This window comes from Eubalaena glacialis, chromosome 5, assembly GCF_028564815.1.
Source record: "Eubalaena glacialis isolate mEubGla1 chromosome 5, mEubGla1.1.hap2.+ XY, whole genome shotgun sequence".
In the NCBI taxonomy this organism is placed as follows: domain Eukaryota; kingdom Metazoa; phylum Chordata; class Mammalia; order Artiodactyla; family Balaenidae; genus Eubalaena; species Eubalaena glacialis.
In genome coordinates, this window is record NC_083720.1 from 149,361,800 (window position 1) to 149,505,978 (window position 144,179).

The following is a 144,179-nucleotide window of genomic DNA, read 5'->3' on the forward strand; positions in this document are numbered from 1 at the left end:
AGCTCACATTGATTCATTTAATTAGCTACTTTTTAAATGTCATATATCCACTCAGAAGCTTTTGAATTATGATTTTGCCCTTAAAAATCTAAGCTAAATGGAATAATATAATCAATGACCCCATCAGAATTTTAAAATATGCCTTTGACATTTTTAAAAACATGTCTTTTAATTTTTATTTATGCAATCTTAGAATAAGGTTGAGAGTAATTATACTGAAACATCTACGTAATTTAATTCTGAGTAAAAATAAAGCAGATTAATAAGGGGAAAATATCTTGTCTTTCTTCCTATTCTAGGTACATTAAAAAAATCAAAAGAAAATTTATTTTCAAATTTTGTAGAAGATTAACTTCCAGAGCAAAACTTAGAAGAGCTGAGACTTCTAATTAAAAATAATAATAACTAAATCAATATTTATTTGCCAAGTGCCTATATGTCAGATACTATTCGTGGGTAACTTTGAATATTAACTGTATGATCCATTTAATAACATTGATAAAATTAACATTTGAGAGCTTTATCACTGAGTGATAAAATTAACCTTTGAGCACTGTTTAGCCCTATTCCCATTTTACAGATAGGAAACACAGAGAGGCTAAGTCACTTGCCCAAGGTCACACAGCTAGAAATGCAGAGCTGTGATTCTAACAGAGGCAACCTGTCTCTGAAGACTTCATGCTTCACCACAAGGCCATCTGGCCATTCTTCCCTTAAACTAAACCTTCTGCTGCATTTTCTGTTTTCTTCTTCCTTTTCTTCCTCTTCTTCTTCTTCTTCTTCTTCCTCCTCCTCTTCCTCCTTCTTTTACTTTCTTCCTCTTCTTCTTCTTCTCCTCCTTCCTCTCCCTCACCCTCTCTCTTCAGTTATAGCAATACATAGCACTTTGTCTTTACAATTTACTTTCATTTCTCTGTAGTTTTAGACTTTTCCTTTCTATTTTTCCTCTCCACCCTTTATTGTTAGCTGCAGCATCCCTATTTTTGGATCATGTTGATATCAGATACATCACAGAACCCTGATCCTGGATGGTGCCTTCATTTTCTGATCCTGTTTCTTCATTTTCCACATGGCTCCTGAGGTTCCAAAATGGTGAGAAGCTTGTGCAACTGGCCAATGAGTCTACTGATTCATCGGTGACTTGACCAGTTTGAGCAACTAGCTAAATATATTCCTTTTAGTATTTGTTCATTCTGACAGTTTGTAGCCTTGGTGTGCTACAATCCATATGTCAGACAGGAATAGTTCCAGTCAGTATTCCTTACTGATGTCTCCAGAAAACCGTTTAATTTCCCAAGGGTTGTGATCATATTAGTCACACATGTCAAAATAAGTCATGCTTCTCTTCTGAAGTAAAAAGCAAAAGATATTATAATCCCCAAGACATACATGCTTCAACAACAAAAAAAGATTTTCAGGAACTTGTGGAAATGCAATTGTATCAAAAAGTAGACAATGCTTTATACAGTGAAATGTGTCTATTTTTAATTAGTGGAAGCAAATGTGCTTTTTGATTCCATGTGAAAAAGTAACACAAGTAACAGCTATTAAATTAAGAATAATAATAATTCGGGAAAATTTGTATTTAATACTGTCGTAAATGTACAAATAGTTAAAAATATTTCTTCCTTGGTTTTTATTCTTTTCTTTTTTGTTGGAAATAGAAATGTATATATTTTTAAAACATATTATTCTTTAACCTATTCTGAGAAGATTAACACTATGAATATCACACGTTTTTATGGCAGGAGAGAAAGAGCCTGCACATATGTTATTTTAACCCCCCCCCTTCACCCCGAGGAACAGGAGGACTCTGGGGGGTCATAGATGTTCAGTGACCCATGCAAGGTCAGTCTGCTAGGAAGTTTCAGAGTTGTGTATAGAACACACTTCTCCAGACTCTTGGGTTGGTACACTTTCTACCCATTGGCTTGTCTCTAAATGTGTGAGGAGAAGTCATAGGCAATCCCTTCCTTTCTCTCAGTGGTTCTGCTGTTGAACCCAAGTTCATGTGCGTGGCGCAGAGTGAGGCCAAACAAGACAAAATGTCAGAGTTTGGAGCAGAGAAAGGTTTATTGCAAGGGCCATGCAAGGAGAACAGTGTGGTTCATGCTCAAAACTCCCTGATGGACTTTAAGGAAGAAGTTTTAAAGGCAAGGTGAGGGAGGGGAGTCACAGGGTGTGTGATCAGCTCACACACAATTCTCTGATTGGTTGTTGGTGAGGTAACAGGACAGGGTCACAGAGGTTGACATCAGGCTCCAGTAGATCTGGGGACTACATGCTCACAGTCATCAAGTAGTTAACTTCTTCCATTTGGTGGGGGGTTTAGCAACTGTAAAACAGCTCAGGAAATGTACATCAGATACCATTACCTAGGTACTTCAGGGAGGAACTAAAGATTCTGTGGCTGCCATATGGCCGATTTACTGTTTAAACTGTTACCAGTTCTCCTGGCCCAACTGCTACTTTTGTCACTACATGCTCACATCCTTTCAATCCTTAGTTCTTAAGCCAGGCTTTTGTGACTCAGGGATGCGTGAGAGACTACAGCGTTCCTACAAACTAGAGGCAGGCATAGGACATGGGAGGAGGGGTCTGTCCCAGGAAGACCCCATAGGGTCCTGCTCAGTTACATTTGGAAAACTTGAGTGCACAAGAATTATCAAAATGCAGATTCCAGGATACTTTGTCCTAAAAGTCAGGATTGGGGCCAAGGAATCTGCATTTTGATAGTCATATCTGTTGTTTCAACTGCTGGTTCAAAGGCCAAAATTAAAATTTTTCCTATGTTCTAATTCTACCTTATTTTTAAAATTTCATTTAGGCAAGTTACAGGAATCATTAGTTAAGAAATATGACAGCCAAGCATTGATATCTTAGGGTGAATTCAAGGGCAGCTGCAGAACTAGAGTGTGAAGAGTAATTTAATTGCTAAAACCACATTTCAGATGTAAATGTTTCTCTACAAACTATGATTTTTGCTCTTACTACAACTGTGTTTTTCCTTTTTAACCTTCCAAACTGGGCTGGAAATTTGAAAGCAGTTTTCTTCATAACACTTTCCATCCCCACACAAACCCCAACATTTGGAAGGAATGTCTGTGATATGTCATTTTTGATATTTCTACTCTTTGTCCCTGAAGGAAATTGGCAGTGAAAAAAAAAAATGACATGGAAATTTCCAAAATCTGATAATCAAATGAAGCTTAACTTCTGTCCTAGAAACAGACAAGCCATGTTCAGAATTCTTCCCAAGCCATTTATTTTCTTAATATTTGTTTAAACTTCTCCTCTGTTGGACAATTTATTTCTAGCAGTAATTAATGATTTAGAGCTGTTTCCTAGGTCACCTCTAAAAAGTGTTCATCTTTGAAATTTAGCTCTCAAGTTTATACCCTACTGTGATTATATCAAAAGCAGATTTGTAGTTTTGATTAAATGTTGTAATTACTTCTTTATAAGTGTGGTACTCTTTAGTTAAAATTATAAAACGTGAACTTGAGAATATGATTTTAAACTGTAATTTTTGTATACACAGAATATCTTTGCTACGGACCAATCACTTTTATTGAAATCAGCTATTATTAATTGATTTACTCTTACTCTGAAATGATCAGGCTGTTTTTTAACACTTACAGACAATAAACGCCTCATATTGTGGGTCTGTGTCTGATTCATCTGCGTGATCTCCCTAGCAGGTTGCATACATAGAGGATATCAAGTAAACACATAATTATTTTCTGTTATCAGATATTTGGAGACACAAAGACAAGCAATCCAATGCTGAATTTTCCACTTACTCATTTTCTCACTTTAGACAAATTAGTCAACCTCTTATTTTTGTCATCTCTGAAGAAGTAATAAAAAAAGTGCTGCCCTCAGAGAGTTAGCTTGAGAATTGAAAGAGGTAATGTCTGTCAAACACTTCGCATGGTACCAAAATCATTCTAAGTACTCACCTGCAGTTAGCTGTTAATAAATAAAGGAAAGATACTAAAATGTTTTTTGATGACCACATGTATATTATGATGGTAAGCAATAGGGAAAAACCTAAATATGCATCTAGAGGAGATTGGTAGAAAAAAATACATAGAATATTATACCACCAGCCAAAGGGATAAGAAAGTGCTTTAGATACTGATATAGAATTCACTACCAGAAATGATGTTATCTAGAAACCAAAAGCAAATTATAGTGCAGAGTGGGTATATATGCTACCATGTGTGAAAAAGAAGTGGGGGAAATTTATATGCACCTTCACCAGGCTGGAGAGTTCATGCAGATGAATCAGACACAGACTCTTATTTTGAGGAGCTTATTGAATTTAAGTGTTAAAAACAGCCTGGTCATTTCTGAGTAACAGGATGTAACTATATCAAGATAAATAGATAGATGATAAGATGATAGATAGATGATAGATAGATAGATAGATAGATAGATAGATAGATAGATAGATAGATGATAGATATACATATATATATTTTTCGAGAGAAATAAATTTTCCTCTACCTTTTAGGTTCTTCTGGCTGGTCTAAGAAATAAATTGACATGAGACAGATTGACAGGAGAAAGCGAAACAAAGTTTAACAATATGTATGCATGGGAGATACCTAGAAAAACTGAGTAGCTCCCCCAAATACCTGAAATCCTCACCTTAAGGACCATCTTCAGCTAAAGATAAAAGAGGATGTTGGGGATAGTGGTTTGGGATTTCAAAGGGGATGAAGGCAATTCACCTGGAGATGGGAAAGCAAAAGTTTGCTAAACAAATGTTTCCTGGGCCCTGCAGTTCACAATGGGACACAGATTGGACTCTGCTGTCTAGGCCCTGTTTCCCCACCACACCTACCTAGCCAAGGTCTTGGCAGATATCTCTGGTGATAATTTTTTTTTAGACAGAAAAAGGGGAAGATGACAAGAAAAACTTCCTGAGTCTTCTGTTTCTTGAAAATAACAGCCTAGATTAATCCTCTTGCCAAAGATACACATTTAGGGGTGGCAAATTGTGCTGCCCTGAAGTCTCATGTTTGAAACTTCTCCAAGAAGTCTCAGAGCCCAGAAGCTGAGTTGGTAGAATGTTCCATCCCACTGACCCAGTCTCTTAGTCCTGACAGTAGGTCTTTCCAGGTAAATTCATTTCAGGAAGTGGTGATGGAGATGGGCTCTGAAAGCTAGGCCTTTAAGTTGTGAGAAATCAGGTCTTTCTTAAATGTTCTTCTTAAGAAGAATTTCTCTAGAGACAAGATAAAAACAAAGGTTAATGGTTGAAGCAAATTATAAACTCAGTATCTGAGTCCTGAGAGCTGCCAGTTGAGAAGATTTCTAGATGTCAGTGTCCAAGTACCTTTTGTAGTTTGAATGTCTCTGATGATGTCATCAGGTGTTATTTCCCTGTGTTATACAGTAGGTCCTTCTGAGTGACCCACACAGCAACAAGCACAAGGATTGTCTAAACATGGACTACGGTGGTGATGTCTCTTAAGTTGAAATCAAGTTGTTCAGCTTCAGTTTGCAGGGTTTTGGGAAAAGAATAATTTTACTTCAAAAGTGGGAAAAAATGGATACATTAGTTTGGAGAGTTGTAGTCAAATATTTGAGGAAACTAGAAGAATTCAGGATCCAGTCCAGTTTACAGGTGGAAAAACAAAACTTCAAAGATGATTAACAGAACTAGAATCTAATATCCACAACTGTGTATTATAGTGCTACTGAAACATATTTTTTTCTCTAAAAGCACCCACATTTCTACAAAGATAAATTGAGACTAATTTTTTTTGCAAAATAAGCTTAGTTTCATTAAACTTGAATTGATTATTTACATAAGTCCAGCAAGAATATTAAGTGACCCTACAGATTCTTTTAAATATACTTTGCTGGAACTTTTCATAAGGAATCTCCAGATTGAACTTTGAATAGCATTTCAAGGTCAGGAAGCCATGCCAAGGAATTACCATCAGACTCACCTGTAATACCTATAGATTTGGGTTAATTCCTCTCTTCCTGAGGTCCCCAAAATATCCTGAGTTTCCTGCATCTGCCAGGAAGTGACCTTCCTCACTCACCTGGTAAGGCTGCTAGGAACCCTGTAAACAAGGTGCCAGGCTATTTTTTCAAGGGGCTTTATGGCTCCATAAAGTCAATCTTAGTTCCTTAAAGCTGTCTGGTCATATCTGCGGCCATGCTTGCCTCTCTCAAACTATGATATGCGGGTCAAAGCCTTAGTAATATAACCAATGTTTCCAACTGTGTCCAGTTCCAAGGAGAACATATTCTTAGTGAACTTATGTAAATAACTATATTGCCATGAAAATAAGAATACTCACTAAGAATTTCCAAATTCTGGAGGTACCAGGCAGGGAGAATAAATATAAATATTTCGATTCTGCTTACAAAGTTATAATTCAGCAAATTGCTGTAAATCTTAGCTTAAGAGAAGATGTTTCCTTATATCTGGAAAACAAAGATTGAAAAGGCAGTAATATTTCAGACAAAAGTCTTAAAAATTATAATCATATTCATCAGTTCATTCAGTCCTATGTAATTAATTCTTGTTGATCTTGATCTTTTATTAGAAGTTTTATGAAACCACCCAGTTTTCTATTAGGGTTCTGTAATTTCTTACTTAGTTTAGTGGTATGATCTGAAAGTTATCAAAAGCCCATATTTGTCAAAAAGTCCTTTCTATGAATCTTTTTTGAAGATGAAGCATTTTTGTAAAAGTGTCAGAGTAAAACAATAGTTGTCTGTAAATGACAAAAGACATGGTTATAGATCTGATTATAATGCAGTTGACAGGAAAATCTGGTTATTTCTGTGAAATACAACAATTTAAAATGATAACTAGAATTATGATTGATAACATTTTACCAGGACATATCAGATTTTGGGGAATTTCATATAATTTTTACAACACATATTACAAATATTCATCCATTCAGTATAACTTAAGAAGGCTTGTTATCACTAATTTGATAATGCTTCCATGTAGCTTTTTAAAATGTTTATTTTATATTGGAGTAGAGTTAATTAACAATGTTGTGTCGGTTTCAGATGTACAGCACAGTGATTCAGTTATACATATACATGTATCTATTCTTTTTCAAATTCTTTTCCCAGTTAGGTTATTACAGAGTATTGAGCAGAGTTCCCTGTGTTATACAGTAGGTCCTTGTTGGTTATCTATTTTAAAAATAGCGGTGTGTACATGTCAATCCCAAACTCCCTACTATCCCTTCCCCCGATCTTTCCCCACTGGTAACCATAAGTTTGTTCTCTAAGTCTGTGGGTCTGTTTCTGTTTTGTAAGTAATTTCTTTGTATCATATTTTTTAGATTCTGCATATAAGTGATATCATATAATATTTGTCTTTGTCTGACTTACTTCATTTAGTATGATAATCTCCAGGTCCATCCATGTTACTGCAAATGGCATTATTTCATTCTTCTTAATGGCTGAGTAATATTCCATTGTATATCTGTACCACATCTTCTTTATCCATTTCTCTGTCAATGGACACTTAGGTTGATTCCATGTCTTGGCTATTGTAAACAGTGCTGCAATGAACATTGGGGTGCATGTTTCCTTTCGAACCATGTTTTTTTCTGCATATATGCCCAGGAGTGGAATTGCTGGATCCTATGGTAGCTCTATTTTTAGTTTCTTAAGGATTCTCCATACTGTTCTCAATAGTGGCTGCACCAATTTACATTCCCACCAACAGTGCAAAAGGGTTCCCTTTCCTCCACACCCTTTCCAGCGCTTATTTTTTGTAGACATTTTGATGATGGCCATTCTGGCTGGTGTGAAGTGACATCTCACTGTAGTTTTGATTTGCATTTCTCTAATAATTAGTGATGTTGAGCACATTTTCATGTGCCTCTTGGCCATCTGCATGTCTTCTTTGGAGAAATGTTAATTTAGGTCTTCTGCCATGTTTTGATTGGGTTGTTTGTGTTTTTGGCATTGAGCTACATGAGGTTTGCAAATTTTGGAGATTAATCCCATGTCAGTCACATTGTTTGCAGACATCTTCTCCCATTCTGTGGGTTGTCTTTTCGTCTTGTTTATGGTTTCCTTTGCTGTGCAAAAGCTTTTGAGTTTGATTAGGTCCCATTTGTTTATTTTTGTTTTTATTTCCATTTCCCTAGGAGGTGGGTCAAAAAGTATCTTGCCGTGATTTATGCCATAGAGCATTCTGCCTATGTTTACCTCTAAGAGTTTTATGGTGTCTGGCCTTATATTTAGGTCTTTAATCCATTTTGAGTTTATTTTTGTGTATGGTGTTAGGGAATGTTCTACTTTCATTCTTTTACATGTAGCTGTCCAGTTTTCCCAGCACCATTTATTGAAGAGTCTGTCTTTTCTCCATTGTATATTCTTGCCTCCTTTATCAAAGATAAGGTGACCATATGTGTGTGGGTTTATCTCTGGGCTTTCTATCCTGTTCCATTGACCTATATTTCTGTTTTTGTGCCTGTACCATACTGTTTTGATTACTGTAGCTTTGTAGTATAGTGTGAACTCAAGAAGCCTGATTCCTCCAGCTCTGTTTTTCTTTCTCAAGATTCCTTTGGCTATTCGGGGTCTCTTGTGTTTCCATACAAATCACGCAATTTTTTTGTTCTAGTTCTGTGAATAATGCCATTGGCAGATTGATAGGCATTGCATTGAATCTGTAGAATGCTTTGGGTAGTATACTCATTTTTGCAATGTTGATTCTTCCAATAAAGAACCTGGTATATCTCTCCATCTGTTTGTATCATCTTTAATTTCTTTCATTAGTGTCTTATAGTTTTCTGCATACAGGTCTTTAGTTTCCTTAGGTAGGTCTATTCCTAGGTATTTACTCTTTTTGTTGCAAGGGTAAATGGGAGTGTTTCCTTAATTTCTCTTTCAGATTTTTCATTGTTAGTGTATAGGAATGCAAGAGATTTCTGTGCATTAATTTTGTATCCTGCTACTTAACCAAATTCATTGATTAGCTCTAGTAGTTTTCTGGTAGCATCTTTAGGATTCCCTATTTATAGTATCATGTCATCAGCAAAGAGTGACAGTTTTACTTCTTTTCTGATTTGGATTCTTTTTATTTCTTTTTCTTCTCTGATTGCTGTGGCAAAAACTTCCAAATCTATGTTGAATAATAGTGGTGACAGTGGGCAACCTTGTCTTGTTCCTGATCTTAGTGGAAATGGTTTCAGTTTTTCACCAATGAGAACGATGTTGGCTTGGAATTTGTCATATATGGCCTTTATTATGTTGTGGTACATTCCATCTATGCCTACTTTCTGGAGAGTTGTTATCATAAATGGGTGTTGAATTTTGTCAAAAGCTTTTTCTGCATCTACTGAGATTATCATATGGTTTTTATTCTTTGGTTTGTTAATATGATTTATCACATTGATTGATTCATGTGTACTGAAGAATCCTTGCATTCCTGGGATAAACCCCACTTGATCATGGTGTATGATCCTTTTAATGTGCTGCTGGATTCTGTTTGCTAGTATTTTGTTGAGGATATTTGCATCTATGCTCATCAGTGATATAGGCCTGTAATTTTCTTTTTTTGTGACATCTTTGTCTGGTTTTGGTATCAGGGTGATGGTGACCTCATAGAATGAGTTTGGGAGTGTTCCGCCCTCTGCTATATTTTAGAAAAGTTTGAGAAAGATAGGGGTTAGTTCTTCTCTAAATGTTTGATAGAATTCGCCTGTGAAACCATCTGGTCCTGGGCTTTTATTGTTGGAAGATTTTTAATCACAGTCTCAATTTCAGTGCTTGTGATTGGTTTGTTTATATTTTCTATTTCTTCCTGGTTCAGTCTCAGAAGGTTGTGCTTTTCTAAGAATTTGTCCATTTCTTCCAGGTGGTCCATTTTATTGGCATAGAGTTGCTTGTAGTAATCTCTCCTGATCCTTTGTATTTCTGCAGTGTCAGTTGTTACTTCTCCTTTTTCATTTCTAATTCTATTGATTTGAGTCTTCTCCCTTTTTTCTTGACAAGTCTGGCTAATGGTTTATCAACTTTGTTTATCTACTCAAAGAACCAGCTTTTAGTTTTATTGATTGTTGCTACCGTTTCCTTCACTTCTTTTTCATTTATTTCCAATCTGGTCTTTATGATTTCTTGCCTTCTGCTAACTTCTGGGTGTTTTTTGTTCATCTTTCTCTAATTGCTTTAGGTATCAGGTTAGGTTGTTTATTTGAGATGTTTCTTGTTTCTTGAGGTAGGATTGTATTGCTATAAACTTCCCTCTTAGAACTGCTTTTGCTCCATCCCATAGGTTTTGGGTCGTCGTGTTTTCATTGTTAATTGTTTCTAGGTATCTTTTGATTTCCTCCTTGATTTCTTCAGTGAACTCTTGGTTATTTAGTAGTGTATTGTTTAGCCTCCATGTGTTTGTATTTTTTACAGAATTTTTCCTGTAATTGTTATCTAGTTTCATAGCGTTCTGGTTGGAAAAGTTACTTGATATAATTTCAATTTTCTTAAATTTACCAAGGCTTGAATTGTGACCCAAGGTATGATCTATCCTGGAGAATGTTCCATGAGCACTTGAGAAAAATGTGTATTCTGTTGTTTTTGGGTGGAATGTCCTATAAATATCAATTAAGTCTATCTTGTTTTATGTATCATTTAAAGCTTATGTTTCCTTATTTATTTTCATTTTGGATGATCTGTCCATTGCTGAAAGTGAGGTGTTAAAGTCCGCTACTATGATTGTGTTACTGTCAATTTCCCCTTTTATGGCTCTTAGCATTTGCCTTATGTATTGAGGTGCTCCTATGTTGGGTGCATAAGTATTTACAATTGTTATATATTCTTCTTGGATTGATCCCTTGATCATTATGTAGTGTCCTTCTTTGTCTCTTGTAATAGTCTTTATTTTAAGTCTATTTTGTCTTATGTGAGAATTGCTACTCCATCTTTCTTTTGATTTCCCTTTGCATGGAATATCTTTTTCCATCCCCTCCCTTTCAGTCTGTATGTGTCTCTAGTTCTGAAGTGGGTCTCTTGTAGACAGCATGCGTGTGGGTCTTGTTTTTGTATCCATTCAGCCAGTCTATGTCTTTTGGTTGGAGCATTAATCCATTTACATTTAAGCTGGTTATCGATATGTATGTTCCTATTACCATTTTCTTAATTGTTTTGGGTTTTTTATTGTAAGTCTTTTCCTTCTCCTGTGTTCCCTGCCAGAGAAGTTCCTTTAGCATTTGTTGTAAAGCTTGTTTGTTGGTGTTGAATTCTCTTAGTTTTTGCTTGTGTGTAAAGTTTTTAATTTCTCCATTGAATCTGAATGAGATCCTTGCTGGGTAGAGTAATCTTGGTTGTAGGTTTTTCCCTTTCATCACTTTAAATATATCCTGCCACTCCCTTCTGACTTGCAGAGTTTCAGCTGAAAAATCAGCTGTTAACCTTATGGGGATTCCATTGTATGTTATTTGTTGCTTTTCCCTTGCTGCTTTTAATATTTTTTCTTTGTATTTAATTTTTGATAGTTTGATTAATATGTGTCTTGGTGTTTATCTCCTTGGATTTATCCTGTGTTGGACTCTCTGTGTCTCCTAGACTTGACTGCCTATTTCCTTCCCCATGTTATGGAAGTTTTCAACTATAATCTGTTCAAATATTTTCTCAGTCCCTTTATTTTTCTCTTCTTCTTCCAGGACCACTATAATTTGAATGTTGGTGCATTTGTTGTTTTCCCAGAGGTCTCTGAGACTGTCCTCAATTTTATTCATTCTTTTTTCTTTATTCTTCTCTGCCATAGTTATTTCCACTATTTTATCTTCCAGGTCACTTATCCATTCTTCTGCCTCATTCTGCTATTGATTCCTTCTAGAGAATTTTTAATTTCATTTATTGTGTTGTTCATCATTACTTGTTTGCTCTTTAGTTCTCCTAGGTCGTTGTTAAACATTTCTTGTATTTTCTCCATTCTATTTGCAAGATTTTGGATCATCTTTACTATCATTACTCTGAATTATTTTTCAGGTAGACTGCCAAATCCTCTTTATTTTTTTGGTCTGGAGGGTTTTTACCTTGCTCCTTCATCTGCTGCTTATTTCTGTGTCTTCTCATTTTGCTTAAATTACTGTGTTTGGGGTCTCCTTACGCAGGCTGCAGGTTTGTACTTCCCATTGTTTTTGGTGTCTGCCCCCAGTGAGTAAGGTTGGTTCAGTGGGTTGTGTAGGCTTCCTGGTGGAGGGGAGTGGTGCCTATGTTCTGTTGGATGAAGCTGGATCTTGTGTTTCTCTTGGGCACGATTACGTCGGGTGGTGTGTTTTGGGGTGTCTGTGACCTTTATATGATTTTAGGTAGCCTCTCTGCTAATGGGTGGGGTTGTTTTCCTGTCTTGCTAGTTGTTTGGCATGGCGTGTCCAGCACTGGAGCTTGCTGGTCATTGAATGGAGCTGGGTCTCAGCGTTGAGATGGAGATCTCTGGGAGGCCTTTCGCTGTTTGATATTACGTGTAGCTGGGAGGTCTCTGATGGACCAACGTCCTGAACTTGGCCCTCCCAGTTCAGAGGCTCAGGCCTGACACCCGGCCAGAGCACCAAGACCCTGTCAGCCATATGGCTCAGAAGAAAAGGGAAAAAAGAAAGAAAGAAATAATAAAATAAAATAAAGTTATTAAAATAAAAAAATTATTAAAAATAAGATAGTAAAGAAGTAATAAAAAAGAAAGAAAGAAGAGAGCAGCGAAACCAGAAAAACAAATCCACCAATGATAACAAGTGCTAAAAAAAAAAAAAGAAAAAAGCAGACAGGCAGAACCCTAGGACAAATGGCAAAAGCAAAGCTGTATAGACAAAATCACACAAAGAACCATACACATACACACTCACAAAAAGAGAAAAAGGGAAAAATATATATACATAAAAAAAGGAAAAAATATATATACATATAAGAAATTTAAAAAGGAAGAGAGGGCTTCCCTGGTGACGCAGTGGTTGAGAATCTGCCTGCCAATGCAGGGGACACGGGTTCGAGCCCTGGTCTGGGAAGATCCCACATGCCGCGGAGCAACTAGGCCCGTGAGCCACAACTACTGAGCCTGCGCGTCTGGAGCCTGTGCTCCGCAACAAGAGAGGCCGCGATAGTGAGAGGCCTGCGCACCGCGAGGAAGAGTGGCCCCCGCTTGCCGCAACTAGAGAAAGCCCTCGCACAGAAACGAAGACCCAACACAGCCATAAATAAATATAAAAATAAATAAATAAATAAATAAACAAAGACCTAAAGAAGAAATATATGGCAAATATCTAAAAAAATAAATAAATTAATTAAAAGGAAGAGAGCAACCAAATCAATAAACTAATCTACCAATGTTAATCAACTCTAAATACTAAACTAAGATAAACATAAAACCAGAAACAAATTAGATGCAGAAAGGAAACTCCAAATCTACAATTCCTCCCAAAGTCCATCGCCTCAATTTTGGGATGATTGGTTGTCTGTTCAGGTATTCCACAGATGCAGGGTACATCAAGTTGGTGGTGGAGATTTAATCCACTGCTCCTGAGGCTGCTGGGAGAGATTTCCATTTCTCTTCTTTGTTCGCACAGCTCCTGTGGTTCAGCTTTGGATTTGGACCCGCCTCTGCGTGTAGGTCACCTGAGGGCGTCTGTTCTTCACTCAGATAGGACAGGGTTAAAGTAGAGGCTGTGTCTTGGCATGTTCCCCTTTGGGTTAATTCTGTATGGGACTCTGTGCTTCCTGGACTTGTGTGACTGTTTCTTTTGCCGGGTTAGTTAATATAGTTCATAGAGTTAATGAAATGTTCTTTAATTATAGGTGTCTGTGTGAGAAAGGAAACCTCCTTTCATATACAGCAAAGAGTTTGTCCTTAAAGAAGATGGAGTATATTAAACTAATTATCGTATGTAGAAACACTTTACTTTTTCCTAGATGTAGTTTAATCAATTCTGTGTTGATTTAACTCTAAAAACATTACAGCGTAGGGAAAGATTCTTAAGCAGGATCTGAGTACAGTGGATCCTTGGACAGGGTAGTGGTTAAGGGTACCTACTGCCCCCCACCCCTCACAGCCCCACAGCCAAAAGTCCAAGTATTGCTATCTCTGTCTCAAAAACAAAGGAATTGATAAATGACTCAGCCAAGGGCAGGGAACTGAAACAGTTTAGATAGAATCAGGACTCATACACTCGTTCTTTTTATTCCCCATATTGCGATCCCTAACTGAACACAAACCTTTCCCCACACTGAGTTAATTTAAAGATCTGTAAAATGAAAATACGGGTACTATATTTATAGAAGAAAATCCACGTATAAGTGGGCCTGCACAGTTTAAATCCGTGTTGTTCAAGGGTCAACTGTATACCTCAAAGGGAAAGTATTTTTACATCTGACTATATCACATTAACAAATTTCTATATTAAAAAAGAGTGCCAAAACCAAAATTAAAATATAAAAACATGTTAATTCATATGAAGCCTTTAGAAACATGCCTGACACATTTTAAGAGCTCGATATATATTAATAGTATGCGGGATTTTCTTTTCAGGCAATAGGATAAGAAATATAAACTCATGGAAAAGCTAAATCCTATCTTTCTTCAATAATATTTAACTGAAGTATACATGTAGAAAAGTACACAGAGTACTTTTCCCAGTGTACAGCTTAATGAACTTCTACAAAGTGAGCACACCTCCCCAGGTCAAGTAATGAGTATTATCAGAGTCCAGAACCCCCCTCAGACCCCCGCTCAATTAGTACTCCCCTTACATCCCAGAGATAGCCCCATCTTAATATTTAACACCATAGTTCAGTTTTGCCTAGTTTTGAACTCCATAGAGATGGACTCATACTGTATATATTTACATTAGTTTTGTATTCTGTGTAAAAATTTCACAACTTCAGTGACTTAAAACAATATGAATTTATTATCTCACAGGTTCCACAGATCAGGAGTCCTGCATTTTGTGACTTGATTCTCTGCTCAGTGTCTCACATGACTGAAATCTGTCTGGATTCATAGGTTCTGAACCTGACCTATATCAAGAATAATGTAGAAGTGTTCCAGGAACCCATAGAGCTTTGTCAAAAATAACAGCATTGATTTTAGGTCAAATCTATTACCGGATAGAGCAGTGCTTTTTAGGCCAGTATTAGAGCATCTTTATTACAGGCCATCAAATTTATATTTATATATGTGTAGGAAAAATTCTGAAAGACTTGAAATTGACCCAAAATGTGTTCTTCTAGGTTTTCTCACTCTTTCATCATTTTTGCACTATTTTGCAGCTCTACAAGTTGTGAGTATCTAATAACCATACAAAGATCCTTCCCCATAGAAATGCAAATTAGTTGTGTCAGGTGGAATGGAATTGATTATTGCTTGTGGGTAGACCCATTGCACATCTACTTGTAAATTTATTTCAGCATTTCTTATTTTCCTATATATATATATATGGTCTTTGAATTTTCCTTTGAAACTGGTTGTAGCATCTTACTGATTTCATTTGATAATGAGTTAAAAATAAAATATTTGACATGTGTTCATCTTATATTTGTACAAGTCATAATTTTACCTTTTAAAAATCTATTCTTTAACATAATTTAATAATAATTTGATTATTGTATATCATATATATGCTTATTTATAAAAGCCAGGACATATTTACCATTTAAATGGATTCAAAGATTTGTGTGTATTCCAAGTTTGATTTAAGATACATTTTTATTAATGATTAATTTTGAGTTCTTCATCAGGGATGGAATTGACCTTTATGTTACTGTTCTGTTGGATGGCAGAGTCTGTTTATAAGGTCCATCTGTAATGCAGTTAACAGTGTAAATTTAATCTTATCAATTGCTTCTCTAAATCTTTTCAGTAATTTCCCATTATTTTTGTGATAAAACCCTACACCTTAACTGGTCCCAATCTTCCTCTTCTGGAAGTTTTCCACACTCCACAGAGCTTTCTACAAAGATACTGGTCTTTTTTCAGTCTCTCAAACACATCACGTATATTCCTGAATTCAGAATATTTGCACAAGCTATTCGTTCTGCCTGGAAAGCCTTTCCCCACCATCTTCAACTCTCCCGTTATTCCTTCCTATCTCCCTGCCTCTTCTTTCCTTTCTCTTTTTCTTTCCTTCGCATCCTGCCCACCTCCCTGCTTTATTCATTCCTATTCAACCTTTAGATTTGAACTCAAGTTTCTGTCCCTCAGGCAAATTTTCCTAATCCTACCTCCAGAATAAATCAGCTCCCTTTGTAACATACTCTCAGCACCAGCTTTTCTTCCTCCTTTTAGTCCACTTTGTAATTATGGATTCAACTTTTGATAATTTAATTAATTTTTAAATTAAGGTCCAGGTCTGTCTTGCTCACCTGTATATCTGCAACTTCTAATCAAAAATCTGACAAGTACTGTGTATTCAATAAATTACTCAGCTACCTTGGCATCTTCCTACTTTTCTCTTTGCTATGAGGTCAAACATGTGAAATGGTCACAATTCATCCACCTTTATGTACTAATAATGATAATTTCTAAAGTTTCAACCACAAAACAAAATCTTTCCTGACATAGTCCTCTTGGATAGTATGCAAAAGAATCTTGGAAGTGACGTCTCCATCTAAGAATGCTTAAGGATTACCTGAATTCTGGGTTCAAATTCTGTCTTTAACTATGGTGTGGCATGACTTGGGAAAACATTCAAAAATCTCCAAGTGTCTTATTTTTTCATATATAAGATAGGAATAATGTAAGTCCTTTTGTGTAAGATAGTTGTGAGGATTAAATAAATTAACACATTTAAAGCAGTGAGTATATTTAAACTGTGCTTAACCCCAAGTAGTGTTAGCTATTTTTAAAAAGATACTTTTGTGATCTGATTTCATAAGAAATTCATAATATTAAAAAAGAAAAAGAAAAAATCCTATCATCTAAAAGACAATAAATGCTCACTGCCCTTGAGGTCATCAGTGACAGCCATAAGTGGCTGCACCATGCAAATCTTTTCTGTTGGAGGAAACAAACATCACAGTATTGCAATACACGTTGATAACTGATTATTGACATAGCAACATTTTTCCACAGGATAGGGGAAGGAAAATAAATGAACATTCTGTCATAATTTTTGTCATGTGATTGATAAACAATGGAACAAGACCGCTCCTGAAGCCATACTCTCTGGAATCTAGATGGCCTTGGGTTGGTTCAAGTTCCTGATAATATCCTCTAAACACATCTGAATGGTGGAGTCATGAGGAATCCAAGTAAAAGCCCAGAAAACTAAAAATGTCTCCCTAAAATGTTCTCCAGATCATTAACAATGCCAGTTGTGCCATGAAAAATAAAGGATCCATATTCAAATAAGTTTGGAAAACACTATATCCCCTCCTAATGATTCACAGTAAACATTCATATATTAAAGGCTCTAAGAAGTTTTCTAGCAAAGAAACATATTTGACTTGATTTAAACCAATGATTTCCAAATTTATTACTACTTTTTTTTTTTAACATTGTAATTACAAACACTTTGAGAAACAGGTGTCCATTAAACACATTTGGGAAACCCTAATTTGGCCTTTTGGGTAGTCCCAAATTATATATAGTTTAATTAGAAAAAATCCATGTCATAATCAATTAATGATAATTTACACAAAGGATATAAAGCGATGCTATATTTTTTGCTAGCTACACAGACACATGAATGTGCCCTTGTATATTCCAATTTATTGTAAATACTTCCAAAGTAAAATCTCAAAAATCAAATTCAAAAAAGTGCTACAATTACATAAAATTTTATCTAAGCTCAATATTCTGGGATAGGACTAGCATTTAGGGTGATTTTAAACTAAGGGAAATAGTATATTCCAGGACAGGCATATGCAATTAGGAAAACAGACATAACCACTATGTTTAAAAAAATCAGGATAGATGGGGAAACTTCCCTTATATGGTTCTTAATTATGTTCCAAATAATGATGTGCACCCTGGATCCTTTGCTGCTCATCTTTCTGGTTTGGAAGATTTCTCTAAGAATAAACCTGCAAAGATTATGTGTATTTCACAGTTGGCTATATTGCCATGGGTAACTCTACAATGATAGCACAAATTTATTAAGACTGTGACATACCTTTCTCTATATAGTCTCTTTATACTGAAATGTAATAGAAGGTCTTTAATTCTTCAATAGTGATAGAAGCTGAACAAAGTTACTTTTTTTAAAAAAAGGTAAAAAACAAGAAGGCCCTTTATAAAAAAAAAAAAATTTGCTGACCTTGAAATGTTTGTTTTACTGAATGCAGATATCGTATGTTCTTGTGTGGAGTGTATTAAATGTGAGAGGTCTGCTAGTAACATGTGGCAAAGACTCTTAATTATCCACCATGTATCCCTGTTTAAGACATTAACTGCCCACTAAATATTCTTGCTTTCATTCTATGATGCGACTTGTTGCTGACAAATAGCTACTCATTCAGGGGTTTCATTTTGTAGCCTTTGTTCATCTAGGTGAGGCCATGTCATTAGTTCTGACCAATGGACTGTGCGATGTGATGCTGCATATCACTTCCAGGCCAAAGAGCCAGTGTCTTCCTCGCTATGGACTGCCATGCAACCATCAGGCAGCTCTTCACCTTGAAAGTTGCATGTAATCATCTGTGACACACACATCGATGTTGCTTTCCAGCGTTTCTGATCTGCAATTCTTTGTTGACAATTATGTGTGTTAAAAGATAATTTTCAGAAAAAAAGATAAAATCATGACTATCATACAGATACAAAAATGGAAAACTTGGTAAAGATTTTCTTCGATTTGGTGAATGAGGGAATCATGCAGATGTTACAGCCAGTTCAGGGAAAAGTCAAAAAAGCACAGCTGTATATGAAGTAAAGGAAATGCTGAAACATATTGCAAATGGAGACAGAACTTTTTTTTAGGGGGAGGAGAGAGTCTGGAAAAGTCAACTAAATGTCTACCAGTCAGGACAGAATTTACATATTTATCAATTCCACAATATAAGAATTATAAAATAACTCAAAGACAGTGAAAGGCTAGAATCAGATAACCTGAAAGGCTGTTTTACATATGGGTGGTGTATGGGTTTCCAGTGAAATACAAATTGTCTCCTACATGTGGAAAATGAATCAGAAGCCACGGTGTTGTTTATGCTCTGATCTAAGCCAATAACAATAGCTTACACTGCTACACTTCTTTAAAAAAATCAATTTTAACTTGTCTTTATTTTAAATGTATTGTCATTACTGAATGCATTAATGAAGCAACACATATTTGCAACATTACAAGATTTTCCCATTTTTAATAACTTTTTCTACATAGCTTGTTTTCTTTGTGATCTTCAGCATTTTTCATTATATATTTAAAACACAATTCTGAGAAGTGAGTAGGATTCCACAGACTGCCAGAGGGGTCCATGGGGAAAAAAATGTTAAGAATCTCTGCTCCAGGAGAAAATAATTAGAAAGTCATGTTAGTAATGCGGGTTGGTTGTTATTGTCTGTGTTTAGCACGATATTCAGTGAAAGGGATCAGCTTAGATGGAAATTGGTGAATTTGCAAGCAAAATTGGAAGTGAATAGAGTTCAAGGATTCAGGACCTCTCAGTGTTGGAGAGAACCCACTTCTGCAGACATTAGTCTGATGAGTGAAAAGCTTGACCCAGGAAGGCCCATCAAAGACATAGATTCATCATACAAGCATGTTGTTGCAGATTACCCCAAAGTGGTCACTGTCAAGTTAAAAGAGAAGCATTTGGGTAAGGAAAAAAATAAAGCTGGCCTAAGAACTGTTGTCTAGAAAGTAAGTTTTTATACCGTTATGGTCCATGGAACTGGAGACAGATAGATCAGCAGCCCACACAATTTTGAAAGCTTATATTGCTAAGGAAACCAGCAGCCTTCCATTTGATGCATTGAGCCATCAAGCAACCACTGGGCTCCCAAACTTGCATGCACAGGAAGAAGGCTGCAAAAATGCACACCCTCAAGAAGGGCACATGTCTCAAAATCCACTTCAGATGAGGCCATCAAGATAATGGAAAAGATAGAACCACTCAGAATGTAATTCTGGGCCATGTTGACAGGGGCCATGGAGAAAAATGAACAAACAGGCTTTTCCCGGAAAGTCAAATCAGGGTCTAAATAGGAAACTTCTCCTCTCACCTGAGTAAAGGGACTCATAGCACCTGCCTTCAGGTTTTCTTAATACTGTGGACCAGTGACTGCTCTGTCTCCTGTGCTTACTGTGATATCGTGATATACTAAGAAAAGTGCATTTTAGTCTTAATCCCCATGTTCTGGCCAGAGCTCCTAAAACCCTTGAAATTTCCTGAGTGATGATGGTGATAGGAACACCTTACACAGAGCTCCTAAATCCTTTGGAAATTCCTGGGTGATAGGATCATCTTCTGTGCTAATGAGGTGACTCTTGGTGGGATCCTGGATGGGGCCAGTCACCAGAAAGGTCAAGCATGTTTAGAAGCTTCGGATTTTCAACTCCATCCCCTATCCTGCAGGGAGAGGAGAGAAGCTGGAGATTAAGTTAATAACTGATTGAACCTACGTGATGAAGCCTTCATAAAAGTTCCCCGAAATGTGGTGAACCCATTCATGAGTCAGGAGGTGGATGCATCTCAACTACAAGGGGATAGAAGCTCCTGTGCTTATGACCCATCTGGACTTCACCCTACATATCTCTTTATCTGGCTATTCATTGGGTAAGGAATGCATCCATTAGTGTATAATAAGCTGGTAAATGTAAGTAAGTGTTCCCCTGAATTCTGCGAGCCATCCTAGCAAATTATTGAGCTGGAGGAGGGAGTCATGGGAACCCCAAGTTAAAGTCAGTACCGGTAACAGCTCAGGACTTGCAATTTGTGTCTGAAGTGGGCTCAGTCCTGTGGTTCTGAGCTCTTAACCTGTGAGATCTGATGCTAACTCCAGACAAGGTCAGAACTGAATTGAATTTTAGAACATCTAGCTGGTGTTGGAGAACTGAACGGTGTGGGGAAAATGCCACACATTTGATGGCAAGAAGTGGTGTGCATAATAGAAGAAAAAACAGAATTGTCCTTCTCCTGGTGTAGAGAAGTTTTCCCAGACACTTCTCTTTCCAGAATGTGAGATTTTATTGCATTTTTTTTTTGTCCCTGCTCCACTACTCTGTGTTGGATGTTGTCAGAGTGGGAACTAAGTAGGGATAAATTTTCTTTTAGTTCATGTGTTGCCAAGTACAAGTAACCATATTCACCCCTGCTGGATGCGGTAACTGGATGAAACTTTTGGTTCTATCCTTCAAAGAAGGGAAGCCTATATTTTGTATAGGAGAAGAAGGGTTTGGATGCTTATTTGGTGGCAAGGAAGGCAGAATGTGGCAGAAATGGCTAGCTATACATCAAAGATTCATATTCCCCTTAGCATAGTATAATCATTGCTGGTGATAATTATCAGCCAGAGATAATACTTCCCAGATCATATTGCATCCATGAGGGGCCATATGATTTGTTCTCACCAATGGAACAAAGGAGAACATGCTGTGTTTCATTCTGGGCAGAGAAGACCAGGCCATGCATATGCTTTACCTCCTCTCAATTTCCTATCAGCGAATGCAGAATACCCTCAGGCCCTAGACAAGGGTGAAAACATAGGAAGAAGTCTGGGACTTATCTCACCGCCAAGAGGAAGGATGCCTTTGGAACCCCCCAAACAGCATTGTTTATGTGAATGAGAAATAAATTTTTATTATTCCCTTAAGCCACTGAGATTTGGAAAGTTTCGCTGTTGTTGTTGTTAAAGCAGCTAGTGTTATCCCAACGAATACATTATCCAAGTGGAGATTCCAGGTAGGTAGTTAGATAAGGGTCTAGAGCTCAGATGAGAGGTCAAAGCAAGCGCTCTAAATGTAGAAGTTAACATGTATTTAAAGACATGAAGCTAGACATCGCTTAAGGAGAGCAGATGTTTAGAGAGGAAAACAAGGATCGAGGTCCAGCGTTGAGAACTCCAGTACTACAGGTTAGTTAGAGAAGTCTAATCTGCAGAGGTTCCTGAGACTGCCTGTGGAGTAGAAAACAAAAGAAGTAGAAGCAGACAGTACGTTATTTCAAGAAGCAGAGCATGGCCAGTGATAGGCAATAGTGCTGAGAGCCCAGTCAAGACAAGACTTATGAATAGTCCATTGACTTGACTAACTTGAAAAGTGTTTGAGACCTTTACGAAAACAATGTCAGTATATTTGATGGGAGAAGTGAGTAAGTTCAAGAATAAATGAAAAAGGAAGAAAAGAAAAAAATAGAGTTAAAGGGAGCACACATGATAGAAGGCAAAACAGGATGTGGAGTCGAGGGAAGGTAATGCTGAGGTTGCATACCTGGGCAGGGAAAATAAGAGGATCCAATAGGAAAGCTGCTGCAGGAGAGAGGGAAAAAGGAAAAGGAGACAGGATCCAGAGCATCACGGTGGGCTGACCTTTCAGTGGAGAAGAAACTCTTATTCCTTTGTTGCACGAGGGAAGACACAGACACTATGAACATGGATGCATGTGGCTTCATTGATGTATTGATTAGGTCTGCTTTTGAGTACTTTTACAGTAAAGTAAAAAGTGGGGTCATCACTAAAGTGAGTGAAGAAAGTGTCATTAGAAATTTGAAAAGGGAAGGTATGAAATAATTATCTCAGAAAGGGTAAAAGTGAACCTTCCAGCCAAAGGATTTCTGGGCAATTTTGAATACCTGTTTGAGGGCTTGGTTCATGATTTTTGTAGTATGTTCAATCACAAGTTATGTGAGTATATATTTTTTTCCTGTAATCAGTGAACATAGATAGCTGATTCAACAAAGGATGGGATTTTTTTAGTGTATAAAACAGAGGGAAAGCAAAAGATTTTGGTGTGTTTGCATGAAAGTGATATGACGAGCCTCAGACATGAGTAAGGAGGAAATCGAAGAAAGCAGGGAGCAGTGATATTGAAAAGGTACAAAGAATTGGTGCCAATTGGATTATTGCAGTAATTGAGCTGGTAGAAGCTACCAGAATGTTATGTGAACAGGCCACAGCTTGAGATGCTTGAAACAAATTCCTGTGATGGGGCAGTGACTGGTGATAATAGGGTCTAGGGTAGGAGTGTTACCCAACTTGGGGTCGGCTGCTCACCACCTGAAAGCCAATAATTCAAGAGAGAAGTGTCAATAGAAAGGAAAGATGCTTTAATCGGAAAAGCTGGAAAGCGGGGGAGAAGGTGGGCTCATGTCCTGAGACCAACTCCAAAGATGCTGCTCGGCCATGGCAGTTGGTTTTTTTTTAGCATTTCAAGTGGAAGTACTTTTATTTCAAGGCACCATATCAATCTCTCCAAGGGGTGTTTCTCTAAGAACATTCCTGCCTCCATGTGTGAAAATCCTAAAAAAAATTCCCAAAACCCCAGAGGGTGATCATAGCCATCCACAAGCTTTCATTCATGTGACAGCGTTCCCGAAGACACAGGTTATGGGGGGGCCTGCAGCCACTGTTATCACTGACAGCCCTGGAACGGAGCTCCCCACTGGGGACCCCAGAGGACAGAGAGATGGACGGAACGCTTGGACTTAGAAAGAGCCCGTGGGGCTGGGGGCCCTCAAGACGGGGAATCTGCGGACACGTGGCAATGCTGGCATCCACGCCCCCTCCTGCCTCTCCTCCTCCTCGCTCAGGTTGGCGCTGCCCCGGAGCCTGGACGTCAGCGTGTTTTGCAAGAGGGCTGCCAGGTTCTTGGATGTCTTTTGGAGGAACGCGCGCCCGGGTGGGCGCCATTCACGTGCGGTACAGGTCCTCCCGCGAGGAGCCCGTGAAGCCGCAGTCCTCCCAGACGTGCAGGCATGCCGCCGCCGCGCCCCGTGCATCTTCTCCGGGTGGGACCCCAAGGAGCAGCGTGGGTGAAGGCTTTGTGGCAGACGTCACACCTGTTGGGGCGAAGGCCTGCGTGTGCGCGCACGTGCCTCTCGAGGGAGGTCCAAGGTGTGTCCCTGAAGCCCTTGCCGCAGAAGCCGCGCAGGTGCCTCTTCCCCTGGCTGCGGCCCTTGAGGTGCCAGGTGAGCGTGCGCTGCGGGCCGAAGGCCTGGGGGCACCGCGCGCAGGTGCGAAGCGCCGGCTCGCCGCAGGTGCCCGCGGTGCACTGGGACGCAGGGGTCTGCCCTCTCCTCGTCCAGGATCCCGCTCATCCCGGCTGCGGCCGAGACCCCCCGGGCTCCTCCTCCTCACCTGGAAGACTTCAGGCGTCGTGGAGGCCCCTCCCCGGACTGCGGCCCCTGGTCCCGGCTGCTCCGCGGAGCCCACCTTCCCGCCCGGCCGGCCCACTCGCAGCCTCCCGGCTCGGCGACACCTATGCCTGAAATCGCGGCGGAGACCACCGCGGGGACAGTGCTTAAAGGGGAGACGGGGGAAGAATCTCAGTGAGTCATCCAGGCAGGAGGATGGGTTCTGCATCTTCCTCCATGGAGTGCAGACCGGCTGACTCTCCCTTCAGAGGTTCACTTTGCTCTCGTGATCTGCCTGCAGGGTTGCTAAGGGGGCTATTAGGGTAGAGGGCGAGTCATTCTTTAACTACTTCATTCTTCTTTTTATCCAGGAAAAGAATCAACAGGCTAATTCGGTTCTTTCAAGGTTAGAGGGGAACAGAAATGGGCAAACAGCAAGGGGCAAAAGAGCGGCTTTCAGGAGGAACGATGGGACTGCCGGGCAAAGATGAGGGTGGCGGAGAAAATGGAAAATAATTAGGGCAAATGGCTGAGAGGCCAATACATTGACCTGAGAATGACCAGTTTGAAAGATGAGGATTTTCAGTCTTTTGTGAGTGAAGGAGAATGGCCCAGAAAATGGCTATGACAGAAATGAAGGAAGTTGGTAGGTGGTGCATCAAAGTGCATAAGCTCCAAAGAAGCTATGGTTTCTGAAGAAAGAAGGCAGGAGTAAGAAGAAAGCTCACTGACCCCCATAGCCTGGCCTTAAGGCACTGCAAGAATGAGATATGCTTTACACTTTGCGTTTTGTCCTTCATAAGCCTGGGCTTCGTAAAACTAAAATTTGATAAAATGAAATTTGAATATTGATCAAATAATTTTCCTCCAAACACTCCTTGTATTGTTCCCTTGGACCATCTCCACAGTCCAGGCTGCTGTGGATTGCATCTTACTCAGCTCAAAAAATGGATGCTGCTATAGAAACAGAGGGCAGGAAAAAAATTCTTGGAATTTTTTTGTGATAGGATATATTTTACAAATCTATGTATTTAAATTATCTCAAAAGAAAAGACTTTGATTTACAAAACTGAGCATCTCAGATCAACAACAAAAAGATTTGGGAAACTTTATGATAATTTAAGAGTCTTGTTTCTGCTTAAGACTTGGTGAAGATTTTCATAAGGAGAGACTTTATTTCTGGCAACAAAGAGTTTAAATGTTCGGAGGAACCTTCCCAGTTCAGCGCATACAAAATGCTGCATATATTTTTAAGGCATTCTTTATAGAGCAAAAAAGTAAGAAAAATTCTCATTGAATAAAAACAATAAAGCAAAACTCCAGAGGAGCGCATGAGAGCTAAAGCTGGCAATCACCCTGCACTATTTCCTCTCTCTTTCTCTCTCTTTCTTTTTCCCTTTTCCCAAGTCTCCTGGTTTCCTTTTTATTTTATCTTCTGTCCAGGTGTTTAGGTTGTGCTCTGTCTTTACTGCTCGTGACTTTGCAGCCTCAGTGATGCTTTGCCATTCTGGGTCAACCAAACAAATTAAAACCCTCATTGAGTCTGTTTTGTTTTTCACAGTTTCTAAAAATACAATGCCATTTCCACTATTGTCATAAATCCCTTCTTGCCATTCTTCTGTTTCTTTTGAAGTGACTAATAGGAATTCCTTTTATCTGAAGATATTAGGTAATGATGAAACTCCCACCGCTGATAATAACTGCTCCAATATTCTGCAATCTCATCCTGTACTTTTGGTTTTGCTGCATATATTCAATGGATTGGAGGTGTTTGTTTCGTTCATGCTCTTTTTTTAAAAAAAATGTTTGTTGAAATATAGTTGATTTACAATGCTGTGTTAGTTTCAGGTGTACAGCAAAGTGATCCAGTTACATATATTCTTTCTTAGATTCTTTTGCATTAGAGGTTATTACAAAATATTGAGTATAGTTCGCTGTGCTATACAGTTGGCCCCTCTTGGTTATCTGTTTTATATATGGTAGTGTATTCACACTCTTTTAGATATGTATCTTGTGGTTATTCACCTTTAGGTGTTTCTCGTATGTGGAGGACTTATATTTGTGTGGTTTATATTTGGCAGGCGGACAGTATGATGCATTATATATATGTGAGTGCATTCTTGGAAGTACCTTCATCTTATTCCCTACATAATATTTCTAATACATTGGGAATTCATTATTCTCCTCTAATATTAATAATAAGGAAAGGATTGAAGCATTATTCTTATGTCTACATTATGAATTTCTATATTCTAATACCTATTATATGAATCAATTTCAAAATACTGTAATTTCAGAGTATAATTGCAAACATGCTAAAGCCCAAAAACAAATTCCTACATTTAATGGAACCTAGCTGAAATTGCCTACTGAAATTGAGGTTCATTGCCTCTGAAGAGCCCCACAGAAGTCCCTATTGTGGGGGGAGGAGGAAAGGAGTCAGATATTTTACATGAGTTTTTTCAAGTTCTAAAATATATGGTAGGCTATTGCAAGCTGATTTTGTAAAGAAAGGACCCAGCTGCTTTCCAGATTTCATTTAAAGATTCATAAAGACCAAAATGAGAAGGTACAGAAGCCCAAGGATGACTTTTTTTGCCACATGAGCAAAAAGCACAGAAAAGAACGATGGGTGCTTTAAACGCATTTCTAGCTAGACACTGAAGTCAGTTAAACTACTGTCCAGCAAATATCTATTCCTTAACCCCATACCTCCTTTGGCGAAGGATATTTTTCTGTACTTTGGATGTTGGCCTTCTCTGCGTGACTTGTCTTGGTCAATGGATGCAGGTGGAGGTAAGACTGTACAAGTTCAAGTCCAGATCTTAAATATCATTGTCTATTTACACTTATTTAGGTGTGACTCCAACCTCTCCCAAAGTAGCCACTATTCCTACTTCCTGAGCCCCAGAATGGACCCTCATGGAGTGGAGCCGCCTTGGAAACAGAGTCGCAGAGGATGATTCATGTGGTTTCCAGTGTGAGAACAAATACTTATTGTTATAGGATATAGCAACAGTGTGGTTGTTTTATGTGCAGGCAAGACTGACTACTACACACACCTGTGACTATAGGAATTAATCAGAAGACTGTGTTTACCCACCGCAACCTTGATCCTTGGACACTTTTCCAGCTATAACCTAGGTCCCTCCAATACTGGGGTTGAATAGATGCTAGCTTTCTCTTAAAGGTATGGTTTCTCTTTCAAGGTATGGTTTTATATTTTTTAAAGTTGCCTATTTCTAAGCATATTTGTATCTTAGTACAGGGATCCTGCTGGGATAACGTAACTTAAATCATATATATTTTGAGCAAACAACTGACCTAAATGAGAGAAAGGGAATACAGAGTAAATAAGATGAACACTTAACAAATAGCGAAGTGATAGATTTAAATCCAAACATATTAGTTATTAATATAAATGAAAATAAACTAATTTCTCCAATTAAAAGACAAAAATTATTATATTACACCACAACAACAAAGCCAACTATATGCTACTTACAAGAGGTTCACATAAAATATAAAGATACTGAAAAGTAAGGAAAAATAGGATTGAAGAAGATGCACCATGTAAACATTACCTAAAAGAAATTTTTGTAGCTATAGTAAAATCAAACTAGTAGACTTTCAGGTAAAAACTCCCCAAAACATTAGTTCAAATAAAGATATATATATATATATATATATACTTTCTTATAAAGCTAGAGTAATTAACACAAGGTTGTATTGGTGTAACAATATATATGCATAGACAATGGAACAGAATAGAGATTTTAAAAAGATACATATATGAATGCCTGGTTTATAATTTAGGTGGTAATCTTCTTTTTTTTTTATAAATTTATTTATTTATTTATTTATTTATGGCTGTGTTGGGTCTTCGTTTCTGTGCGAGGGCTTTCTCCAGTTGCGGCGAGCGGGGGCCACTCTTCATCGCGGTGCGCGGGCCTCTCACTGTTGCGGCCTCTCCCGTTGCGGAGCACAGGCTCCAGATGCGCAGGCTCAGTAGTTGTGGCTCACGGGCTTAGTTGCTCCGCGGCATGTGGGATCTTCCCAGACCAGGGCTCGAACCCGTGTCCTCTGCATTGGCAGGCAGATTCTTAACCACTGCGCCACCAGGGAAGCCCTAGGTGGTAATCTTGAGAAAGAAAATATAATAGTAAACACTTGGACCAACCATTGAGAAGAAATTTAACTACATATATGGTAAAACCAGATATTAATTTTCTAATGAGTAAATAATTTACAAAAGAAAGATAAGTAAATTGAACTCTTAATAATACGGTTTCTAAACCTAATTGAAAAAATTTTACAAATATATTTCTCTAAAATGAAACTTGAATTAAAACCATTTTGCCCTAAAATCCTAAACTGTCTTAGCAGGCAGGAGTTACTCAGCTAGGTTTTGGGGAGGGGGTGGCGGTGGGAGACCCAGGCAGGTGGTCAACCTGGTATTAGCGGTCTGGTCACCAGATGAGGGTCATGGGGCTGAGGTTCACAGACAGGACATGGGGTTCAGGCAGGACCAACGCATCCTGTTGTGCAGTTTGTAAACAGCATACAGGTGTCCAGCCAAGGGAGTCAATCGGGGCTACCTACCAATCCTGTGAGTTTTAAGTTCCAGCTGTTTCTTCCCAGAGAAGACGCCTTTTTCTAATTCACACAGAAATATGATGTAAACTCTGCAACCAAGGCAAGTAGTAACAACAAGACATGACCCCGGTCCCGGTGGACATATGGGTAGACCTTTGATCTTGATTATAGGAACAAAGTAATAGCCAGATTACTAAATATAGGGCATAAAGTCTGAATGAGAGGGGCAGCCTAGTTTTGTCCCTTGGACTCTCAGATCTCCTTCTTAACTACCTCTGACTGTAGACAGATGTGGTCTCAAGTCCCAAGGCAAGGGCAAGACTGCAGGTGGGAGTCAAATGGCTCCGATACAAGTCTAAAAGCAGCAGGGAGAGTAGGCAGTGAGGGAGGCCATTACGTCAGCGTCCTGGTTTGCCTCCATTCCGAAACTCCAGATGAATGGACAACAAAACATTTTGTCACGTGCCCATTAAAGCAGCCAATGACTGATTTCCTAAATCTGGGGTGGCCTACATCAAACCCATCCTGCAAATCAGTGCCATACCATGGCAGCCCAAGCACATCCCTCCTTTGCTGAAAGCTCTTTGCTATTTCCCCATTTTGTCTAGAATAAATCTTAAGATGACTTATTAATGCATCCATGATATGATGCATGTCTATTTCTTAAACGCTATTTCATTGAGGTCTCCACACCTCAAGTTATAGTTTATAACATCAAACCAATTTTCCCCAGAATTTCCCAAGCAGCATATCTTCCTGAAATGCCAAACCTACTTCCCACTGGCTCAGGCAGCACCATCTAGAGATCTAGCAATCTTTCCTGACGTCCCTTCCCCTGGTGTTCTTAATACCCATATGTATCTTCATCATCGCTTTCATAACTACTCATTCATTCTTTGTTTTAAAATTTTTATTTATATTTTTGGCTGCGTTGGGTCTTCGTTGCTGTGTGCAGGCTTTCTATAGTTGTGGCGAGCAGGGGCTACTCTTTGTTGCAGTGCACGGGCTTCTCATTGTGGCGGCTTCTCTTGTTGCAGAGCCTGGGCTCCAGGTGTGTGGGCTTCAGTAGTTGTGGCATGCAGGCTCAGTAGTTGTGGCTCGTGGGCTCTAGAGCGTAGGCTCAGTAGTTGTGGAACATGGACTTAGTTGCTCTGCGGCATGTGGGATCTTTTTGGACCAGGGATCGAACCCGTGTCCGCTGCACTAGCAGGCAGGTGCTTAACCAATGCACCACGATGGAAGTCCTACTCATTCATTCTTAAAGCACATACATAGTGTCCACTATGTCATATACTCAGTATCATCACTATGTTCAGAGCCAGAGATAACAAAAGAGAAAAGCAAGAAAGACAAAATAGGTGAGGGTTCCTCTTAGTCCAGTAGGAAAAATAGACAATGAAATTACAATCAGTGATGACAGCTATGACAGCACAAGGTCTTATCGTTATTTGGTTTTGCTTCTTCTTCCACTGAATGTGAGTTCTATGACTGTATTTTATTAACTTCTATATCTCTAAAACCTAGCAGACTGTCAGTAAGCACACTGTAATTGATAAATGCTTGTTGAATGATTTTCTTTTCCAAGCATTCCTAAACTGAACTCTGTTGCCCACATTTAAATGCTTCCATTATATCCTTCCATTGGAGCCCTTTTATTCCAGTGGGGCCCGTCTCCTTACTGCCTGCCCACTCACTTTCACTGACCATGCTGTCTCCTGCCCACAACCCTCCAATGACTTTCAGTGACTTTAGACTAAAATACAGATGTCCTAGTTTGGCTTAAAAAGCTCTTTATTTTCTAGGTCCTGATTCTCTCACAACCTCACTTCGTTCCACCGTCCTCCATTGCTCTAATCACACTCACCTTCATCTATTCCTCACACTAACCATCTCCACTTCAGGGTCTTTGCAGTTTTATTCCCACTGCCTGGAAATCCTCTACCCCTATGTCTTCGGATCTCTGTGTCTTTTCATTCAGGCTTCTCCTCACACATCGTGTCAACAGAGAGACCATCCCTGACTGCCCCAGCTAAAGTAGCCTTCCATCCCAACCTTTCTCTATGCCATTACCCCTTCTTATTTCCTTCTTAGCAGTTATCTCTACCTGATATTCATGAATACCTGTCACACTCCAGGCATTATTCTAGGTGATAGGTATATCACTGTGAACAAACAAGCAAAGTAAATACCTTCTTGGAGCCTACACTTCAGAGGAAGGAAAGAGATGCTAATATTTTTAAGATGAATTATCTTGTGTATCAAATGGTTGTAAGTGCTATGTAGTAAAACAAAGCAGGAAAAAGAATAAGAGTGTTAGGAGTGGACGGAGAAACTTTAAATAAGGAGGTTAGAGAAGGTGTTCTGATAATCAGTATGGTATTTAGATAGTGACAAGCAGAGCCCCTGACCCAGTCCCATGCCTCAAGGTCCCTCATACTTTGAAGCTCCTTGAAATATTCCAAGTTCCTCTCTGATGTTTGGGACTTCCAGGGGCCAGGTATGCCACTGAGGGACTTGAGCTCTGGTTCCACTTTCTCCTCTTTGAAGCATCATCTGACTTCCCAACCTATGCATGAGGTTGACCAGGTGCTTCAAGGAACTTGAGCCTCTAAGTTCATCCTGGGGTTGTATGGCCATGCTCCAGTTCAAGGAGGATGACCTGATAAACGATCACTTCCACCAGCCAGTGCAGTATTTCTTTCTTGGGTCATAAGAGACTGGACCACCAGAATACTGTTGGCCTACTGATTTGATGTGACTCTAACATAGATCAGACATTGGACTAAGAATCTTCACGTGCACTGATTGGAGAGGAAACAAGCTCTTCATTGACAAATCACTTACCTCACATAGGCCCATGACTTTTGTCATCTATTTTTTAATCAAATGTCTTCTATAGACACGGGATCCACAATAATTATTTCCTGAAGGCCACACATCCCTACCAGCAGCTTTGCCAGTTATCTCTAACTGCATAACAAATTATCCCAAAACTTAATGCTATAAAACAACCATTTGTTATCTCAAGGGTTTGTGAGTCAAGAACTTGGATAGGCTATGACAGAGATACCTTGTCTCTCTTCTATAGCATTTGAGGCCTCAGCTGGAAGATTTGAAGGCTGAGAGAATCTTCTGAAGGTTTGCTCTCTCAAGCATCCAGCAGCTGATGCTCGAACACTTATACGTGGTATGGCCTCTCCTCAGGGCTTGGGCTTTCTCACAAAAAAAGCCAAGTTCAGAGTACTTGGGTCCTGAGAGGTCCAAGCAGAAACGATTTGTAGCCTAGCCTTGAAGTGACAATGTTTGATTCTCTCTCTTTGCTGAGGTAGTTGCAAAGGCATGCCCAGTTTCCAGAGATTGGTAAATAGATTCTGCCTTGGGACTTCCCTGGTGGTTCTGTGGTTAAGACTCCACACTTCCACTGCAGGGGGCGCAGGTTCAATCCCTGGTCAGGGAACTAAGATCCCGCATGACAGTGGTGCGGCCAAAAATAAATAAAAAAATAAATTCTGCCTCTAGCCAGGTTCTGGAAAAGGATGAGGGACTGGAAATATTGCTGTGTCATTTTGGACAAGATATAATCTGCCACTGAAAACTTTATTGACAACATTGTCTTTGAACAAAGAATTGGCATGACATTTGAAGAACAAAGGGAAGCACTTTCCAGACAGAAAGAGCAGGGGCAGAGCTCCTCAGCTGGGAGTGTGGCTGACACATTCAAGGAAGATCCAAGGCACAGGTGTCATAGAGCACCATGTAATTATTCTCTCTGAAGGCCTGCCACCTCCCTGTTCAAGCTACTCACAAAACACATGACTGTGTCCTCTCTCCAGTCTTAGGGAAAGCTTTTCCAGCCCCAGCAATGTCCTCCTTCTGGCTACTTTAAGCAATTTATACCTTAGCGTGGGGGTAGGGGGAGGAACTGTGACGTCACTCAGAGACACAACCTTCTGCTTGCCACACAAATCCATGCCTCCGTTAAAGCTTTAAATTAAATAAGATTTAATCACTTTATGACATGACTTATATGCACACAAATAAGGCAATTTAATGTGAAATATAGATTTTTGTCAATTTAGTTTCTATATCATGTGTTTTTAAAATGTGGTCCCAAATTTTAATCAAGCACGTCTGGTATCTTTCTTCAAGTCACATAGCAAACCAATTTTCAAACTTTAAAAATGCACCTTGTGACTTCCCTTGTGGTCCAGTGGTGAAGACTCCACGCTTCCATTGTAGGGGGCATGGGTTCAATCCCTAGTTGGGGAACTAAGATCTCGCATGCCACATGGCACGGCATGGCAAAAATTAAAAAAAAAAAAAAAAGATAAACCTAAAAATACTGGCAACTTACTCTTACTGAATAAAGTTAATTTGTACATGGAAAATTTTTGCTACTTCTCAAATCAAGTTGTATTGATGGAAGCAGTTTTTGCTCATTAAAATAAAGTTCACCAGATCAAGTTAAAAATCTGTTAATGTAAATTTGTTTAGATATCAATTAGCAAATTTTCTCAAATTTTGTTTATATAAATCGAATATAATTACTTTTGGGAACTATTAGCATTTTAAATATATTCCAAGTATCATTTTCTAAGTAATGTTGTTATTAAGAACCTACATATAATAAAGAGATTTTCTCAGGAAAAACATCTATTACTGAAATGTCAAGCAATTTTTATATTTTGTGCATTCAGGGAAAAAAAAAGTATGCTTCAGAAGGTAGAATGATCTCATAAATGTAACCACAGATCATACAAACCCTATGAGATATCCCAAAAGTCCATCAGATTAGATTTTATATATCCAAAAGAGCTTAGAGTTCCTAAAATATATGGACAGGATTCCTTAGCCCTAGAGGGGAAAATTTTACATATCTTAAAAGTTGAACAGATGGAAAATCTCTGAACTCTCTGCCTGGAAGAGACTTCAAGACATCTGTAGTGGAAAGAAAATTGGGTAAGGTGAGCTGTGAAACCATTTTCTATATAAATTTTGCAGTCAGTGACCTAGTCATCAAAACTGGAGACTCAGAGGAGGATCAAGATGGCAGAGTAGGAGGATGTGGAGCTCACCGCCTCCCACAAACACTCAAAAATACTTCTACATGTGGAACAATTCTCATGGAAAACTAACTGGAAGCTGGCAGAAGATCTCCTATACAACAAAAGCTGCAAGAAAGATCACCACATAACTGGATAGGATGGAAAAAAGTCACCGTTGAATGACTATCAGTTTAAAGCTAGTAGATATAGTTATGGGTCAATATACTTGCACTCCATGGTAACCACAAATCAAAAACATACAATAGATTCACAAAAACCAAAAAGAAAGGAACTCAAGAAGACTACAAAAAAATTATCAGACCACAAGAGGGAAAACAAAAAGTAGAAATGTACAAAGAAAAACTACAAAAACAACTGGAAAACCAGGATTAAATGGGAATAAGTACATACCTATCAATAATTACTTTAAATGTCAATGGAATAAATGCTCCAACAGAAGACATAGAGTGGCAGACTGGGTAGGAAAACAAGAACCTACAATATGCTGCCTACAAGAGACCACTTCAGTGCAAAAGACACACAGATTGAAAGTGAAGGTATGGAAAAATATATTTCATGCAAATGGAAACAACAAGAAGGTGGGAGTAGCAATACTCATATCAGAGAAAATAGAATTTAGAACAAAGGCCATAAAGAAAGACAAAGAAAGGCATTGCATAATGATAAACGGTCACTACAAGAGGAGGATATTACATTTGCTAACATATATGCACCCAATATAGGAGCACCTAAATATATAAAGCTAATACTAACAGACATAATGGGAGAAATTGACAATAATACTTTAATAATAGGAAAATTTAACACCTCACTGACATCAATGGACAGGTCATCCAGACAGAAAATAAATAAGGCAACAGAGATCCTAAATAACACAATAGACCAGCTGGACTTAATTGACATCTACAAGACAAAACATCCAAAAAAACCAGAAAATACATTCTTATCAAGTGTACACGGAATGCTGTCTAGGATTGACCACATACTAGGTTCAAAACAAGCCTCAACAAATTTAAGAGGATAGAATTTGCTTCCAGCATATTTTCTGTTCACAATACTATGACATCAACCACAGGAAGAAAAAAAGGGAAAAGAACAAACACATGGAGACTATACAACATTCTACTAAAAAATCAACAGGTCAATGATGAAATCAAAGAAGAAATCATAAAATATCTCAAGACAAATGGCAACAAAACACCTTTAAAAATATATGGGATGCAGCAAAAGCAGTTCTAGAAGGGAATTTCACAGTGATACAGGCCTTCCTCAAGAAACAAGAAAAATCTCCTACCTAAACCACCACCTAAAAGAATTAGAACAAGAACAAACAAAACACAAAGTCAGCAGAAGGAAAGAAATAATAAAGATCAGAGAGGAAATAAATGAAATAGAGATTAGAAAACAATCTAAAAAAATCAGTAAAGCCAAGAGCTGGTTCTTTGAAAGGGTAAACAAAACCAACAAACCTCTGGCCAAGGTCACCAAGAAGGAAAGAGGGAGGACCCAAATAAACAAAATAAGAAAGGAAAGAGGAGAAAGAACAACTGATACCACAGAAACACAAAAAAACCATGAGAGAACATTATGAACAGTTATATGCCAACAAATTGGACAACCAAGAAGAAATTGACAAGTTTCTAGAAACATACAGATACAGCCTGCCAAAACTGAGTCAAGAAGAAACAGATAATTTGAACAGACCAATCACTAGAAGTTAAAAAGAATCTGAAAAAAAGAAAAAAAAAAAACAAACTCCCTGCAAACAAATCCTGGGAACAGATGGCTTTACTGTGAAAGTCTACCAAATATACAAAGAAGAACTTGGACCTATCCTTCTCAAATTATTCTAAAAATCTGAAGAGGAGGGAATACTCCCAAATTCATTTTGTTAGGCAACCATCACCTTGACACCAAAACCAGACAGAGACACTACCAAAAAGGAAAATTATTGACCAATATCTTTGATGAATATAGATGCAAAAATCCTCAACAAAATATTAGCAAATCGAATCCAACAATATAGAAAAAGGATCATACATCATGCTCAAGTTGGATTCATTCCAGGGTTGCAAGGATGGTTCAATATATGCAAGTCACTCAATGTGATACACCATGTGAACAAAAGGAAAGACAAAAACCACGTGATCATTTCAATAGACACAGAAAGAGCATTTGAAAAATTTAACATCCATTCACGATAAAAAGTGGGTATAGAGGGAAAATATCTCAACATAATAAAGGCCATTTAAGACAATCCCACAGCTAGCATAATACTCAATGTTGAAAAGCTGAAAGACTTTGCACTAAATTTAGGAACAAGACAAAGAAACCCACTCTCACCACTTCTATTCAACATAGTATTGGAAGTCCTAGCCACAGCAATCAGACAAGAAAATGAAATAAAATGTATCCAAATTGGAAAGGTGTCATTATTTGTAGATGACATGATGCTCTATATAGGGAATCCTAAAGTGTACACAGAAAAGCTATTAGAACTAATAAGTGAATTCAGCAAGGTAGAAGGATACAAGATTAATATACAGAAATCTGTTGCATTTCTTTAGACTAACAATGAAATATCAGAAAAAGAAAGTAAAAAAAAAAAACTGTTTAAAATCATGTCAAAAAATAAATAAATACCTAGGAAAAAAATTAACCAAGGAGGTTAAACATCTTTATGCTGAAACTACAAAAAGTTGATAAAGGAAACTGAGTATGATTCAAAGAAATAGAAATATAGCCCAGGCTCTTGGATTAGAAGTATTAATATTGTTAAAATGGCCATACCACCCAAAGCAATCTAGAGATTAAATGCAATCCCTATCAAAATACCCATGACATTTTTCACAGATTTAGAAAAAATAATCCTAAAATTTATATGGAACCACAAAAGACCCACAGTTGCCAAAGCAATCCTGAGGAAAAAGAACAAAGCTCAAAGTATAACTTTCCCAGACTTCAGACTATACTACAAAGCTATAGTAATCTAAACAGCGTGGTATTGGCACCAAAACAGCCATATAGGTCAAGTGCAGAATAGAGAGACCAGAAATAAACCCACACACCTACAGTCAATTAATCTATGACAAAGGAGGCAAGAATCTGCAACAGAGAAAAGATCATCTCTTTAGCAAGTAGTGTTGGGAAAGCTGGACAGCCACATGTAAATCAATGAAGTTAGAATACACCCTCACACTATACATGAAAATAAACTCAAAATGACTTAAGTACCTAAATATAGGACAAAACACCATAAAGCTCCTAGAGGAGAACATAGGCAAAACATTCTCTGACATAAATTGTAGCAATATTTTCTTAGATCAGTCTCCCAAGGCAAAAGAAATAAAAGGAAAAATAAACAAATTGGACCTAATCAAAAAGTTTTGCACAACAAAATAAACCATCAATAAAACAAAAAGACAACCTATTGAATGGGAGAAACTATTTGCGAATGATATAACCGATAAGGGATTAGTATCCAAAATATACAAACAGCTCATACAACTCAAAACCAAAAAAAAAAAAACCCAAACAATCCAATCAAAAATGGGCAGAAGACCTAAATAGACATTTTTCCCAAAAAGACATACAGATAGCCAACAGGAACATGAAAAATGTTCACTATCACTAATTATTACAGAAATGCAAATCAAACCCAAAATTTAGGAGTATGGGATTAACAGATGCAAACTACTATACATAAAATAGATACAAGGATTTAATGTATAGAACAGGGAATTATATTCAATACTTTGTAATGATTTATAATGGAATATAGTCCAAAAAAATAACTCAATCACTATGTTGTACACAATATTATAAATTAACTAAACTTCAATAAAAAATGGAGGATCAGATGACAATAAGACCAAAGTTTCTGAATGTCTAGAGATCCAAATATCCCACCCTACTCAAATCTGTGGGGGGTTTTTATGGCTGAGTATTCTGCCAATGTGTATATATATATATATATATACCCACACACATATATATATATATATATATACCCACACATTCTTTACCCATTCATCCATTGATGGGCATTTAGTTTGCTTCTATATCTTTGATATTGTAAGTAATGCTGCAATGAACATAGGGATGCATATATCTTTTTTTTTAATTGGGTGTCTTGTTTTATTGGAGTATAATTGCTTTACAATGTTGTGTTAGTTTCTGCTGTACAATGAAATTAATCAGCTATATGTATACATATATCCTTTCTCTCTTAGACCTCCCTCCCACCCCCCCATTCCCCCCCTCTAGGTCATCACAGAGCACTGAGCTGAGCTTCCTGTGCTTTATAGCAGGTTCCAACTAGCTATCTACTTTACACATGGTAGTGTATATATGTCAATCCTAATCTCCCAATTCGTCCCACTCTCCCATTCCCCCCTGTGTCCGTATGTCCATTCTCTAAGTCTGCATCTCTATTCCTGTCCTGGAAGAATGTTCATCTGTACCAATTTTCTAGATTTCACATATATGCATTAATATATGATATTTGTTTTTCTCTCTCTGATTTACTTCACCCTCTATGACAGACTATAGGTCCATCCACGTCTCTACAAATGACCCAATTTCATTCCTTTTTATGGCTGAGTAATAGTCCATTGTATATATGTGCCACATCTTCTTTATCCATTCATCTGTCATTGGACATTTAGGTTGTTTCCATGTCCTGGCTATTGTAAATAGTGCTGCAGTGAATATTGAGGTACATGTGTCCTTTTGAATTATGATTTTCTCAGGGTATATGCCCAGTAGTGGGATTGCTGGGTCATATGGTAGTTCTATTCTTAGTTTTTTAAGGAACCTCCATAGTGTTCTCCACAGTGGCTGTATCAATTTACATTCCCACCAACAGTGCAAGAGGGTTCCCTTTTCTCCACACCCTCTCCAGCATTTATTGTTTGTTGATTTTTTGATGATGGCCATTCTGACCAGTGTGAGGTGATACCTCATTGTAGTTTTGATTTGAATTTCTCTAATAATTACTGATGTTGAACATCTTTTCATGTGTCTCTTGGCCATCTGTGTATCTTCTTGGAGAAATGTTTATTTAGGTCTTCTGCCCATTTTTTGATTGGGTTTTCTTTTTTATATAGAGCTGCATGAGCTGTTTGTATATTTTAGGAGATTAATGTCTCCTTTGCTTCATTTGCAAATATTTTCTCCCATTCTGAGTGTTGTCTTTTCATCTTATTTATGGTTTCCTTTTTTTGCAAAAGCTTTTAAGTTTAATTAGGTTGCATTTGTTTATTTTTGTTTTTATTTTCATTACTCTAGGAGGTGGGTCAAAGAAGATCTTGCTGTGGTTTATGTCAAAGAGTGTTTTTCCTATGTTTTCCTCTAAGAGTTTTATAGTGTCCCATCTTCCATTTAGGTCTTTAATCCATTTTGAGTTTATTTTTGTGTATGGTGTTAGGGAGTGTTTTTTACATGTAGCTGTTCAGTTTTCCCAGCACCACTTATTGAAGAGGCTGTCTTTTCTCCATTGTATGTTCTTATCTTCTTTGTCATAGATTAGGTGGCCATAGGTGCATTGGTTTATCTCTGGGCTTTCTATCCTGTACCACGGATTTACATTTCTGTTTTCATGCCAGTACCATACTGGCTTGATTACTGTAGCTTTGTAGTAAGTGTGAAGCTGGGGAGCCTGATTCCTCCAGCTCCATTTTTCTTTGTCAAGATTGTTTTTGCTATTCGGGGTCTTTTGTGTTTCCATACAAATTGTAAAATTTTTGTTCTAATTCTGTGAAGAATGCCATCGGTAATTTGAAAGGGATTGCATTGAATCTGTAGATTGCTTTGGGTAGTATGGTCATTTTCACAATATTGATTCTTCCAATCCAAGAACATCATATATTGGTATATTTCTCCATCTGTTTGTGTCATCTTTGATTTCTTTCATAGTGTTTTACACTTTTTGGAGTACAGATATTTTACCTCCTTATGTAGGTTTATTCCTAGGTATTTTAATCTTTTTCTTGTGATGTTAAATGGGATTTTTTCCTTAATTTCTCTTTCTGACCTTTCTTTGTTAGTGTATAGGAATGCAAGAGATTTCTGTGCATTATTTTGTATCCTGCAACATTACCTAATTCATTGATTAGCTCTAGTAGTTTTCTGGTGGCATCTTTAGGATTTTCTATGTATAGTATCATGTCATCTGCAAACAGTGACAGTTTTACTTCTTCTTTTCCAATGTGTATTCCTTTTATTTCCTTTTTTTTCTCTGATTGCCTTGGCTAGGACTTCTAGTACTATGTTGAATAATAGTGGCGACAATGGACGTCCTTGTCTTGTTCCTGATCTTAGAGGAAATGCTTTCAGTTTTTCACCATTGAGAATGATGTTTGTTGAGGGTTTGTCATATATGGCTTTTATTATGTTGAGGTAAGTTCCCTCTATGCCCACTTTCTGGAGAGTTTTTATCATAAATGGGTGTTGAATTCTGTCAAAAGCTTTTTCTGCATCTATTGAGATGATCATATGGTTTTTATTCTTCAGTTTGTTAATATGGTGTATCACATTGATTGATTTGTGTATATTGAAGATTCCTTGCATTCCTGGGATCAATCCCACTTAATCACGATGTATGATCCTTTTAATGTGCTGTTGGATTCTGTTTGCTAGTATTTTGTTGAGGATTTTTGCATCTATGTTCATCAGTGATATTGGTCTGTAATTTTCTTTTTTGTGATATCTTTGTCTAGTTTTGGTATCAGGGTGATGGTGGTCTTGTAGAACGAATTTGGGACTGTTCCTCCCTCTGCAATTTTTCGGAAGCGTTTGAGAAGGATAGGTGTTAGCTCTTCTTTAAATGTTTGATAGAATTCACCTGTGAAGCCATCTGGTCCTGGACTTTTGTTTGTTGGGAGATTTTTAATTACAGTTTCAATTTCACTACTTGTGATCGGTCTGGTTATATTTTCTAATTCTTTCTGGTTCAGTCTTGGAAAGTTGTACCTTTCCAAGAATTTGTCCATTTCTTCCAGGTTGTCCATTTCATTGGCATATAGTTGCTTGCAGTAGTCTCTTATGATCCTTTGTATTTCTGCAGTGTCAGTTGTAACTTCTCCTTTTTCATTTCTAATTTTATTAAGTTCTCTCCCTTTTTTTCTTAATGAGTCTGGCTAAAGGTTTATCGGTTTTGTTTATCTCCTCAAAGAACCAACTTTTCTTTGTCCTTCTTTCCCTAGTTGCTTTAGCTGTAAGGTTAGATTGTTTATCTGAGATTTTTATTGTTTCTTGAGGTGAGATTGTATTCCTATAAACTTCACTCTTAGAACTGCTTTTGCTGCATCCTATAGGTTTTGGGTCATCGTGTTTTCATTGTCATTTTTTTCTAAGTATTTTTAAATTTCCTCTTTGATTTCTTCAGTGTTCTCTTGGTTATTTAGGAGCACACTGTTTAGCCTCTATGTGTTTGTGTTTTTTACAGAATTTTTCCTGTAATTGATTTCCAATCTCATAGCGTTGTGGTCAGAAAAGATGCTTGATACGATTTCAATTTTCTTCATTTTTCCAAGGCTTGATTTGTGACCCAAGATGTGATCTATCCTGGAGAATGTTCCATGTACACTTGAGAAGAAAGCGTATTCTGCCACTTTAGGGTGGAATGTCCTATAAATATCAATTAAATCTCTTTGGTCTATTGTGTCATTTAAAGTTTGTGTTTCCTTATTAATTTTCTGTCTGGATGATCTGTCCATTGGTGTAAGTGGGGTGTTAACATCCCCTACTATTATTGTGTTCCTGTCGATTTCCCCTTTCATGGTTGTTAACATTTGCCTTATGTATTGAGGTGCTCCTATGTTGGGTACATATATATTTATAATTGTTATATCTTCTTCTTGGATTGATCCCTTGATCATTATGTAGGGCCTTTCCTTATCTCTTGTAACAGTCTTTATTTTAAAGTCTCCTTTATCCGAGATGAGTATTGGTACTCCAGCTTTCTTGTGATTCCCATATGAGTGGAATATCTTTTTCCATCCCCTCACTTTCAGTCTGTATGTGTGCCTAGGTCTAAAGTGCATCTCTTGTAGGCAGCATATATATGGGTCTTGTTTTTGTATCCATTCAGCCAGTCTGTGTCTTTTGGTTGGAGCATTTAATCCATTTACATTCAAGGCAGTTATTGATATGTGTGTTCCTATTACCATTTTCTTAATTATTTGGGTTTGTTCTTGTAGGTCTTTTTCTTTTCTTGTGTTTCCCACCTAGAGAAGTTCTTTTAACATTTGTTGTAAGGTTTGTTTGGTGGTGCTGAAAGGGCAAATGCTACAACCAAGTTTACTCTACCTAGCAAGGATCTCATTCAGATTCAACAGAGAAATCAAAAGCTTTACATTAAGCAAAAGCTAAGAAAATTCAGAATATATCTTTTTGCTTTAATGTTTCTGTGTTCTCTGGATAAATACCTAGAAGTGATATAGGTGGGTCGCACAGTAGTTTTATTCTTTATTTTTTGAGAAATCTCCATACTCTTTGGTACAGTAGCTGTACCAATTTAAAACCCCACCAATAGTGTACAAGTGTTCCCATTTGAAAACAACATAGATGGATCTTGAGGGTATCATGTTATGTAAAATAATCCAGAAGTAAAAAAAGAAATACTGCATGATTTCACTCAGAGTGGAAACCAAAGCAAAACAAAACCAATGAACAAGCAAAATAAAACAAAACAAAACTCGGATAAAGAGAACAGATTAGTGGTTACCAGAGGGAAAGGGGTTTGGGGGTGAGTGAAATGGGTGAAAGTGTTCAACGTTATGGGGATAGATGGCAACTACGCTTGTGATGATGATCACTGTGTAATGTATACAGATGTTGTACACCTGAAACTTATATAATAATAATTTTAAAATCTGCAATCTTATGTAACCTCAGTTGTCTGCCATCCTATTTAAAATTGCTTCAGTCCCCTTTCCAAGTTTATTTTTCTCTGTTGGCTGTATCACCTCCCTCCCCCTCCCCCATTTTTTTATTGTGCCAAAATACACAAAACATAAAATTTACTACTTAACCATTTTGAAGTTTATAGTTTAGTGATAATAAGTACATTCATATCATTTTGCAGTCAACACCACCATCCATCCTAATGGGTGTTTTTAACTACTATAAATTTTGTGATGAATTTATCTTGTTTGTTATTTTTTCTCTCCCTTAAAAGTTAAGCTATGTGAGTGTAGGCTTGCTTTTTCCCTGATTTATTCAATGTGCTATACACTGTGTCTAGACTGTGCCTGGCAGGTGTTAAGGAAATAATGGTTGAATGAATGAATGAGTTAATGAATGAGTGAGTAAGTGAATTGGCTTAGATTTTATTTTCTTATAGGTATCTTTGTTAAACACAGGAATATGATGGATTAACAATTTAAACATTTAGGAAAAGCAGAATACTATGCATAATTAATAGTTTGGTGTTTGGAAGGGAAGTAAACATTGAAACCTCTTACACTAGTAATTTTTAACAAGAATTTGGTTATTAGAATGAAAGTCTTGTTACTTCAATTTACTATGTGAAGTTAAATAATTCACTTAATTAATTATTTAATCAAATTTATTAGATTTGTAAGAGCTGTTTATGTAATCATGCAGGATCTATTTGAAGACAACTGATGTACTTGAGGAGATAAACTACATTAAACTTGTAAATGCAACTTGAAATGTTGAAGGCGTTTGTCTAAGCAGTTCCAAATATTATTCAAATATCTCTTAAAAATGATTATTAAAATTTACTAGTCTTACAAGTGAATAATAAGATTATGAGGTGAAATTAATTGCTTAAGAAAGTATCAGGGTTTTAAAATTGTAAAGTTGACAGATTGAGTATACACAAGGTAAACTTCTGAAGTTTCTTTCCTATGTATAAAACTATCTGAGAGGACACCAAAAGAACTCACATCAACTGTACAAATATAGTATTTTGAATGATGCTTTTCAAGCAAAAGTGTAACTTTTCACATTAAACTCTGTATGTTCAGGTAGTATCTATTTGGAAGATTGCTTTTTTTTGGATAGAACCACCATCTGTTGTCATAAAAAGAGGACTCTTTATAATACTTCAATTTATCTGGTCTAGTTCAACAGTTCATCATATTGCTACTGAATACAATAAATCAAGGAAACCTGCTTTAAAATAAAAACTACCAAAATGTAAATAAACAGAAAGCATCAGCCACTCTAAATATCATTTAACAAAATGCACATTCTTCTTTAATTATCCATTATTATTTTCATCACTTTTAAGAAAGTTTTGAAGAGTAGGTAGAATGCAATGAATAAAAGAAAACATATTGCAATAGAAATAGTACCATGTTAATTAATGAATATTTTACCATGTTGAAAATATAGTTAGAATTTATTAAATGCTTCCCAAATTTCTACTTTTCCCAATTTACTCATATTTAGTGCATCTTTGCATTTTTCAATATGTAAACTACATGAAGGTAACAACTGCAATAGCGTATCATAATTCCAGAGAAAGAATAAATTATTGTGGAAATACTATAAACTGAGTTTGGCACTGATTTAAGATATACAAACCTTTGGAAACTATTTTAAGGACTGAAGGCAAATAATTGCCTGAACCACAGGCAATCTAATTCTTTGCTAACCTGAGTTACTTGTATTACTTGTATTCTTAATGTTGTTCTTTTTACTATTTTTCTCCAATTAAAAATTTCCAGAATTTCAGAGGTGATTGCTTTGCCCTACTTGATGTTGGTAAGAACACATGTAGAATATTGTGCTAAGTTTGAGGAGAACATTGAAAATCTAGAGAATGCCCCCTGTTTTCATGCATTCATTCACTCATGTGTATATCAAGCACTTATTGAACATTTACATGGTCCAGGAAGCATAAAAGGCATTAGTTAAGGTGGGGAACATCCTTCTTAGGAGTTTGAAATCTATTTAAGGCAACTTCGGAAAGCTTGCTCATTTTCCCCTGGGATGACCTCTAGAAGATATACCATCAACAAGGGTATTATCAAAGTTTGCATAATCATGAAATGGAACAGACTACCTGCAGAATCTTCAAGAGAAAACTGTCACCTACAGAGCATGCTTAACCACACAATTCCCAGAGAGCTGTATTTAACTCCACAGACTAGCTTGCAGTTGCTATATGTCATAAAAAAAAAAAGGACATATACTATTTCTGGACCAGACCTTATTTGATACTTTGTTATGCCACCAAATTTTTAGATCACTAAGATACAGACGCAAAAAATAAATGTTTTGACTCTTTATGGTCGTGTTGGGGGAAAAAAAAAAGTATTTTCAGTAATTCTAATCCTAAGAACAAGACATTCTGGACGAAAATAAAATGAAACAAAATAAAATCTATTTGAAGGCATAGGAAAGCTGCCAAATAGCAAATATTTGTGAGACCAAGATCCTGGGGAGAAATGAAGTTCAGAGAGGTGAGTCCAGTATTGTCAATTCCAAACGTAATTATGTGGGCTGCAAACTGAGACTTTGATAGACCCATGAAGTTCTGGTAACAAAAAACTGGGTTTTAGGGACTACAAAGTAGGAAGAAGCCTAGCAAATATTACAGGTTTTATGCTACTACCTTGGAGAGCCCCACCCTAGGAATCAAGGGTGAATCAGAAATAAGGCTCAAATTAGAATCATTTCAACCCCTGATTAGATTAAGATGACCTGGGATTCCTAGCACTTTAGTAGAAGAAAATTAAATTCTCTCTGTGGGAAAATATCATCCAGAGATTCAAGTTATCTATACTTTTTCATAAAAATGTCTGACATTAAAAGAAAAATCACCCGGTATAACAGAATCAAAAGAGAACAAATGAATCAAAATATAGGTCAGAGAAAACATCCAAACTGAAGTATGAGAGACATAATGATGGAAAATACATAAAAGAGCACAAGAAACAAGTGACATGGTTAAAGGGTCTATCACATGTGAAATTGGAGTCCCAGAAAGAGAAGACAGAGGGCATTTAGACAGTGGTAATATTTCAAAAGATAATGCCTGAGATTTTTTCCAAAACTGGTTCTCATGATGAAGAGCTGAGAAAAATCCCCTGTGGCTCAGACAGAGGCAAGGAAAGAGTAATCCTTGTGAAAAACACTGAGTGCATTCTCCATAATAAAGACCTACCCTCTAGAGAAAAAAATCTCAGCAGAGCTTTATCCCAAGTGGGGGAAGGGCACTTATTTCACTGTAGTCCCCTCTAGAATTTCTGTCTCACATACAGGGGGAAGTTCTTGGGAAGGTAACCCTCCAAGGACACAGATCCACCTAAAGACTGAGATTTAATTTTAGGGTTATAGAATGCTTACCCTCCCCCACACCTTAGTACATACCATCAGGGGCTCCAATATAACAACAGTGGATTAGGCTGGAAGAGCTGTGAGACATAGACTCTCTCTAAGGAGGACCACTACTTAGGAAAGCCTAAAGTCAACAGGGGAGAAAAAAAAAAAAAAAAAAAAAAAAGGATTTTAGAGAAATTTGAAGCCTCTGGTACTTACAGCACTGACAAAGACATTAAACACAAGTGAGTTCCTAGCCCGACTAATATAAAACCTCACCCTGAAGACTGTTTACCTGTCTTACTACCTGATATATCATGTCTGGCTTTTAACAAAAATATTACAAGGCATGCTAAGAAGCCAGAAAGACCAGTGTGAAGAGGCAATGCAAGCATCAGAACCAGGCTTAGATATGACACAGATGTTGAAATTATGGGACAGGGAATTTAAAATACTATGCTGAATATGTTAAATGCTCTAATGGAAAAGGTAGACAACATGCAAGAACAGATGGGTAATATAGAGATGGAAAATCTAAGAAAGAATCAAAAGGAAACTCTAGAAATAAAATACACTTAGAAATGAAGAATGCCTTTGCTAAGCTCATCAGTAGACTGGACGTGAGATCAGTGAGCTTGAGATAGGTTCACAGAAAATTTCCCAACAAAATGCAAAGAAAAGAGTAAAAGAACAGAATAAAATATCAAAGAACTGTGGGACAATTTCAAAAGGTGTAACATATGTGTAATTGGCACACCAAACAGAGAAGAAAGAAAAAATGGAGCAGAAGAATATTTAAAGTCATAATGACTAAGAACTTTCCAAAATTACTGACAGATAGCAAATCACAGATCTAGAAAGCTCAGAGAATACTGACTGGGTATATTCACCCAAAGGGGCACGTCTGACAATCCACTGAGTAGGAATAAATACATCTTTAGAGCTTCCCCTTATATTTATTTTTTAATTGCAAGAATTTTGGAAAAAAATAACCTTTATAAATATTGCCTATGGATTGACCCTGTTGTCCTCATTCTGTCTTTAGATTAGTACTGATTTCCCTGTAATAAGGGAGGTATTATTTTTTTCAATTAATTAATTTTTATTGGCGTATAGTTGCTTTACAATGTTGTGTTAGTTTCTGTTGTGCAGCAAAGTGAATCAGCCATACGTATACATATAGCCCCTCTTTTTTGGATTTCCTTCCCATTTAGGTCACCACAGAGCATTGAGTAGTGTTCCCTGTGCTATACAGTAGGGTCTCATTAGTTATCTATTTTATACATAGTTGTGTATATACGTCAATCCCAATATCCCAATTCACCCCCGCCTTCCCCCTTGGTATCCATACATTTGTTCTCTTCGTCTGTGTCTCTATTTCTGCCTTGCAAATAAGTTCATCTGTATCCTAAGGGGAGGATGATGGTCCCCTAGCACAGGGGGCTTCATAGCAGAGTGTCCCCTGTCCTTTACTTGAAGTATATGGTAACACATTTAATTTTAAGTGTGACTTAAGTGGATTTGTGGCTTACATATGGTTTTATGATATGTGATATATGATAGATGGTTTTAACTAAAGTAGCTCTCATAACATGTACAAGCGGCTTTAAAAGATTATTCTAAGAAACCAGTGATACTAGTAAAGCAATAGTGATGCTAGGAAAGCAAGCAAGAAATAAGCAAGGATACTGGTAAAGCAGCAAGACGGCAGAGCTGAACATCCTGTTTCTTAGTAAGAGCTCTTTTTATAGTTAAAAATACTGTATTATATAATTCAAAGCAGTTAAGAGACAAGATCTTAAATGTTTTCATCACAAAAAGGAAATGATAACTTTGTGAGATGATGGAGGTGTTAGCTAACCCATCATATTGCAATGCATAAAGGTACCAAACTGTTACCGAATCAGGTCCAGCTGCTTATCACTCAAAAACTAATACTTGAAAGAGAGAGAGACCAATGTTGGTAGAAAGCAAAGTTGCTTTTAATAAGAATGCCGGCAATCTGGGGAGATGGGGGACTCAGTGTCCCCCCCAAAACCACCTCCAAAGAGTCTGCTCAGCCATGAAAGTTTTTAAAGGAAAACAGGGAAGTCATCTCAGTTAATCATTGAGATAGGGTGTCAGATTCCTCACCATCCCCCACTTGAGCAGGCTTGTGTGTAGGTTCATCGATGTCTTGTGACTTATCTTTAGATGCTATCTTGTCCATACAGTTTGTTCATGAGATTACTGAAGGGAAAGCTAGGGAAGAAATCTGGTCATCTGTTACTTACTTATTCTTCATTTCTACTTTGATCTATGGAAAGAACCAACAGGTTAGGCAAGGTATTGTGTGATCAAAAGATTTGAAAAGTGTGCTAGCGGCCGAAAATGAGTAGAGCATCAGGGCGCCTGGTTTAAGGTTAGTGACAAGACAAAAGGGGCCTCCTGTAGATCGTTCTTTCCTGCCAAAAGCTACTTACAAATCAGCACATTGTACATCTTACACTTACGCAATGTCTTATGTCAATTATATCTCAATAAGTTTTTAAAAAGAGTTCTTTTGGCCAAGGTATTACAAGGTGAAAGCAATGGCAGTCTAATTAGATTTTATAAAGTTGGGTTAAAATGTTCAAAATTATCAAGAAGACTCTTTGAAATATGCTTTCACAACCACTATATCATTCATAATTTAACTTACTCTAAATGTATAATGTATATTTTTTAATATATTATGCTTTTGCAATGTTTCTGTTTCAGCTATCACAGTAATGAAATCAAGTACCAATATAATCACAATTGGCTGTAAAAAACATAGTGCAGAAATATGAATAGTGCTTACATATTTGACAATATTAAGGAATTTAAAAAATTTTTTTCCTGTGTTAATAATGTTGTGGTTTGTGGAAAAAATACATATCTTTAAAGAGGTACATATTGGAATATTTACAGATGAATTATGTGGTACCGGGAATTTGTTTCAAAATAATCCAGGGCAGTGGTCAGGGGGAGTGTATAGATAAGCCAAACTTTCTATGAACTGATAAGGATTGAAATGGATGAAGAATACAGAGGGATTTGTTTTGGTATTCAGTCTATTTTTCTAGCTATTAAAAATTCCATATTTAAAAGGTTAAAAAGACTTCCCTGGCGGTCCAGTGGTTAAGACTCCATGCTTCCACTGTAGAGGGCGCGGGTTCGATCCCTGGTTGGGGAACTAAGATTCCACATGCTTCATGGTGTGGCCAAAAAATAAAATAAAATAAGATAAAATGCTAAAAAACTTTAATTTAGAATCAATTCGTTGTATCACATAATGCCAACACTGTTAGGGAACCATTGACTGAAACCACCCGCCTTGGCCAGGCATGATGATAACCGCTTGCCTGAGCTGTCTCACAATAAGGGTCCCAATAAGGAACACGGTGCAGCTGGAGAAAACTAACCAGGAGAATCCGGGAGGGGCCGAAAGGAGGAGGACACGATATGTCCTGCCAACCTCCCAGAAGCCCTCACGCTGGAATCCGTCTTGGCTGAGAGATGCGCACGCCACCTGGGAGGATCCTGAGTCAGACCAAATACGGGCCAAGGAAGATGATGGGCCAGAGACAACCTGGAAACTAACCCCAGTACCATGAAACTCGAGTGTGAGCGCCACATGACAGAGCAGTTCTCCTGGGGCCCCTTACCCTGCTGCTCTCCGCCCAGGGGGCTCCTTCCTAATAAAGTCTTTTGCTTTGTCAGCATGTGAGTCTCCTCAGACAATTCATTTCCCAGTGTTAGACGAGAGCCCACACTCAGGCCTTGGAAGGGGTCCCTCTTCCTGCAACAACACAATACTTTTAAATAATAAAGCATATTCAGTAGCATTGCTCTCACTAAATTATTATTAAAGTTGACATGTATTCAAGAGAAGCAAAACTTTTTGTATGATTAATTTTAAAATTTGCACTGCTTTTAAATTTGAATTATTTCAGTGTGCTTTATGTCATCTAAAGTATCATCTAAAATTCATCATTTGCTAATTTCTATTTGAATGCACTTAATATAATATTAATGTAGGGTACACATAAAATTTATAGGTAAATGAATATGCATATTTTAGGGGCACGTACTCCCAGATAATTTTCTGATGAGCTTCTGTATCAAAAATATTTAAAATTTTCTATACATTATGATGCTTTGACATCTTATAAAAACACCTTTTCTGGCCGGGGAGTGACTGCCCCTCCAGGGCTAGCCAGGCCTGGGAGAGAGCTCTCTGCTAGGAGTGTGTCTTGGAGGTGCAAACTCAGCAGTCCAGAGCCAGACCTCCTCTGTCTGGCCACCCCCTGAGGGCAATATTCTTCAGTCTCAATCATTTCAGGGTCCACCCCTACAGTCTAACCCCATCCCCCCAAAAACACTCAAAGGAGCCCACTAAACTGCTCACCCAGCCCTGCCTTGCCTTCTCCATGGAAACCCCAGCCAAGGCTGTGGCTTGCATCTCCCCTCCCTCCTGTCTTCTGCCCCCTGATACCCCTCCCCCAGCCCTGGAGACTTTCCCAGGTGGCTCGACATGACATGCCATGCCTCCTGCCCCCAGGACCTGTGAGTATCAAAACCTTTGCTGTTTTCTCAGCCTCACCTCTGTGTCTTCTTACAATGCACCTGTTTGGCCATATCAAAAGAACACAAAACAGGTACAGATACCAAAAAAAAAAAGAAGGTTGGAGATCCCTACCCTAGAAGTCATCTAGTCTACCTTCAAGCTCAGTATAATACTTTCTTCAATATTTCTTAGCCTCTGCTTGAAATATTCCAGTATGGCTTTAAACTCACCACCTCTTGAAGCAGCTGACTACACTGTTGGGTCCTGCTGTGAGCAACGAACAACCTTTAATCTGGCCCTTGCAAGGTGAAAGGAGAAGACTGCATAGAGGTGTTAGGGCCGCTACTTGTATCTTAATGTACGATTCAGAAGTGAGTCAGCCCCTAGTCCCTGGACAACACTGAAGGCTCTTGCCTTCTTCATGAGGGCACCAGAGTGTCTGACAAAAAGACCCCAGGGCAGTTAGTCCAAAGCACTTTTTCCTCATTCCATCATTCAAATACCACCTTCCTGTGATATATGCAGTAAGTAATCCACTGATTGCCATCATCATTTAATTCAGAGAATTGAATGAGAATATCTGAATTTGGAATCTAGAGGAAAACAAAGGATTTCCAATAAGAACAGTCCCTCTATTGTTAGCAAATCTCAACAAGGCAGTGTGAAAATAATTTTCTCTGACCCAGAAAACAAAAAATAAACCACAAAACATCTGTTTTTAGTGCTTCTTCACCAAATTGGAAATGATGACGGCTGCGTCTTTCTAATTGGCTGGTTCATGACACCATTCAACTATTGATTGACCTCTGTTTAACTTTCACATTGCTTTGTTAAAAAGAAAATATTTTTCTTGGGAGAGTAAAATCATTTTCAGTAACTTCAAGATTGAATTCTAGGCAACAAATAGAAATACTAAAAATTGGTCTGGAAACGAAACTTTAGAAATAGGGTAGTGTAAACCCTGGCTTCAGACAAAACTGAAAATAAACAAAAATGAAGTGTAAGAAATCTGTTGAGTGTATTACCTTTACATCTACGTGCGTTATAGCAGTTCCAAAAATACTCAAAGTTTCTTTTTCTCCTTTTTTTTTAAAAAAAAATTCTGCTTTATTGAGGTATAATTGACATATAAAAATGACTCGAGGTTTCATGGCACCATCCTCTTTTCTGTGCCTGCCCTTCCTATCTGCCTCTTTCAAATGCCACTCGTAAAGCACAGATGAGCCTGGTGGGCAGCAGCCCTGCTCACAGCGATGTACCCCTGGGATAGAGGTGATTGGAGGTTGAGATTCTGAAGCAGCATTAGCCCAGGTGATTCTGAGCTGTGTCATTGGGATGGAGAGACAACAGTTAACAGGGTCAAAAGTGTATATAGAGATATAATAATGACGCAAAGTCTGATGCAATGGGACTGGAAAGAAATGACAAAGAGGTTGTCACAAGCATAAAGAGTTAGACAAAGATAGATGTAGAACGTGATTTGGGTCTAGCAGCTCATTATGTCTCAGAGACCCCTGTTAATCTGGAGCCTGAGCCTGCTGTGGACCCTGGCTCGCCAGGAAGGCACCCTCGCCACCCCCAATCCCTCCCCACCCCGTGCCCTACCCTGTGGCCACAGAGGTGCTGGGCTGGAGGGTGTGGGAGGAAGCCGGAGACCCTGGTCGTGCCTGCAGGCCCCCCATCCTGCTGGCACTGGAGCTAAGCGTCAGGACTGGCTTGGGACAGAGGGAGGAGACAGTTTCCACAGTCAGGAGTGAAGAAAAGTGAGATTAACATACAAGGTGAACAATTCTAGGCAAGAAAGCGATGAGATGGATGGCACTGCATCTCTGGTTTGGGTCAGGAACTCAGCCTTCCACCTTGCAGCAGTTGGGGTGTGTTTGAAATACTCTGGACTCTCAGGGAAGCATGCTTTTCTGCAAGGTGGTGAGGGGTGCATGGTCTTGGCTATAAAGGAGTGCAGCAGTGGGGGGCTCTTCCAGGTTCGGGGGACAGATGACTGGAAAGTCTGGGGGCTGTGACTGTGTAGCTGCCTCAGAATACTAAAACAGTTCAAATAGTGGGAATCTCTAGTGAACCTCAAGACGTTCCTGTCTCTGAACTTGTTCCCTTTTGTTTAGGCCCTTTGAGAGATACACACCCCTTTCCCCTTAGTTACTCTGCCCCTATCTATTTATTAGGCTTCTTGGAAAACTATCATGCTGGAATGTCTTTCTCCCAAAAGGGAAAAATAATTCTAGAATTTGACAGTAGTTATCAAAGTAACCAACCAAGTGAATTAAATGACCCTTTGACACCTTTTATTTGCTCCATCTCTGATGGTACTAGAGCTGATTCTGGAAACACTTATCATTTGTCCCTATTGAATCACCTACCAACCTCCTTATGGGCAAAATCTCCAACTGATGTTAGCAAAATTCACAGCACACCTCCCATCATGATTCAGATAGATACCTCAAAATCTCTACCCAGAATTAATCAATATCCTATAGGATAAACAGTCCTTTACCATAAGGACATAAGGCATAAAGCACATAATAGAAGATTACAGGGCTCAAGGCCTCTTATCCCTGTACTAGCCCCTGTCACACTCTCATTTCACTATTAAGAAAACTTAAGGACTAAGGATGGAGGTTTGTCGGGGACCTCTGAGCAATAAAAGACATTGTTATCCCTTGACACCCTGTTGTTCCTAATCTCATACTAACATCCATTCCCACCAGAAGTAAATTCTTCACTGTAACTGATTTGTGCAGTGCATTCTTTCATATTCCAGTTGATGAAGCTACCCAATATCTTTTTGCCTTCACTTGGGAAGATAAATATTCACCTGTACACCTGATACTAATATAATACTGTAAATCAATTATACATTGTCAACTGAAACAAAAATGCACAACCTAAAAATTGAGAATTATGTTTTATTTGGTGGACATACTGAGGGCGTAAGCCCAGAAGATACCCTCTCAGATAGCTCTGAGGGACTGTTCTGAAGAGGTAAGGCAGGAGCCAGGTATATAGGGATTTTTGCAAAAACAACAACAACAACAAAAAACCAAAAAAAAAAAAAAAAACAAAACACAAAAAAAACTAACAAAAAAACCCAAAACAGGTAGCTGGAAATAAAAAGATGACTGTTAATTAAAGAAAAACAGACATCTCAAGCTAAGAGTTTAGTGCTTTTCTGTGTATGGGAAGAAGCAAGAGTCTGGGCTCATTGAAATCATTCCTATGATGTGTACCTTAACTATCTAGGGCCAGTGTCCTGCTTCTCTCCATCCTGAATCTCCTCAGGGTGCACAGTCTGGGGTTCCTGCTGTGGCCGATGGCTTGATGGCCACAACATCCCTTTGTTTACCAATATGGCAAGCAACATTCCTTGTCCACAACATCAATTTCAAAAAAAGAAAAGAAAAAGAAAAAAGAGTCCAGATGTAGAATCAGGCCTACCTGGGGTGACATGCCAGCTCCCATCCAACCAGCGCTGTGATCTTGGGTATGTTTATTAACCTACCTAAGCCTGTTTCTTTGTGTGTCAAAAGAGGATAATAATACTTTGCAAGGATTAAATATGATGTTTATAAATAGATTAGCATAGTGGTTGGTACCTGAGAAGCAACAGGTTGCAAGGTACCTGGAGTTGTATCTTCCTGTTCAAAATCAAATGGGGGAAAAAAGCAAGAACAACGAAACAACTTGTTTACGATTTTATGATTCACATTTGCTTCATCTTAATTTGTGCTTAATACTTAATCCACAACACTTGGAATAATTGTGTTTTTATTATTTTTTTCCTAAAGTAAGAATGATGTTAAGATGTTGTGATCCTTTTATATAACCCGATAATTTTTTTTGGCATTGTGAATAATTTCACTCCCTAATTTATCTGTGTGCGATCAACATATTTAGGTATTAATGTTAATTATTATGTTTAATAATATAAAAAGCTAATCCATGTGTTGAGTGATACAGCTCTACAGAAAAACAAAAACAAAGACAAACAAACAAACCAAAAAAGAACAAAAATATTTCATCTGGACAGTAATGTCTTAAGGTTATACTGACAGTCCTTCTTATTTCTTACAAATCCTGAAGTCTGATCTGGATGATATAAAGTCCCTAGAGGTTCTCTTTGTTGCAGTATGTGGATGATTTGCTTCTTTGCTCTCCTTCTTAAGCTTCTTCACAGGGACACAGCACCCACTTCCTAGAGCTTTCAGGCTTAAAGATACAAAAAGTCTCCAAAGAAAGATTGCAGTTTTCCCAAACTCAGGTTTGGTACTTAGGGGATCTGATATCAGAACAAGGGTTACACCTAGATCCACATGACATCATGGTGTCCTCAGTTTCCAAAAACCCAAAACTAAACACCAACTGTAAGGTTTTCTCAGGATAGTTGGTTATTGCCAAAATTGGATTCCAAATTTCTTTCTTGTGGCCAAACCTTTACATGTTTTACTCAACAATAACAACGTTGACCCAATTTTATGGGAAGAACTTGACAACATAGCCTTCAAGACTTCAAATGAGAGTTTGATGAACCCACCTGCCCTTGGGCATCCCAATTATCAGATTTCCTTTTTCCATGTTGTGTATGAAAAGAAGGGAACACCCTTGGGGTCCTCACCCAAAAACATGGGGACCACCATCGACCCATAGGGTATTGTAGCCTATAACTGGACCCTGTGGCATGGGGATACCCCCCTTGTCATAAAGCCATTATGAAAACTGCCCTTTTGGTTAATATCTCCAAGAAAATCATGGGATTCCCTTTAACCATTTCTGTATCCCATGCAATAGAATCTCCCCTGAATTCTCATCACACTCAACATTTCTCAGTCAGCAGCCTCAACTCCCATGAAGTTCTTTTTAACTGCCCCTCACAAAACTGTTTTATATCGTAATCATCTTAACCTGGATACTCTTCTTCCCTCCATCACTGACAAAATCCCTCTTGACTGCTTAATGCTGACAGACCACTCCTGGCTCTTCGTAATGATCTACAGAAAATTCCTTTGGGTAACTCTGACTTCTCATGGTTCACTGATGGTTCTTATTTAAAAGGTGACAATAACAAATATTGTGCTATGTATGCTATTATAACTCCTTTTAATGTTATTGAGGCAATATCTTTACCTCTGGCTACTTTGGCCTGACCACCTAAATTATACACTTTATAATTATAAAGGTAAATTATACCTTTAGCCAAGGACAAACCTGCCAATATTTATACTGATGGCAGATATGCTTTTGGAGTAGCTCATGATTTTGGAATGTTATGGAAGCAATGTGGCTTCCTTGCTTCCAGTGGAAATAAAATTCAAAATGGCCCCTATGTTCAGGAATTACTGGATACAATACTTTTATGTGCCACTTTAGCTATTATTAAGATCTAAGAGCATTCTAAACTTCACTGTCTGGTAGCTAAGGGAAATTACCTTGCTGACATTTCCGCAAGGAATGCTGTCCTTAAAGGGACCAACAGCAGCCAAGCCTCTGTCATGATTCAAAGGGATATTTCCCCAAATGATAATTTTAAAAAACTGGCTAAAGAAGCCCAGCAATTGGCCTCAGAAAAGGAAAAACAGGACTGGAAATTCAATGATTGTTGGTTTGATAAAAGAGAAAGCCCAAGTTTGGACCAAATAACAACCCGGTTCTAGCAGACACTCTAAAATTTCTACTCCTCCCTACTGTACGTGCCTTAACCCATCAGTCTACTGACAAAATGAGAGCCTTCATGAATCAGTGTTGGTGGGGAAACATTAACAAGACTTCAAACAGTGCCTACCTCCTTGTCTCACTATCCAAAGTGCAACTCGGGGAAGCATGTTCATACTGCTCTGGGGCATGTTAAACCACCTAATGGACAATCTCAGGTCTGGAAAATGGATTTCATATAACTTCCTCCTCTCATGGATATAAATATGTTTTAGTCATGGTGTGTGTGTTTTCACACTGCACTGAAGCCTTCCCTTGCAGACAGGCTACTGCCTTTTCTGCAGCTAAAATCCTTTTTATCCCTACCTGAGGAACTCCTCTCAAACTTTATAGTGATGGAGGAACCCATTGTACCAGCCAGGTACTTTGACAAGTCTGTGCTATTTGGCCAGCTTTGCAGCACTTTCTTTAACTGCATTATTGGAAGACTCAATTGGCAAAATCTGTAGAGGTGCTAGAAATACCTTGGCCAAAAGCATTGCCCTTGGTCCTTTTTAATCTCAGATCCACCCCTTTTGGAACTCATAAACTCTCAGCTTTGAGGTTTGTCACAGATGCTCAATGCACTTGACTCCTGCTTCTTTTGACCCACAACTGATAAAAGGAGAGACACTCCAATATTACAAAGGCCTAATTGCTTCTATTAAAAATAACCATGTTTTGGTAGAGCAACCTTTTCACAGTGTGCCCTTGAGAGACAAAGACCCTCAGCATCATGCTTTGTAAACTGGAGATTTTGTCTATGGGAAAAGACACCTCCCGTAGAACTTTCACCCTCACTGGAGACGCCCCTATCTGGTACTGCTAACCAACTCTTGTGTTGCCAAACTCCAAGGGATAGACTCTTGGATTCACATGACACCTAAAGAAAGCGCTGAACCTTGACTGGACCTGTGCATCATCTGGTGACCTGAAAGTAAAGATTTCCTGCAACTGAAGCAGATGACATCTGATGAGACAGCTTTCTCAAGATGGCCAGACCAAGGCTGTTGGAAGTTTGTCACCAAACCTTTGATGATGACTTAGCACTTCAGATGATCTCCAGTGCCTATGCTCTTGATAACATATGGACTTTAGATAAAAAGTGCCTGAGAGTTCTCCCTCCGACCCCTCCTTGTTACTTGAATGTGACCTTAACAGGTTTCCAATCTGTGCACTTTCCCTCCAATGTGAGACACTACACCCAGGAAAGGTCCTTTCTGACACTGAAGATCCTTTCTGACACTGAGGGACAAAAAGTCAGTGAACCTAGAAAAACTAACTCTTGATCAATGATGCTTAGAGAGAGATCTTGATCAAGAGGGGGAAATGTAAAAAATGTAATAAACAGAAAACTCAATTAAAAAGAGTTGGGAGACCAGAAGGGGGATCTCTCACACCCTGTGACAACAGCAGAGCCCAGCAGGAAGAAGAAAGACTCCTCTTCTTTCCTGGCCAAGCCATGGATTCTTTGTTTATTACATCCCTCCCAACTTCCTTTTCCTCTCTATAAAAGCAGTCTCCTTCCCTTGCCATGCATATGGTTTGCCATGATTACAGACCCAGAATTGCAATTCTCTGCTGATCCTGAATAAACCCATCTTTGCTGGAGAAATATCAGTCAGTTCATTTGTTTCAGATCAACATCAATATGAAGTTCTTCTACTTTCTTAGATTCTTAGATTCCTGGTTCTCTTTAAAAGTCCAGCTCAAATGTCATACTTGTTGTAAAGCCTTCCTTCACTCTCCCATTGCTTTCTCTCTCTTTCGTATTCCTTTGGTACATCCCTCTTCTGTAGTACATGCTTGTACTAGAATACATTTCTCTACTAAAGTACTTATGGCTTGTTTCCAACTTGTCTTTTCTACTAAACTGTTAGCTACTTAAGGGCAGGGACTGTGTTATTCACCTTCCTGTATGCCCAGTTCATGATGCAGTTCATAGGCATGCTAGTAAGTAAATGATCACTGAGTGAACAACTAGGTATTTGAATTGTTCCCAAACCTATGCTTCTGGTCTTAGCCTTTCTATCCAACTCCATTCTCATATTTTCAAAGGGCTGCTGGCATTTTTCAATTAACTGTCCAGTTTTTCCTCAAACTCAACATCACAAACTCATTATGTGTTCCAACTTCTCCATCTTTATCGGTAATACCAACTTCTTTCCAGTTTCCTTGTTAGACATTTTAGAGTACTTTGAGTCTTCTTCTGACGCTGACGATTTCCTTTACTCTATTTCACTGACTCTAGCCTCTGTTCAGACTTTCATCACTCAATTCCTGGAAAAATACAAAACCTTTTTCGCTGGCTGGAGGGTATTCTGATTCAAATTTCTTTTCTTCTTAAATTAACATGCATATCTCTGCAAGATCATCACTGAAGTATCATTTTATTCATGTCCATGTGTTGTTCTATTTATCAAGTAATTTTGTGAATGTGTATGACACATGCCATTCTCTTGCATAAAACCTTAATGTTCACATGAACTAAATGAGATAGTATTTTTATCTCCATTTTATAGATAAGGAAAATGAAATTTAGGTATGTTAGACTCTCTGCCCAAAGTCACAGTTACACCAACAAGGAAATGGTAGAGCTGAGATTTGAACACAGGTCTATTACCTGGGAACACTGAGCTCTGCTGAATCACTGTATTAGAGAATAGTATCTCGAGTTTAAATTCCCGCCTCTCTTTGGAAGGTCTCCATGATACAGCCAATCAATCTTATTTAACTTCCTTTCACATTTCAAATATCTTTCTCGTTATCTCCTGTGCATTGACCTTTTTACTTCAATTAAATTGTAAGCTCCAGAGACTATGCATTGTTCTTGTCTTAATTTCTCTGAAGGTCTAGTACTGTGGAGGGCACACAATAAAACTCCGTGAATAATTGATAACGTCTTTGGCACAGTTCTCGGCACATATGCATGCTTCATCAGCGGTCACGACGATTATTATTTATTATTACTCGAGGGGCTGATGCATCAAGTTGAAGTTCTAACAGAAAACCAGAAAGTTCTGATCTCTACCTCAATCCTAAGAACTTCTTGCTTGCCTTCCTTATGACCCAGAATTATGGTTTCTCAGGCCAAGTTAGTCATTTTAATTACATCCCACCCTTTCTGCGAAGCGGTATCAACTATAACATCAACCAGCAGCAACACTTTTTCCACGATTAGTGCTCTCTTTAAATTGGGAGCGCTTTGGAAGAGAAAAAAAAATGGAAGAGTTGTAATCGTTTTGAGATGGATGGTCATCGTGCTTGCTGTCTATCCACGGCTGGAACTCCATTTAACTTTAAGGAAGTTTACTCGAAGTGCCTGCTCAAGGATTCCTGGCTCAAGTTTCTGATGTGCACGGTCTCGGCCCATCAGGCATCTCCCTGTCCTGTCATCCCTCCTTCCCGTCTCCGCCTCCGCGGAATTGCCCCAGATCCCGCAGCAGCAGCTGCAGGAAAGTCTCTCCATCCCGCTTTGCGGAGTGAGACGCACTTCCCCAGACGCAGGGAATCCGGCGGCTTTCGGACCCCGCGGCCCAGGCTGCAAAGGCCTGCGGCCCGCCCCGCCCCAGGGAACGCCGTCGCGTCGCGTTACGTCACGCGCTGCCGGAAGTGCAGCTGCGTGCGCGGCGGGGGCGCGTCTCCGGACGGCTCCGCGTGCGGTTCCGCGTGCAGCTGCCCGAGCAGCGCGGGAAGCGGCCCAGCGCTTCGTTGTCGCCTCCGCCGCCGAGGCGGTGTGTCTCCCCGCGCGGGCGCCCCGAGCGCGGCGCCATGGAGGTGGTGGAGGCCGCCGCCGCTCAGCTGCAAACCCTGAAATTCGGTGGCGCCGGCGTCGGGGTTGGCCAAGGTCTGGCCGTGCCGGCTCCGGACCCCGCTCCGGTCGCAGCGCCGCGGGCGGCCGAGGGGGCCCCGGACCTTGCGGGGAAGCAGCCGCCTCAGCTCGCCCCGCCGTCGCTCCCGGAGCCGCCTCCCGGAGGGATCAGCCTGGAGACGTCGGACTCGGACTCGGACTCCGACTCGGACAGGTCGGGCGCCCGGCGGTCCGGGGCGCGGGGCCCGGGGCGGGCTCGGGGAGCGGGAGGGCCCGGGGAGCCGGGGCGCGTTCCTCGCCGGCCCCTGCGGATCGCGCTGGGGGCCTGAGCGTCGCCGTCAGGGCCCCTCGTCCCCGAAGTCTGGGGGTCTTGTGTACACCGTATCGTTTCCAGCTAGAATATAGGAAACCTGCGGGTACAGAGTTGTTCCCGTGACCAGTCGTGTGGCGTGTCCTTGGTGGTTACAGCTTATAGTTTGGGGCAGAGCCGACTTTGCCCCATCCAGTTTAGTGGGTGCGCTTGCTTGTGGAGCCAGATAAATGGAGCATCAGGCGAAGGATTTTATGTGTTTACAAGTTGGGTCCCGGCAGTTTTGTTCGTAGAAGCCTTGTGATGAGGAATTGTTAATGAAATTAGCGAAACATTGTTATTTTACTATTACTGCAGGCTCTCCGTAGGTTTTATGAGGCACCTCCCCCCTCCCTCGCGGTGTCTTTTAAATATGAAAGTTTTGTGGAGGGAGGGGACTTCGGCGTGACGTTACTACATCACGCTGCACCTCGTCTACAAGTGTTTGACTGTGTCTTGTGCGACGCTGTACCGGTGAACGAAATAGATCCTACCCCTGCCCTGCATTCTGCTGAGAGGGACGAAAAATAAAAGTAAACATACCAATCAGCCAATGAGTTGGCGAAAATTACCACGAAGGAACAAGCTAGGCACTGAGAAAGTAATAGGAGAACCCAACCCGGTCGGACCCTCTGGCCATGATAAAGTTTTAATTCTAAGTGGTGGAGAAACTATTGAAGAATTTTTGAGCAGATAATTGACATGCTCAGGTTAACGTTCTGATGTTTTGCTCTGTGGAGAAGGAATTGAACTGGGCTCCAGAGTGAAAGCAGAATGGGCAGGGTTAGTGTGGAAGCAGCTGGAAAGATGTTCCTTTAGTCCACGACGTGACCATGTTTGGATTGAATATTTTGACATCTCTCTGATCAGGGTCGCTAGTAGATGTCGTAGTGGCCGAGTCAGAGAGGCAACAGTTGGGTGGATGGTGGTGCTGTTTACTGGGATGGGGGCTGTAGACCAATAGGAATGTTAACTTCGGACAGTTAATTTGAGGTTTCCCTCACAACAAATTGGAGATGTCAGGTAAGCAGTAAGATGATGAGTTCAGAGTTCAGAGGACAATTCTGGTATGGAGATGTAAATTCGAACATCAGATTACAGATAAAACTTACTTGGACTTTTTATTATGGATGTTTGCAAACTCATACAAAGTACAGAGAGTAATACAATGAATGCGCATATACTCATCACCAAACTTGACACTTTCCAATATTTTGCTAACTTTGTTTTATCTAACATTTCTAACTTTTTTTTTTTTTTTTTAACCTGGTAGTGTTAAATTTCAGACAGCATGCCACCTTACCTGTAAATTCTTTACTATTCATCTCTGATGAAATACTTTTTACATAACCACCATGTCATTATCAATCATAGTAAAATGAACCCTAATTCCTCAATATCACCTAATACACACTCTGTATTCAGATTTTTCTAGCAGAATAGCAGTCACGTTTACCAGTTTTATCGTTGATTGAGAATGCAATAGCTTGAAATGATTCCAAGGTTTCTACCTCTGGTGACTGGTTTGAGGACTAAACAATGAAATAAAAGTAGAAGCTCGAAGACAGAAGCAGATTTAGTAAGGAGAATGCACTTTTTTCTTTTAACTTGTGAGTGTGAGACATGTATAGGTCATTCATACCACAGTTGCTGGTAAGCAGCCAGAGATCAGGAGAGGAGCCTGGGGATATCAAGGCTGAAGATTTGGGAGTTATCTGCACATTGGTAATGATTGAGCTCATTGGAGTGGATGAGGTTATCCATGGAAAGGGTACCAGAGAAAGAAGAGAACATGAGGACGGGACTCTTAGGAACAGTACATACAAGGAGCTGAAGTGGGTACCAGCAAACAATTTAAGAAGAGAGTCACTGGCCCTGAGAATTGCTGTGGAAGTCAAGGGCTAAAGGAGATTTCAGAGAGCAGTGTTCAGCATGATTAGTAACTTTGAGGAGTTTCCAAATTGAAGACTGAGAAGAAACTCTCTTGGCCTAGTTGTGATTTGGTCCTTGGTGACTAATAAGAGAGGTGCCTTTCCCAGAATTCTCTTCTGTCAGTGATTTGTCACATGCTTAATTATATTCAGACTGTTGCATGACACGTGAGACAATTGTAATAAGAGGGTTTGGGTTATAGCAGGGATTTTGTGATCAGTGGATTAAAGACTGCTTTCCAGATACCATAGTCAGTTTCGAAATGCTAAGCTTTTGAACAGCAGCCATAAACATCTAGTAAAGTAGATATTTCCTAGTTGAATAATCGTATTTGGATACCCTGGTAATAATGCTTTTGTACTGTTTTCAATGTTTTCTTCTCTACAGTGAAACAGATTCCGATAGTTCAAGCTCCTCTTCTTCCTCATCATCATCCTCATCGTCTTCGTCTCCTATATCCCTCCCTGCAGTCCTGTCAGATGGAGAAGATGATTTACAAGTTGAGAAGGAAAATAAGAATTTTCCTCTTAAAACAAAAGATGAGTTACTTCTTAGTGTAAGTACTCAGATTTGTTACTGAACTTAATTTGCATGTTCTAAAATATTTTATGGTACCAGTATTGATCTCATTTGGCCTATATCTGCTCCATAAGTTTGAATACCTTCCTCAGCTTTTATTGGTCATACCTTTGCCATGCCTTGGCTTTCTTAAGTAAAAGAAAGTATTGATCGGAATAATTTCTCAGGTTGCTTCCAACGCTAACATTTGATAGTTGTGCTGGGCATCCAGTTTGGCTTGCTGCTTTTCATTTTTTATCTTCCCTAAAGAGTGTAAAGATTTTTTATTTTTTGGTCTACAACTCAGAAAATTTTGCTCAGTAGCAATTGAAATTATTTTTTTCATTGACTGCATTAAGAGAAATAGAAAGTGAAATTAGATCGGTTGCACTTTTGAGGATTTATATTTACTTGAAGTTTTTGCAGTGTTTTCATTATTACAGTTGGAAAAAACTTGCTTATTGTGGATTGGTATTGACATTTGATAGGTTTGGTCTATAAATTTTAATTCTTGTGTGGTTATTTCCTTCTAAGCTGTTACTAGGAGGTTGATGGTAGTCTGGTTGAATGAAACCTTATGATCCAAGAGGAAAGTCTTCTCAGAATTTCACAAGATATTGCCACATGTTTATTCTCCCCACTCCCACGTGTACTTTAGTTATTATTAAAGCTTTTAAAAACCTTAATGATCACTAACTGTAATGATATAATACTTACATCAATGAAGTAGTAAAGCAAGATTTGAAAAAAATTTTTAAAGCTTAGAGTCATTCAGGCACCTTTTCATGACTGTATTCAATTGATATTATTTCCTTTTTCTCTACTTGTAATAAGAAATTTCCTATCTCACTTAACACCTCATGTATTGAGAACCCTTGGATTTGTATGCAAATTCATCATTGATTTATATTTTCCTACTATAGACATTGATCTCTCTCAGTGGTCTTTTTACACAAAGGCTTTCCCAACTTATGACTATTTTCTGAAAGTATTGGGAAATTTGATCTTTTCCCTGTATCTTGATCACCTTTCTGTTTAAGTTCTCTCTTACAGTATAAGAATCAACAAATAAAGGACCACAGTACTTTGATTTATGTATGTGTTTCATTTTCTTATTTACCTTACTAGATCTGGAATTTTTCCCTTGGAATTTAAGGCAAAATGTTAGTTAATTTACTTAGGTATTTTTCTGGATAGAGTGCTCATCTTTTCTTCAGAAGGTCAAAAAGGGCCTATGTCCATAGAGGCCAGGAACCACGTTCTTGAGGACTGAGTTCAGACCTGATCTTCGCGGTTCCCTTAGTGCCCAGCAGAGTGCTTTTCGGGTGTTGGGTTCTCAGTCAACGGTAATATGTGACTGTGGAATGGGTGAGTGAACAGGCATCTTACATTCACCCACTTTTAAGCTATTACAGCACACCTGCCATGTGCCAAGCGCTGTAAACAAGACCCATCCCTTTCTGCTCTCGTAGTACCTACTGGGGAGACAGAGATAGTAAAGGAAGCAGAGACAGATACCGTCAATTGCTGGAAGTGCTTTTGAGTTGTGAGTGTATGCTTGGCTCATATCAGAAGATTGCATTTTTGCTGGGAAAGTATGTTAGCTTTTAAAACTTGGGATAGTGTGCTGCTCTGTTCCTTTTTGTGCCAGTTCTGAAGGATCTTTGGGAAGGATGGAAGGGGCAATTATAGTCTTTATTTTTAAATTTTGGATTCTTAACTAGCTGTTTACTGTATATTTTCCCGATTAGGAAGTAAATGTACTAGAAGTTCCTAGTCTTTTAGGCCACTCTGGTGCCAGAGCTCGGTGCAGGAATGAGTTCTCTGGTCTGCCCTAAATCTTTTTGGCTTAGGGTCTGAAAGAGTATCTGAGGACTCCTTCAGGACTTTAGCTCTGAAGTTCAAGGGAAGAGAAAGACTCGACCCTGGACACCAAGGATGGTGTGGCTACAGGTACTGAGTATCTTTAGGACTCTGCTCCTTCGCTGTTGCCCAGCAGGTGTTTCTGCGCGGGGCTGGCGGCTTGGCCACTGATACTCCTGTATGAAAGCCATGGAGAGAACTTGTGCTGCTTTACCGGGGGCTCGGTACTCAGGCCTGAACAAATACTTGAGTCTAGTGAGATGGGTATTGGGATTGCCTGGACATGAGTTACCTAGTCACTGCTGTTCTTGTGGAGAGTGTGTAGGAAAGTGTGTGCTTGAGAGAAAGCACACGGGCGAGTGTGAGGGCAGGAGCGTGTGAGAGCCAGGTGACAGAAAGGAAGCGTGAAAGCGTGTGGGCTTTGAAGAGGGCGGGGGCTGGGTGGGTGTTTTCAGCCCCATGCAAACCGCCAGGAATGGGTTCTCGGTCACAGGAAAGGGAGGCTTAGAACACTTCAGACGGAGTTGCTGTTCCGTCAGTAATAGTGTTTATCTTCTGTGGCGGGGAAGAGGGAAATAATAATACTTGGGAGCAGTTAATCACAAGACTTACATTGGGCTCTCGTGGCTGCAATAGAGACCCTCAGATTGCATCAAGAGGAGGGGGATTTGTTGGAAACTTACTTGGATAGGAAAGCCATCGGGAAGCAAGCTAGCTCTTGTGGATGGCCGTGCTGTTTCTTTTGTACGCTTCTTGGGACTCTCATCGTTCTGAGTGTCATATTACTGTTTCCTGACTCACTTCTTCTGTTTACCTGTAGATTCATCTTTTTAATTCTAGCTTACACATGCATTTCTTTTCTTGTTCCTGGCTGTACATTTGGTATCTTCTACTTTAAACTTCTCCACGAACTGGCTATTAGTGCCATATTCTTTCCTGACTTTTGGGACAGTCCTATGACTTAGCTTAGATTTGTCTTTTTTCGGAAGATGACAGTCCGCGCTTCCTGGGAAGCATCCCCTCCTTTGTTACAACTAGCTCTGGCTGGTATTGAATGTGCCATTTGTTCAGGTCTACTGGTGTGTGTCTTCTTAGGCAGCAGGGGTTGTGCAGCACAACTGTTGGCTCTGTGTAGTCTATTAATTTAATTTCCTAATGAAATTCTGAAGAAGATGAGGGAAATATTCTGTGTTGCCTTTGCCAAAAGGCATACATAAATTAAAATGGGCCAAACAGTTAATACCAGTTTCAGAGTTTGTGCTGGATCGTTGAGATCTTTAGAACATAGACATGCCCAGTTTAGCCCGGTTTTATGTCCTACCTCTTTATGAAGTATCTCATATTCTAGGCTGTTTGCTATTGTTGTTCAGGCATGCCGAGCTTAATTTTTACCTCCATTTAGCCTGTTTGTCAAACAGGAATGTTGCCTTCCTGGGTCTAGCTTTTTAAATCTTTTCCATTGTTGCAAAGTTAGGTCCTGGTGATCTACCTACTAGCTATTGCGGATCTCTCATTGTAAGAATGTGGGAGCTACAGTGAGGTAACCTCGAGATTGTTCTTTTAGAATTAAACAGTTGCTTTTTTTAAAAAAATTTAATTTATTTTATTTTATTTATTTTACTTTTGGCTGCGTTGGGTCTTCGTTGCTGCGTGCGGGCTTTCTCTAGTTGCGGCAAGCGGGGGCTCCTCTTCGTTGCGGTGCGCAGGCTTCTCACTGCGGTGGCTTCTCTTGTTGCGGAGCGCTGGCTCTAGGTGCGCGGGCTTCAGTAGTTGTGGCACGCAGGCTTCAGTAGTTGTGGCACGCAGGATTCAGTAGTTGTGGCACGTGGGCTCTAGAGTGCAGGCTCAGTAGTTGTGGCACTAGAATTAAACAGTTGCAACAATCCCTTGGGATGACAAGATGTGGTTGTAACTTGTTTTAAAAAAAGATGAGAGGAAGAGGAGAAATGAGGGATTGGTCAGCCATAGAGGCATTGGAAAGGAGAATAGTCTTAATTGGCTCTTTTCTTAATGTCACAATTATGTAATATATGACTTAAAGTTAACAAGTGGAATCATTCTTTTAAAACATAAACCCTTTAATGCTGAGAAGGTTTATATTAATATATAACCTACAGTAAATGTAAAGCAGCATGCATATTACAGTTTTGGAACTACGTTAAACCACATAGGTTTTATTCAATGTTTCAGTGAATTGGAAAATTAGGTTCTATTTGAAGAACTTTCTCATCAATTTATGCTCTCAACTGTTCTTTCAAATAAATCTGATGTAATTAAAATTTAGAATCCTAAGGACATTTATGGGATTGTGACATTGCAAAGTCTTAATCAGAAATGAATTGTATAAATTAGTGCCTATTGAAAACCGGAAGTTTTTACATAGTACTTTAAAATTATGATCACAGTGCTTTTGGGGATAAAACATGGATAATACCGCAGTATAGATAACGTGTATTTATACATGTAGTATAACGTGACCAAGGAAAAAACTTAATGCTTGTAGGCAGTTCTTGGTAAATTTACCTTCATAAGTTAGAGACTGCTTATATTATACTGTATATTGTATACTGTATATTGTATTTATACCACATATATGCAATATATGGTATGTAATTTACAATATACAGTATATAGGCAATATACAAATGCAATATATGTGTATGTACAATATACAGTATAATATAGGTAACATACAAATGCAGTATAATTAGGTTGACCCTTGTAGTTGTAGTTAGGGTGAGTACACTTTTTCTCTTTCTGATTCTGGCAGTGCAGACCCTTATCCTAACATGAGGATATGGAAATACGTGGGCCACCTCAAGTGGTCAGAAGTTACAGTGGATTATTTCACAGTTTTTGACTTCCCACCATCTTGAAATTGTATTGCATCTTGTTCTACAGTTAGAACAATAACTTAGAACACTTCAGACTTCAGGGCCCAACTTGGTTTATGAGTTTTGTCCTAAATGCAGGCCTTGTTCAACTTCAGCTTTTTACGACTTTAGTATATCTGGAATTATTGTATCATATCTTAGAATACCGATGACACTTATTAACATTCTCAAAATACCTGATATTTAAGAAATGGCTTATATACTTGAAAGGAGATAGGTTTTCATTAATACTTGGTGGTTTTCAAAAACAGTGCTCAGATTTTTTTAAAAATTAAGATTTTTGTGCTTCATTGCACAAAGTTATTTCAGTAAAGCTTGTAGGAAGCACAAATAGTCCTAAATACTGATTTATTCAGTAGAGTATCCATATATACCCTGTGTATGTACATGTATATGATCATTATTACACAGAAACATTCCATTTATTAGCTTTCTCCATCCCCAGTAGATTTAATAAGTGAGTTGTGATTGTTTTAGAGAATAAAGACAAATGTCTGTAAAGAAGACTCCACCTAGAGAGTGAGCACACACAGTTGGCTGAAAGCAGCGTAACAACGGAGTTAATGACGGAAAGCCCAGTGAATTGTGCCAGGTACAGGAAGCCGAAGGACCGAGTGGAAGGGGAGGTGACTTGCAGCGCGGTGGTCAGGGAAGGCATCGTGGCTGGACCTTAGATCGAAAGGTGGATAGGATCTCCATAGAGACGGACAGGCGAGCAGAATAGGAAGTTTCCCAGTGGAAGGACCAAGTCTGTCGCAGCAGAGTTGTGTCCCCAGTCTTGGTTACGTTGTAGGGGCTCAGGGAAAGTTTCTTTGTTCACTCATCATCCATGGGAATGTTGTCAATTCTAAAATGGACACTTTTTAACCTTTTCACACTTCTGAAAAGTTGGGACTAATAATTGATGGCAGTGATTAGCGTCACAGTTTTTTGGCAGTGCTTTTAATTTTGTGGTATATAAAGTCAGTGTCTTAGATTCCATGAGGTATGGACTCCTCGGTTAACATCAAAGATAATGCTTAGGGTTATCTTCATCATTGAAGGTTTTTTCTTATGGAGATGGATTATGATTTTATTTTACTTTTATATTTATGCCGGTTAACTTTCAAGAGTATTCTTATGAGCTTTGTTTTTGTGACAGTAATTTTAGAGAAAGATGGGATGAGAACATAATGTTCACTTTCAACTTTAGGTGAAAATATTTAATGGGCTAATGTGAATCTAGTGTCATATATGATAGGGTAATTGATGAGGACAAATTAATGCTTGTTGGTGATGGCTAAAGGAGTAGCTGAGTTCCATGGAATGTCATAAAAGCACTTTCCCTGGAGAAGTTGATGAATTCGACTAAATGTTATATGAGGTCCTAGTTGACTCACAGTGTAGAGACCTAATCCATTCTTTTTTCCAATATGTTTTACCAGCTATAGGAAAAAAAAGTTTCCAATCATGGCTCTCAGTACTTCAGAGATTGGATCCTACTTTCCAACCATATCTGAAAAGTGAAGGCTCACCTAATAGCATCAGGTAATTGGCCTCCACATGCATGTCCTCTGTTCTTGGGTAACATGAGAAAGTGGTCAGATAACTTCATTCCACTTTCCTCACTTTTTAAAGTTCTCCCCAAACTGGCACCGAAAGGATTTGTTGCCATTTGGAATGTTTGGTTCCTTTCGCACTTTCTGCTGCCCTTTTTCTGTATTTGTGAGTGAAAACCCAAATCAAGGTTCTGTAGGTAATTTTACCTCAAAAGATCATAAATTACTGATTTTTTTCCCCTACCGCAATGATGAGTCTTCATAGAGCTAGGGAAGTCAAGACCATTGTAAGGTATGACTGTCTTCTCGGAGGGCCTTTTTTTTTTTTTTTAAATAGCAGTTTGTGACTTTTTTTTTTTTTTTTTGGCTGTGTTGGGTCTTCGTTTCTGTGCGAGGGCTTTCTCCAGTTGCGGCAAGCGGGGGCCACTCATCATCGCGGTGCGCGGGCCTCTCACTATCGCGGCCTCTCCTGTTGCGGAGCACAGGCTCCAGACGCGCAGGCTCAGTAGTTGTGGCTCACGGGCCTAGTTGCTCCGCGGCATGTGGGATCTTCCCAGACCAGGGCTCGAACCCGTGTCCCCTGCATTGGCTGGCAGATTCTCAACCACTGCGCCACCAGGGAAGCCCTCGGAGAGCCATCTTTGACCCATTAGCTCCTTCCGTTTTTGTGCTGGAAGTTTTGGGCACCGTTTTTTGACTGGTGTGTCTACAGTTTAATTTTTAATGGGGTGGATTTTTAATGTTCAGTGCTTCTCATTTGAATATTTTGTTTAACTGAGCAACCATGTAGGCCATAAAGATGTCCGAGAATCAGAATATAATCATATTCTTCTGATAGACAATGGTTGATCTTTCACGCCTGCTTGAGAAGTGTGGTTAGGACCTTGCATTTCTTTAATGCCATAGCTGTGAGCATCTGTTCTCCAGAATCAGAGTAACTTTGTTCAAGTCTGGTATGTAATTTCTGTATTAATGTTCTGTCTTTTTGATTGCATGCTGTTAAACATTTTTTAAAATTGTATTGTTAATCACTCATATGAATTATTCAGAACTTTTCTTGCTTAGTTTCTCACTATTTACAGATAAGCAGCCTGAAGTAGTGAGTGGAGAGGAGCAGATCCAGAACCAGCATCAGGGGGGTTCCCGTCAGCTCTGTTTTTAGTCGCTGTTGTGGAGGCCTGCTTAGCAACACTGGAATCTGATCATTTGAACTTCCTGATTGTTTGGTTTCTGAATAACATAGGATCATTTGTCATGGTAAAGGATGATTCTGTCGTCTAATTTAGGCTTTCCTACATTGCTGTAAGAAACCCTACATTGCCTTTTAAGAAAGCCTTTGACTTGGAGGTGTAGAGTGTGTCAGAGTAGAGGATTGGATTTCTTTAGTATGTTGAATTTCAGGAGTTCATTTGCCAAATGCTGTGACTTTTTTTTCTTTGCCTGATGATGCGAGTAAAATACTTTTCTTCCTTTCCTTGTCTACTCTTTGTTGTTACATTTGTCATTACATGTAGACATTTTGAATAAATACATCCATAAAAACTATTTTTACTCTTTGATTTTGGATCAATAAAGATAATATTAATTTTATTTAAATGAGTGCATAGACATTTATATCTAGTTGCAGATACTGTACATCCAAAACAGGTTGTTAGTTTCTTTTTAATTTTGGAAAATAACAAATAACAATGATGACAACAGAGATTTATCACACACCTTCATTTCTGCCAGTGGAGTATTCAGGTTAGCATCAAGACCTAATATGGTGCGTGATGTTATAACATGCTCTTAAAATTATACTTGTATTAATGGCCGAAAATAGATTGGTCCTCCTTTACCTGGGTATGTATTTAGTAATGGAGGGCTCTTTGATTGTGTGAGAGTGTAAAGCAGTGCTGTCCAGTAGATCTTCCTGCAGCGATGAAAATGTCCTACAGTGACCCTGTCTTCATACCATAGCTACAGAGCACTTGCATGTGGCCAGTATGACTGAAGACTGCAGTGTAAATTTTATTTAATTTTAATTAATTAAATTTAAATAATCAAATGTAATTAGTGTCTTGTATTGGATAAGCAGAATAGAAGGAGTCTTTTCTACTCACTCATTAATCTTTCCATGGGGGTTGTAGGTAAACTAGGCTCATACTTTAATCTTCCTAGCCGGCTGTAAATAGCCTTCTAGTCTTTTGTTTTCATTGCACTTGATTTTGTTTATATGATGAAGAAGGGTCCAGATGTCCCTCATCAGCTCTTCCTTCAGTTGTTTAGTGTATCGTTGCGCCTCTTATTTCTGATTCTTTATATCCTCTGTACTGTCCGGGCAGTAGTGTCCTTTAACATGTGTTCGGGCCCCTGTTTTTGGTTATTGGAGTGCGTCTGTGTTTCTCCTCGTTTCTGTCACACGTACACATCCTCCCTCCACTCGTGGAAAAGCAGAGTGCTTGATTTTTGTTTGAAGGAGATTATGAGGCAGAGCAGATTCATTCATTATCTTGCCGGGGCAGCTTCTGTGTTATCAGGGGGCCAGGTGTTAATCTAATGGCTGTAGTAATGTTTGCCGCTGCAAAGCTGAGGTATCTGTGCGTCAGTCCTGGGCAGTGAAGCTTAATCGGAAGCCTGCCTTTTTTACTTTGTTTTTGAGAAGGTCGGGTTGAGGTCCTTTTCATTCCTTGAGGATTCTCTTTTGAATTTTAAGAATTGTGTTTTCATTATCTGATTTCTGCTCTGACTGAAAAAGTCTGCGACCTCTTCTGAGATTTTTTTTTAGCTTGGACTGATGAGCTAAGCCAATTCATTTAATATATCCTGAGCACCTACTATGTGCTAGTCATTGTTCCTACTATAGCAACAAGCAAGGCAGACCTGGTACCTAGCTGTTGATGGATTTATTGTCTAGTTAGGGAAAGACTTTAAGCAGGTAAACAAATAGTATGTTAGACAGTAATGTATTTACAAGAGAGCAAAGCCACAGGATAATTTGGTGAAGAGTGACTAGGCTTGGTGGTGGTGCAGTTCTTTAGATTAATAGTTCTTTAGATTAGTAGATAAGGTAACTTGTGACATCTACATATCAAGAGCAGATCTTGTTTTAATGGTCTGACATTGCAGTCCAGAAACTTTCCCTTTGAACCTTCTAAAGTTCTGCCTTCAAACCTGCCAGAAATCTTCATGGAAAACACATCCCTTGGATGAATTGTTGAGGGAGTTTGGGAGATTTTTTCCCCCCCTTTATCCTTCTTCTCTCCTAGCATGCTCGTTTAAGAGGAACTAATATCTCTTTTCTCCCTTGATTCAGTCCCCAAAATGCTATTTCCAAAGCAGATATACTGCTTGACTTAACTGGACTTTCAAAGGCTCCAGAACAGGCTCTTAACCTGGAATTATACAAGCCTGGTTTTACTTCTTGATCTCCACCTGGAATTGTACTAGGCTGATTTCATTTTCTCTTAACAAGTTATATGTATAATATTTGGTTCTTTATTATATACCTTTTGTGTTCTGCAGAGCATTTGGTATAGAGACTTCATGCATATCGCTTTTATAGGTAGGGTCTTTTACCATCAAGAAGCAATTTGATGCCTTCATTGGCCTTTTTTAGGAATCTCAGAAAACTATGCATGCATTCCCACGTTACAGAGTACTGGGGTCGCTGAATTGGAATTAGAAGTGTGGTGTCTGTGTTCTAAGTTTTGGTTCTACATGAGATCAGAGATCCTCCCAATTTGTAGGCAAAACTTTTTGTTCTGTTAATACATAGGTTTGAAACAGGGTAGTAACAGGAGTTAAGGGAGCCTCCCAGACTGTGTTTTGACCACAGGTGTGAGTCCCTGCCTCACTACGGATATTCTGGCTTTGTTTACCTTCGCTTGTCTCCCTTCATGCTGGATGTCTCATAGATGTCTTTAGAGCAGGACATCAGGACTCCATTAGACCCTGTAGTCTGACCTGCTCAACTTACAGTAAATTATGTGGTGATGATATCAAAAGATGATGAAGGGGCATTTGGTAAAGTTCAGCAGTCATTTCTGATTAAAAAAAACCAAACACACACAAATGGGAATAGGTGAATACTTTTCTTAACCTTATAAAAAGTTCCAATCAAATTGCATTTTTATGCTTAACATTTGAAACATTCCTAATAGTCAGACATCATGCTCACTATCATCACAATTGAATTGTGGTCATACCAGCCAGTGTCATTTGAAAAGTGAAAAATGCGATATACTAATATTGAAAAGGAGGAGGGGGACTTATTTTTTTTGAAAATATGGTAATACAGTGAATACACAAGAAATCACTAGACATAAATTTCAGCATGGTGTTTTCTTGTGTTCAGACAATTTTAAAATGTGAAACTAGAGAAGTTCTAGAATGTATTCAGGTCTGTGTTCTTATGGGTTAGGGTGTAGACACTAGACCGCTTGAGTCACTTAGGTGGGGAGATGTTGAAGCGGGGAGAAATGCTCAGACACTAAAAAGGACAACATCCAAGAGATGACAAGTACTTAAGGTTACGTCTCAGAAGCGGGGGTAGCACTCTACGTGGAAACCGTCCTTTTTTTAAAAGTGAACTTGTCGAAGCTGGAGGAAGGCTAATGCGTTTTCGTGTTTCAGGAACTGCCTTCTGCTGAAGAGGTCACTATTGTTCTGCCTGAAGGTATTGAATTAAAGCCTCTTGGGATGGTTTCAAGTATTATTGAACAATTAGGTATGTAAATCTTTTTATTTATAAAAATGATCATTTATATCCAAGCATGTACTAATAATGAAATCAAAGACTTTATGACTGGTAAATTTTCTCTGAAAGATGTAGTAACACTTCATTTTACAGTCATCAGGTTTGAGCAGATAAATTCAGTTTTTGCTTTTACACAAGTAACACATAAATACAGTGTCTTTATAACAATTTAAAGTGTGCTTTCACTGACATACTTCTCCAGAATTTCTTTGATTTGGTATAGTTGTTTTCTATTGCTGTTAAATTACTACAGATTTAGTGGCTTAAAACAACACATTTATTAGTTTACAGTTCTGTGGGCCAGAAGTGTGATATGGGTCCCACTGGCTAAAATCAAGGGGTCCATCAGGCTGAGTTCCTCTCTGGAGGCTCTGAGGGAGAATCCTCAGATTCCTGACCTCGTCAGCATCTGGAGGCTGCCCGCCTTCCTTGGCTCATGGCCCCTCCCTTCCTTCTCAAAGCCCATAATGTAGCTTCTCTCTGACCTTCTTTCCTCATCACATCTCCCTCTGACCGCAGCCTGGAAAGGTTCCCTGCTTTTAAGGACTCCTTAGGTGGGGTCTACCCACGTAATCCAGGATCATCTCCCGTTTCAAGGTCCTTAACCTTAATCACGTCGGCAAGGTCTCCTTTTTAGCATGAAGTAACATGCACAGGTTCAGGGATTAGGGTGTGGATGTCTTTTTTTGTTTGTGGGGTGGTGGGTAGAGGACTGTTAATCTGCCTATTGCCTTTGATTTTATCTTATAAACGTGTAAAGTAGAAAGTTCTGTGATTTAACACCGATATTAATATCATGAAATATGAACCCACTGGAATACATGGGAACTAGATTCTACAGATTTCTTTTAGCCCCAAGATGTGAAGTATGTATAGGAGAGACTTTGAAATTAATGTGGCTACCATTACCTCTCTAGTAATAGACACCTAAAAATAGGACTCAGAGTTGACAAAGTTATAGGATTTCTTAAAAAATATTTTATTTATTTATTTATGGCTGTGTTGGGTCTTAGTTGCGGCGCGCAGGATCTTTCGTTGCAGCATGCTGGCTTCTCTCTAGTGTGGCATGCAGGCTCCAGAGCGTGTGGGCTCTGTAATTTGCAGCACATGGGCCCAGTTGCCCCATGGCATGTGGGATCTTAGTTCCCCGACCGGGGATCGAACCCACGTCCCCTGCATTGGAAGGTGGATTCTCTACCACTGGACCACCAGGGAAGTCCCAAAGTTGTAGGATTTTTGAACTGGGAAAAAGACTTAAATTGTCCACCAGTCCTTAGTTTATGACTTGAGGGACATAGAAAAATTCAGGTCACTTGCTCTTGTGATCAGTCAATGGTAGAAATGGAAATCTGTCTTTCGATCTTTTTATGTGTCCATATCACTATTCTAAGAATTAATTCTTATATAATTTTGCAGTTTATTAATGAAAATTCCAATTAAAATGAAACTTTTTTTACAAAAATCATAATTATTAAAACCTTTACATCACTGTCGAGTCATTACATTTACTAGTTTTTGAATTATCTTACGGTATTTAATATGCACAAATAAGTCAGACAGGAATTTATTGGACTTGATGTATATAGAAGAAGTTTAGGTCATAATGTTTATTCTCAAGGGAGAGAAATGTAAACTATATGATACACACGGACTAATGCTTTTCAAGGATACTGTTTTGAATAACACGTCTTAATAGACTAACAAAATTTTCAACCTGGTGGGAATAAAGAGTAATGAATCAAACAGCACGTGTTACTGTTGTATCAATACATGCTTGTTGCACCCTCTGTTTTGAAAGCTTAAAACATCTAACATTATTTGGACCTTTTACGGAAAGGAGTGTACAATAAGTATTAGTCCACTAGGTTGTGGTGGTAGCTCTGTCTGGATTTGACCATGTAATCATGTTAATCTCTTGAGTACTGTTTTCTTACCTTTCTATAAAATGAGGGTTTTGGATTAGGTGATTTTTAATTTTCATGTAATTTTTGACTCCTTGAGAGGGGGATTGGGAGGGAGAGAAGAGTGAGAATAAATTCTGTCAGTGCTCACTGTTACTACCTATCCTTGTCATCTTTATTCCAGGAGCAGATCTAACTCAAAAATTGTTGACCTGTGATCTGTTCCTTATGTGCACGTTCAGAACTTAGAAGCACTAGCTCTTGAAATTAATTGGGATACAATTGAAAATCTTTGAATGGATTTTAATAATCTGAACTAATATTTCAAGTGGATATTCAAGTGGAAATACTTCAATACTTCCACTGATTTTCCAAGTGGAGATGGCATTATCTGTTTAACGTGACAGAGTATTCTTGTTTGTTGCCTTAATTTTCTAAGAACCTATTGTGTGTGTGTGTGTGTCTGTCTGAGGTGTGTACGTGTTTGTTTTCCTCTTTGCTGTGGTAGATTTTGGTTGTTTGACGTTTGTGGCACTTACACGAATTGGAGATTCTGCTAGACCAGTGGAATAATGCTTTTTGCCTTTTGAGAAGGGAAATGATAAAAATTACTGGGAGTTCTATCATTCTTACTTCAGCTGTTCAGAGGAAAATGTATTTGTGAAATCTAACTTTTTCATATATCAGTAAGTAATCAGTGCTTTGCAGAAAAGAATTTCTAGGGTGAGAAAGAAGACTAATTTCTTCTAAAACAGGAGTTAGTGACTAAATGTGAGATTATTCTTTTTTGGTTAAAACTTGCTTGAGAAAATGATCAGCTTGAATTTGTTGTCTTAATGGATGATTCCAATTTTCTGTGAGATTTTGTACTTTAATTTTTTTTTCCCTTAGAACTGTAGCTTTTGTATAAAATAAAATAATGTAGAATTTATTTCCCTGTGCTACTTGGTAATAAATAGACTTTGTTTTTTTATCCAAGAGGAATAGTCACTGAGGTATATTATCCCACCTTAAATTTCATTTTAAATTATGTTGGAATTAAAGCCTAAATTCTCATTTAAATTCTGCATTATCTTCTGATTAAATCTTGAAATAATCTGTTTTGTTTCATTTTTCAGTAATAATTGAATCTATGACTAACGTACCTCCAGTTAATGAGGAGACTGTAGTTTTTAAAAGTGATCGACAGGCAGCAGGAAAGGTTTGTAAAAAATATTCAGACCCTACTAATTATCCTGTTTCTTTGTTGATTGGTTTTTCTGACTTTCACTATCTTAAAAAGTTTATTAATTTTAGTACATGAGCAATCTAGAGCTCTCAAATTTTAGTACATTCCCGATTTTCTTCAATACTTTGTGTCTGTCTGTACATTGGTTTAATACTGCTTATTATCCTTTGCTGTTTGTGTCATTAAATACACATGTATACAGTTTTTTCCTGATGTTTGTCAGGTTGTTTGCCAGGCAGTGGGTCTATGTATTGAATAAGACACAGCTCCCCCAGGTACTCAGTTAGGTGCTGGAGACTTTCCACTGCCTAGTTGTTCATAAACTTTTTTGGTTTGTGAGGCCCTTTGAATAGTGGCTCTCAAAACTTCTTAGACTTTGCCTTCCTCAGGTGGAAGCTGAGAGTGGAATTTTTCAAGTGGAAAAAGATGTCAGTGATAGCAGGAAAGTGTCACTGCAAGCACTTCCTGGGGAATTATGAACGTGTGTATCGTCGAGAGGTTGGGTCCCTTTTCACGTCTGACTAATGGAGCAACCCGGCATGCTGCACGTCCAACCTTAAGAGGGAGGAAAGACCCCACATTTTACCCAGCAAATAGCAATTCAGAGTGGTCAGCAGAGGACGTAAAACTGTCCAAGATCAAGAATGTAAATACCAACCAGGTGTTCTTTTTCTGGCAGCAGGGACAGAGTTTTATTCGCCTCGGGATTCCCCGTTGTGTGTAGTACAGTCCTTTGTAAATTATATGTGCTGAGTAAATATGTATTGAGTTGAAAACAAACAGGTAAGAAACCAGCTGCTATCTTTGGAGAAGCAACTTTCTGGGTTTAGTTTTTCCTAGATAAGCAACAGTTGGTGTCTTTTTTTGTTCGGAGAGATGTAATTAATTTGTGTTTAATCAGAAAAAAGCATATATTTTGAACTATATTATTAGATCAACTCACATAACTTTCCCTTTTCTATGCCTTTTCCTGCTGTTCCATTCTAACACAAATTGGAAAGGGATCAGGCTTTTATCAGGGTCCTGTCCCCCTGCACTACCTACTTTTTAGGCCACCAGACTAATTTACCAAAGAGAAATGAGTCTCTTACGATCGCAAAGCAGTCAGCAGCAGAATTAATTGGGGTCTAGAGCTAATACTTTTTGGCAATTCTTGAGAAAGTTTGCAAAGAGAAGAAAGACTTTTTAATACCTGAAGGATGGTGCTGTGCTTTTCTCCCTTTCAAATACCTAGGCTTAGTACTTTTGTTTCAAGTATGGATCTCAGTGCTTTTGACTCAGAGGAAGAAGTACTGCAATACAGAACAAACCCTATTTACTGCTGGTGCCTTTGTAAGGGGTTAGAGAGATTCCAGGGGCTTAACCTTGGAGGCTGCTGAGAGAGAGACGAGTGGAAGTGGGTGGAGACTGCTGGGAGGGAGCTGTCCATGCACAAGCAGGCTGGTGTGCCTCCTCAGGGGAGACCAGGTAGCAGAGGCAAGGGAAGTGCACTTCCTGCTCTTCTTGACTGTGAATTGAAACTGATCTTTTCCATGATTCCTTTTATTTATGATTTTCATGACAGTTCCTTTTTCTTTAATAGCTAACTTAGACAATTTCAATTTCAATATACTCAGCACTTTGCTAATTTTGAAAACCTCTAAACACATTTCTTATATCCCCCAGTACATTTGAATTTTCAGTCTTGGATAATATCAATACTCAGCCCTTCTGTCATTTGACCTTGGAACAAGTCATATAAAAATATAACATTTACATCTTTAACTTTAGCTATATGGTATAAGTCTAGAAAGCAAAATTAAATCTCTCTCCAAATTTTACATAGAAAGCTTTGTAAATTCAAGAAGTGACAAGTCTTTCAAAAATATTTGATTATAAATCTTAGCACCTTGAAATAATCCCCAAGATAATGGTGGAGGTGTGGAGGGTGAGAGTATCAGTTAAACAAACCAGTGATGAGAAAATGAAATTGAATCTCTTAGATATTTAGCATATTTTATCCAGACACTAAATTGGTTTTACCTTTAATGTTGAACCTTTGCACATCCTTCCTTTTCCCTCTCCTCTTCAATAACAATAATGATCAGCTACAGTGTCAAATAATTTGTGTATATTTTAAAATTCACTGAAACTCTGTAAGGAAGTGGAATATCCCCATTTACTCAAAAATCACAATAGCTAAAAGGGAACAAAGTGGAGTTTACAACCCAGGTGGTCTGATTTTTTTTCCCCTTCCACCTCCCTCCCCTTTTCCCACTGATTTAAGGAGGGCAACCTCAGATTTGAATTTCTACTTTTACACTTTAATCCTAATAATGATTAGTTCCTCTTGATAATTAGTGAATAGAATTCCATTTTTAATGTTGAGTTCTTCAATATTAGGGGATTTTTAAAAAGTGACCAACCTGTATCACCTGTTATTATCTATATAACCTGAATTTCTTTGCATTTAGTTTTGAGCATTTGTTCAAGCAGGTTTTGTTTTTGTTAGTTTTTGTTTTACTTTTTAACAAATGAGAACTTTAACAATCACAAATCAACTGAGGATGTAATAAGATAGGTACTTTTAATGCAGTTGGTTTAAATTGGTCTAAGGTATTTGGAAAGTTATTTAGTAACTTACATCAAGAGTTTTAATAATAATCATGCTTTTGGCTCCAATAATTCCATCCCTTACAAATCAGTTTTCAGGAAATCTGAAGTACAGAGATTTACAGATAAAGGTGTTCATTATGGGGCATCAGTTCTTACATTGAACAAATTGGAAGCTGTCTCAGTGTTCTACAATATAAGACAAATTAAATAAATTCTGCTAAACGTGTAAAGGAGTGTTAAATAGCCACAGAAATTATGCTTATGAAGAATATATTTAACATGAAAAAACTTAAAGAAACTTTAGGTTTTAAAAGGGAGCAGTAGATCAGTGGAACAGGATAGAAAACCCCGAAATAAACTCATGCACTTATGGTCAATTAATTTACAACAAAAGAGGCAAACATATTACAGTGGAGAAAAGACAGTATCTTCATTAAGTGGTGCTGGGAAAACTGGACAGCTAAATGTAAAAGAGTGAAATTAGAACATTCTGTAACACCATATTACAAAAATAAACTCAAATTGGATTAAAGAGTTAAATGTAAGACAGGATACTATAAAACTCCTAAAGGAAAACATAGGCAGAACACTCTTTGGCATAAATCACAGCAATATTTTTTTAGATCCGTCTCCTAGAGTAATGGAAATAAAGGCAGAAATAAGCAAATGAGACCTAATTAAACTTAAAAGCTTTTGCACAGCAAAGGAAACTATAAACAAAAGAAAAGACAACCTACAGACTGGGAGAAAATATTTGCAGATGATGCTACTGACAGGGGATTAATTTCTAAAATAAACAAATAGCTCATACAGGTTAATATCAAAAAAACAAATAAACAACCCAATCAACAAATGGGCAGAAGACCTAAATAGACATTTTTCCAAAGAAGATATACAGACGGCTAATAGACACATGAAAAGATGCTCAATATCTTTAATTATTAGAGAAATGCAAGTCAAAACTACAATGGGGTATCACCTCACACCAGTCAGAATGGCCATCATTAGAAAGTCTACAGATAATAAATGCTGGAGAGGGTGTGGAGTAAAGGGAACCCTCCTACACTGCTGGTGGGAATGTAAATTGGTGCAGCCACTATGGAGAACAGTATGGAGGTTCCTTAATAATCTGAAAGTAGAGTTAGCATATGATCCAGCAATCCCATTCCTGGGCATATAGCCAGAGAAAACTGTAAAAGATACATGCACCCCAGTGTTCATAGCAGCACTATATTTACAGTAGCCAAGACATGGAAGCAACTTATATGTCCATTGACAGATGACTGGATAAACATGTGGTATATACCTAGAATGGAATATTACTCAGCCATGAAAAAGAATGAAATAATGCCATTTGCAGCAACATCGATGGACCTAGAGATTGTCATAGTGAGTGCAGTAAGTCAGAGAAAGATAACTATTGTATGATATCACTTATATTTGGAATCTAAAAAAATGATACAAATGAGTTTATTTACAAAACGTAAATAGACTCACAGTCATAGAAAACAAATTTATGGTTACCAAAGGGGATAGTGGGGTGGGGCGGGATAAATTAGGAGTTTGGGATTAGCAGATACACACTATTACTATATATAAAATAGGTAAACAACAAGGACCTACTGTATAGCACAGGGAACTGTACTCAACATCTTGTAATAATCTAATGGAAAAGAATCTGAAAAAGAGTACACACACACACACACACGTGTATTACTGAATAACTTTAATGTACACCTGAAACTAACACATTGTAAATTAACTATGCTTCAATTTAAAAAAATAGTTAAAACGGAGCAATATACAAAAGTATGATATAGTCTCAAAAGAAAAAAAATTATTAATAGGAAAACAACTGGAAAAATCTACACTGCTACTGATCATGGTCTAGTTTCTATAATGTACATTTATTATCAGAAACATATTTAAAAACTCAGGCCTTTATATTGGGAAGAGTTTGAAATCAAGAGGCTCCCTTTCATCATTTATAAAACATTTTCAAAAATAAAATAATAGATATGCTAAAAGCAGTTCCTTTACATAAAAGTTAAAGGCTGTATGGTATCTTTGGTTTTTGAGAAATAAACAATTTCAAGTTTAAATCTACTACTTTTTGAATTTAAAAATGTTGTCGTTTAATATTATAAAAATGTTAACTCTATGGAAACAGCAGAAGTGACTGAATCTAAAAGAATCAAAAAGTACCATTTCATAAGATTTAAAATGACAGCATTTTATTTCTCAAACGTTACCAACTGTAATTCTTTTGTTCGTATCTTATAACTTAAATGAGCAATAACAAAAACAAAAATTTATTATTTGCGTCTAGTTGGTAGTTGGTACCACCAAAATGATTTAAATTTAGCAAGGAACAAACTTGTTACAGTTATTTTAGATTCATAGAAAGGAAATCGAATAAGCTAATGCATTTATGATCAAAATATGAAGGCTTTATGAGTACGCAGAAATGACTTAAACTTTTATTGGTTTTATATTGACAGCATTACCTTTGAAAACATTTTTCGGGTTTCTTTATCTTGCAGTTAAAGGAGAACTTTATGTTTCTTCTCTTTCATAGATATTTGAGATATTTGGACCTGTCGCGCACCCATTTTATGTGTTACGGTTTAATTCTTCAGAGCACATTGAGAATAAAGGTATTAAAATAAAGGACACTATGTATTTTGCTCCATCAATGAAAGACTTCACCCAATATATATTCACAGAAAGACTTAAACAGTAAGTACTTTATTGGCATGCTATTTCTTTGCTTATCTAATGTTTATGTTTTAGGAGTAATTCTCAGTGATGTAGTTTGTTGTAGTTAAAACGGTATCTATCTAACAAAGAGTTAATTTGTCTTCCTGGTAACTTCTCTGAAAGCTACAATTGTTATCAGACTTTATAGGTCAAGATCATTTGTATCTTTTGCCCAAAATGACATGATCAACTAGTAAGAGCATGTTTGGGCCGTATACATTTTGTCAATTTTAATTCATTATTTTTTCCATTATATACCTTCTTTCATATATATGCTACTTTACTATTAGTATTATATTTTTTTTAAAAAAAACTTTCATTTTAAATAAAAGTTTCTTTGGATTACATTCATAGGCTTCACTATTTAATGAAACGATAATTCTCAAGAAGAAAAAAGAAAATGAGTAAATTTCAGGTTGCTTATAAATTGTACACTTAATAGAAGACAGGACTAAAATGTGTGTTGTGTATCAAGCCATGGTTAACAGGGTTGACTTCACCAACGAACCAGTGGTCTCCATTCTGTCTGGATGCTGTATGAAATATGCTGTATGATGCCTGTGGCATGTGTCTGGTAATATTTCTGTTCCCACCGATGAGCTCTGTATTTGCCAGGTGTAAATTGTGTTGCCAGGTGTTAGCTGTAGAGCTGTTTATATCAGTTAGGTTTTTTTTATTATAATTACATTATTAATTTTTGCACAAACCAGTGACATGCGAATTCAAGTAGAATAGCTTTTTCTATAAACATAAGTTAAATGCTTTGGAAGGATGTAATGAATATGAGCCAATAAAAATATTGCCCAGTTAGGGGCAGAAGAAAAGACTGCAAGGGATTGGCAGAGAGTAGATCTTAAATCTGGAAAGACTTTGCACTCAGTTTGACACAAAAGTCCCTTTGAGATCTAGCTGTCTTTCAGTTGGAAACTTGAAATACAGGTGAAGCATTAGGGGTGTGGTTTTTGCAGGAGCTAACAGTGAGTAGTAACCCTGGTGCTTGTCAAACCCTGGTACCAGTCCCAGCTGCAGGCCACGAGAAGGCCTCTCTACCACCTACATGTTAAATCCAGCCTGAGTTTCAATTATTGGAAATAATTTCTGAAATGAGATGAACATTTTATTCCTGATAATTGATTAAACTCATGTTTAAGAATCCACACGATTATCTGAAGGAACTTAAGGTGTTCTTCAGGCCGCATAAGGTTAGTTTTTCTAAATGTTGACAAGAAAGGTGAATTAAATAGACAACAAAGTCATAAAGATTTTAGTATGTTTTAAAATCATGCCTTAAATAGCATTTCATTCTGTTTGAATATTAGGCTGTTGCTCTGGATGTGCCATATATTTAGCTTTTAACAGATAAAATATTTTAGCTAAAAGTTGATAGGTTGAAAAGATTTTCTGAAGATGTTTTTAGATAGATTTAGAAGCAGTCTTTGTACTGATTTGTAAGAACAAGAATTTTGTCCTAGAAAGAAAGGACAAGAAAATAAAGAATTGGGAAATTGAGCCCACCCTGCAGAAACCCAGCCTGACAAAGACTTCTGTTCTAGACTGCATTTTTTTGTGTCAGTCATGGGGACTCCTTTGCCTTTGAGGTGAAGAAGTTCAGCTTCTCTCCAGCTTACCTTTTTCTAGTAAGGCTATTTTAATCTTAGCTTCCCATGAGCTTAGTCTTTTGTTAAAGATGCTGTTTGAAATGTTGCTTGATCTTTTCTATAGTAGATTTTGATTTTCTGTGGTGATGCCCTACTTGGGGAGCTTTTACCATTTACATCTTTAAGATTCCACACTAAGGGCACTGCAGGCCATCAGATGGTATCCATACAAAAAGGAGTCCTGGAGCTATGATAAATGCATGGGTGTAAGATGATAATTAAAAGCAGAAAAATCATTGATATAAATCATATATAATGTCAAAATTCTGAATTAAAATTTTAGAGCAAACTTAATGATTTCATGTTGTGCCAGCCCACAGACATCTGTAAATTGATTTTAATGGATTGTGGATTAATGGATTAATGATTTTAATGAATTAATTCCTGAGAATCTTCCATTTATTTTTGAGATTTGGTTTCAAGCAGTGAGGACAAAATCTCCTAATACCTTGTAATATTTTAATGTAATTGAATAACAAATATTGTCAAACTCTGAAATCAAGAAGATTAACCAGATAAGATTAAAAATGAGATTTCAGAAATTATAATTGTACTTCTAATAGATCTACGTGCTTTTGTTGGTCATAGAGTGTAAAACTTTCCACCAAAAGTAGTTAATGCTTGTGATTATACTGTCCGTCAGAATCTTCAAAGCTCCTCCTCCTCCCCAAACTAGATATCCTTTGTCTCACCCTCTCTTCTTTGAGAGGCAGTCTTAGAGCAAACCTTGGTTACTCAGGGAGTATCGTTGATACTCCTCAGGTAAATCGAGGAAGAAGAATTTCATGTTGTGATCTCTGTTGTTGACCCTGTCAAGTCTTAGACAAGGGAGTGCCTCGTATTCATTTTTGTGTCCTTGGCACCTGGAACAGCATTTTGACCTGTGGTATGGGTTAAGCATCTATTGAAGGAAGTTTATGAGCTGAGCTCAGGTATCATGGAACTCTCCGTCAAAGGCAGAGCATCTGGAGCTGCTTAGGAGCTGCAGAACCGCTTTGCCCTGCACAGCGCAGCCTTGGCCTCTCATTCTGGTTCCCCGCTCCTCATGTTTACGTGTGCCTTTCCCACATCTTCTTAAATGAGGTAAAGAGCACAAAAATGAGCCTTTATTCTTTGCTCTTCTTTTCATATATATTGCAAATTAAGATTGAGCTTAGGTCTTGTACTTTATTATTTTCCGTACTATTAGGTTATAAGCACTTAACAAAATCTTAGTAAGTACCTTGACCCTTTGACCTTTGTTTTTTCCCCCTAGGGATAGGGGATCAGATGCATCGTGGAAGAATGATCAAGAACCACCACCAGAGGTACACGTATAAGTCTTTTTACGCAGTATTTGAGAGAGGAAGGTAGGGCTCAATCTTATAAACCCATCGTTCTTGGCCTGAAGGAGGTCCTCAAGGCTGCTCAGCAGTCACACTGCCTTTTGCCAGCCTGTGTGCTCTCCCCTGTCCCAGACGGCTTTTATACCGCCCAGAGTTTGTGATCATTTCAGGAAAAAAATTTTCAGTCACATTTTAATAATTATCAGCTTATCATTTTCCTTGAAATATCCTATTTTTATCAATTTCGTTGAGGCCTGGCAGAGGCAGAATTGTCATTATTAAAAAAAAATTTGTTTCCTTTAGTAAGTTCACCATGTGGGATGTGATTATACACCATCACGTTTATTGATGGTGCTTTTAATAAGCTGCTTTTCTTTTGGAGGTACAAAATCATTACAGTCTACCTACTTCTCCATTTTTTACAGTATTATTACCTTCCTAAAAAGAGTGTTCTTGTATTTCTTTCTTAAATCCATGCCAGCAAGACTATTTTTATGTCTCTAAGTAGCTTGATATATATGGTCTTTACGTTATTAAAATATGAAAGTTACAGCAGTGAGTATATACATTTATTAAAATAGTGTGAATTTATACAATATAAAAGAAGAATTGTAATTATTATAAGTGGGAGTTTTTAAATTTGCTCAGTAGTTCTGATGAAGTTTCTCAGTTTTGTAAATTCTTGGTATTTCAGACTTAATTTTGGTCATTTTAGATGTTCTCAAACAGTGCTGAAGGTTCATGGTCTATGTTAGTTTCTGATTTTGCTGAAGCATGAGTCAGGGAGTGCCCACTTACATAGTCACTTAGCCAATGAGCAGTCCTAGTTTAGTATCCACACTGCCGTGGGATTATGTTTTCTGATTTGTGTCATGGGTACATGTGATTTCCACTAAGACCCTGAAGATTCACTTACTGTTCTTAGTTATGTTCAGGACATCTTAAAAGTATTTGGGGATTCACAAAGGTCTTGAAACATATTTCTTGTGAAATCCAGATATTCTAATACATCCCTGTTGTTTTAGACCTAAGCATTATAGTTGTTAATTATGGAATTGTTAATAGTTTATAAAATTGGTTTGATTGGGTTAATTTTAAAATTAAATCACAACATAGTTCATGGGAATTGTTTTTTCCAAGTAGTTGACTGGATGTCTATTTCCGTAATATGAGAAACTCTGAGATTCTAAATTTTATAATGATCAGATTTTGTAGTATAGGATTATTGCCTGGTCTTAATCGTAGACTAGAATTTGGAATTTGTGGGGTTTAAACTTAAAAAAAAAATCATGCCCTGAAAACAGAAAATACTGAACTTGGATAAAGGAGCATAATAGTGAATACATCTTATCCATCTCCACATCCGTTTCTAACATATGAATACATAATTTGAGTTGAATAAATGTGTTCAGTGAATGCAAATTTGAATTAATTTATATATAAGAAAAATGTGAATTTTTCTCTGATTTTGTGAGGTGGTAGCAAAATATTGCCAAAGTAGTCACTCTAAAATAAACTATTGCCAGTTAAGATCCTTTAATACATCCCTCCTGCTTTTTTTTTTTTTTTCTTTTTCTTAACATCTTTATTAGAGTCTAGTTGCTTTACAATGGTGTCCTCCTGCTTTTTAGGATAATGCCCAGTTATTTAAACTGGCCCCATAAGGGTCTTTATTAACTTCTCCAATTTCATCATCTCAAAGTTTGCTGTGTAAGAAGCTTTCGCTTTGCCTTAGAGAACCATTTGTACTTCTCTAATATACGGTGCCTTTGCACGTATAACCCACTCCCCAAAAGCTTCCTTCCCCTTGTTCATTGCTGACTCATCATCAGAGATTCATCCTGGGGCTCCCGTATCAAGTCTTCCTTGCCCTCTTTCCTCTTTCTGTAGCCCCATAATCCCAGAGCACTGTCACAGCACTTGTTTATTGGCTTATTTATCTGTTTTCTCATTTGAACCGTTTCAGAGAAAGCAGTGTCTTCCATCTGGTCTCAGTACTTTCTAGTGTCTGGCTCAGTACCAAATTTAACATGAGCTTAAAAATTCTAGCACATTAAAGAGCGGTAATAAAAGATCATGTGTTTCAAGGTACTAAAATTAGTTGATGTTTTTGAATTTGATTATAGATTCTGAGGCATATCAACTCTTGGTTCATGGAAGATTCAATCTAGAATATATTTCAGCAAGACCATACTGAAAATCCCATACAGAAACTTTCATATGTATTTTATTTCTTCCTTTTAATTAGGGAACACATGTATACACAGTGACCCTACTTTTGTATTTTTTTTAACGAAACATAGTCATTATTTTCTGAAATTAATAGGATAATAAAATACCTGAATTCCAAGAAATCATAGAAGTTATACGTAGCTAATAGGTCTTGGTTTTTGGTAGGCTATAACAGTGGATCCCAATTCTTAGTAACATCTGAATTTTCCCTCTTGTAATTTAAAATGATTTCTTCTTGGAAGTTGGGTCATTCATGTATCTACTTATCAAAGCCTTTTCCTACACTCCTATCCAAAGAGCATCCTAGTGATTTTCCCCACCCTTACTTTGCCTTATTATTTATTTATATCCCTTACTATACCTGACATTGTATTATTAAAATAATGAATCCCTATAAAGTGTTTAAAACAGTGCCTGGCATATAATGGGTGTGTGTAAATTTTTGAATGAATGAAGGGTCTAACATTCACTTCCATTTTTATATTAGATCTGATAATTTATGTATTTGCTTATTCCTAACTACTCCTGTCTTTAGAATTGTTTGGCAGCTGGCACTATGATGAATCGTGACTCTAAGCTGGAAGTCAGATTTCTAGCTAGGGAATACCCATATCTGAAGGGTGTTTAAGATCAGCATTTTAAAGTTACCTATCTGAAACTTTCTAGGAATTCAAAACAAAACAATATAAAAAAACCTTCAGTACTCATCTTCTGTGTTAGAGTCATTAGGCATTTATCAAAAAATATTTTATTTTTCTATCATATCTGATTTGAATATTATTGGTAAATATTAAGTATTGAAAAGGGTAACTTTTCTGTCAGGGTCACTGTTAAATATGTACCATTGAATTGGTAAATGCATGTGACATACATCTGTCTATTTTTCTGTGCAAGGCCTTAGATTTCAGTGATGATGAAAAGGAAAAAGAAGCCAAACAGAGAAAAAAATCTCAGATTCAAGGCCGCAAAAAATTCAGATCTGAATTTAATGAACCAGGTGAGTTAAATGTAATATATAGTCATTTTTTCATCTTCATTTACATCTATATAAGTTCCTCAGTAATAAAACTGAGGGAACATCTGGGGTCCTCTCTTTACGCTCTGGCATCTGGCCAGCATTGGAGGCGTTACACAGATGCGATGTGGTGGGAGAGTGACAGGGGATGTTCATTGGTGGCTTTTCAGGCTCGTGGGTGTAAACTTGGCTCCTAGGGGTAAAAGGCAAGCTAAGCCTTGGTAGAATCATTTGTACTCATCAGTACTTTTTTTTTTTTTTAGAAAGCTGTTTGCTTCCATTTTTAGAATTAAATGATATGGTGCTTAAGCTAAAATCAAGGTGTTTTATTTCCTATTGACATAATGCAATCACAGAAGAAAGTCTTCATGTTGCCTTTTTATATCCACATCCACTTCCCTCCTCCTACCTCTTCCTCAGCTCCTGACAACCACTGATCTGTGTGCCATTTCTGTAATATATTTTGTCCTGTCAAGGATGGTTATATAAATTAGTGATTGGGTTTTGTCACTGAGCACAGTTTTCTGGAAATCATCTAGATTGTTGTATGTATCAAGTTTCTTTTCATTCCAGGGTAATATTCTGTGGTGTGAATATACCACAGGTGGTTTAACCGTGCATCCATTGAAAGACATTTGGGTTGTTTACAGTTTGGGGTTTTATGAAGAAAGCTGCTTAATACATTTGTGTACAGATTTTTATGTGAACCCAAATTTTCACATTTCTCTGGGATAAATGTCCAAGAGTACAGTTGGGTTATATGATACAGTTGACGAGTGGATAACTTTGGGGTCAGGGGCACTGACACACACACACACACAGCCCCCCCCCCCAATGTAGTTGAAAATCTGTGTATAACTTACAGTTTGTCCTCTGTATCTGCGGTGATGCATCCGTGGATTCAGCCAGCCCTGGATAGTATAGTATGCATTTATTGAGAAAAATCTGCTTATAAGTGGACCTGTGCAGTTCAAACACATGTTATTTAAAGGCTCCACTGTAGTTGCATGTTTAGTGTCTTGAGAAACTGCCATACTGTTTTTCGTGTGGCTTTACCACTTTACGTTCCTGTCACCAGTGTATGTGTGAGTGGCCCAGTTTGTCTGCATTCTCACTAGCATTTGGTATTTTCATTATTTTTTATTTTAGCCATTCTGATAGGTATGTGATGATATGTAATTGTGATTTTTAACTTGCATTTTCCTAATGGCTAATGATATTGAACAGCTTTCCATGAGCTCATTTGCTATCTGTGTATCTCTTCAGTGATGTATTTGTTCATGTCTTTTGCCCATTTTCTAGTTGTGTTTCTGTGTTTTACTCTTGAGTTATGAAAGTTTGTACATAATTTCTTCCAGTCTATAGCTTGTGTTTTCATCCTCATAAAAGGATCTTTTGCAGAACAAAAATTTTTTATTTTGATGAAGCCCAGTTTATCTGCTTTGCTTTTATGGAGTCTGAGAATTTCTTTCCTAGACCTACATCCCAAAGATTTTCTCTCTCTCTTTTTTTTTTTCTGAAAGTTTTCAAAATTATTTTAGCCATTTTAGTTCCTTTGCCTTTCCATATGAATTTTAGAATAAACTTCCCTATATTGACAGGAAGTCTTGCCAGGATTTTGATAGGAATTGGGTTAAACCTGTATGTTGGTTTGGAGAGAATTGACATCTTAATTGTATTGAGTCTTCCACTCCACAAACATGGTATACATCACCATTAATTTAGATCTTCTTTAATTTCTTTCACCAGCATTATGTAGTTTTCAGAACGCGAGTCCTGTACGTTTTTTTGTTAGATATACACCTGAGTATTTCATTTTTTGGGAATCATTGTAAATGGTGTTGCGTTTTAAATTCGTGTTCATGTGTTCATTTCTAGAATACAGAAATACAATTATTGTTTGTATGTTTAGCTTGTGTCTTGTGAGCTTGCTGAACTCACTAGTTCTAGGAGTTTCTCCCTTGCGGTTTTCAATGTAGACAATTATGTCAGTGGCAGATAAGAACAATGCCCCCCCCCCTGCAGTTTGTATGCATATTTAGCTCTCTTTCTCACCATTACTAACTATAACTTCTGGCACTGTATTGAGTAAATATGTTTTGTTCCTGGTCATAGAAGAAAACATTCAGTCTTTCACCATTAAGTATAATGTTAGGTGTAGGGGTACTGTAGATGTCCTTTATCAAGTTGAGGAAGTTTCTGTCTAGTTCCATTTTCCCTGAGCTTTTTTTCAGGAATCATGAATTTTGTCAAAATTTTAAATTCTGATAATTGTTTTTCTGCATTGATTGATAAGATCACATGACTTCTTCATTACCTTGTTAATAAAGTAGATTACACTGGTTTTAGACTATTGAATGAGCATCATGGGAATAAACCGTGGTGTATAATTCTTTGTATATGTTGTTGAATTTTGCTCATATTTTGATAAGGATTTTTATGTTTATATTCATGAGGGATATTGGTCTTTCTTTCTCTTTCTTTCTTTCTTCCTTTCTTCCTTTCTTTCTTCCTTCCTTTCTTTCTTTTCTTTCTTCCTTTCTTTCTTTCTTTCTTTCTTTCTTCCTTCCTTTCTTTCTTTCTTTCTTTCTTTCTTTGTCTCTCTTTCTTTCTCTCTCTTTCTCTCTCTCTCTCTCTCTCTCTCTTTCTTTCTTTCTCTCTCTCTCTCTTTCTCTCTCTCTCTCTCTGTCCCTCTCATTTTTTTACCTGGTTTTGGTGTCAGCAGAAGCTTCCTACTAGCTTCATAAAATGACTTGGGAATTTTTTTTTTTCATTATTTTCTTGAAAACATTTTGTAGATTTGGTGTTAGTTGTTTAAATGTTTGGTAAAAAGTCTCCAGTGAATCACCTCAGCCTGGAGATATCTTTTTTTGGGAGACTTTTAATTACAAGTTCAATTTCCTTAATAGTGATATCTTTTTCACATTGGATAGATTATAGTAGGTTGTGTTTTTCAAGGAATTGGTCCATTTCATCTAATTTGTCAAGTAATGTGTGTAGAGTTGTTTACAGTATTGCCTTAACATCCTTTTGATGTTTTTCCTGATATTGATCATTTGTGTCTTCTATTTCTTTGTCAGTTTTGCCTAGAGGATTGCCAATTATGTTGCTTTTTCACAGAGCAGTTCTTTATGTCATTTAATTTTCTTTATTGTTTTTCTATTTGCAGTTTCATTCTTTCAGCTCTTTATCATTAACTTTCTGCTGCTTGCTTTGGGTTTATTTTGTTCTGGTTTTTCTAGGTTCTTGAGCTGGGAGCTTATTTATTTAAGACTTTACTGCTTAAACTTGTTCCACAGATATTGGTGTGTTTTATTTATTGTGATTTAGCTTAATGTTCCTTTGTTTGTTTTTATTTACCTTGAGACATCCTCTTTGACCAATGGATTATTTAGAAGAGTATTATTTAGTTTCCAAGTGTTTGGAGATTTTTCTGTAATCTTTCTGTTATTGATTTCTATTTTTGATTCCATTGTGGATTGAGAACACAATCTGTATGATTTCAATTCTACATTTTTTAAAAAGTTTTGTGGAATATGGTCTATCTAGGAATATGATTTTGGGCAGTTGAAAGTAATGTATATTTTGCTGTTGTGTGGTGGAGTGTTCTATAAATGTCAATTAGATCTTGTTAGTTGTTGGTGGTATTGAAATTTTCTCTAGCCTTAGTGATTTTCCGTATAGCTGTTTTGTCAGTTGTTGAGAGAGAGCATGTGGTTGGGGCATGCATATTTAGGATTACTATATTTTCTTGGTAGATGACCCCTTTATCATTATAAAATGTCCCAGTCTTTGCTCTGAAGCCTGTTTTATCTGATATTAATATAGCTAATCCTTCTTTCTTTTGATTAATGTTTGCATATTGTAGCTTGTTCCATCCTTTTACTTTCAACGTGACTGGATCATCTGAAATGATTCTTGTAGATTGTAGTTATGTTTTTTAATCCACTCTGCCAACTTCTGTGTTTTAATTGGTATATTTAGACCATTTATATTTAATGTAATTATTGATATGTTAGGGCTTTAAATCTGTGTTTTTCTGTATTCTCTCTAGTTTTTATTTCTCTGTTGTCTTTTTTCTGCCTGCTTGTGGTTACTATAACATTTTTTAGAATTCCATTTGCATTTATCTGCAGTGTGGATTGTATCAGTTAGTATGGTTTTCTTTCAGTGGTTGCTTTAGGTCTTAAATTTTATATGCATAAGTTATCACAATCTGCTATTGTCATTTTACTGGTTTGCGTGCAGTGTAGAAACCTTGCCTCTCTATATGTCCCTTTATTTTCCCTTGTTAATAGTATAAATTGCTTTAATTGTTTCCTATGTATACAGTAAGAATCACATTAGCAGTTATAATTTTTGTTCCAGCCATCAAACATAATTTAGAAGACTCAGTCACAGAAGGAAATTCTATTGTATTTACTCCTGTTTTTGCTTACTCTGTTCTTCTTTCCTTCCGGATGTCTTACAGTCTTTTCTTTTATTGTTTCTGTTTAGAGAACTTGCTTTAGTCATTCTATTAGGGTAGGTCTGCTGGAGATAAATTCTTAGCTTTTCTTTGTCTGAGAAAGTCTTTGATTTCCCTTTTTCCTGAGGATATTTTCACTCAGTATAGAATTCTAGATTGCCAGTTTTCTTTCAGCACTTGAAAAATGTTGTGCCACTTCTTTCTGGTCTCCATGGTTTCTGATGAGACATCTACTGTCATTCAAATTGTTTTTTTCCTGTGGGTAAGGTATCATTTCTCTCTTCCTCTGCTTTCATGTTTTTTCTTTGTTTTTAGTTTTTAAAAGTTTGTGATGTGTCTTGGTGTAGACTTCTTTGGGTTTATCCTAACTGAGATCTGTTTAGCTTTTTGAATCTGTGGGTTTATGTCTTATGCCAAATTTGAGAAGTGTTCAGTCATTATTTCTTGAAGTACATCTTCTCCCTCATTTTTCTTCTCCTTTCCTTCTAGGATTCTGAAGATGTAAATATTAGTTATTTTGTTACAGTCCCACAGATCCCTGAAGCTCTCTGTTCATTGTTTCCCCAGTTTATTTCCTTTCTTCTTTTCAGACTAGATACTTTTCGTTGTTCTATCTTCTTTCTTTTGTCCCTTCATTCTACTGTTGAGCCCTCCCTTCAGTTTTTAATTTTGATTATTAAATTTTCAGTTCTGAAATTTATTTTTCTTCTTTGTATTTTTTTTTTTTTTTGCTGAGACTTTCTATTTTTTACTTGTTTCAGTGTGTTCCTAATTTTTTATTGAAGTGTTTTTATGATGACTACTTAAAAACATTTCTCTGATAATTCTAACATCTTTGTCTTCTTGATGTTGGCCTCAATTAGTTTTCCTTTTTCATTGAGTTTCAAATCTTCGTGGTTCTAGGTATGACGAGTGGTTTTTAATTGAAACGTGGACATATTAGTTATTATGCTATTTTTGTTTTTAAAACTGTTCTGGCGGGGAAAGGAAGGAGGTTGCGTTATTACTATTACTACCAGGTGGGGATAGGAGTTAAGCTTTTCTTTATAACTTCTGTTGACATCTGAAGCCGGGGGTGAATCATTACTGCTGTACACGGGCAGGCCTCCTCTTGTGTCTGGTGAGGGTAAGAGTGCCTCGTTACTGCTCCTGACACCATGGGGGATGGCCTTGTTATGCTGGGCACTGATGAAAGTCCTGACTCTCCTAGGTTTTCTCTGACTCCACCCCAAGTACAGGAAGTGGAGGAACACTGTGTTACTGCTAGTGGAGATGCAAGTCCAGGTTCCCCATTGTCATTGAGGGGAGGCTGGAAACTGGCTCCCTGCTCAGCCTCTTCTGACCACCCTGGTTGGAAGGGCTAGCCAGGCCCCTTACTCAGCCTTTGAGAGTGTGAGTGAGGTTCCTGTCCAGTTTTCTCTGTGGTGTTTGGCTGAAATCAACTGGTTATTGTCTCAAAGTTTTGTCTTGCTTTCCCTTTCCTGATCTCTGGCCTTTTGGATTCATTTAAAATTGATAATTTTAAACCTTATAAAATTGTAATTACTGTAAGGTCTATTGGAAGTTAAAGAAGACATTATTGAAATTTTAAACAGTGTTTTTTGGTGTATTAAAGTTAATTTTAATTTTGTTTTTATGCTTTTTTTCCCCAAAGGTGAAGGTTTTTCAGAAGTACATCAGAATTGGAACGTTCATAACTCTGCTTCAGAGCCTTCAAAAGGATATCACAGCAGAGAATTCACACGAGGGTTTTCCCGGGGCAGATATCCTCGGTCTTGTCCTGGCAGGCCCCCACCTCCACAGTTTTATAACTCAGAGCACATGGTACCTCAGGAGACTTCAGGATTTCTACCCCAGAGACAGGATGGCCCTATGATGCCACAGTATCCCTTCCCTCCTCCCGGGTTTGACATGCATAACTTCTCACTCCCTCCCCCTCCACCACCCCTGCCACCGCCTCCTGCATCTGCAAACATGGGCTGGGCTGCCCCTGCTGTGGCGCCTCACCCGTTAATTCCCCTACCGTACTCCCTCCCCCCACCTCCACCCCCCCCACCTCTGCCTCCCCCCTCCTCTTCTGGAGATAGTAATGCTTCTCATTTTGGTCCTTACTATTAGGTGGATGTATGCATTTCCTGAGAAATGTGGACTTTTATATATATATACACACACGCACACACGCACGTGCGCACACACACATATATATAGGAAGGATTTTTTTTTTTTTAAAAAGAGATTATGTAGCTAGAGTTTTAAAACATTGTAAATTACTAAATGGTTCCTTCAGTTGTAAGTTGATATAATCTTTGTGAAATTGTATTCATGAAAATTTAACATTAAACTTGTGGAGGGGGAATCCAATTATGTGGTATTAAAATTTTGAACACTACCCAGTTAAACAGTATGTGTAGATCTAATAATAATAGATCTGGAGCAACTTTCATCATGGGTTAAAATGCACTGAGCATATTATGTTTCTGGTATATCTGAAAATAAGATGTTAAGTTCTATTGAGAGTCTTTAAAATAAACTATTTTTATAAACTTATACTTTGAAAATTGATTTTCATTGTAAATGCAGTTTACCAATAAATGTAAACGTCCTAACTTTTTTTTTTTTTTTTTTTAAAGCAAGTGAAGGGTACAAAGAAGAAAACCCTTATGTCTTGGCAGAAGCCATGTCTATAATTAAAGTTAATATTTATTAGTTTTGCACAGGCAGGCTTTCCATTATCTATGCAAATTTCCGTTATTTGGGCATGATCCAGTAGGCTTTACTGTTTAACCACGTAAAGAGACACAAGGATCATTCACAATAAAATATGTTATTTATTCACAGTAACATGTATTTACCACCACACTAGGAGACTGTGTCTTCCATATCTGTTTCCCAGATTCTTGGATGCCTGGCACAGATTAAGTACTTAATAAATATCTGTTGAATGACAGACTGAATTTAGAGTTTTTAATTAAATGACCAGTGAGTATTATTTTACATGATTCATGTACTCATGAAACATAAACGTAAGGAAATTACAGAATTTTAGAGATAGAAGAGGCCTTGGGAGTAGCCTAAACCAGTCCTAATTTAATTATGGAGCAGCCTGACTAGGGACTCCAGGGAAGTTAAGTCACTAAGGTCACCAGTGAGGTGGCAAGGAGTTAAACCTAGTTCTGATTTCTCAGACCAGCACTTTCTACTAAATTGGTGTTTTTCAATCTTTCATTCCTTGACACTCTTACAAAATAGTACTTGTACGCACATGGGGGTAATCTGCTAATTCATCGCAAACCCCTGGACTCTGGTTGCACCGAGACTCCACTTCGCCTCCCTATGGGCTGAGGAGACTCTTTTCAGGGTTACCAGGTCATAAGATGAGAGGTTCTTGCTCTGGTAATACCTTGGCTTTATCGTGTTGTGCTTTATGATTCTTTCTTGAAACATTACTGAGCTTCTCTTTAGGAGTTGCCTTCATAGATTATGGCACAGTCTTCTGGTTCATGGAATATTGTAAGAGTTAAGTGAGATTATATCTAAGAACACTAAGAAAACCCCAAAACTTTTTTATAAAAATGTGAGATGTTGCCATCCAGTTACAGCAAATCAGTAAGCTGTTATAATCACCATGGCATTTAGAAAATCTTTAGACCTCTGTCCAAAAGTAGTCGGTAGATGTTTGACAGTAGTTATTTAATATCTGAAGAAACTTAAGAGCTGAACCATACCATTTGATTTCTGCTTTCAATTAAGCTGCTACCTTAAACACTTAGGTCCAACTTGCCTTCCTCCCTATACTTAATTCAAGGCTTTTGAAACTTCAAAAAACACCTGAGTTTTGGATGGTTTGTTAAAAGTGCGCATTCTTGGACTTTATCCCCAGATTCAAATTCAGTATATCTGAGATGAGACCTAGGAAACCACTTTTAACAGGTACCCGCAGGTGATGAATCTCAGGATTTACTCTGTATAGATTTCAGGGTAGATGCATCTACTCCAGCTTCTCGGCCCTTCACTCAGGGACTGAAGGGAGTTCTGTTTGGGGTGGTGGTAAGGGTGTGGGGAGTTGATAGGGAAGAAGAGAGAAATAAAACTGGCTACTTAAACTGTATCCTTGGCGTCTTACTTGGTTCTCAGAGCTGTATTTTTTCAGCTGTATGCATCTTTAGAGTTTAAGAGGAGGAACCAAGTTGTCTCTTTCATTTGGAAGAGAGAAATATTACAGTCTTCATCATCCCAAGATTAATCTTGCAGTGCTGCTTTTAAAATCATGTGGCCCTGGATCAACTACTAGCTGATCTAAAGGTAAATACTTAATGTTCTTCTCACACCGTTTCTCACCTCAAATAGAGAATTCTTTATGTAAGTCCTTTCCTATAATAAAGTAGATTGATATTCACATGATTGACTATAGATAATGTTTTTGCATGTCTACAGTTGTAAATACGGCAAAATGAAATTATGGCCTAGGCTAGTATATTTATTTTATTAAAGTGAGTAACTTCTCTTTTTTTCTTTAATGGCAAAGATAGTGAGGTCCATGGTCATTGGATGACTTGTCCAATATTAGAAATAAATATTTAAAACTGAGTTGAGGTTACCTAGACCTAGAAGAGGAGGTACAGTTTCAAAACTTAGCAAAACACATTTCTCAAAAGCCTTGTGGTCAAGTCATAAAGTTAAATGCTAAAATGTACCCATCTCTGCTGTGTAGCTGATTAGTAGACCCTATTATCAGTACTAGTTGGATGCATTGGCAGGGGCCTGTGTGCAAGGGTCACCACTCCTGTGGGTGTTGAGGACTGCGGGATGCTTCCTTTTCCCTCTTTCTCTTCCCCTCTTCCCCCCCATTCTGATTTGTTACTCCCTGCCCTCCATCTCACTCCCTTTGTGATATTTTTCCTTGCTTGAAGTTGGTGAAACTAAGTACATTAAAATTTCAAGACATTTGATGAATAAGAAATGAGTAGAATCTGAGTTCCAATCTACTATAATTTTAACCTATTTGATAAAAAAAGAAGTGGTATTTAAAATCCCCATGTGTGAAAAATCTTAGTGTATTTTTTACGGACAAGTTTTCTTAAGATAATTTGAGGAGAGAGAAAATCTCAGACATATTGTGTCATTTATATATATTCTATTTCAACAATAATTGGCATCTGCGTTCAATATTATGAATTTAAACATTTTAAGGCAATATGATTAACTGGCTTAATGCTTTCTACCAGTTATTTTACACAACATCTGTTGTTGATTTCTGTTGTGGAAAAGGCAATCCTTCCCCGCTCCAGATGATGACCCAGGTCAGGGAACATAGCAGAGGAAGAGAAATAATTTGTTACATGTTTACCCCTCGCCCTTCCCCGATGCTTGGCTGGGGTACCTGAGAAAACACTTAGCACACTGTCTTCACAAGCTCATCAGAATAAATAGTCTTGTACTTCTGTATTTATGTGCTAGGGAAAATAAGTATGCTAAATACTAGGTCTTTTTAAGAAAAGAATTAACTAGATTAACGTTTTGTAGAGTGAATTACTTTGTATGTTCACACAATTTGCGTTCATAAAATCTTCATTCTGATGGTGCATATTTGATTCCAATAATAAGCTCTCAGGTGTAACTGTTTAAAAATAGATACTTTTAATAGAATGCAAGCTGGAAAATAAAAAAAAATAATGAGAAATCATTGTCAGGTTATGTTGCAGATACACTATGATTTAATACAGTCTGCACTATATTTATGATTTAATACATTCTGGGTAAAACAACAGTACACATTTGTGTCCTTCACTGCAGATAAATTGCCAGTATTCCAAAAGCCATTCTCTACTTCACATTCTGACCTAGTCAGATCCTACATTTATGTAGCAATTATGTTCCATCCAAAAAAAAAAAAAAACCCATGGAAGCAATTACTATACTGTGCCTGAAATTAAAGTTGAGAAATATCTTCTTAATACCACCTATCACGCCAAGGTACTTGTTTTGAGCTACAAGCAGCAATGAAATTACATCTCATCTTTGTGTACTCTGTACCTAACTTGTTATCATTGGTGGATTAGACACGATCAATTACTGAATGTCCTGGAAATGAGGTACACAGTTGTGTATCAAATGGTAAAATAATGAAAATAGCCAATGAGGAAAAATTTTCTTCCACATATTCAATAAAAAAATATGAATAATTATATATATATTATATGTATACTTATATATATTTGAAGGCTAGTACAAAAAGCCTGATATGCATTGTTTAGTTGTTCAGTACCTTTTATTTCTATTCATAAGGTTGATGAAATGGAAATAAATATTACATTGGCTTATTTCTTAGTTATTGCATTACACCAGCCCCCAAAGAGAACAAACTGACCTTACGTGGTAAAAGCTTTTTATTTAAATTGAGCATAAACATTATCTCTAACAAGAGATATGACCCAAACAGTAATAGAACAAATACAAAGGAATAAAATCTATTAGCATAGAATCCTTATTAAAACGTGATACATAGATGGTGGTGGTCTGTAATGTTTGGATGGTAGAGATGAACTTCTAATATGCTCTCAGTATCCATAGCCACTGCAATGTGCAAAACCATTGCGGTAGCTCTTGAAAGCTTTCACGTGTTGTCCCGTGACACGCAGGAGGGATGCTCTCCAAATGCCTGCCTGACCACGCGTCGCACGCGGCGCTTCATCTCAGCACGTGGCACCGTCAGCCCCAGGTATGCCAGCTGTCTTAGCGGCCGATTCATTCAAAGCAAATGATTAATTTTCTTTAACACCAGCTTGCTATATGACCAACTATAATTCCTGGTATATTTATTGGCAGCACCGTAAGTTCAAGATAAATTCTGTTTAGCAAAATTATGGGTGGAATAATATTTAAGGGCAGAAGAAAATAACTGTAGGCATTAACTTTATTAATACGTTCAGATACCGTTTGACCCCTATGAAATTGCCTACAAAATGGCAATTTCATACGGTTCAATCTAAAATATGGACTCCATAATGCATTACTTCCTATATTTATTTTTCTTCAGTGAACATCTCCCTGTCCCATTATTCTACAGGTCACATTTTGGAAACAGTAGATAATAGATAGATAGATAATAGCTGGAAGAAATTCATGGTGGGGCACATTTCTCAGAGATACCTGGTCTTGCTAAGAAGACAATTTATTAGAAGATCCTGGGGCCTGGAAGTAATGTTAAATATTTTGTATTGGGTTAGGAAACCACTGTTCTTTAGTATAGACTCTGTACTTCTTAACCTGGTTTCCCTCCCTCCCCAAACCGCCCCCGCCCCCTGCAGTGTACTAGAGCCTACTAAAAACCTGTGAGATGTACATTTTTCTAGGAAGGAGGAGAACTGAGGGTCCGTGGCTTTCCTCCTGTCTTTAAAGAGAGAAAAAGAAAGGGGCTGGAGAGAGAGTCTCTCTCAAGGTTTTCCCTTTTTTGGAGCACGTATAACACAAATCTTTTTCAAATTTGATAATGCACAAATCCTTTAGAAAAAATAGTTGTGAACCCCCAAAACTGTACTCACAGGCCACATTGGGAGACACTGAATTATGAAACTAAAATTTCATTCTATAAAAATGCCTCTTTGATGTCTTACAGAATTTTTATATCTGCAAGAATATATCTGTGGATACATTCAATTTAAAAAAATTTGGCCTAAACAATGTTAGATTTCAAATGGCTTTATAGGCAAAACTTCCAAATAATTACAGCCAGGAGGAGAAGAAATATTTAATGGTCTTAGACATTTAGAAAATGTCTTCCCGTTGTTTCTGCCCAATAGGGAGTTTATTTATAATTTAGACCATGAACAGGAAATCACTCTTACACTGAAAGAAAGGGGAACTATCTTCACCTTAACAAATTTAGTTGTCAGTCTCCGTTTTACAAAGCTCTCTCCAGGCATACTGTGATGAGGAGTGAAATTTGGGTAAGTTTGAAAAGTCTAAAAACATTCTACAAAGACAAAAAATGCCCGTACACAAGAGCAACAGAACGATAGCCCACGATACGTGGTAACTAAGCAGCTGGTGTCTAGGGAAGACAACGTTTTAACTGATCAAGTAGCTGCTGACAGAGAACATTACTGTGGAAGTAAAGAATAAGGACTTTGCATTAGGTGATTCTTCTACGTTGATTGGAGAGATTGGAGAAAAAAAGAGTTGAGCCCAGGGCTTTACATTCTAATCCTACAACTTGGGTAAGGACCAAGAAAACTTCTATATTATCCTGAAATAAGCAGACAGTGCCAACTCCCTTCACAAAACTATCTCCTGTTAGCTGCAGGGTTGGAATTTCCGAAAACCAAACCTATGTCTGATCCTGTGGTTGCCTGAACACTGTGAATGAACCTCAGATGAACACTGTGAATGAACCTTAAAAACATAATGTAGAGCAAAACTGCCAGACACAAAAAGGGTATATTGTTTGATTCCATTTATGAAAAGATGAAAAAAGAAATGTAAAAACCAATTAACCTAACCTTTAGTTTTTAGAGATACATGCTTTGATAGCACAGATATTAAAAATGAAAAAAAATAGCAAGAAAGGAATTAACTATAAATGTCAAGAGAGTAAATGCATTAACAGTGAGGAAGAAGAATAATTGGGAAAGGGCAAAAGGGGGCCCTTCTACAGTTCTGGCCACACCCCTGATACAGTTATATGGATGATTGATTTGTGATAATTTATTAGGCTGTACATTTATGTTCTAAGCAAATCCATATGTGTATATTATTCTTCAAAGTCAAAAGGATTAAGATAAACAACCCTGGTATGGCTTCCCATCCCACTCAGAGAAAAAAGACAAGGTCCTTAAGTGGCCTGCAAGTCCCTCAGTGATCTGGCCCCTATTAACTGATTTCTCAATTCTCCTTCCTCTAAAGACCTAAATAGACATTTCTCCAAAGAAGACATACAGATGGCCAACAAACACATGAAAAGATGCTCAACATCACTAATTATTAGATGCAAATCAAAACCATAATGAGGTATCACCTCATACCAGTCAGAATGGGCATCATCAAAAAATCTACCAACAATAAATGCTGGAGAGAGTGTGGAGAAAAGGGAACCCTCTTGCACTTTAGTGGGAATGTAAATTGATACAGCCACTTTGGAGAACAGTATGGAGGTTCCTTAAAAATCTAAAAATAGAGCTACCATATGACCCAGCAATCCCACTACTGGGCATATACCCAGAGAAAACCATAATTCAAAAAGAGTCATGTACCACAATGTTTATTGCAGCTCTATTTACAATAGCCAGGACGTGGAAGCAACCTAATGTCCATTGACAGATGAATGGATAAAGAAGATGTGGCACATATATACAATGGAATATTACTCAGCCATAAAAAGGAGTGAAATTGGGTCACTTGTAGTGATGTGGATGAACCTAGAGTCTGTCATACAGAGTGAAGTAAGTCAGAAAGAGAAAAACAAATATCGTATATTGACACATATATATGGAATCTAGAAAAATAGTACAGATGAACCTACTTCCAGGGCAGGAGTAGAAATGCAGACGTAGAGAAGAGACATGTGGACGTGGTGGAGGTGGGGTGGGAAGGAGAGGGTGGGACAAACTGAGAGAGTAGCATTGACATAAATACACTACCATGTGTAAAATAGGTAGCTAGTGGGAACATGCTATAAAGCACAGGGAGCTCAGTTTGGTGCTCTGTGATGACCTAGAGGGGTGGGATTGGGGGTGGGAGGGAGGCTCAAGAGGGAGGGGATATGGGGATATATGTATACGTATAGCTGATTCATTTTGTTCTACAGCAGAAACTAACACAACATTGTAAAGCAATTATACTCCGATTAAAAAGAAAAATTCTCCTTCCTCTTTCTCATTCTGTTCCTGCAGCTGCACATTTATACTTGAACGTGACTGGAGAAAACCAAACCACCATGCTGTCTGGATCACTTGAAATTCCTCAGCATTTCCCCTAAAATTGCACCCTTAGGGCTGCCTGGAAATGCACCATATTTCGCTAGACCATTCACTAGTCCCCACCTAGGTGACAAATTCATGCCTCTCCTCTATCTCCAAGCCCTCCACTTCCCCCACCTGCTATTTCACTGTCCTTCCTCTCCTGGGTATTTTGCCTGCCTCTTTGTTCTGAGAAAATGGAAAGGATTCTATTTGTTGGACATAGAGGTGTATCACCCCTTCAAGAAAAGAGCCATTACCCCAGCTGTTGGGAGAGCTGTCAGATACATGCCCGAAATCAGCTCCTAGCAAGAGCCCAAGAGTAGACCCTTCAGAGGAACCCAAATCCAATATCAGTTTAGAGGGAAGAGGGTGGCCGCAGCATAAAGACACCAAGGGGCAAATCCAAATCTGTCTTTGGAGTTGGTTAAGGCTTTGCCAGGCATGCACTGTACTTTGAAATTTTCTTCCAAACAATCCTGTTTCCTCCCTCTCCCTTCCGTAAGTGTTGATCCCTAGTATTCAGCATTCCAAACTCCAGCTTAATTTTGCTTCCAGAACTCATTCTGTGACACCTCATAGAGGATCCAGACTCCCATCGCCATGTCCATCTACCATCCTGCTTCTGTTCCAAAGTCCTATGACTGTCTCCTCTAGGTAGCGCTCTTATTTAAAGCAATCACTTCATTTGTGTACTGTTTTTGCTTAAGTCAAAGACATCACTCTAGCAATTCTCTCCTCTCCCCTCTGACATCACCAATGTTTCCTTATTGGAAAAATTTCCATTATTTGTCCCATCCTATAATTAGAAAAAAATCATTCTTTTGGCCCACTTCACCAGTTACTGCCCTGTTTCTCTGCTCTCTTTTGCAAAAAAATGACTTTAAAAATGATCTATAACCCCAGTCCCCAATTCCTCTTCTCCCAACTCTCTTTAGTTTATTCTAATCAGGATTTTGCTCCCAGTGATGGGTGAGGACCACTCTTGTCAAAGTCATTCCGTGCGTCCTACAATGCCAGCTACGATGGTCTGGTCTCAGCCTTCATCATACTTCACTATTTTCATGGCTGATAATTTTCTACTCTTTGAAACTTTTTCCGCTTGGCTTCTAGGATGTCAAGCTCTCTTGTTTTTCTACCTCACTGGTCACACTTTCTCAGACCAGCCACCTGTTGCACAGCTGTAAGTGGCAGTATTTACTTAAACAAAAATATGCCCAGGTCCCTGGAGATGTGCTGTGAGGGGCGTTGCTGTCAGTCTCCTTTCCTGGTTTGCTCTTTGCTCTGCCTCTTAGGGAGCACAGTCACAGGGCTCCGTGCTCGGTGCATTTCTGTTTTCCAATTACCCGCATCTCTGCCCCTGACTTTGCTCAGAGTTGGAACTCCACAGACCACCTGATCTTTCACTTCGATGACTAATCCATACCTCAACGTGTCCACCACTCCGTTCTAAGCTCTCACTCCACGCTTGCTCCAGACACCAGAAGTGTCTGCCCTCTCAGTGGTGACAACTCCGTCCTTGCAGTTGCCCAAGCCTCAGATACCTGCTTCAACACAAAGCAAACGGAAAATCAATAAGGACTGCATATTTTACTTTGTGCTCAGGGATGGGGATGGGAGAGTGGTGGTTAAAGTAGAGAAGTAACCTACTTTCCCGTTTTCTAGGAGTAGTTCTCTGGATTTAAATACTCCACATGGGTTGATGACTTGACAAGACCAAAGGGATTAACTCTTCTCCCTCCCTTTCCACCAATCATCATTCCTCCCTCCATTGAGTAGGATGTTACCAAAGTCAGGTCCAGCTGCTGGCCTCTCGAAAATCAATACGAGAGAGAGAGAGAGAAATGTTGGTAGAAAGTAAAGTTGCCTTTAATCGGAATACTGGCCATCTGGGGAGATGGGGGACTCAGTGTCCCCAGTAACCATCTCCGAAGATTCTGCTCGGCCATGACAGTTTTTAAAGGGGAACAGGGAAGTCATTTCAGTTAATCATCGAGATGGGGGTCAGCGTCCTCACCATCCCTCACTTGTGCAGGCTTGTAGACTCCTTGCGATCTTTATTTTAGATGATCTCCTGTTCACACAGCTTGTTCATGAGGTTACTGAAGGGGAAGCTAGGGAAGAGACCTGTTAATTACTTATTCTTCATTTCTACTTCTTTGATCCATGGAAAGAACCAACAGTTTAGGCAAGGTATTGGGTGATCAAAAGATTTGAAAGGTGTGCTAGGGCTAGAATGAGTAGAGCAAGGGGGGGCCTGGTTTAAGGTTAGTGACAAGACAAAAGGGGCCTCCTGCATAGAGCTGCTTACAAGGATATTCATCTATTTGTTTAACATCAAATCAATCTTTCAGCTTTATATCTAGAAGAATATATCCTACCCCTGTCACTGGGAAAAGCAGCAAAGGGTAGATATGCAATGGCCAGAGTCACATGCAGAAAGGAGAGATTTTTGCCAGATCCACTTAGATAAAGTATTTTCTGAGGAGCCTTTGAAGAGTAATTCCTGGGCTTAATTAGTTATTATAGTTATTGTAAAAGGGAGAAGCAAACTCAGGCAGCTCTATCAATTCTCATCCAGGCCTTTCATCCATTTTCTAAATACAACAAAATCAGAGATTGTGGTTCCTGATCCCTGGGACCACAAATGTAAATATCTGTGTTATAAAGTGGTTAGAGCTCATCAACGGTGGGTTCAAAAATATCCATACTAGAGTTTAACTTGATGGAAACAAGAAAAGAAAAAAACACATATGTGATATCATATGGTATTTGTCTTTCTGTTTCCGACTTACTTCACTTAGTATGATCATCTCCAGAATACGACACAAATGAACTTGTCTATGAAACAGAAACAGACTCAGAGACAGAGAGAACAGACTGGTGGTTGCCAAGGCGGAGGTGGGGAGGGTGAGTGAGGGATGAATGAGGAGTCTGGGATTAGCAGATGCAAACTATTATATATGGAATGGATGAACAACAAGGTCCTACTGTACAGCACAGGGAACTATAGTCAGTATCCTGTGATAAACCATCATGGGAAACAATATGAAAAAGAATGTGTATATATATGTATAACTGAGTCACTTTGCTGTACAGCAGAAATTAACACAGTGTTGTAAATCAACTATACTTCAATAAAATAAATTTTTTAAAAAAGAGAAAAAACCAAAAGCAAAACTAAAATTCAGCTTGAAATCTGCAGGAGTGTGTTGAAACACATCTACACCACTTTTCCTTGACCTTAGGTTTCCGGAGGAGGGAAAGAAGAGTCCAAACTTGCACTCACCGTGCAGGTTCCTGTTACAGTTAAGTGCCTGCCACTCGCTCACGGAGGCTGGCAGTGACTTCTAAACAGATGACGTGTGTGAGTGATCCCGGCCAACAGCTTTCTGTGTCAATGGATGTCAGGTTTCCACTCCCCATGGAGAAGCTCTCTCCTTCTAACAGTGGATCTCGCCGTTGTCACAGAGCAAGTTGTGGCAGGTTTTCCTCGGCTCTGTGAGGTCGGTCATTATGTCATCGTCCCCTCGTTACACCTGTGTTCTTTCTCTGGGTCCCTAAATGTTACTTCCCTTCTTCACTCACTCATAGGAAAATAGTGTAAACAAACATTAGCCTCACAATAAGAGGATTTTTTTTCTTCCTAGACAAATTGAAATGTTTTAGACAGTAGAAATAAAGGAATTTTAATGAATACAAAGTGAATACTTTCAACTTCTTTTTCTCCTTTCCCAGAATGAAAAAATAACAATTGTAGGCCAACATTTTAGGATAATCCAGCCAGGGCGTATAAGCTTTTTAAGCATGAAATTATTTTAAGCACTTCATTTATGGCGTAAATTGTGACTTTTATATTGGGATGGGGCATATGAGGGTAGGAGGTAATGGAGGGAGAAGAAGGCCATGTTCTTGAATTGTATTTGAAAGAAGTGATTTCCTCTAGCTGTCTTCTCTCAGCCCTTGCAAGGTCAAGTCTCTACTTGGGCAAAAAGAAGATGGAAGGACAACACGGAAACCTTGTCCGGTGGAGCTGTTTTAATGAAGAGCTTCTTTCTGCCCCAAGCAGAAATACCTTGGAATGTGAGAGGTACAGATGGAGAGTTCTAAAGAAGTAATTGTCAACATGTAGTGATGATTTGGGGAGAAATAGGAGGAAACGGGGAACTATTTCCTCTGCATGAACCTAATTTCATTAAGGAGCTGTAACCCAAGGGAAAGACACAAAGCCCTCCGCTTGTGAGGCTCTCTCCTGAGAAGGAAGGAGCTCCAGACATAAGCAGGATGGTCACTGGGCACCAGCTCCTTTAGACGCACGTGTTTCCTCAAGCACATGGTATCCACAGGGAATGTTTGTTGAATGAATGAATGAAGGAATAATTCAGAGTATATTTTTGTCTATTATTTTAATTAAATACATTTTAAGAACACTATCTTATTACACTTTAAAATCTCCTATTCCTTCTTACTATTACTAGTGTGAAGCATAACAAAGGAAAATATAAGCAAAATGCCTTATCTCTTGCCTTGATTATAAAGATTCGTTGATTCATCAACTAATATGAAGGAGGAAAGCTTTGACTAAATGAAAAGAAAATGCAGATTAGTGTAAATTTTAACAATTATTATATTAAAGTGTGACTGACTTTCTCATATTGAATTCAGTGCTCAACATTTGACTATTATTTTCTCTTTTAGGAAATTGTAAAGGATTTTATTAACTGAGAATGAGGAAATACGAGATGCTTTCCAGGTGCTAACCTATTAAGTTAGGAAGTTTCAAAAGAGACAGAAGTAAGCTATTCAATAATGAGTTTGAACAAACAGCTACTGGGAAATAAAAAATGTGCTATTATCTCAGTATCTTCATCTATTTCCTCCCCTCCTTCAGTACCCTTACCCAATCTTCCCCTTCCTGTAAGCAGTTACAGGAAAACAGAGTACAATGACCTAAGATCTCCAAGGTCAAGGTCTAGTGACTTCAGAAACTGTGACTTCTCAGAAAGCCCAGAGAGGTCATCTCCTCACTAACCTACTGATGAAGGCAAAGACAATGTACGCAGGAAGAAAGGAATATTTTCCGAACCCTGACACTCAGGTGAGCTATAATCTTTGAAATATATGCACAGCTCACTGCAACATAGATAAAGAATCTAGGAATACACATTTCATGTATAACTTGGCACCTCATTCATTATAATTTTCCTTATTCTCAATCATTACTTAAGCTTATTTCTCAACAGGAAGAGAATCAAGGCATGCATTCAGTGACAGAACCTAGCAGCCAATGATTGAACACTGAAAAATATGCATGTTTGCCACATCTACTAAAAGATTTAAGACAAATACAAGCCAGACATGTACATGTATTTTATTTATAAAATGAAATATACTTCCTTGGTCAAAGGCAAGTGTGTTTTTAGGGTTTTTTTTTTCAGCTTTATTGAGATATAATTGACATATAATATTGTGTAAGTTTAAGCTGTACAATGTGTTGATTTGGTACATTTATACACTGAACGGAGATTACCACCATAGCGTTAGTTAACGCCCTCCATCCATCCCATCATATAATTACCTTTTTTTTTTTTTTTTTTTTGGTGGTGAGAACAATTAAGATTTACTGTCTTAGTACATTAAAGTACAGTAGTTCTTGGGATATCCTGGAGGTCCAGTGGTTAGGACTCGGCACTTTCACTGCCAGGGCCTGGTGGTTCCTTGGTATCCTCGAGGGATTTGTCCAGGACCCTCGTGGATACCAAAATTCACGGATGCTCAAGTTCCTTATATAAAATGATGTTTGCATATAACCTAAGTACCTCCTCCCATATATTTTAAATCATCTCTAGATTACTTATAACACCTAATACAGTGTAAATGTTATGTTTCAATAAATAGTTGCCAGCGTGACAAATTCAAGCTTTGCTTTTTGGAACTTTCTGGAATTTGGTGGGTTTTTTTCCTTAGTATTTTTGATGTGGGGTTGGTTGAATACTTGGATGTAGGACCGTGGATATGGGGGGCTGACTGTGTATAGTATTATTAGCTGTAGTCACCATGTTGTACAGTAGATCCCCAGAACCTGTTAATCTTAAAATGTCAAGTTTGTACCCTGTGACCAATGTCTCCCCATTTTCCCCCCACCCCAACCCCTGGTAACCACCACTTTACTGTCTGTGCCTCTGAGTTTGGTGTTTTTAGATTCCACGTATAAGTGAGAACATAAAGTATTTGTCTTTCTCTCTCTGAATTATTTCATTTAGCATAATGCCCTCAAGTTCCAACCATATTGTCATAAATAGCAAGATTTCTTTCTTTCTCATGGCTGAATAGTATTCCATTATATATATATATATATATATATATATATATATATATACACACACACACATATATATGTGTGTAGGTATCACATCATCTTCTTTATCCATTCATCCTTTGATGGACACTTCAGTTGCTTCCATATATCTTTGCTATTGTGAATAATGCTGCTATGAACATGGGATGCAAATATCTCTATGAGAGCCTGATTTCAATTCTTTTGGATATATACCCAGGAGTGGGATTGCTGGATCATATGGTAGTTCTATTTTTAAGTTTTTGAAGAACCTTCATACTGTTCACTCTAGTGGCTGCACCAATTGACATTCCCACCAACAGTGCACAAGGGTTCCCTTTTCTCCACACCCTCTCCAGCACTTGTTATCTCTAAAAGCAAGTATGTTGGAAAAAGTTAAGTCAGTATTGTATTTTATAGGCATGAAATTTTGCTTACAATAAAATGAAAATGTTCTCTAACATGTTTATTACCTTCAGAAATTATCATTCCCAACACAATTTTACAACTATTGTAAAAGACTATCTTCTAAAATCTAGATACGGCATGGGAGAGAATATTCACATTAATTATTCAGATATTAAATAGCTAACTTTTTTTTTCTTTTTTTTCTTTTAACATCTTTATTGGAGTATAATTGCTTTACAATGGTGTGTTAGTTTCTGTTTTATAACAAAGTGAATCAGCTATACGTATACATATATCCCCATATCTCCTCCCTCTTGCGTCTCCCTCCCACCCTCCCTATCCCGCCCCTCTAGGTGGTCACAAAGCACAGAGCTGATCTCCCTGTGCTACCTGGCTGTAAATAGCTAACTTTATATGTTAAGAATCATAATAGGTTCAAAAGTATAAGTTTCAGCTTGCGATTATTTCCCTTGTTTTCCTCCAGTTTTCACTTTGTGATCTAATTACAGGTAATATTTATTAAGCATTTAAAAGTATATGCCAGGCATCATGTTAAATGCTGAGTTTTTAGATGTTATCTCACTTAATGCTTATAACAATGCTATTATATAAGAGCTATTATTATCTGAATTATACCATGGAGCAAACCACCCCTCACAGTGCTTAACTTACTTACCAAGGTGCCACAGATAGCAAATTGCAGAGCTGAGACTTGCATTGGGCCCTGCCTCAGTCAGAGCCCAGGGTTCACATCTTAACCTCAGCACCAACTGCCTCTTAAAAATTTTCCAATACACCCAGGCCAGGAACAGAAATAGGAACTCTAAACTAGTGATTACAGAGGAGGGCCTGCTGAGATCTTGGTGTAACACTGTGAGTCTGACTTGTGATAGCATCAAGGATGAAAGAAGATTTGTAGTGAGTCTACTACAATTTCAAGTGCTGTTTTTTTTTTTTTTTTTAAACTGAAAATGTCCTAATGCACGAAGAGGCACTGAACAAATTGTTGAGTCGTGGCTATAATTAAGTTGGATTTATGTTATGCACAAATAGCAGCTTTCCTGAGTGTTTATACTAAATCGCTAGGAATTTCACCAGATGTCACTACTGAGGTTGGAAAAATACTCTGCTGGCATTCTCATGGAACCACTGCCCTGATGTTTTTCAGAAAGTGAAGCTTATCATTTCCAATGCATTGTAAGTTGTTTCTCAGTGAGCATTCATTATGACTCTGGTTAATAAATTAATGAGCTTAGAGACTGGGATAGGTGTGTCTCAAATATAAATGTTCATTCTTGCTACTTTAATACAGATGAGTAATTTCAGACATAAAAAAATCAATATCTTTGTATGTCCGTGTTTTGTTATATTCAGTAAAACTAGGAACAAAAAGAAATCACATGTATGAAATATAACAGAAACAGTCCAAAATTAACTATATTTTAATGAACATCTCTATAATAGCATCTGTTTTTTTCACTAAGTAGGTATATTCAATTTTATTAAAAGCCCATTTTTATAAAATGCTAGGTGCACCAAATATGGCACAAACAGAAACTGTAGTCTTAGCCACATATTCATTTACACAGGTGTCCAAGGAGCTAATGAAGTCACCCAGTCAGTGTATTGTTGAAGCAGAGTAGCTGGGACAAGCAGCTACCTAGAAGATATTTTCCAAATCTGCAACAAGCTGACAATCTGTTTCTAACCAAAAGAAACAAATGTCGAAGAAACGATCAGAAAAATTCCAAGTCAATGTATGAACAACTCAAACTCTGACAATCATAACTTGGGTGGCTCAATTGAAATGCAGCATTGCTGCAGCCGTTGTTTAAATAATACAACACTCGACCAAGACTCAAGTGAACTGAAATATTGAATAAGAGAAAAAAACACATGAGCTTCCCGGGAGCCGCAAGTCATTTTGAAAGGTGCGAGAACAGGCCTGGCAGCTTTGGCCTTTCGGTGCCAAAACAGAACCTGAGATGATTCCCTTTCTCTCCCTCCCCTTCTCCCTGCCTCACACTGAAGGGGACACATGGGGAGGGGCAGTCGGGAAGATTTCTCTTCTTCGTAGTCTGTCCTCTGCCAGATGATAGAGGAGGAGCCCGAGTTTGAAGTCACAGCCGCAGGAGACAGAGACTGGAGGAGTTTCCTCCAAAAGAAGTTGCAGGGTTCAGTGCTGCTGAAGTCTGGATGTCTCAGAACTGAAACATGCCAATGGACAGTGTCTCTCTGAAGCCAGAAAGAAGTGTCGGATAAACAATGAGAACCACGAACAAAAGCTTCATGAGAACGGCACCAATGTTCACTTAGGTTTTTCGTTAGCTTAGGCTTCTCCTATAAGATGATGCACTTGCCTGTTGAATGTTTATGCTGACTTGGTTTAGTAAAGGTTTAGTTTTGAAAACTGGAGAAGGTCTGCTTATCCTTTATGGAGATCAACCATTACAGCAGCAAGATAGCTGAGGTGCATATCAAAGGAATGATTTCAGTGAGCCCAGACTCTTGCATCTTCCCATACTTAGAAAAGCGCTAAATTCCTTAACTTGAGATATCTGATTTTCTTTAACTGACAATAATATTTTGACGTTCAGATCACCTGCCCTTTGTTGCAAAACTCCTATATAACCTGGCTCCCCAGCTCGCCTCCTTGGAGCAGTTTTCTCAGGGTTACTGAAGATGCTGTCTTCCGGGCTTGAAGTCCTAAAAATTCCCACCGCATAAAACATAACTCTCAACTTTTAGGTTGTGAATATTTTTTTAGTTGACAAGCAAAATGTCTTGAAAGCTGGTACTGAATGATTCAGGAAAACTCAACTTCAGCGCATCTGTATGAATCCTCTCAGGCTGCCGTAACCAAATACCACCGGCGTGGCTTAAACAACAAACATTTATGTTCTCATAGCTCTGGAGGCTGGAAGGTCAAGGTCAGGGTGCTGGCAGATTTGGTGTTTGGTGAGACCTCTCTTCCTGGCTCGCAGCCAGCTGCCACCTTGCTGTGTCCTCACACGGCCTTTCCTCTGTGCACACTGGGGAGCGAGCGGGGTCTCTGCTGTCTCCCCCTCTTCTTAAAGGACACCAGCCCTGTTGGATTAAGGCCCACAGGGCCTCATTTAACCTTAATTCCCTCCTTAAACGTCCTGTGTCCCCATGCAGCCACACTGGGGGTTAGGGCTTCAACATTTGAATTTTGGGGGAAATAGACATTTGGGGGGATGTTCAGCCCATAACCTCCTCCATCTACTTGATGACGCTGTGCTGTTGGTAACTAAAAAAAAAATGCACAGCCTAAAAGTTGAGAATTTTGTTTTATTCAGCAGAGTTGCTGAGGACTTCAAGGCCAGGGGGCAGCATCTCAGACAGCTCTGAGGGACAGCTCCAAAGAGGTCAGGGAGCAGCCAGGATACATAGGTGTTTCTGCAACAAAGGCCAGGTAGTCGGAACATCAAAAGATTACTGCTAAAGAAAACCAGACATCTCAAATTAAGCACTTTTGTCTGTATGGGAAGATGCAAGAGTCTGGGCTCACTAAAGTCATTCCTTTGATATACACCTCCGCTCTCTGGCACCAGTATCCTGTTCTTTCCCATCCTGAGTCCCCTCAGGTGCACCACTGGGGACAACTGCAGTGGCTGAGAGCTTGGCAGTGGGCAGCCCATTTGTCTCCATCCTGAATCCCCTCAGGGCTCACTGTTAGGGGGGCTATAGTGGCTTGATGGCTGCAACATCCTGTGTTTATCAATATGGCAGTTGGCATTTTTCATTCACACTGCCAAGTTTATTTTGACATGGCTTTTGCCCAGGTAGATATGGGCAGATGGGCAGCTTGTGGACACAGCTGCCTTCTCCTAGTGCCCTCTCTTTCCTTGGTCTCTCTCTCTCTCTCTCTCTCTCTCCCTAGAGAACCTAAAATTGGACACACATATGAGCACCTCACTACTCTTTTGTCTCTCTGTCCTCCCCACAATCCTGGTAAAAAATTTTCTTTACAGCATCTCTTCTGATTTTGTCTTCTCCTCCTCTTTCTGACTCTAGCTAAAATTTAATAATAGATAGTAGTTCCTTCTCTACACTATAAAAATGTCTGTGAGCTACGTTCTTCAAAATTGTTTGTTGATCTGCTACTGGGAAGAAAAAAAATTAATTTTTAAAATTGTCGGGCTTCCCTGGTGGCACAGTGGTTAAGAATCCGTCTGCCAATGCAGGGGACACGGGTTCGAGCCCTGGTCCGGGAAGATCCCACATGCCGTGGAGCAACGAAGCCAGTGCGCCACAACTACTGAGCCCGCGCGCCTAGAGCCCGTGCTCCGCAAGAAGAGAAGCCACCGCAATGAGAAGCCTGTGCACTGCAACGAAGAGTAGCCCCCGCTCGCCACAACTAGAGAAAGCCTGCGCGCAGCAACGAAGACCCAACGCAGCCAAAAATAAATAAATAAATAAATAAATAAATTTAAAATTGTCTTTCTTGTCTGTCAGTGCAGTTATTATCTTGCTGCGTATTTTGCAATAATAAATTTAACATTACTTCGGTAACATACATTTATGTGATTCATTTTATATGTGTGACTAGAAAAAAAGCAATCACAAGAAGAAATAAAACATTTTATATGTGTACAAAGTAAAGTAGAACTTGCAATGCAAGTCATTCTGTTTACTGTAACAAGAAGAGAAATGTTTTTCATTAGGTTCCTAAGCTCCCTATGTTAGGTAAGTGAGAGCGTTTATCAGTGTGCATTAATCCAGGGAATTGTTAAACCAAAGGAGCAAGTTGAATGAGCTACAGAGAAACTCTTAAGCAGAAATGCTGAATTTCTTCTTATATAATTATCTTTGATTGCCAGTAAAGCTTAGAGATGATTAAAATAAAAAGGAAGTAAGTATCGTTGGAACACTTATGTATCTTGTCAGCAAATTGCTGAAACTCATGAAAAGGCACTGGACTTAGTGCTCAGCTGGATCCAGAAGATGGAAATCATTTCTTTCCTCCTAAGTTCTTACCAGGAGTCCAGAAGCTACTAATATTCCTGAAATTTTTATTCAGGCATCAACTTTCACATTTTGTGAGCTCTATGCTATGGGACCTCTAGTTAATGGAATTCTTTCCCCAGATGACCCTTTAATAGAAAAGATATTCCTTAAGTTTCCTTGTCATTTGCAATTAACAAGCCAGAAGCATAATAAGTGGCCATGCATTTTCCTTTATTTATTTTATAAATATTTTGTGGCAGCCCCCAAGCTGTAAGCTTAATCAGCTTTCTGCTTACTGGAGAACTGCTTGTCTCTTTCTAGGTATGCACTCCTGACTCTGTGGTTTTGAGCGTAAAAAAGGAAATGGCTGGAGGCCAGTTTCGTTCCAGGAGCCTGCTCTGGATCTAAAGAGCCCCTGGTTGTTCCCCAGAAGAAGGACGTGCTGCCCTAAAGGGAAAGTCTGTATCTCCAAAGAATGGCCCATAAGGCATGCTGACGCATAGACAGGTGGCGACAGGATTATGTGGAAAACAAGGTTTACTGATTTATTGCCTTCTTTCTGTTCCTTAACTAACCTATATATATGATTATGCTCTTTGAATAAACTTGCCTTGCAACCATCAGTTGTCTTGGCCCTTCTGATCCCATGCTGGTGCTTTTCAGTTCCTTACCCCTCACCGCCAGGAACTCCCAGCTTTCTGCAGCCGGTCTGCGGCAATATTTAATGAGTATCTGTGTGCCAGGTATTGCTTTTAGTACTGGAAACACAATGACAATCACAAACTGTACTCTTAAGGATCTCACTGTCTAGCAGGGATGGCGGGGAAAGGAAAGAATGGTTTCCATTCAGTGAGATGGGTGCCTTGGTAGAAACAATTATAAGCTAGAGTGAGGGAATAAAGGAGAGAGCAGGGAAGGCAGCACAGAGGAGGTGACATGTGTGCTGTGTCTTGATGGATGAGTAGGAGTTTTCCTGGTTGATAAAGAGAGGGAAGAGCTCTCAAAATAGCCTACAACATGTGCTAAGACAGAGAATATGAAAAACCATGACTCTGAGATCACATCTTTCTTTTAGTTATGTACTACTTGACTCTAGGCAAAATCAGAATCAGTATATCTTTGATAAGTTATAAAGTCATTTCTTAAAAAATTGGAACCAGTAGCACGTTTATATATTTTCATACATTGGTCTTCAGGAGTGAAGTTCATCCTTAAATTCAGAATGAAGTTCAGTTTCATCTAAATATTTTACAACATGTTTTCCTTCTATCTCTGTCAAAAAGATAAAAGCAGTTAAATGACAACAATGCACCGAGAAGGAGAGGTGTTTATAGAGTTTCATTTGTCGCAGCACTCACTTTGCCCAGAAAGATGCAGTTTCGGGAAGCGTGTCCTGGTGTGATGCAGGACAGATTTTCTTCCAGGTTCCACTTTGACAGCTGGGAGAGGAGCAACTTTCCGCTCTGTTCTTCCCTTCCCCTTCCTGCATCTACCTGAGGAAGAGGACCTGCTGCTTTCAGATATAAATAAGTCTAAGACATTCCACTTCCTTCACCAGTGGTGAGATGGCTTTAAGTTAAAAATACATGTTAATCCAGAAATACTCTCCTCTGTTTTTTTTTATCTTATGGGGCTGGGTTAGGCAATTCACCGACAAACTCAGCGGCTCTATGGCCGTTTTTCTCACCTAATAAAATAGACTTACATGATGGTCGGGTCCTCCCAAGATACAGATCTGGGAGGGGCCGGGGTAGTGTGGGAAAAGGTCATGCTTAGCCAAAGCCACTAAGTCTCTGCCAGAAATCTGCCTTTGTGGTCACTGGGCACTGACTCCATGGTCACTAAGTGGTATTTTGTTTTCCATTGGGCTTTGTTTCTTCTTATAGATCTACCTTGGGAAACTTGTGGGGAGAAGGGAGAGGGAGGAATGATTGGCAAATTTCGGGCATTTTTATATTTTTGGATATAATACTACCAAATACTATCAAAAGTATGCTTTCAGTTCCTAACTTTCTGGTACAGTGTCAGCAGGCTGGAAAGTGAGATAAGGCAACTAGCTTTTGGGAACCAAATTGCATCTGGAGAGGTCAGGGCAGTGCAGGGTCAGCAGGTGGTGGCCATGTTTCAGGCAAACAAGAGAAGAAATTGGGGTGAGGGAAAATATGTCTGGAATTTGCTGAGGTTTGGGGAAATATGAACTCGTATACTATTGTATGTTACTTCATGTAACCCTTTAGTGAATAATTAACTATTATAATTGGATACACAAAGCCATTAACCCAGAAATTCCAGTCTGAGGAATTTGTCCTTCAAATGTACTTGCATAAGTAGTTAAATATTTATGTATGAAGATCTTCATTTAATTCTGTTTGTAAGATTGGAAATAACTCAGATAATCATAATAAACTGATTAAAAATGGCACAATAATGTACGATGCACTGTACTAAAGAATATCAAACAGACATTGAAAAGGATGATATTTATGTAGTCATATTTACTGTGCAGAAATTCATTATTAAATTTAAAAAGCAAGGTACAAAGCACTTGTAATATGTTCCTATTTATGTAAAAACAAAAATATATGTATGCTTCCATATTCATAAAAGTTCAAGAAAAAAATACCCCTCAGGAATACACAGTACCCTTAATAGTAGATACACTTGAGGGATGTATGGAGTGCATGTGTATGTATTTTTTTTTAAATTAAGTGCATGAATTGCTTTTGTGATAAAATAGTTTTAAGAGCTCATAAGGTAGGATGCAAATAAAAATAATAGCATAAGACTTAGCATTATATTAAACAAATTGTACAGATTTGGTTAACTCCCTGTCCTTGAGGAGATTTCTTTGCTGTCTTCTATGACATCACTCCTAAGTGATGTATTTTTCCCCTAAGTCCCTGGGCAGTCCTGATTCTTCTGTTACTGTCTTCTCTTCCACTCTCTCCTAAAGATTTGTGTTGGACCTATACTCCCCTCAATGTACAGATTTTCTCTAGGTACCCTTACCCGCCCCCTACCTCTGGCTTCACTTACCATCTCTATGCTGATTACTCGCAGATCTATTTCTCAGCACAAACTCCTTTCCTGAGTCTCAGATCAATACATTTATTTCCCTCCAAAAATAATGTACTTGACATTCAACGTGCACCAAACTATCCTCTTGCCCTCAAACAGTCCTCTCCTTCTCCAGTGTTTCTCGTCTCAGTGAATGTCAACAGTCAAAGATCCCCAGGAGACACCAGACAAATTTAGGTGCTCAAACAGGGAATGTGGGCATCTCAGCAGGGGTGGTCTGGGAGGGTAGACAGGGGAGATGGGCTTGGGTGAGATGACCGTGGAGACTGTTCACGAAAGATGGCGCGGCTCTGGATTGGGTATATTCATTAGGGTAGGTCTGTAACTGGGTATCTTAATATTTTGCATCCATCAGGCAGGAGGAACGGAGCAGGCAGGCGGATGCTGTGGTTGGTAGAGAAGAAGCAGTCACTCACTCGTGTTTGCCGGAAGCGGGTGATGCTTGGTCATTTCTTTGGTTTACGTGCTGCTCTTACTTTGTGTCCAGTCATGATCACGGTCATTGTTCTGTCTTGCACCATCGTGATTGCAGAGCGAACTTGCTGGTGTTGAGGTCCTGTGCATTGTTTATGTTCCGCAGGAGAACCTGCAGGAGGCCAGCTACTTGACAACAATAGCAGTGCTGCTAAATATTTTCTCACAACCCCGTAACTAGTCGCCCAAGCCAGAAACCTGGGTGGCACGTAGCAAGCTCTCTTGATTGTCCGAAATAACTCTAACATCCACCAACTTCTCCTTTTCCCCACTCCTTACACACTGTCTCTCACTTTTTTCTGCTGTGTTTGAATTGTAGCTGGTCTCAGTGCCTTCATTTTACTCCTTCCTTGCTGATGTCATTGATTTCTTTAGAATGTCCTTCCTTCTTAAACATAGTCTTCCTTTAAAGCAGTTGTTCTCAACCTTGGCTGACAATTATGAGCACCTGGGGAGGATTTAAGGAAATACCGACACTGCTCCCTTTCCTAAGAGGAAATAATTGTACTAGTGTTTAATCACATGCATTTTGTGTACCCATATCTTGTAAGTAAGCGGAAGCCTTATCACCAAACTAAACCTCAAAGGTAGTGACGACTGGCTGGAGAGAGCAGGCAGAACAGCGGGAAGAGGTCTGTGAGGCAGAAAGATGAGGAGAGGAGGACTGAGAAATCCTGCCAGCAGCTTAAGGGTGAGGCTGGAGGGAGAGGAGATCATTTTACTTATATCCTCTTGATTATCTTCCTCTAGGCTGGTGGCTTAGGAAAAACTAGTTATATCGTATATTATGCTTGGTATACAAATTCTGATAATATTTTGATTTGATATTTACTGGATGACAATAAAAGGCCAAGCACACAGGTCTGAAGTTATAGCATTCAGTCACCTCAAAATGGTTTCCTTCATTTAACCTGGTAAAAAAAAAAAAATCACCACCCTAAACAAAGACCTTTCTCCCTCATTCTCAACAAATGAGCTCATGTTTTTAAGTGGAAACTATAGGGAGAGAATGATTTCTTTCTCCTCTATTTTTTATTGCTCTCTAACTTAATTCATTTTTAACTTCTCCCCTTTGCATGTCATAAAAAAAATTTCAATCTTGAGCCCACCCCTTAGAGCAAATTTCAGTAAACATTTTCAGTAAAAACCCAGAGAGTTGACTTTTAGGCTTTCTAGTCTCTAATTCTCCTCCTCCTCCTTCTTTACAACCCTTGAAAACTACGCCTTCAGCGGACAAGCTTGGGGCAGGATTTGGCTGGCAGCAGTTTGGTGGCCTCTGCCCCAGACCTTTGCATGTCCATTATTCCCTTTTCTCTCTTACAATTATTTTTCTTCTTCTCCCACTGGCTCTTCTCAGCTCACTCATCCCAACCTATCACTAAGTCCTACGATCCCAACACCTAAACATCTCCCTGTGTACTCCTTCTGGCCAATTACACTACTATTGCTTTCATCACCCTTGTCTAGAATAACTTCTTTGATCCCAATCCAGTGAAGCCTGACTCACCCTTCAAGACTCACTCTTGGGGCCACCTCCTCTGAGAAGCCTTTCCCCTTCTGCGGGGACCTGACCTCTCCTGCTTATGTGTTCTGTGCCTTACACCTTATTTATATTCCTCTCAACATTATTCACCTATGTGGGTCCTATATCTTTTCCTCTCTAGACTGTGAGTGTGAGCTCTTGGGTCTTGTTTTAACCAATCTGTATATTCTGGTTCACAAAAGAAGTACAGTAAGTGTTTTTTAAAACAATGGAAGAATACAAGGTGCATCTTTCCATCTCTCCTTCTGGGTTACTATTTCTGTTATGATGATGTAAGCATGAAGGGTAGGAGAACTGTGAAACTAGTGCCAAGTAAAACTTGTCTCAAAAACTGCTTTAAATCCCATTTTGAGGATGACAGCCGTGGTCTCTCTTTCGAGGTTGACTTCTTCTACTTGTAGCTCCGCTTCTAACAGAGAGGACAGAATGTGTGCTTTTCAAATGGAATATGACATTATCACCTATTGATAAATCATGTTGAAAGTGAGAAGAAAAAATAAAGGAGAGAATAAGTGTAACTTTGTTAGAGATGAGGAGAATATATTCCAAAAGAGGATGAGTGGAGTCTTATCTTCGGAGGGTTATGAATACACTTAGACATCTGGTCATTTGGTTATCTATTTAACAAGTACTATTAAGTGCTTATTATGTGCTCAAAATTGCCTCGAGAGTTTAGCACTGATGAGGACTGGGCATAATTCTTTCTTTTTGTAATATATCGGCTTCCCAGAATTCAAAATATCAGTCTACTCTTTTGCCTTATAATTTGCAGGAGCCATGAAGACAAATTTATTTTATGCTTAAAGTATGCTGGAAATATCAAAATATCTTCATAAATGGATCCCATTTATCTTTCTTTCCTACTGGTAGTGTCTTCTTTGTTTAAAAAGTAGGATCAAAATGTTCTTGTCTTGATAGAAAGAAATGGACAGTCAAAAAGATTTCAGGGAGCGATTTTACATAGAGGCGTATGGTTTTATCATTGTGAAATTAGCTGCATGGAGGCTCTTCCTCCTACCGCCTCTCCCAGCTTATGAAGAAAGGATATTAAAAATAACTAGTAACCTGTCTTAGACAATAGCAACAAAACACCAGTGGAGAACTTTTCAAAGGGAACTAAAGATGCCTTGGAACTGATTAGGATAAAATAAAATGCATTTCTATGTAACATTTTGGCTATTTTGCCTTAACTTGTTAATTTCCTTATCTGTCACCTTTTGAACCAGTTTATAAAACCAGGAAACCCAAGACAAGCAGACTTTAAGACTTTATATCATTTCCCTACTAAGAAACTGCTGAGTCAGAGGTGAGGTTCCCTGGCAAGCCAACTGTGAGACAGTGATTGGCTTGCGGGGCAGTCAGGGAATGCTCTCAGGATTAGAAGGGATGGGGAGAAAACGACGCCGGACCCTGCGACGGGAATCACCATGGAAACGCTAGTTAATCCTACAGGGAGCTGGATCCTGAATGTGGGCAGGAGGGCTGTACCTTTACAGCCTTCCTGAGCCCGAGAACCAATCTGAGGGCTGCCCCCAGAAAGGGGTGTAACCTTGGGCAAGGGTGTTGCCTTTAGCCGAGGGCAGTCACCTGGAAGGGGGGATCCCATGACCCCACAGCTGTCAACACTTCTAGAAGCCCGGGAAAGAGAGCTTCTGTCCCGAAAGTGGGAGGTCCAGGCGGTGCAAATCCAGGTGCACTGCACGGATTGACCTAGGAGACAGATGACCGAAGATGCCAAGTGCCCTTGGGTTTATGTTGACAACACCATGGGCATTGAGTTTGGGAAGTGAGGAACGTACAAATTTGTGTCACCTGGCAATTTAATAAACAAGCTGGTGAGATGCTGTGTTTGTGCTTGTGTGTATGTACAGCTGTCACGTGACATCATCCAGCCCCTCCCAGCTAGCTGAATGAATTAATAAATATGTTCATTAATTTATTAATTCCCAAGCTATTCTGCAGTGATCTTTGAGAACAGATTTTGGGGATTTTTTGCTTCAAGAGAGACTTAAGATTTGAGATTTTTAAATGGTCTTAAAAGATTTTCATAACTTAACAAAATTTCAGATTATAGGTAGTTAACCTCTCAATAAAAAGCTGATGGAAGTATTTATTGAATAAAAAAGACAGAACCTCAGGTTTGGTATTTTAAATTTACTGAGTCCTTAAGGATAAAGTGGAAAGATGATTTCTTTGGATTAGTGAAAATAAAGTAAGAAGTAATTCTGTCCTCTGAGCATAGAAAGTGCTGTTTCACTTTTCTCTTTCATTTTTCTGGAAGAAATGGAGATTGAAGCCTGGGGTGGGGGGGGTGGATTCTTCAGCCTTAAACTGTGAAGTTGGGCTGTCAGAGGACTAATACCCTCACCCTCCTCAAATCTTATATATTGACTTTGTATATTTTTGTATTTTGTAAAATTTTAAGTTATTACTTTTTATAATTTAGTGGTGGATTCCTTTCAATTTTATGTACATAATAATAAAATTTTCAAATAATGACAAATTTATTTTTTTCTATTCTTATAATTAATTAATTACCTATCAATCTATCTACCTATCATTGTATTATTTAGGATCTTCAATGCCATGTAGGATATATTTGTTGATAAGCGATATATCAGTCTGCTGTGACTGCCATAACAAAATACCAGACTAGGCAGCTTAAACTACAGAAATGTATTTTCTCACAATTTTGGAGGCTAAAAGTCTTCATCAAGGTGTTAGTAGTGTTGGTTTCTTCTAAGGCTTCTCTCCTTGGCTTGTAGAAGGCTGTCTTCTTCTGGTGTCTTCATGTAGTTTTCCCTCTGTGTGTGCCTGTGTCCTAATCTCCTCTTCTTATAGGGACACCTGTCATAGTTGATTAAGGGACACCCTAATAACCTCATTTTAACGTAATTACCTCTCTAAAGGTCATATCTTCAAATACCTTCTGAGGTACTGGGGGTTAGGACTTCAACATATGAATTTTGTGGAGACACAATTCAGTCTAGAACAACAAGTATTCTTGTCTTGTTCCTGATTTTAAAACAAATTTTTTCATGTTTTACAATTACATATAATATGTCAATTTCAGTGGCATTAATTGAATGACAGTTGTCTCTGGGCCCTTCATTCCCCCCACCCCAAACACACCAATTCAGCAATAATTCATGGACAGATTCCTTTTGTGACAAATCAGGAACTAATTGAAAAAGACTTCTGCATCCCGGGAGAATGCAAAACCAGATTCACCAAAGCTGGTAGGAAGATTTGGGATGTCTTCCTGCCAGGCATTCTGCACCCAGCACAGTTCCATATGATCAGGAAGAGGCCGCCTAGCTCCCAGCTTCACCCCGGGGAGAGGAGGAGTTGGTCCAGTGCCCCAAGTTTTCTGAAGGGGCTCCTCACTCAGAGGACTGGCTTTTGTCTTGTCTATCTTGAACCCTGATGGGTCTGGGACAGTCTAGCTGGCCCAGGAGAATGGAAACAGCAGCTTGGGCTGGTAGATGCCTTAGCTCCCCACCCTTTCTCAGTACTGAAGAGCAAACAAAAGCCACATCTGCCTGCTTCTCCCTGGGGAGGGTTGGTAGAGGCCCCCAAAATCTCTGGCCAGGCTTTCTGGTGAGGGTCTTCTGTACAAATGGAGACTGAAATCAGAGCTGCTTTGTCCAGCGCACAGACACCAACAGAGAGTCAAGGAAAATGAAGAATCAGGCAAAGGCATTCCAAACAAAAAACAAGATGAGTCTCCAGAAACCAAATCTAATTAAGTGGAGTTACATGATTTACCTAACAGAGAATTAAAAATAACTCTCACAAAAACCCAGAGCAAAACATATGAACAAAGTGAGAATTTCAAAAGAGATTGAAAATATTTTAAAAGTACTAAACAGAAAGCATGGTGCTGAAGGACAAATAATTGAACTGAAAAATTCACTGAGTTCTTCTAAAATAACTGTTAGAACTAATAAATGAATTCAAAAAAGTTGCAGGATACATGATCAACATAAAAAAATCAGTTGTGTTTCTACATACTAACAATGAGCTGTCTGAAAAGGAAATCAGGAAAACAATCCCATGTACAATAGCATCAAAAAGAATAAAATACCTGGGAATAAACTTACTAAGGAAGTGAAAGACCTGTATATGGAGAACTATAATACAGTGTTGAAAAATTAAATAAGATACAAACAGATAGAAAGATATTCTGTGTAATGGATTGGAAGAATTAATATTGTTAAAATGTCCATACAACCCAAAGCAGTCTACAGATTCAATTCAATCTCTACCAAAATTCCAATGACATTTGTAAATAGAAATAGAAAAAAAAAACACAATTCTGTAATTCACATGGAACCACAAAGGACTATAAATAGCCAAAGCAATTTTGAGAAAGAAGAACAAAGTTGGAGGCATCACACTTTCTGTTTTTAAAATATACTGCAGGCGTACTGGAGATATTGCAGGCTCAGTGCCAGAACATTGCAATAAAGCAAATATCACAATAAAGAGAGTCACAAGAATTTTTTGGTTTTCCAGTGTGTATATAGGTTATGTTTACACTATACTGTAGTCTACTAAATGTGCAATAGCATTATGTCTAAAAACACAATGTACATACCTTAATTAAAAAGTACTTTATTGCTAAAAAAATGCTAACCACCATCTGAGCCTTTAGTGAGTCATAATCTTTTTACTGGTGGAGGGTTTGAAAAATCGTGAGAATTACCAAAATGTGAGCACACGAAGTGAGAAAATACTGTTGGAAAAATGGCACCAATATACCTGCTCGAAGCAGGGCTGTAATTTGTAAAAAACACAGTATCTGTGAAATACAATAAAGCAAAGCACAATAAAATGAGGTCTGCCTGTACAAAGCTATAGTCATCGTAACAGTATGGTACTAGCATAAAGACAGACATATAGATCAATGGAACAAAATAGAAAGCCCAGAAATAAATCCTCATATATACAATTAACTGATTTTCAGTAAGAGTACAAGAATACACAATGGGGAAAAGACAGTCTCTTCAACAAATGGTGCTGGATCTCCATCCTCCTTTCCAAAGGTAACAACTATCCTTACTTCTAACACTTTGTATTAGTTTTATTATAATGAATCTTGTGCTATGTATTCTTTGCTGTCTACCTTCTTTTACTCACCATTTATATTCTTGAGTATCACCATCCATTTTGTTGCATGGAGCAGTATTTCTTTCATTTTCATTTCTGTACTGTATTTCATTGTATAAATATATGACCATTTATTTCTTCTTCTGCAGATAGACTACTACAAATAACAGTGTCATAAGCGTCCTTGTGCACAGTTTGATGCACACATGAAGACATTTCTGTTGGTCACAGTGTATAAATATGTTCAAATGTATTAGTTAATGTCAAAGTTTCCAAAGGATTTATACTGATTTATATAACCCTGACCATTGATATATGAAATTTCTACTTTCTCTATATCTTTGCCAAAATTTTCATATTTATTTAAAAAATTAGCTATTCTGGTTGATGTGCAGTGAAATCTCATTGAGATTTTAAGTTTACTTCCCTTGATTACTAATGAGTTTGCTCTCTTTTTATATACTTACTGGCCATCTAGATATCCTCTTTGATCAGTGGCTGTTCAAGGCTCTTGCCAAATTAAAAAAAAAATGTGCATTGGCAGTCTTTTCCTAATTTTTGATAGTTCTTAACATATTCTGGATATGATTCCTTTATTGGTTACGTGTGTCACAAATATCTTTCCCGCTCTGTGACTTGCATTTTAATTTGCTTAATGGTGCCTTTTAATGAATGGAAATGACTAAGTTTACTATAGTATAGTCTGTCAATCTTTTTTTTTTATGGTTAATGATTTTCCGTTTTAAGCCGATGTTGAGTTATCTCCTAAAAGCCTGTTTATTTCACTTTCCTCAATGCACAGTCGTCCTGGAAAACTGTTACAGGTTCCTTTAGGGGAGTCCAGTTGGAAGATTCATAGCATCAGTTATAAGCAGGGAAGGAGGGTCAGTCCCCAAGGAAACCCTACCCCCCCCCCTCTTTCATTTGCATGGGGTCTGTCTGTCCACAGTCTAAGGTCCTGACTTGCCTGAGGGGCTGCAGTCTCTGTGTGGTGATTCCCATTAAGTCTTAACATTCACCAGATCGAGAGCGTCTCTGGCCTGCAAGTCAAGTGACACTTTTGCTGGAACCCGTCTGTTTCAGTTTTAGGGACTCCATGACCAATCAGATCATGCCAAAGATTCCTCTGGATCAATCCCTTCTGACTATGGTTTGGACCCTGTTCCCGTTATGGTAAAATACCCACTTTATCTCTGGCTGCTGCCCGCTAGGATCCTGTTATGACTATGAAATTCAGGGAGCCCACCGCAGGGCAGCAGTTACACGGTCGGTCACGGCCTATGGAGTCCTGGCCATGTCCTCTTGATCCTCCAGGAGATATGGAGAATGTGTACGTGAGAAGTTACTCCAGCCTCTTTCAGTCTTCCTAAGGCTTTAAAATCTTTCTGTATAGCATCAGCTCTCAGAATATTTGCTCTCAGTTTCCCTTTATATTCTTAAAAGTTATTGAGGAATCAAAGAGCTTTACTTAATGTGGCTTATTGATTACCAAAATTAAAATTGTTAAATTTTAAGAATGTTTATCAATAATTTATTTAAAATAACAAGAATAAATTAATCACATTTTGACATAAATAACGGAAAAAACTATATTTTCCCAAACAAAAATAATGAGAAAACTGATGTTTTATATTTTTGAAAATAATAGAAGATAGCTAGATTCTCATATCTGCTTTTGTATTCAGTTTTTTGAGGTAGGTTATTTTGGGGGGAGTGTATGAAGGAATTGATCCATGTAGATATTTAGTTGGAAGAGAGAGGAATATTTTAATAGCCTTTTCAGATAACTGTAGATACTCTTCTTTGATTTAGCACCAAACTGCCCCATAATAGTTTCTTAAAGGTTAATTTCACTGTGACAATGAAACCATATAAATAAAATTTTCTATTTTGCAACATTAAAATTCATTGCACTTTGAATGTATCATCTGCCTTGCAATTTGAATGTATCTTTTATCCATGCATGATTTTGTGGCGTCATGCATTGATTCTATGCATTAGTCAGATTTTCTGAATTTTATTTTTATTTTTATTTTATTTTATTTTATTTTATTTTATTTGCCACTCCATGTGGCTTGAAGGATTTTAGTTCTCCAACCAGGGATGGAACCTGGGCCCCGGGCAGTGGAACCCTGGAGTCCTAACCACTGGACTGCCAGGGAATTCCCAAGATTTTTCAAATATTGACACATCCCACTATACAATATTAAAAATTAACTTTTCATAACATCACTACCAACCTCAAGTCTTTTATGCATGCTTGCCTTTTCATTATATAAAATATTAAAAATGCATGTACTCAAAAATAGTGGAATTTTATAAAGTTAACAGTTTTTACTACTTCATCAAAGACAGTCCTAAGTGAAACTGGCTTTTTTTTTTCTTTTTTTTTTTCTTTTACGAGTTTATGATGGTAAGAATACAATAACTGCTTATACAGTTTAGTGCCATTGCTTTGATTCATGGTAAGATGTCAGCAGTTCTATACACAATTTTTTTACATAATCAGTATAAATGTCAAGATGGTGAAAAGTAAATAATATATTAAATTATTATGAAATTAGTTTGGATCTTGCAAGCCTCATATAAGGTTCTTAGGCACTTCCAGTCATCTGTGAATTACACTGAGGACTATTGCTCTACAATATACCAAGAAAGTTCTAGCATTTTAGCCTATTTAATGTAGTCTAGCACTGGGTCCAGGTTTCTGTTAATCAATCGAGGAAAATTTTAGAGCGACTCCCAGCCACTTGTTGACTCATTCGATCTGGATTCCCTCCTTCATGAGCTCATATTAATAATGTCAGCTTGGTCCAGCATTACATTTGTTCCTCCAGATGCAACAATGCTGGGATCCAGTCTCCTATGTGCTCCCCAGATTTCTACTGACATAAAATGGCAAAATCCTGTAATTCCTGTGATGATATATTTTGTATCTCTTCAGTGGCTACACTTTTACCTTACCCTCTGGTGCCTTCTAAGACCTGTCTGGTTGTAGGTCAAGAAACAATGAAAGATGGTGGGCATAGCTCGAGAAAAGGCTTAGTAAGTAATTCTTTCTAAGGCAACTGCTGGACCGGGGGCTGTAACATTTCCTCTGGCAAGGGAAAACTAATCTCAGGAATGGAAGTGTTTCTTTTATTGGCAAAGGAGGCAGCAGAATGAAGGGTTTCAAGGGTTCCTAGCTTCATGGGAATCTTTCATGAAACTGCCCTGATATTTGGGGTCCAAGTCCTTCCTTGATCAGTGCTCAAACTTTAGCCCAAGAGACTCTGTGAGTTTGCGAATTCAATCACCTGCATTTTCAAAAAAATCTCATCCTTCAGAAACAGGAAATAAGAGGTTTATATTTTTATTTTTGGATAATAATAGAAAGTGTCTGGTCACTTTCACCTTGAGCTTGGAATTTAAAGAGTCAAGTTTTAAGGTCTATAACGCCCACCTCTCTTTTCCAGTGCCCTTAAAAGCAAGCAAGCAGCCCTACTGAACTCCTTATTTTTTCTAAAGTGATAGGAGCTATCAGTTATGCTAAGCCCTGCCGTGGATAGCTACTAATAATAAAAGTTTCTGAAGGTGCTGATGTAAGTAACTTTCTACTGCGTGCCATGGGCTACCAGTTTCCTTTACCTCTGGACTACCAGTTTCCTCTCCTTCACTAGGTTCTTTACATTTGATCAGACCAGAGAACCAATTCCAGAAAACTCGTGACCAGTTCAGAGAACCCATCTTTAAGGCTGTTTCCCTGAAACCACTTTTGTTACCACTGCTTTTGTATCAGTTAAGATTCGTTCAGAGACACAGAACCACTGTGAGTGATGCAGAATAGGCATTTTACCTCATGTAGTTGTGAGATCTTCTAATGAAGATCTGGGAGGTCGTTGCCTCTGAGTCTGTGCGGGGCCTGAAATTACTGTGAATCAGCGAGACCAGCGATCAGGAAGATAAGCTGGATGCGAAGAGGGAGAGAGCGAGGATGCCCTGGAATTCATGAAGACCAGCTGGAAACCACTTGTCACCACCTCCAGTCTCAATGTCGTAGCCATCTGTGGAAGGAGCTGGTGGCTTTTTGCACTAGAGCTGCACATGCATCTGGTCCTGGACTTGGAGAATCTGAAAGAGAAACTCCCATGGGGGCTTCAGCAGGAGCAGCGCCCTGCAAACAGAGCAAACCAGAAGAGCAGGGTCAGCGTGAACTGCAGCCGTGCCTGGAGCCCTAGACCAGCCCCGGAGTGTAAGGGCTGCCGCATCACCTCTGTCTTACCAAGCTCATGTGAATCCTTCTTGTGGCCAGTCTGCCTGGAACTGTACAGAGAAGGGTGCCTAGTTCCACTGGCTAAATGACACTGTACAAAGCCGATACAGATTTTGTTTATGCCTTCATCATTTAAAATCTTGTCACTGAAAATAATTTATTAGTTTTTAAAAATATATGATACAATTTTTATTAAATTATATTTCTTGGTCAAAATTTAACCTTGCCAATATTTTCCATTCCCCTGATCTTATTATTGTTCCCCTCTTTATCATTCCACAATTAGTCTTTATAGATGGAAACAAGCCTATACTTATTTTCTTTATTTGACTTCACGTGTTTATCCTTTTGATACTCTGGAAGTTTTGCAGTCTGATTTTAGTTCCTCAAGTAGTTACCTTTATTATTGTTACTTTTTGACATAAATTTAGTTCTTATTGAGTCAGTAATGACTTATTGATTGCTATGAATGATGATACGATTAGCATAATTTGACACCCCCGTACCTCTGTTTCCTCCTCTGATTTTTGTTTTTATTTTACCTGATTTTATAATATTAATATGATTTCTTTTTGTATTTAATCTTCATAACTTTGAGTATATCTCTATTACTTGACTTATCAGCTTTAAACTATTTTTTTTTTGGTCTCAAGGTATAAAAAGATGAAGCCGGCTGCATACTTACCTTTCTTTATGTGTTCTATGTACTTTGCCATCTTAACTTTGATTAGCTACAGTAGTATTTCTACTGTGCCACAGTTTATAACACTAAAATCCCCCTTTGTAACTGTAACTCCCCTAATCATTTAGCTTACGTCCTGTATTTAAATGGATTCAATGCTCCATGTCAGCAGTTTTTACCATAGTGTTTCTGGTCCTTTTTTTTTCATTTTAAGTTTTTCCTCTAATGCATTTTTCAACAAGAGTTCATGTGAATCACATTTCCTGAGTTTTATATATTCAAAATATTTTTCTGTGGTCTTTAAACTGACAAGACAGCTTGGCCCAGTAAATTTCTCTTGTAATCTACCAGGTAATGATTTTCCCTCTGTAGATGTTTATGTTCTGTGCTCTCTCCCAGAAATGAATGCTGCTTTGAGAGGCGAGAGGTCCCTCTGAGTTTAGGGAAGGAAATGATGCGTTTTCCTCCCCGGATTTTCAAAAGTTCTTTATTTTCTTGGAAAGCCAGTAACTTTTCTAGTATCTGTAGTGGAGCTGAAAATTCTGTATTGATATTTTCTGACCCACTGTGTACCCTTTTAATCTATAATTTCTTATAATCTGTCATTTCACGTGCATTTTTATTTCAAAAAATTTTCTTGAATTAAAATTTCTTGGGCTTCATTTCTGTCCTGGTACATTTTATTTTCTCCTCTACGTCTTTCATAAACTGCACATGCCATTTTTCGTTTCCTTTGTCTTCTCAATTCTTCATAAAATTTTGTATCTGTCTTGATCTCTTGCTTTTTAGGTGAAACCTTTTCATTACTATTTTTGAGGTTTTAGAAATGTTTTTACTCAATATTTTCATTTCTTTAAGGGCAACATTTTTCTGTTGATTTTTCAGCCCTCATTTAGATTTCTTTTGTTTTTTCATATATATATATATATATATATATATATATGTGTGTGTGTGTGTGTGTGTGTGTATATTATAACTCTTATATCATTAAAAAGATCACATTCAAACAGGGGATTTCTCCCTGGACCAGCAGTTTATTACAGGACGATCAGTAGAAAGCCAGCACTGTTGTCTGGGCTCAGAAACCTTTCCTGTCTCCCTGGGAAGCTGTCCAGCTGTTCGGCTGAGGAAAATTAGAAGCTTCAGAGCTCCTGCTCATTCACACGTCTCTGCATCCCAGCACATTTGCAGAGATGGTGTTTTCTGTACATTTCCAAATTTAGCTGTTGCTTCTGACACATCGTAATGTCAGAGGAATATAGGAAGGCATCTAGGGGGCATCTGTAGACAGTCCATGTGCCCCATTCTTGTAGCTCTGGGCAAAGGGGTCACTCACTGACCGTGTCCCTCCGGCCATCCATGACTTTGGAGAACCCTGTGCCCTGTTTGACACGTTAGCTGCTGGAGTCCTTTGCATGTGTCTCTCACTGTGGTCAAAGCTTTCCTGTCCGCAGTAACCCATCCTGGGTGGATTCTGGTTACAGGTGCCTCATCCCTTCAAAGGTGGAGTTTCTTTTTCCATTTCATGCTCTCCCTCTTGTCTTGGGATGCAATTGATAAAGGAAAGGAGGGTGGGAGATCTCATACTTCACTATCTTCTGGTTTAACATTTTCCAAAAAGTCTGTAGAGAATTTGGATGCTTCTTCACATCTTCACTATATTAAAAAAAAAAAACAAAACCCACAAAGATTTACAGAAAAAGACAGGCTTACACAGAGTTGGCTTATCTACTTTGTGAGCTCAATCGAAAGAAACATTTGATTTTTCCTTATATAAGTTTGTGTTTGCCAGATGAAGAGGGAAAAGCAAATACAAGATGTCCATCAGGGGAGCAGGCAATTGGTACTGGTCCAGGATTTCCCCAGATTCCACCTGACTCTCTCTGATGGAGTTCTATGTTATTCATTGTAATTTCCTGGTCTGAATACATTTTTGTGATAAGAAAATATTTCTAAGTTTTCTGAGAGTCATCTTTCTTTCTTCCTTTCATAAAAAAGGGAGTCCATCTTGCTGGTAAAGGGCCTGAGTCAATCAGTATAAGCAAATACAGAAAGACCAAGTTGGTGAAAAGAAGGAAAACAAACTGTGTAATGCAGAGGCTGGAGAAAGATTTTGAAAAGAATTTGAGGAAGGACATATTGGAATATCTGTGGAGAGTGAGGGAAATGCGTAGAATAAGAAAGGGTATTTTCGTAAATGACAATGTGGACTCTTTCTTTGGATGCTCTTAATATTCTTTGCTTTAAACTACATTTTAGTATTCACGTGAGTTTATTGAATGCAGCACAACCTCCAGACAGAAATGTGTGTATAATGATTGCAGCAACATGTTTCTGAGTTCAGCTATGAGAGCTTAGGTCAGGAATTTTGCTCTCAGATCCCCGCTTGAGTATTACATGTGAAATTTCCTCCCTTGTCTTCCTCCTCAGAATTCCAACACCAGCAGTGACCATGGTGTCTGACCACCAAACCCAGAGTAATGGTAAAAGCAATCAAGTCTAGCAGAGGGGCCATCCATTTGAGGTCTGGCTTCAAGGTGAGAGCCTTTGTTCCTCCATTAAGGAAGTAAGTATCAGCAAATGATTCTTGAACATGTGTAAGCCCTCTGGAAGAGCCTAGTATCTGGAAGGAAACCTGGAAAGTTGGAAATTATGCCAGTGATTTGAGAAGGATTTTCAAAGTTATTGTAAACTTGGTATAAACATGAATAAGACCTAAACTGTAGATATAAGCTAGTGCCAAGATCTATTAGTGATGTTTTCTATGAGTGTCAACATTTTTTCCAGGTATATTTCATTATAGTTATGGCCTACATCAAGAATATTTAGAATACCTAGGGCATGAAATTCCCTGTCTTGTGAGCTTTACACTAATAAAATGTTGGAGGTTTGCTACTAAAAATAATGATTTGAGATTTGGAATAGTTTATCTTGAGCCATTCCTTGTGGTGGTAATTAATTATATATCAGGGCAAGGAAAATGACAACCCTGTTGTATAAGGATAAAACCATGTTTAACTTTCTGTTCATGACAGAAAATGGAAATAAGACATTAATCCAACTCATAACCAAAATGATATCAAAATACAAGGTTTAAAATGCTGGAGAGGGTGTGGGGAAAAGGAAACTCTCCTGCACTGTTGGTGAGAATGTAAATTGGTGCAGCCACTGTGGAAAATAGTATAGAGGTTCCTCAAAAAACTAAAAATAGAGTTGCCATATGATCCAGCAATCCCATTTCTGGGCATAAATGCAGAGAAAACTATAATATGAATATATATATGCACCCCAATATGCACACAGCACTATTTACAATAGACAAGACATGGAAGCAACCTAAATGTCCGTTGACAGATGAATGGATAAAGAAGATATAGTTTATATACACAATGGAATACTACTCAGCCATAAAAAAGAATGAAATAATGCCATTTGCAGCAACATGGATGGACCTAGAGATTATCATACTAAGTGAGTAAGTCAGACAGAGAAAGACAAATACCGTATGATATCACTTACATGTGGAATCTAAAATATGACACAAGTGAAATTATTTATGAAATAGAAACAGACTCACAGACATAGAAAACAAACCTATGGTTACCAAAGTGGGTAGTGGGGTAGGGGAGGGGGATAAATTAAGAGTTTGGGATTAACAGGTATACACCACTATGGTGTGTATAGTGTATACACCTATACACCATATATATCATAAAAATAATGTCCTACTGTATAGCACAGGGAACTATATTCAATATCCTGTAATAAACCATAACAGAAAAGAATATGAAAAAGAATATGTAGGTATATGTAGAACTGAATCACTTTGCTGTACACCAGAAACTAACACAACATTGTAAATCAACTATATTTCAGTAAAAAATAAAGTTTAAGGAGAATGAAGTACAAATGTAGCCTTACTTCATTCCTGTGGAAACCACTCCTGACCTTAGCAAGTTCCAAACTTCTCTGGACAGCCTCCTGGATTGTTAACCTTTAATAGTGAGGGGCACTCCGTGGAGTTAGAAAATAGCTTCTTCACTCAACATTCTTGGAGTAAGTTGGGGTATTGAGGCAAGAAATTGAGGAGACGTCTGGTGTAAGGTCATGCTGATCCAAAGGAGAAAAGCTGTAGTCTTGACTGACTGAGGCTGGAGGAGCATGTAACTGTAATAATGGCAGCCTTCCTGAATAGGGTCTGGAGCTTGACTCATGATCAGCTATTAGGATATAATTATGTACTGCCTCCTCTAAAATAAGGTGGATCAAGTCAGAATTCCAACTGTGTCTCTCCCAACCTCTTGCTCATATATCCAAGCCAAGTATCCCAGAAATCTGTCCCAACTTGTAATTACATGGTAACTTGACCATCAGTGGTGAGGCTTCTTCCTATCTCAACTACACCCCATAGACATAGATATATAACATGAAAACTACTATTACTCTCACTGTGGGAAGAAATGTAGGGTGATATTTATGACTCTGAACCATGAGGAAGATTATTTAGGGACAAATTGTGCTTAGAATATAACATTCTTCTAAATCTAGGACTTCCAAGAAGTGCAGGGAGTGAGTTGTTCACAATGCTTTTTTTTTTTTTTAAACTCCTCTTTATTATGGTCAGTGGTGAGTCATTTGTAGGTAACCACTTCCATGTAACTGTTTTGTTTTGTTTTTTTTAAATGGGAATTATTTATTTATTTATTTATTTATTTATTTATTTATGGCTGTGTTGGGTCTTCGTTTCTGTGCGAGGTCTTTCTCTAATTGCGGCAAGTGGGGGCCACTCTTCATCGCAGTGCGTGGGCCTCTCACTATCGCGGCCTCTCTGGAGGAGAGGAGCTGGAGGAATCAGGCTCCCGGACTTCACACTATACTACAAAGCTACAGTAATCAGGACAGTATGGTACTGGCACAAAAACAGAAATATAGATCAATGGGATAGGATAGAAAGCCCAGAGATTAAACCCATGCACATATGGTCACCTTATTTTTGATAAAGGAGGCAAGAATATACAATGGAGAAAAGACAGCCTCTTCAATAAGTGGTGCTGGGAAAACTGGACAGCTACATGTAAAAGAATGAAATTAGAACACTCCCTAACACCATACACAAAAAATAAACTCAAAATGGATTAAAGACCTAAATGTAAGGCCAAACACTATAAAACTCTTAGAGGAAAACATAGGCAGAACACTCTATGACATAAATCACCGCAAGATCTTTTTTGACCCACGTCCTAGAGAAATGGAAATAAAAACAAAAATAAACAACTGGGACCGAATGAAACTTTAAAGCTTTTGCACAGCAAAGGAAACCATAAACAAGACGAAAAGACAACCCTCAGAATGGGAGAAAATATTTGCAAATGAAGCAACTGACAAAGGATTAATCTCCAAAATTTACAAGCAGATCATGCAGCTCAATATCAAAATAACAAACAACCCAATCCAAAAATGGGCAGAAGACCTAAATAGACATTTCTCCAAAGAAGATATATAGATTGCCAACAAACACATGAAAGGATGCTCAACATCACTAATCATTAGAGAAATGCAAGTCAAAACTACAGTGAGGTATCGCCTCACACTGGTCAGAATGGCCATCATCAAAAAAATCTACAAACAATAAAGGCTGGAGAGCGTGTGGATAAAAGGGAACCCTCTTGCGCTGTTGGTGGAAATGTAAATTAATACAGCCACTGTGGAGAACAGTATGGAGGTTCCTTAAAAAACTAAAAATAAAACTACCATACAACCCAGCAATCCCACTATTGGGCATATACCCTGAGAAAACCATAATTCAAAAAGAGGCATGTACCACAATGTTCATTGCAGCTCTATTTACAATAGCCAGGACATGGAAGCAACCTAAGTGTCCATCGACAGATGAATGGATAAAGAAGATGTGGCACGTATATACAATGGAATATTACTCAGCCATAAAAAGAAATGAAATTGAGTTATTTGTAGTGAGGTGCATGGACCTAGAGACTGTCATACAGAGTGAAGTAAGTCAGAAAGAGAAAAACAAATACAGTATGCTAACACATATATATTGAATCTAAAAAAAAAAATGGTTATGAAGAACCTAGGGGCAGGATGGGAATAAAGACACAGACATAGAGAATGGACTTGAGGACATGGGGAGGGGGAAGGGTAAGCTGAGACGAAGTGAGAGAGTGGCATGGGCATATACACACTACCAAATGTAAAATAGATAGCTAGTGGGAAACAGCTGCATAGCACAGGGAGATCAGCTCGGTGCTTTGTGACCACCTAGAGGGGTGGGATAGGGATGGTGGGAGGAAGACGCAAGAGGGAGGGGATATGGGGATATATGTATATGTACAGCTGATTCACTTTTTTATACAGCAGAAACTAACACACCATTGTAAAATAATTATACTCCAATAAAGATGTTAAAAAAATTAAAAAACTAAAAAAAAAACAAGTAGGAATGTTTGTGTTTGATTTGAAAATTTTAATAATCAATTACATAAGTGACCCCCACTCCCAACCTTAGGGCACTTTCTCTTTGCTTTATATACTTTTGTTTTGATACTTTCAGGATGATTTTCTTTTTTTAAAAAAATACATTATTTATTTATTTATTTATTTCCTTTTTGGCGTTGGGTCTTCATTGCTGTGTGTAGGCTTTCTCTAGTTGCGGCGAGCAGAGGCTACTCTTCCTTGCGGTGCGTGGGCTTCTCACTGCGGTGGCTTCTCTGGTTGCAGAGCATGGGCTCTAGGTGCGTGGGCTTCAGTAGTTGTGGCATGCGGGAACAGTAGTTGTGGTGCACAGGCTTAGTTGCTCTGCGGCATGTGGGATCTTCCCAGACCAGGGATTGAACCCATGTCCCCTGCATTGGCAGGCAGATTGGATTCTTAACCACTGCGCCACCAGGGAAGTCCTCAGGATGATTTTCTAATCAATTACTTCACCTTGCAATGTTCAAATGACAAATAGATTTCATCATAATTTGAGAGCAGGAAAGACACTGTATCTTCTTTCCTCTTATGTATTAATGCACACTGCCTAGAAGGAACTCAAAAAATATTTGTTAAGTAATGTGTACTTCCACATATGAAGAAACTGGAAAGCAGAGAGATCATTGAAGTTTCTCAAACTTCTCTGTAGTTTTTCTACAGAGTAATGGATTAAGAATTACAAATTTGCCTATTGATTTAAAAAAAATCCTCTTCCATTAGAGGTGACACTCTACTGTATTTTGCATGACCACCTAAAACCTACAGTATAAATAGGATCCAGGGAAGCCTTTCCATAGGGAATTTCAAGGTCTCTGATTTTGCTGAAGTTCCTTTAGCAATTTGAACCATTATAACAGAAGCAACACCAAAAAAAAAAAAAAAATTCTTACTAATATTCATGGGCATACCTTTGACCAATATCCCATTCTCCATTTCAGTTGTCATCAATATCCAGAGATTTATCAAACTGTACAACCAGAAGCTGGTATTATCTTAATTTTGTCTTCTTTATCTGGTTATATTGTCATTTGGTTTGTTGAAATAAAATTGCTTCATCTCTCTTTCCTGGTCACATTTTCCTTATCAGTTTCATACAATCTACACACCAGGCACAGATTCTTCATGAATAAATCCAATGTACTACACTCTGACACCCTGTTTAGCATGAAATAAGAGCTCATGAAGAACCTGTGTAGAAATTAACATTATTTATTAGTTTGACTATTATTTTATTGTTTTTTTTCTCCAGAGAAGAAATGCAAGAACTCATTTTTCTATCTTATAACAATTTCTTATATATAAGTAAAGTAAGAAGATTTCCCCACATCATGAAATATTTTATTACCTACCATCATTAATTATTATTAAAAATAATACTGAGCAATGTGTGTAGTCACATTCTGCAAATTTTTTGGTTGTGTTTCTCCTTTTGTTTTCCTTTCTGAAAATCTTATTGATATAAACATTGGGGAAATTTGCTGCTAATGAAACGTATAACAGAAACAGATGACTCTGCTTATCTTTTTTGTTCAGCGATCAGAAGAAATATCTCTTCTTATTGGAAGAACAATATGTAGCTCTGTTTATTGAAAGGGCCTTATGAATTGCTTTTAGGAAGCTATGTAATGGTAGTGGCTCTGAGCTGTCACTTCATCAGAGAACACTTGGATTACAGAAATAGAGCAGATGTTCAGTCTACATTTGTGTACTTGAAACACACTGAAAGCATAAAGCCAGGCTGAGAGCATTTGGTGGTGAATGGAAGTTGCAAGGAGTGATGAACAGGTTGTAACCACAGGAAGAATTACAGTGCAGGAGATTCTAGGCACCACTGGGTTGGAATACATTTAAAGGATCCAAATGGTAATAATAACAATGTCTTGCACAATTTCAGCCCTGGGAGAGCAAAGGGCTTCAAAATGTGCTGTGTAGATTCAACCGTGATAACAGGAAGTCATTATGGAACTATTAAAGTAAGTCCTTGGAATAAAAGAAACTAAAGCAAAATTCGCTGAGGTTTTAATTCCATATCGCCGTGTGGCATGATTTGCCTTGCCTGCAAAAAAACATTCCTAGACAAAATTTTAGGTGAAACTTTGTTATCATTGCCTCATAAATCTGTTCTTGCCTTCAGGTATACATAATTAAGTAATTTTAAACTGAAGTTACAGTACGTCTTCGTCCCAGAGGAAGAATGCATTTCCTTTCATTTGGTGCGTGAGTAAAATAATAGAAAATCTCTGCTCCAGATCAGGGTTTCTCTACCTCAGCACTAGGATATTTAGGCTGGAGAAGACTGCTGCAGAGACACTTAGCAACTATGACATGTCAGTAGCATCTCATAAGTGTGTATAATTTAAAATAAGGTTTTCTAAGCTCCTTTGGTCCATTTTCTATTCCAGACTTGAAATCAGTCATTTTTCTAAAAAGACTTGTTTTATTTTGCTAGGAAATGGCATTTCAATCTGGCTGACGGAGACAATAAATGACACCAGATATGTTATTTCTCCTAGGTCTTCTATGTGGACAGAGCTAGGAAAGGCTTTTCATTGGTATAAAATACATGTTTTTGGAGACAAAATACATCCTGAGTTCAAATTGCTATCCCCAATTTAAATGCTAGACTCCACAGTATGTACATAACTCTTCAGTTCACATCTTTTATTCCATTTCTCCCACAAGAAATCATGGTTCTCAAGAACCCAGAGGGAGATATTATAAAAATGTGATGTAATTATTTTTTGCTTTTTTCTACATTATACAAAACACATTCCCAGAATGGCAACACAAAACTCACCCATTTGATTACTGCAAATGTTAATTTTTTTATTTTATTAATTTTATTTAAAATTTATTTCAAATTTAAATATAGCTATAGCCATTATATAATCTCTACTCTTTTTTGTTCCTATTTTATTCTGTTCTACATATGAATATATATTTAATATTAACTGCTTTATGTCAATAATTCTTTAATCATTTTACTTATCAGGTACTCATTCTCTGGAAGATTTCTGGGAAACATATTCCCTGAGAATTTTCATGTGGAAGACAGTTTATCTGCAGTGTTTATACTTGAAAAGCCATTTAGGTGGGAAAAAAACCTTTAGAATATTGTCTTTTTTGTAAGTATCATAAAAATGTTCACAATTTCTTCTACTGAGAAATTGATCAAATTTGAATTTTCTCACCCTTCCAACTCACTCCTTTGTTTACCTGTTCACTTGAAAGATTTTTCTTTTCTATTTCTTTCCTCTGACAACCATAATTTACTAGACTATTGCTTAATTATATTATATGTAGATTTTTTCCAGATATGTGTTGTTGTACTCCTTTAATATGGGGTTTCAAACCTTCTTTAATTCTAATTTCATAAACCTTTTGGAAATTTTAACCTTGATTTGATTATTTGCTTTTTATTTTTCCCTTGCTCTGGTCTTCCTAATATCTGGGAGTTGGGTATATATTCTTTGCTTGTCTTTGATGTTTTCATTTTTTTCTAATTCCTTTCTTCATTTCTTTATTATACATTAAATGTTTCATGCCTTTTTTCTTCTACTTTTTAATGCGTACTGTATGTTAGTATTTGTTTTTATGTTGTCTCTATTTTACACTTTTGTCTTATTTTTTAATATGAACATTGTATGGGATTCAGCTTCATTGCTTTCCCGTTTTTCATTTGTATGCAATATTATTCTCCTGAACTCTGAGACAGAAGACATAAGATTTTTCTTTTCTAATTTCATAACTCTAGTATTTCCTCTTCTGTAAAGTTTTTAATACACGTGGCTTGGTTTCTTGAGAATTCCTGGCCCTTTTCCCTCACAGTCAGAGCTGTGACAACTAAATTGTCACCAGACATTGACCAGTGTCCTCTGGGGGCAAAACCTCCCCCAGTTGGGATCCACTGCGCTAGATTCTGGTCCTCTGAACATGCTTGTCTGGGATAACGTGATTAGAAATCTCAGCAGCTCTTAAAGAATGCTATTGAATGGTGAAATATGGTTTCAATCCACACAATTGCTCCAATCCTTGCAAAATTTAGAAAAAAATCATTTAAAAAATATTAAAATCACAATTTTATTGGCAATCAAGAATGGGAAAAATTCTCCCATACGAACGCTTAATGTTGAAGCACTTTGGTGCTCAACATGAATAATGGCTATAATATAAAACCCACTGCACACTGCCTTAAGTGCTTGCTGATTGTCTTTTATTCATTGGATTAATCACTTACCACCTGGCATGTTGTACCTGGCACCTCTAACTGGTAAAGTGCTACAGAAGGCTTTCATAGCTATTATATGTGTACCAAGTGAGTTTTTACTTTCTTTTTCACACAAAGAAGGACGTGCATGAATTCTAACATGTAAGAATGATTTTCTTTTTTCACAAGGTAAATGCACCAATACCTACTGTTGGTACAAATAGGCCTAGTGGGAATGGAATGTAATTTGACATCATGTTAAGTGCTACAGTTTCTAGGACGGGACAAAACATAAGTGTGGGAGACACTGAATCTTGGAGGACTTTGTTCTCAAGGAACAAGTGCACAGGTGTTTGCCCTCTGACACGTGCTTTCCCATGTCCTTTCATTTAGGGTTTATTGAGCCCAGGCACACAACATCAAAGTAGTTTTTGCCCTAAAATTATCTATGCTCTAAACAGGGAGAAAAGGCTTAATTTTGTAAAAAGGTAAGCTACAAAGCAGAAGAATGATATGATTGCTGATGAGAGATTACATGTATAGAATTTCTAAAGGGATATTGTATTATTAGGGTAGAGCCGGTGACAAAATCCATAGGAAAGAGAGGTCACTGCCTGCTCTTAAAATGCCATGTGAATTTTGACCTGAGTCAGCTTGAAGGATGAATAGGAGAAGGAAGGGATTTTCAAAAGTGTCGATCAGTATGAAGAAAACATGGAAGAGGCAATGCAGATTGGGTGCTTGGTGGGGTAGAGGGACAATAATATAGACCATGTGGTTTGAGAGGATGTTTTCTTGTGTATGAGTCGATAGGTTAATTGTAATTAGGTTGGAGCAAGTGCTAAAGGCTGGATTTTATTGATTCTTTGGGAGAAAGGGAGGCTCTTGGTGGAGGACGAGAACCTAAATATAACCGTGCTTCAGGGACATGAGTCTAGCAGTAGCGCCCAGTGAGGACAATGACATGATGATACCATGGCAAAGATGGCAGGAGAGAAAACAATGGAAAATACAAGAGAAATAGGCAGATGTTGAATTTAATTAATTACTTATTTTTCCCCCAAGCATCTTCAGTGAGGAGTCGTAACAGCAGGGCTTGATCATATGATTACGTTTCCTGAATTCTCTACTTTGATGCTGGCTGAAGTGGATGCTGTGGTGTGCAACCCGGGTTCCCTTCAAGGAGGAAAGATTCTTCCCCAGCTGCAGAGCGTACTGCCAAAGCCCAGCTACCTTTAGCTGTCAGTGTTTTCTGGGACTTGCCCTTTGCTGAAGAAAACTGCCTTGACTAAGGTCCCAGAAACTTCCAGAGGGAAGTTGGTGTGGAGTGTAAATGCCCTCACCACGATCGGGACTTTTCTGGAGTCACCTCAGCTCCTGCACTCCTTGCAAAGATGGCTGAGACAACTGCCCCACTTCTTCTGGTAAATCCTGCTTCCTCTCCTTTCACCAGAGTTGTAGATTCCAAGAGTGCTCATTCCACAGTAAATTTCTTGCACACTCATCTCCCTGCTTCCTGGGGAACTCATCCTGCAGCCATTGGTGCCAGGCGTGGTCTGGGAAAGCAGATGCTGTCATGAGATCGGGAAGTTGTCACACTAGCTTTCTCACTGTCAGTGAGTGAGGACCCTATCACGTTATTAGGGTGGGTATTCGTGGACAACACACAGCCCTGAGCACAAGGTGGTGGTGGAATTGTTAAAACTTTCACTGGTGGTCAGTTGGGATGATGTGTCAGTTGTAGGATATAAGTTAGTGGGACTAATGTATCCGACACATTAAAAATATAGAAGAAAGAGCAAATATAAGGAAAATTAAATAGGATGATATTTGCTAGGGGTGATTGATTCTCTGGAGAGAGACAATAAAAAGCTGAGAATAGTTAGCTGTCAATTAAAAGGTGACTATGGAAGACAGAGGCCTCCATGAGACAGAGACAGCTGGAGACAAGGCACAGGACTTTGTAAAAGTATATCACAGCCACATATAGGGTTAAATTCCCAAATTAGGTAGGCTGGGAAAGAATGGGATCCTGAGACATGGGATGGGGTAATCTGAGCTTCTTCTGAAACTTTGAGGCTGAGGACACAGCCCACTCCTCTCTGTTAAAGGCAAATGCTTCCTCCACCTTCCTTGGAGATGAGGCAGAAGGCAATGCCCCAAAGTTACTTTGTGCCATTCTCGGGATCTTCCCCATCTCCTTCCTGGCCACCAGGCCAGTACCTATGGCTGAGTCACTATGTCATCTGACTGGCAAAGTGCTGGGTTTGGTTAGAGGGAAAAAGAGGAGACTCGGGACATATTCACCAAGTATTACCAGGAACAGGGTGAGGACATTTGGAATGGACTCTGATGTCTTGGGTTGAAGTCAATGGAACATAAAGAAATTTATCGATATGGGAACATTTTTTTCTGGGATACAGAACTTAACAAACTGGGCAAGAGATGATGCTAACTTGTTTCTGGAATGCATCTTGAAGCTTGGAGAAAGTGTTAGCCCACACCAAATAAAGTAACAATGTGAGAATGGCCACGGAGGCAATAAGAAAGAAAGGTCAAGAAGCTTAGATAAGTGCACATGTCAAAGTGGGTATGTTACAAGGGGCTGGAGACCCTCTGGGGGTTTCTGGGGGAAGACCTGAGGACATTCTGCTTCCCACACAAAAGAAATGGCATGATGAGGGGTATCAGTATCATTGAGAAACTGGGCTGTAGCCATCATCTGTAAGCCAGGGCTGATGGTATCACTAAAGTAGGTTCATGGGTAGGATTCTGAAATAATAGAGGCAGGTAGAAGCCAGGCAGGTACAATTATCACAATGAATGGTGAGTTCACAGTGGTAGCCAGGGAGGCCTGACCCACAGAGAGCTCTGGAGGTAATTAATAGTACATGGTACCTCTAGGGACCAGATAGATTGTCTGTCAGCCAAGAAGAATATCTCTCCATCTACTTAACCAGAAAAGATCAATGATGGATGACCAGGAGATTGTGTGTAGGCATCCCAAGTAAGATATCATGACTCGTTGCTTAAGTTTTGTACCCGAGTTGGTTTTCATACCATAAATTGCTAAATTCCTCCCAGATTACTGAGGGGAAGGAACCCACAGTAGAGTAATGATTCCTCTTTTTCCCCAAAAGGATAATGTCTATTTGCTCTTGAAGCCATATACTTGAGAAAAGAGAATGACTTACAATTTTTAGTATTATTGGTTTAAGAGTCTGAACGGCCACTGATGCCAGAGATATGAATCATCATTTTGGACTCTTTCTTATAGTGGAGTCATATGAGGTCCAGTTCACTGTCGATCCCCTGTCACTGGGTCCATGGATCCATCCATTGGTCATTTCCTTG

At 38.3% G+C, this 144,179-nt stretch overlaps 1 protein-coding gene and 1 pseudogene across 1 annotated transcript; one reads left to right on the forward strand and one right to left on the reverse strand.

The window, feature by feature from the left end:
* Window positions 1-23,574: 23,574 nt before the first annotated feature.
* On the reverse strand, window positions 23,575-59,920 carry LOC133091861 (transcription factor Ovo-like 2; annotated as a pseudogene).
* Window positions 59,921-60,072: 152 nt separating this feature from the next.
* NAF1 (nuclear assembly factor 1 ribonucleoprotein) lies at window positions 60,073-95,823 on the forward strand. The gene is made up of 8 exons (XM_061191761.1): window positions 60,073-60,476; window positions 62,931-63,099; window positions 74,011-74,104; window positions 77,154-77,236; window positions 82,437-82,597; window positions 85,532-85,583; window positions 88,728-88,830; window positions 94,971-95,823. Exons 1-8 carry the CDS (start codon window positions 60,223-60,225, stop codon window positions 95,432-95,434), a joined length of 1,380 nt encoding a protein of 459 aa, XP_061047744.1. The 5' UTR covers window positions 60,073-60,222; the 3' UTR covers window positions 95,435-95,823.
* Window positions 95,824-144,179: the final 48,356 nt, after the last annotated feature.

What these genes read in the sequence shown, in the direction of transcription:
- NAF1 (XM_061191761.1), top strand. Translation starts at nt 60,223, where the DNA reads ATGGAGGTGGTGGAGGCCGCCGCCGCTCAGCTGCAAACCCTGAAATTC. An exon ending in TCGGACTCCGACTCGGACAG is followed by an intron (nt 60,477 to 62,930) that starts GTCGGGCGCCCG and finishes TCTTCTCTACAG; the next exon opens with TGAAACAGATTCCGATAGTT. An exon ending in AAGTATTATTGAACAATTAG is followed by an intron (nt 74,105 to 77,153) that starts GTATGTAAATCT and finishes TTCATTTTTCAG; the next exon opens with TAATAATTGAATCTATGACT.